Genomic DNA, 143134 nt, shown 5'->3' with positions numbered 1-143134 from the left:
TCGAAGCTTCACGGTGGCGCGGGAGACCGTGGCTTGCTCGGAGGGGGACTGCGTCGAGCTTGCGAGACTGCTGGTGTCGGCGGTGAAGGTCACGTCGGCCTGGAGGCGGCGGATCGATGGCGGCGTTTTATGAGGAGGGAGAGAGTTTCGGGGAAGAAAAGAGAAAAGGAGAGAAAGAAAAGAGGGAGGCGGAGAGAAGAGAGAGGAGAGGGTTTCCAATTTTGGAACCCTAACTGATAATGTTCCTTTTATACCATTTTCCAAATCGGAAACTAACTTCAAACGTTAATATCTTTTACGTATAACGTCCGATTAGAACGCGTCACATATCCATGAACTCGTATCGACGAGCTCTACAACTTTCGTGAAGGAAGTTTTCGCAACCGAGCGACGGAATAAAAGTCGATATATTTGTTCGGAAACGTAACGTTTTCTTAAATAATCATTCCGAAAACTAGGGTTATTACATTATACAATATATAGGATGAGTTCTAAGGCAACTTCTCGAGGAAGAGGCCAAAACAAGCATTATTGGACAGATGAAGAAGATGACAAGCTGGTGGAGTCGCTTTTGGAGTTACACCATGACAAAAGATGGAAAGCTGATAATGGTTTTAAGAATGGTTACCTCAAACATTTACAAGGAGTGATGGAAACAAAGCTTCCGGGTCATGGAATATTAGCAAGCCCTCATATTGAGTCTCGCATTAAGACACTAAAGGCAAAATATGCTGCTTTATATGAGATGCTAAACCAAAGTGGGTTTAGCTAGAACGAACAAAAAATGATGCTAGTGTGTGAGCAAAGCGTATTTAACGAGTGGGTGGAGGTAAATAGAGATATTTGATCTAATTACTTTTATGCTCCTCAACATTTTTACATAGGCATTATAATCTTTAAATAAGTTGTGACCTTTGGTAATTTTGTTATATTATGTTACATAGTGATATTAGTAATTAGGTGCTTGAAAGAATGTTATTTGAGTTATTTGGTGATTTAGTTAATATGTAGTAGTTGCTAGGCTATATAGGGTCAGTACATGGTAGCTAAAGGTACACAATAGTTTCTTGTAGGAATCATACGGTCAGTACATGGTAGCTAAGACTATGCAATAGTTACTTGAAAGAATGAATGATTCTTACTTATTGGTCATTTATATAAGTACATAATTACATATGGGAGATATAACAATATAAGTTACAAAGTGGTATATTTGCTTGTTCATTTAGATTTGTTCTTTGCACAATAATTTGATGGAAGGAAATGACTGAACATCTAAATTTGCAAAAGGAGCTGCTTAAGAATTTTAAATTGAAACCTTGTAAGCAACTTATCTCTGCTTTGGTTCTCTGATACACTCTATGTTTTATAAAGGTCAATGACTACATAATTTGTGCTTATATTTGTAAAAGCTTATTTTGTTATGTTCATTCTTTTTTGCTTGAAAATATCAGTATATTTAGCTTTTCATTTATAGTGGCACATACATGGTAGCTATTGTTTACCCATGCCTTCATGTGTGCTTGATATAGTGCTTCATAATGCACATATAGTAGTGATTTTATATCTTTATAATTCAATATATCTACTTATATGATGCACATATAGTGGTGCTTCATATTACAAACTTGTATCAAAAAAATTATTGATAAAGTTTTATGTTTCCTTGCTAAAGTAAGTACTTTCATATGTCATTGTAGAAAAGGAATAAGGATGTTGCTGGACTGTTTGGGAAGCCATTCCGGCATTATTATAATCTTGGAGAAATCTATGGCAAAGATCGTGCAAATGGACAAAATGCAGGAAATGCAGATGATGATGAAGAGGAAATTAGAGGTGAGAATACCAATGTCGATGCATTCAACTTAGAGGATGAGAATTTCTTTGACAATGTGAATCTAAATGCTGATATGGAGCCACAACAAGACGGGCTTGAAGATGGGAATGATTCTTTTACTCAACCTAGTCCTCAAACACCAAGTGTGTCACAACAAATGTCTGCCCAAAGTGATGCTTCTAATAATAGTCACCGTAAAAGAAAAACTGTGGATGAAATAAGTAGAAACTTTGGTCTAATGGCAAAAGCAGTGGCTGGAATGGCACCAAAACTTTGGTCTAATGTACAAAGAAGGATCTAACTGAAATGCAATCTAAGCTTGATGGTGAGTTAAACAAAATTGACTTCCTAACTCTAGCACAAGTCTTTCATATCACAAACATCTTGGCACAAAAGCATGATCTTCTTTGAGTGTTCTTTTCCATGAGTGATGAAAGGAAATGACCATGTGTGCTTAACCTGATCCAATATGGTCCACCATGAGGATGAGTGACTATGGATGAAACCTCTAATGTTGGATTGCTTGCTGGTTTCTACTCTCTTTTATTTAATTTGCTAAAAATGTGATTTTTTGCTTAGATATGTTGGATTAGTATTATCTTATGACTTATTATTATTATTGACAAAACATGCTTTGATTGAACTCATTATATCATGACAGTAATGTATTATTAACTTTAGTAATCTTGATGTTCATTTGACTTTCTAAATTAGTATGTCCAATAGATTGGTATGTCATTTGGCTTCATAGATTAGTATATTGAACATAAATATATTTCCATACCAGGTTGATTGATTCCCCTTTATTGATCCCTAAACAAGTCTCAGGATCTGAGATCACAATCATTATTTATATTCAATAGAAAAATAGCAGTCAACCATTATCTTATGAATGTTGGTCCATCTTGATCGACCATGCTTGCAATATGGTCATAAATTTGTTGCTTTCTTGCACTATTTTCTTCTTCAGAAACAAAGCATTACTAGACGGCACTACCTTCTTGGAAGATTTGACAACATTGAAATGGAAAAGCACGACTGATTTTGGATTCCAACACTTGGAATTATCATCATCATGGCCATGAATGACACCATAAGCTAATTGTTTCATGATATATGACTTGTTTCACTAAACATTTGCGTAAGGGTATTTTGGTCATTTAATTAATTTTAGTTCTCATTCCTTAATGTTGGTAAACACATAACATGGAATTATTCCCTGGAATGACTCCGATTCCAAATAACAAGTAAACGCATAATATGGAATAACTCCTCCTCTCTCTCATTACGGTTTAGTAAACGTGGCCTTAATAGATTCAAGTTTCATCTTCTTCTGTTAACAGCCTTAAAATTTGGTTAACAGAAAAGTGACTTGTGTCAGCATTTAATTGACTTTGATTAGCTAACCCTGACCAGAGCTGGTCAGGTAAATTATTTCCTAAGAGAAAACCAAAAACGTTTCTACCGGCCAAACCGACACTGCCCGGTTTTGAGATTTGAAATTATAAGACCGTTGGAGAGACCGTGAGAAGGAGAAGGGAGAGAGATACGAGACCCAGAGTTGTTGGAGGGACTTGGAGCTCCTCTTTGCTTTCTACAACGGTAGTCTGCAACCTGTGACGAATTCCATCGTGAGTTAATCTTTCAATTTCAATTGTTCCTTTGCTTAATTCAATTTCATTATGGTAATTCTGCCGGTTTAGTTGCTGAATTCAACTTCAATTTGATGTGGTTGTGTCAATTGTTTGTGATCCACTAATGAATTCTGTCATCCATTTTATATGCTTAACATCCCAATGATGATATGATTTAAAGTTACTTAGAACAAAGTTGAGGGGTTTGTTTTGAGTTTATGTGGCCATATAAGAAAATTTAATGGTGAAGTTGAAATGGACGACAGAATTCAGAATCACGAATAGAGCTGGTAATTGATGCCTTGAAAATAAGGGTATGTCTGACATGTGAAATTGTCCTTAGAGCTGTGTGTTCGGAGACACCTAGTCTTCAAAAAGGTTGCCTCTGAGAATTTTTTTCATTAGAGCAATGAGCTGGAAAACACTAGTCGGGATTGCCCCTTTGGAATGGGAAAATGTTATCAGAGCAGTGAGGTTTGCATTGCTCCTCCGGAATGGTTGCCTTTGAAAATTTATTATTAGAGCAGTGAGCTAGTGTTTCTGTCTCAAAACTGCTCTGGAAACTTGTTGACTCGATTGCTCCTCAATATATGTTGCATATGAGAATTTATTGTCAGAGCAGTGAGCTCAGAAACACCACTTGGAATTGCTTTTGTAACTTGTTGTCTCGAATTTTCATTGAAATTTGTTGCCTCTGAAAATTCATTATTACAGTAGTTAGCTCAAAAACACTAGTCGGAATTTCTGTTGAAACTTGTTGCCTTGATTGCTCCTTGAAACTTTTTGCCTCTGAATTTTTTTTTTATCAGAGCAATGATCTCAGAAACACTACTCGGCTGCATGTGACTGGTTGCCTATGAGAATTTGTTAATAGACAGTGAGCTCAGAAAATCTATTTGGGTTATGCTCCTCCAAACCGGTTGCCTCTGAGAATTCAATCAACTTTAAACCTGTTGTGCTATCCTAGGAGAGTTTGAATGTCATGATTAAGTGATTAACTGATGTTCACCCAACTTGAGGTTCCAACAATGAAGTCATTGAGGCATACTGTTGGGAATAGCGACGAGATTGTTGCCTTGTAAGTTTTTGTTCTGCTAGTTTGAAACTGTATTAGGTATTCAAACTATTCAGACCAGTCCATACTACAGAGTTTGTTGCCTTGTCAGTTTATGTTCGATAAAATATGAAGATGCATCTCGGGTTTGTTATGTATTGTGGTTGTTAGCTGCTACCTGACCTTATTTAAGTTTTAATAACCCCACACATACTTCATCCTATTTCACAAGCTAATGTCAAATACATGATATGATTGTGAGGTCTTGTTCAAAGTTTTGGCCAGACGTATAGCTGCTGGTACTGGTATTTTCAGTTTCTTTATGACAAGGACTGTTTTCATGTCAGTTTCTTGCTATTATGTGCACCGGGTGATCGTTATTCATTAGAGCCTTTCAAAGAATGTAGATGTGCTTCTGGCTAAATTGTCCCCAGTATGCAACTGATTCCACTGCATTTGCTATACTTGCACCTTGTGGTATGTTGGCTTTATTAGATACTGTCTTCTCCTAATTTTTCCAGAAAAAAAAAAAGAACTGTCTTTTCCTAAAGCTGAACAGTTTGTTGTTTTCTGATAGTTTTATGAGATCCACTTATTTCTTGTGGACTTGTTATCTCAACATTTTGGTTTCAATAATGATTCTGTTTCCTTCAGAGCCCTTTAATGAAGTTGATATCATGAAATGATAATAGCGTTATCTTGTCCTTATTAAGGGCTAACCTACCAGAATGTGGGTGTTCTCATCAGTTTATTGAGGTATATTATATAGAGATTAGATCATCTCAGTTTTCTGAATAGTTATGACTTCTGAGTTCATTTGATCGATCCTTCATTGGTGAAAAAGTTTGATTCTTTTTCTTGAAAAAAGAAGTTGCTTTTCCCTACATGTTTTTCTCTCATGAGACCTGTTTTGAGGTAAATGAAAAAAATATAATGACAAAATTATGTTTAAATGCATTGTGCTGTATTGTTACTCCTTGCCCTGAAATAGGATGTCACAATCGGTTCAAATATATTTGGGATTATGTCTGCAGTATCTTGTCTGGTCTTCACAATGTTCTTATCATGCTTTCATGTATGTTTCAAGGTAACTTCTACTCTTAGAATATGAACTTATGATATTGCTAGGTTTTCTGTTGGCCCTCTGTTTGTTAGAATTATTATCCTGCTGTTCTTGGTTATCTGTTGCTAGTTTTCAGTTGCTTATAAAGTGTGTTTCCCTCTCTATAGTCCAATTTTCTTTTTGGGATTAAAAAGTAGGCATAAATGTAAACCTGGGTATTTTTGGTTCGTTTTTAAGTAATTGTGCTTAAGTTCCAAGTTAGCACTGTTACTGTCAAAGCCACTTCCAAATGCAATATCGCAAATTTGGTTTTGTGTCTTGTCTGGAAGCATCCCAACAGAGTATGGGCTCAATATTTGGCAGATGTTATCTAAATATGCAGAGTACAACAGACTTGTTCTCTCTAAATATAGAAGAGTGCAGGAACTCAGCCGTGTATACTATAGTCTCATAATTATGTGATTTAGAGTACGTCTGATGTAGGATAAACCTATTTGAGAATAAGAAAGAGAACAAAGAACACAACCAACTCTGGAACAATGTTACCATATCTGCTATTTCATTCAAATGATGTCTCCAAAAACTGCTCTCCTCCTCTCTACAACTGAACTATATTAAGGAACTAAAGATAGTAAAGAGAAATAAAGACTGAGAACAAGTTCCCAGCAAAACACAGCCAACTAAAAGATTTTCAATGGAACCTGATAGGTCTCTTTATGACCCTTTTTGACCTGTCTCTTGCCAAATTATAATCCTTCAATTCTTGAGCATTTGGAACGGTAGTATCACATGTATCAATGGATGACTCTTCATCAACGTCTGCCATACAAGTTTTCAATTCTGTGATTGCTGACTCTTTATCAATGGAGCCACTTAGCATATCAAACAAATCATCCGGACAAGGAATTGGAAACCGGTACCTTATGGTGATCTTATTGATAGCTCTGTTGTCCACATGCATCCTCCAAGTCCCGTCTTTCTTTGGGGGTCAAAAGAGCCAGGACGGCACAAGGACTCATGCTCTCTCGGATCAGCCCTTTCTCCACTAACTCCCTCACTTGTCTTTGCAACTCATGATGCTCAGTAGCACTCATTCGGTAAGCAGCTTTGTTGGGTAAATTAGATCCCGGAATGAAGTCAATTTGGTGTTGAATATCCTCATAGGTTTAGGGTTGAGGTTGAATATCCTCATAGGTGGCAAACGAATTGGAAGTTCCTCAGGTACATCAAAATATTCGTTGAACAAAGGCTCAAGTTGCTGGGGAATTGGACTTCCAACATTCACCTCATGTACCACTAGTGCGTACACATTAGTCTCCATCTGCATTTCTTCCATAAATTTAGCCATGCTAAGGAAGGTAGCTTTCCCCTGTGCGTTGCATTTGGCTACTGCCTCACTCCATGATGGCCCCAAAATCACTTTCACCCTATCTTTGACAAAGGTATAAGTGTTTTTGTATCCGTCATGAATAGCTTTTCGATCATACTGCTATGGCCACCCCAATAGTAAATGGCATGCATCCATGGGTACTACATTGCACCATTCTTCATCTTGGTATGATTTACCAATAGAAAATGAAATTAGACAACGCTTATCAACATTTACCTCACTGCCTTTCTTGAACCAGGCAATCTTGTAAGAAGTTGGGCGGTTCTCAACCTTCAGCTTTAGCTTGTCAACCATTTCTTGTGACACAACATTTTCACAACTTCCACCATCATTTATGACATTGTAGACCTTCCCACTGGCAGTACACCTAGTATGAAAAATTCTATGGCGCAACCAATCATGGTTCTCAATCTTTGAAGTGTTCATGCTTCGTCGGATGACTAGAGCTTCCCCTTGATCACTCCATGTTACACCTTCATCGTCATCTTTGTATTCATCATATATAGGAATGTCATCATCCCTCACTGAGTCTTCCCAAGATAAAGCCTCTTCTGTGTAGTTAACAAAGCTTCTATTTGGGCAATCAGCTTGCACATGTCCCAAACCTAAACACTTGAAGCACTTCACCACTCTGTTGCTTGAACCGGTTGGGCGATTAGAGCTAGAACTGCTAGACCCCTTCTCAAAAAGCCTTAGACTTTGCTATTTTGGTTCTCGAGCAAACTCTGAAGACTTTTCTTTTCTAATGGGGTCGCTATTACCAAATCCCTCGACTGTGCGACTTGCCTGCTGCTTCATTTGCTTCTCTACTTTGACTACAAGCTTGTAAACATCATCATAAGACCAATATGGCTGCAAAGTTACAACATCTTGAGTCTCTTTTCGCAACCCGCCCAAGTAACTAGCAATGGTTTGCTCCTCTGGTTCGTCAATACCACAACGAACCATGAGCAAATCAAATTCCTCGGTATACTCATCCACAAATTTACTTCCCTGTGAATAATTGTACAACTTTGAGAACCATTCTTGAAGATAATTGTCAGGCAAACACTTTCCTCTTAATGCCTTCTTCATCTTCTCCCATGTAGTAATTCTTGATTTTCCCATCCTCAACCTTCTCATATTCAATTGCTCCCACCAAGTTGATGCATTTTTTTTAACTTGACAGCAACAAGCTTCACTTTCCGATGGTCAGGCATCTCTTTGTAGTCAAAGACTCTTTCCACAGTATTAAGCCAATCGACAAACACCTCTGGTTTGATCTTCCCTTCAAATTCGAGAATCTCCACCTTCATATCAAATTGACCAGTACGATCATTCCTGCCCTCACCACCTGGCTCTTCAGGCGGAGCATGAAAGTGAAAGGGATTTTCGATGTCGTCGTCAGAGGTTGAATCGTCCTCCTCACGACTCCGGGCTTCAAAGCGTTGTAAACGCTCTGTTAGTTACTGGACTTGCCTCCTAAGTTCCTCATTCTCAATGTCGCGGGGGTTACGTTTCTGATTGCCGCGCCCACCACGACGTCCACCACGAACCATCAGGTTGTTCTGGGTCCCAAGCCTTGCGGCTCTGATACCAGCTGATGTAGGATAAACCTATTTAAGAATAAGAAAGAGAACAAAGAACACAACCAACTCTGGAACAATGTACCAAATCTGCTATTTCATTCAAATGATGTCTCCAAAAACTGCTCTCCTCCTCTCTACAACTTAACTATATTAAGGAACTAAATATAGTAAAGAGAAATAAAGACTGAGAACAAGTTCCCAGCAAAACACAGCCAACTAAAAGATTTTCAATGTTAAGAGCTCTATTTTTTATTGGAACTTGATAGGTCTCTTTATGACCCTCTTTGACCTGTCTCTTGCCAAATTATAATCCTTCAATTCTTGAGCATTTGGAACGGTAGTACCACATGTATCAATGGATGACTCTTCATCAACGTCTGCCATACAAGTTTTGAATTCTGTGATTGAAGCCATGAAAGTCTTCAATGAACCTAATTGAATAATTGATATTCATCTTAATATAGTTTGGAAATCATTAGTGATGTACCAACATTTAAAAAGAAAGTTTTCACGTCTCTTTTTTTATTTAATTGCTCTTTTCTCTCATATCACATATCCATGGTCTATTTACTCATTAGTTAATTTGGTGTGTTTGAATGAGGACAAAATGAGGGAATTTAAATGAAAGTGAGGATTTCATAATTTCTTTAGCTGAAGAGATGCATTTTAGAACTGAAACAAAGAAAGAATAAAAGAAAGAATAGGGCAAAATGCAGTTACAAACTGAAGAAAGAAAAGACACAAGATTAATATCTGAGGTAGTTTCCTTCCTTTCATGTTGTTTAGTTTGTTGTAGTTGGTTTCGTTTAATGAAAAGCTTCGTATTGACAAAAAAAAAAGATTAATATCTCAAATTCCAGCCAAGGTGCTTTTGCTCGAGGACGCGCTCTATTCTAGACAATATTTTGATAGCTCATGAACTCTTTAATAATTTTAACAGAACTAAAGCTAGAAATGGGGCTATGGCCATTAAACTAGACCTTGAGAAAGCCTATGACTTCCTTGACTAGAATTATATTCACCACACACTTTTGAAATTTGGTTTTAGTCAAGATTGGATTAACCTTGTAATGAAATGTGTTTCCACTGTTTCTTTTTCCATTTTGATCAATGGAAAACAAGAAGGAAATTTTAAACCCTCTAGAGGACTAAGACCCCGACCCTCTTTCTCCCTATTTATTTATTCTTTGGCTTACTTTCTTCTCCTATTGGAGTTAGAATCTCTAACCTAACTTTTTGCTGATGATTGTTTGATCTTTGGTAGGGCCTCTACTACTGCATCTAGAAACATTAATTGCATTCTTGAAGGATTTGTTACTGCCTCCGGCCAACAAATCAATAGAGATAAGTCTTCTATCTATTTTTCAAATAAGAAAAATGTTAACTTAAAAGTGGTTATTTCCGATTCTCGTGTAAGCTACAAATCTACTATTCAGAAGTATTTAGGTGTACATAATATTGTTTTCTGGAAAGATCCCATGAATGCTAAAGAGAACTTATTATCAAAGTTACTAAGAGACTTGGTTCTTGGAAGAGTGTCAGTCTCTCTAGAGCTAGAAAACTGACTTTGTTGCAGGCCAATACTACGGCTATTCCAAATCATATATCCTGCTTGCCTTAAATGCCCTAAGAAGACTTCAAAATCTTTAGACAAAAATATGAGAGATTTCTTTTGGGGAAAAAGTTCTTCTCCCCCTGTGGCTTGGAATCAAGTCTGTTTACCAAAAGATTTGGGAGGGCTTGGACTTAGACCTCCCAATTATTTTAATAATGTAGCCTTAGCGAAGTTAGGTTGGAAAATTCTCACCAATAAATCTAATTGGTGGGTAGAAATTGTTAGCAAGAAATATCTTCGGAAAAAATCCTTTTTTGAACATAAGAAGAGTGCCACCCATTCTTTGGCTTGGAGAGGCATTCTAGATGCTAGAGAATTACTATCCTCCAGAATCAAATGGATTGTTGGAAATAGTACGGATATTAAGTTTTGGACATTCAATTGAGTTTTTAACTACCTTTTAATTGATCTGGTCATACCATCCTTTAGACCTCATTTCAATTTAGATGAATGTGTAGTAGATTACATTTCGAATAATGCTTGGAATATAAATAAACTAGCCATGCATCTTGACCAAGACATTATTGATGAAATTACTTCTCTAAATATTCCTGTGACACTAGGCCAAAATATGGATTAGACAATATCGGATAGACAATACTTACTAAAATAACTATTGTCTAAAAGTATCATACAATGGTACCAAAATAACAATTGTCTGAATTCTAGAGAACAACAATGGTTTTAAAGTGACCATTGTTTGGAAATATTATAGAGAATGATTTAGCTTATACATGAATACCATTGTTATAGATTTCACTTCCAACAATGGTTTCTGTTTTGACCATTGTAGCATTGTCTGGACGACTTTAAAACTATGTATCATAGACGTTTGGTCTTTATATTTATTCAAATTACATTGTCTTAGGTTGAAAGAGACAATAATTTTCAAAACGTTAAGCATACTATGAGAAACCCTAGCTACCTCTTTGTGGCGCCATCTAGGATATTTTCTAAAATGTTCTCTCGCCTACCCCATCAATTAGATATGAAATTTAGAGTTAACTGTATCACTTACACTGAAACCCAGAGCTCCCATTTTCATTGAAACGCAGACCTCATGGCACTACTACAAATGTAGCCTTTCATGATAGAAAATTTATAATGTTTGGCTAAAAACGTCATCATATGTCTTTTTTATGACGTTTACAAAAGGAAATGTCAAAGATCTAATTTATCTTGTAAGCATTAGTTTTTAATGACGTTTACGACCGTTATTAAAAGTATGACGCTTGTAAAGCGTCATAGAAAGTGTTTTTATGATGTTGTTTTAGCTGTTATGGAAAACAAGTTCATGACATGTATTAACTATCGTAGAAACAATATTTTATGACGTTTTTAATGTGTCATAACTCTAAGATGAACTATGACAATTTACCACCGTCACAAAAAATTTGGCTAAAATTTGATGATTGTGCTCAAATATTTTTCATTTCACACATTTTGACTGAATTTAAATTTTTCATCTGGCCTAGACATATTTTTTTTTCACCTTTTTGTTCTTAGCTATTCTCATTAAAAAAAGAACTAAATGAAAAAATAACACAATGATATATTCATTTAATTACTCTAATTTGATAAAATTATCTACTGCTCTCCCTTTCATCTCTCTTAGCCACACTCCCCCTCATATTCTTCTTCAACCCCAAACCCAAGCTGAACCCAGAAACCCCCAAACCCTCCGTCGTCATGGGTCGCCGCCCCGCCCGTTTCTGCTGCTATATCAAGAACAAGCCCTACTCCAAATCCCGCTTCGACCGCGGAGTGCTTGATCCGAAGATCTGAATCTACAATGTCGATAGCTTTCCATGTTCTCATATCTGAATCGTAATTTCACAAGATCCATTTCCATATTCTTAGGATTAACAAGATGCTTTCCTATGCCGAAGCCGATAGGCTTCAGATTGGTATGAGGGGAGACTTGCACCAGGGTTGATATCAGACAGGTGTATCCCTTTCTTCTTGCCAAGTTCCCACCAATATATCATTTGCTCTCAATATTTATTGTGCCCACATTCCTGTTTCGATTCTATTCCCTCCCAAAAGAGATTTCTCTTATTGGGTTAGCCAATTCTTGGACTCTCTCTCTCTCTCTCTATCTCTCTCATAGTCTCTCTGGTCCTTGTTCTTGTTTTGTTTGCATACTTACCTTCCTGACTTGCTTTGCTGCTAAGTTTCTGGTCTTGTTTCAGCTCCACCACTTTGGTAAGCAAGTTTCTATCTTGTTTGGTTTTTCTCTTTTGGCTTTTTGGGAATCCTGGATTGTGGGTTACCTAAACTATGAATGTTTCTTGCTTTCTTGGGGATTCCATTGGCTGAATTGTGTGACTTTTTCTTTGTTGGGAGTTTAAATATACTTGTGGTTTGATAGGAGCACAAAGTGTGACGTCCTTAATGCGTTTATGCCCCATTCTTACTCTTTGTTACCTCTTATTTCGTATATTTTAGTTTCTTTTGTATAAATAAATGTCTAGGTAGAGCTTATATCGATTATGAGTTAATTGATGATGAAATCGTGCTAAGTGTTAAGAATCATTGTTAAGATATGATTCATTCTTCGAGTAGCATTCATCATTTCCTATTTCTTTGTTTCTAACGTACTTATTCTTATTAGGGAATACAAATCCATGTTGGAGAAGGAAAACAATCCTAGTTCCACAAGGAAACAGAATAAGATATGCACTTAAAAGCCAAATCCATGCAAGAATCAAAATGATGTCAAGATTCGTAGTCCAACTTCGACGGGTCCCCTGGATAGCTCCAATCGAATTAGAAGACGTACCATATATAGATAGAAAGCTTTGTGAGTCTAATTTCTGTAGGATTTGGAATCAAATCAATATCTTAATCCTACATGGAGATATGACTGAATCATTACTCGGATGTCCAGTGGGCTCGGCATAATGATCTCAGCCATTGATTTGTTTTTGATCCTAGGGCTATGAGGGAAACTTGGGACATTGTTTCTCCTATATATAGAGCACAAATATATATATATATATATATATATCAAAATCTCCATAAATTTCTGCACCAAAGGATGTCAAAGAAGGCATGCATCAAATTAATGAGAAGAGGTAAGAAAGTCAAAAAAAGCATACAGCAAATTAATGAGAAGAGGTCAGAAAAATCAAACATGGCTGCAACAATTAAGATTCTTGCGGACTTCCTAATTCAAAGAAAGAAATTTGTGCAAAAGAAATCAGCATTAAAGGAGGAAGAAGATATGCAATTAATGTCTAATCCTTATAGAAATCAGAATTCTGGTAGTGCAGGTTATCCAACTTTGACATGTTCTCCTGGACAGCTCACAATGATTCAGAAAATACATGATATATGGATGGAAAGCTACAGAAATCTACTTGCAAATGCCAGTTGGAATCATCTCAATATCTATTTTCTAGAGAAAGTTATGGCCACCACAAAGCACAAAGGTCAATCTGCCAAATTGAGAAAATATAGGAAACCTCAACCAATTTGGTTTTAACTTTGTGGACGTTGTGGCCAGCCTCCCTTGGGTTTCTTCCTCTATATATATCACCTCTTTTTAATTCCACAAAAAAAGATCATCAACCTTGCACATAAGTATAGCCAAAGTTTTGCCCAAACACTTTCATTCACCAAGAACCATAGAATCCGAATTCACCACCTTTCACCATATTTTCTGTCCAAAGCTTGGGAGCCTAGGATACCATACTCTTGAAGATTTCGTGCTACCTTTGTAAGGAATCTTGGGAGGAGAATTATAAAGTGTAACTCTATGATTTTTATGTTTAGTTTTCGGGTTTTTATGTTCTTGTTCTTGGATGATTTATGTTTAGGTTTTGTTAAAGTTATTTTTATTCTTGTCTATGAGATATTTGTAACTTTTGAATGACATGATGAATTAAGGTTTTCGATTTTAATTCAATGATTTTAGGTTTTATGCCATGAGTTTTTGTTTATTTATGTTCTTGATTAATTTTCGGTGTGTTCTTATATTGCATGTGTGATTAAGACAAGTAGTTGATATCGCATATGTTAATCATTCAAAGTTAAAAACAATTTTGATACAAGTAGTTGATTAATTGTTTGTCCTTTGTTCTTCCACCGATTATGATCTTAAGTTCGACATTGGATAGGTGCTTAAACATGTTGATTTCTCTATGTGATACGTAATTCCATGATAAATTAGTATGTTAGGTTTCGTTGCAAGACAAGTAGTTGAACTCGATAGTATCTATGTATTAGGAACCAAGTAGGAACTTGATGCAAGATCGAACTTAAGATGGGATGGGGAAATCATATATATATCGTTTTACTCAGAATCAATGGTGTACCTCTTTGTTGTGGTTTATACACACATAAAGAATATTATGAACATAACATAATATAAAGCTTGGAGGAATGCACCAACATAAGATACAAATCAATACCCAGTTGGAATCTTGTACTACGAAGCTATCTGAAAATTATCGGCTTATATAGTATGATTTATAGAATGTGTAATTGGCTAGTTTGTGTACTATGCGGTCAGATCAGTTTGTCTATTTAATATAACTATCATTCAAGATTTTGAGTTAACTGACATTTGTTCATTTCTTTTAGTTAATTGCAGTTCGAGTTGTATTCCTATATACGATTGTTCTATATACTGGAATATTGATTAGTACAATGACATGCCTCTGTTTGTTATTTGAGTTTTAATGTGATCACTTATATGCCTCATGCTTGAATGATTCCATCAAACATGAGAATTGATGAAAAGTTTCTCTGTTTTTATCTACAGAAACTTTGTGAGCTTCCAGACATTAAAGGAGTTCGTGCGCCCCTCCCCCCTAAAGCTCAGCGTCCCACAGTCAATTTGCTAGTTACTCATGGACAAAGTTTGTACCAACTTGACCACAATTTATAAGTACTAGTTATGTATGTTTAGGCAAGATAATGTAACAATATTTGATGGAGATTTGATTTTGATTATATATATATATATTATTTGGTATATGCATGTTGTTGGTTTAAGTTTGAATTGGTTATGATGGATTTGTAATCTTTTGGGACAATATGGCAAACCAAAACTATTGTCTAGCAGTTCCATTTCTAAAATAAAACTATTGTCTATGGATAGAGACACACAATAGTATCTCAAACCTTGAAAGCCAAAAAGAACTGTTAGAGTGACATATGCGACAATAGATTTTATAGAAAAAACATTGTATGGAGACTATATAGTAATAATCTGGGAGAAGAACCATTGTCTTCTATTATTTAGACGATGTAATGCTTAGTCTGCACCATTGTAAAACATAATCTTACACAATGGTTTTCTACAAATAGGTATTGTCTGTTCTGGTATTCAGACAATACAAATTTTTTAACCGAGCATATTATTTGAAGTTCTTTCAGACAATACTTTCTAACCATTGTCTGAGTTGCGTATCAGACAATTGTTGGATAGACAATGGTCAAGGGCTATATTAGACAATGGTCAAGACAAAACCATTAGAAACTAAGATCACAAATTGAGACCAGCAACAATCTTATAGATATGGAAGCACAATAAAAGAAAGAAATCATGGAAGACTTTCTCCCTAACTACACCAAGCAAGCCCCCATGTCCAACCCCAGTGGTCGCAGCATTCGGCGCGGGGAAGAAGCTTCCCGGCGTAAGGGAGCTTTTCGAGAAGCCACCGGAGCTGAGGGAGATGACTGGATTTGCATACGGCCCTTTGATCATCTGCCTTCTTTCTCCAACTCCAAATTCCTAGTAGCATGTATTACTGCAACAAATGATACAGATGACAACGTCTTTATCTATAGGAATTATAGTAATCCAAGGCGCTATATTGTGATCATTTTCTATTTTAAGTATTTTTCATGCACAACTCGATAAGCCACCTTGCATCTGAATTAACATCAAATGACTAATACGCCAACAGTCATATCTAACAAACCAAAACATGATTTCATATATATCCTCGGTTTATGTCAAGCAAGGTCTGTATTCTTTTCATGACTCCAACTTGAAATGCACTACTTAACGAGGCTTGATCAAGTTCCATCCCTTATCTCCATTCCATCTGAAGACACTTGTATCTTCTATAAAATTCTCCACCACTAATACATGCACATCAATGCAGTCCCAAACAAAACTTCAAAATCCAAGAAAAGACTCAAATACAAAAGAATGCATGCAGCTGTACTCTAATATGGATATCATCATCGATCATCCGCAAGAAAAGCAACGACTGAGTATAGGTCGCCGGGATCAATAGCAAACCTCGCATTTGATCTCAAGAGCAGATATCGGGCAATTGTAAACTGAGGGGACTTCGAGGGGATCTAAATAGAGGTAGTTTTTTCTGATTGGGTATCTCTTTGGTTTAAGATTTTAGGGTTTTGAGATTCAGGCGGCAGGTAATCTAAGGAAACTAGCTAACCCAATAATCAGAAATGGCAAATTCATCCATATATTCAAGGAAGAATCAGGAACAATTTGTAACACAGATTCGAGTAAACATCATATAATAAAGTTGATAGCTTAACTGACTTAAACAAAAACAAGAAATAAAAGTCTTCAAAGAATTTGAATTCAAAGTATCTTTCTAACATGAATTCTTGAGAAAAAAGCTGTTGGTCAATAACTCAATATTTATAACCGAAATCCCAACGTACCAAGAAAACAAAGTAATTATGCATAATGCACTCTAAACATAGAGCTGAGTCACGGTTGAGTAAGGAGCTCATGTCACTTTTCAAAGTTCAAACCACAAAATGTTTTGTATGGAACAACTGAAGTTTTATATGTGATTTTAGGCCATGCCTTCTCAAGCATATATATATGCATTCTCATCTCAGCGGTACCATGTCGAGCGTAATCTTCACTTCAGAGTTCAGAAAGATGCAACTGTGAATTCTATTTTCATAGTTGTTCAGGACCACATGCCATTGGCAGCTCCACTTGACACGATGCTGTAGTATCTGCCACAAAACCAATGCCTTTGATCTGCGTAGTCAGATTGGCTAAGAAAATGATCACATCAGTTTCACAATGATCTCTTTTAAGTTTTAAGTTTTCAGCAACTCCTTCCAAATGATCTCTTCAAATAATGCCCCTCGAAACTACGTCCAGTTTTATGGAGATATATACAAAATTGTTTAGCCTCATGATACTGGAGCAAACACTGCTACTTCTGCATATTCCAAGTCTGAAAAGTTGAATACTAGTACTGTATGGATACTTGACAATAACTGAATAACTTCATTTGCCACGTCATTAAAACTGTCTAATGGGGGCTTGACATTTCAGCATTTTTATTAGATTAGGGAAAATCGATGGCCTCTCCCTCAACTTCTGGCTATGGGTTAGGGTTTATCTCTCCTTAAATCAGAGAGAAGTAAATATGTACGAGGATAGCAAGACTTAACCCAAGCTTGCACTTTTGAAAGTTATATGTTTAGAAGTTTATGTAGAGTGCCAATGGCAATTCATCATAGAAGAATTGAGTAATTGTGAAATTTGGTAAAATTATAGAACTGACCAGGTGACATGGGCAAGAAGAACGTTGTCCTTCCGAACATTGCTGCAGACTCCCACCCCCCAAGTTGCGTACATGATAAACTCTGAATCAAATGGCTGAACTTCTCTTCCATTGTAACACTACGCTTCATAGTACATGGTAGAAACCCATAGGCCATACCATACGTGATACTCCACACAAGTGATGCAACTTTGAACTTTGGAGAACTAGAACCTCTGGAAAACTAAATCACAGTAATTCAATGAAGACAACATCAAGAAATGATATTTTACCAATGCTTTTCCCATCATGCTTGATAATTGAACTTCTCCGCTGAAGTATCTCTCATTCTCTAAGCTGCAAATAGAACATCAACTTGCATTTAATACCTTCATGCATGTACACAATTAGAATCAATCTTTTCTATTTTGGACTACCACTAGGTGTGATCTCTGTATTTCATCAAATCATCCGCTCCAGTGATGTCTGTACCAGCTTCTTGAATGCGACTTATGTTTCAATCCCAACAAAGAATCTTCCTCCATTATGTTTGCACATATGCACTTACATTCAGATGGTAAACCTTCTGCATTACTCAAAGCCTAGATTGATTCACCAGCTTAAATATCTCGACTAAAGGTAGCCCAACATTTTGCATGTCGAGCATAATCTTCACTTCAGAGTTCAGAAAGATGCACCTGTGAAGTCTATTTTCATAGTTGTTCAGGCGCACATGCCGTTGGCAGCTCCACTTGGCACGATTGCTCAAGCATGAACCATACATGCTGTAGTATCAGGCACAAAACCAATGCCTTTGATCTGCGTAGTCAGATTGGCTAAAATTGAAAAAATCAGACGAGTTTCACAATTATCTCTTTTAATTTTTCAGTAAATAGGCTTGTCAACCTCTCCTAAACCCAACTACGTCCAGTTTCTTTTACTACACCATTACACTCCATTTTTTCCCTCACCCTCTTGACATCATCCCACATACCTTCAGCTGCATACATATTTGAAAGTAAGATATATGATCCACTATCCTTTGGATCACTCAAAATTGTCATCTCTGCTGCATAGATCCCCAATTCAACATTACCTGCAGCTGTACATGCACTCAGGAAACTCCTCCATAGAATTGCTGCTGGTTCCATTGGCATTTTCTCAATAAATTCCTTAGCTTCATATAATTTACCAGCACGTCCCAGGAGAGAAACGATGCAAGAATAATGGTCTATCCCTGGTTCAATTCCAAACGAAGGCATTGATTCAAAGTGACGAAGTCCGTCTTCCAAAAGGCCTGCATGGCTACAAGCTGATAGCAAACCCACAAATGTAATATAGTTGGGTTTTAATCCCCCTTTCATCATTTTTTCAAACATCAAAATAGCATTTTCTGCTTCTCCATGATGAGCATACGTTGAAATAATGGAATTCCAACAGGCAACATCTTTAAAAGTTCTGGAATCGAATATTTTGTGAGCCTCGTGAATGTTTCCACACTTGGAATACATATCCACAAGGGCATTTGTGACAAAAGGATCATTCTCAAGACCAATTCTAATGATCTGGCTGTGAAACTTTTGACCATGCTGGATACTTGCTAGGTTGCTGGCTGCTGAGATTAGGGAAGCAAAAGTAAACTCATTAGGAATTTGTCTCGATACCTGTAGTTCTGAGTACAACTTAAAAGCCTCTTCACTATCCAGCTGTTGGGCGTATCCGCAAAACATTGCATTCCACACTACTATGTCTTTTTCATTCATTTCCTCGAATACAAGTTTAGCTTCTTGAATACATGAACACTTGGAATAAACATCTATGAGAGCGCTGCCCGCAAAAACATCCAAGGATAATCCGTACTTGGTGGTCAGCCCATGGATTTGCTTGCTTAATTCCAAGGTCAATGAAGCAGCTGAGACACCAAGAAGACTGACAAATGTCAAGATACTAGGCCGGACCAATCTAAGCCTCATCAGATTGAAAAGATCCAAAGCTTCAACCAACTTCTCCTGTCTTGAGTATCCTTCAATCATTGCATTGTAAGAGACCACATTATGATCAGTCATGGAATCAAAAACTCTTCTTGCGTCGTTCAGTGAATCACATTTTGCATACATATCAATCAAACTATTCTTCACATAATATTCGCAGACAAGATCACCCCTTATAGTATAAGCGTGCACTTGTCTCCCATGTTTTAGAGCCCCAAGTGAACCACATGAAGTAAGAATGCTACTGCACCCATATCCGTCTGGCTTCCAACCCGATCTGGTCATGTCAGAAAATAGCTTAACGGCCTCCATGTGCATTGAGTTCTGCATATACCCTGCTATCATTGTGGTCCATGATATAAGGTCCTTATCCACCATCTTATCAAATAGCTTCTGACCCGCCTGGACTTGACTGCACTTTGTGTAGAAATCTACTAGTACATTAACCACCAGAACATCCATTTCCGTTCCCCTTCTCAGCGCATAAGCATGGATCTGCTTGCCGCCTCCAACAAACTTGAGCGCAGAACATGCCGTCAGAAGAGCAGAGAGCACATATTTATCCGGAACAACATCACTGTCCCTCATACGACAAAACAGTTCCAAAGCCTCCTCACTCCTCCCACTTTTCGCGTTCCCTGCTATGACTATAGTCCAAGTAACCGCGCTTCTAACATCCAACCCATCAAAAATCAATCTCGCCTCCTCCATATCACCCATTTTCACATAAAAATCAATCAAAGAAGTACCCACAAAGACTTCCTTATCAAAACCAGTCTTTACAACAAAACAATGTACTTGGGCGCCTTGATCAGCACCTCCTAATTGCGTACAAGCCCGAATAACACTAGGCAACGTATACTCATTCGGCCTCCCATCAGAGCTTCTATGAAACTCCGAGAACACATACAGTGCTTCCTCACTCTTGCCATGTTTGGCGTACATCGAAACCATGGAGGACCAAGTGACGGAGCTCCTCTCAGGCATTGTATCAAACACCTTCCGTGCATAAACAATCAACCCACATCTCTTGTACGAATCAAGAAGAAGATTGGACAGGAAGACATCCTGTCGAAAACCCAATGCGAGAACCTGAGCGTGGATTGTTTTGGGTTTGTTCGGAAGGCCTAGTTGTAAGAGATAGACTAATGCACGCCTCCGGGTTTGGATTGGAAGAGAATGGAGAGATGTGTTTTGCGATTCGAGAAGAGGGGAAGGTAAGGAGGAGAACAAGTGGAGGAATTGGTGGGTGGAAGTGATGATGGCTTTGTGATGATGTCTTAGGTAGTGAAGTGAAGAGTTTCTCATGCTATATAGGCTGTGTTTGGTAACTCAGCTGCTTATTGGGTCCGGTGATTATAAACTAAAGTTTTGCTCAATCGTTTATATAATGAGCTCTCTGTGTGTTCATTGCTATGTAAACGAAAAATTTGAGATACTCTGTGACTTTCAATTGAGAGAAACACAGATGGTAGATATAAATTAAGGTATGCTGATAATTAGCTAGCTTCCAACTTTTGATTCTAATGTAAACAATTCCCCTGGATTTGTTCTTTGTTTCATAGTATATAATTGGGAAGAGACTATATTGATTTTAGTTGTGAAATGGTTGTTTGTATAGGCAACTACCAAAAACTCATAACAGATTCTGCTGACAAAGTGATAGTATGCTCTTCCACTAGATAGTCATATTGGTACACTCTAATTTTCATTGAAATTTAGTTCAAGGTTAGTGTCCTGTGAATCAACACACTACAAATTATGGCAGACAAGTTTAGAGAGTTATAATTATGTAGTTTTAGTACTGGACTAATCACTAATCTTTCGCTAATAGCTATATCACCTACAAACATGTTAAAATGGCAACTATCAACTACTAGTCTGCAGGCATGAACCTTTGTTTTTTCTTTCTTTTCTCAGCTCAATCCCAGAAAGCTGAAGAGGTTTTATGAAGAAGACAGGTGATTCAATTAAAAGTACAACCATCAGTGGCATTGACAACAGAAAGAACCAGCTTGAATCACATTAACTACATCGAGCTCAAATGCTCGATCCTCTAATGGTTGAGAGAGAGAGAGAGAGAGGTCTGTTTCTACACTTAATTTTGCTTATCGATCGTCATTCTTGTGCAGTACTTATAGAGATGAGAGATTAGGAAACTCCTAAGAGCATCAGCAGTGGAGACTTATTTTCTACTCATATTTGGGTCGAAATAAGCCTGTAAGGTTATCCATATTTTCTCTTGTATAATTTGGACACTGTTTCAAAACCCGGCAAGATAACAAGTAAAGCGCACTGAATACTTACAGAAGAATAACGGAAAACCTTTCAGGTAATATTAGGGGCACTGCATCATGCCTTTTCAGACCATAAGAAAGCTTACCGCTTGCACTACAGATATAATGTGAAGTCACAAGTTACAATTGATCACATCGGTTTTCATGCATCCATACAAAAGCAACTAGTTCACACCAGAGAACACACCGGCTGCTAAATTCTTGCATGGAGGGGACACCAAAGATCTCTACCCTTCCATGGCTTGTAGGTTTTCCTTGTAGGTTTTTTTGTATTCTTTTACTAATCGAATAAAAAAAAGAAAAAAAAGATCTCTACCCTTCCATGGCTTGGAATCCCTTGGATAGTTACAATGTTTTTTGTTGTATGCATCCAAACTGTGCTATCTTATGTTGTCTTCATTTAGATTTCATTACGTGTTATTCTCATTAAAGGGAAAACTGGACCAAACGAAGAGATGAAGGAATTAAACCATCGTTTCTCCACTGAACACATCCGGCCTAAAGACTGAGCAGGTTGAAATTGCAACAAATTCAACGACAATCCTTGGTGTTAAGCTGTATACAAAGCAAAACTTTCTTTACACGTACCACTTAATGCTCTAGATCCCAACAGAACAAGAAAATATTTAAGATAAAGCAGCCACATATAGGATAGAGCAGCCCCCTCAATCCACAATACTAGAATGGAATACGATATAAGTCAACTGACTAAAGATTGAAGCCCGTAATGATGCCCAAATTCTAACCGTGTCCGTAATGATTAAATACTGAAGCCAGTAAAATTAAGGCAGCCACTTCCTCGCCCATCAAAAATATTAATATTCAGAGATAATTTCTATTACCCCGACCTCTTCTTGGGAGGTAGTCCAACGTCCCACCAATGTCCCAACCAACGTCCTCACCGTCTTTGTCATCATCCAAAACCTGGCATGAGTAAGGAAGAGGATGAAAACCAATGTCCACATGTACTTCTTCAACCCCCAAAAAAAAAAAAAAGGAATTGGCAAACTCAAAGAGCTGTTGAAACTATTTATGTACAAATGTACAATAGAAATTACCTGCATAACTGTCAAAGAAGGTATTAATATTCCAACCTAATTTCTTTTACCCCAACCTCTTCTTGGTCCGACCACCTCCCAGCCATCTTCTGATTCGACTGCCTGCTTGGTCTTTGGCTCTACTGCAGAAGACTCTGGTTCGTCCACAATCATACCAGATGCCTCATCTTTATTCATGGTAGGATCAGTATCATCATCGTCGCCATCACTGTCTTCATCATCATCCAAAACCTGGCATGAGTAAGGAAGAGGATGAAAAAAAAACAATGTCCACAGGCATTTCTTCAACAAAATGACTCCTAATGTACAATAGAACTTACCTGTTTAACATGAGGAGTAGGAGCTCTTCGACTAATGGCTTCCCTTAGGCTTTCAATAGACTTGAAATTGCAATCCAAACATTCTTGATGCATAATCATTATTTTTTCAGCAACCTGTGCAAATTGCAAAACCAATCATAAGTTTTAAAAACACTATAGAGATAAAACAGCCCTTTAAATTCCATCCCACATATCCACTTGCATAGACTTTCTTGAGCTCTCACTAGAAAGAGTTGCTAGCTGAACTTTCTCCTTGCATAATTTTTGAACTACCAACTACTCGTGCAAATATAAAGACAAAATAAACCATTAAAGTAAGAAATTGAGTCTAGATATCAACCAGCCTTAAGCTTTCAATAGACTTGAAATCCAATGTACACATTCTCCTAGTATTCTCTAAGCATAATTACTAACTTTACAGGAATACCTTGATAAATCCGCAAAAGAAATGAAAAAAGAGAAAAACAATGACACAGAGGCACAAGATTGCATCCCTTATATCCACTAGTCACAATAATTTGCTTTTCATCTACCTGTGAAGAGACTCAGCTGACTAAAGCCGTACATTTAATGACAATAAAAGAATTTGAAAGATTATACATTTAACAAAGGACTGAATCAGAACAACAGACAATCTCTGAATGTACACTCCCTCCACAAGCATAGCACAACAAAAAATATTTGTAATACAAGCCATCAAGATGTTACAATATGTCTAAGAAAATGGCGCAACTTGCAACACAATCCATCAAGAAGTTACAATATATCTAATAAAATGATGTGTTGAAAGTCTGAAACATACCTCCTCAATGCTACCATCCTCTATCAAAGTATTGAGGGAGCTCATAGCTTCAATCAGCATTTCTTCTAAATCATCTATATATAGAGGTTCTGCAAAAGAATGCGGCACATAACTATCAGAATGAGAATTCACATATTTCCTTTGACAAATTAAATAGTAGAGATGAGTTAGACCACATTGCAAGCTCATAATTGAGTGATGGAATTGGAGAGTTTCCGGCACAAAGATTCATAATTTATCGACTACATATGAAGTAAGAGTAGGAAACTTTGGGTACATAAAAAAGTACCGGTGGAGTGATTGACCCAGTAGACGATGTCGGAAACGAGCTGCTCGGCCTTTTGGCGCGAGTCACGGCCGCCCCACTCGTTCTCGACGGCCAATTGGAGCGCCGACCACCGAGACATAACTAACCCTACGCCTTCTTGGAACACCGTAGCAGCCGCCCCCGTTAGCTTTCTCTCTGGCTCCATTTTTCAGGGCTCTGTGTCTCTGTCAACCCTAAATCACTGACGAAATAAACCCAAAAAAAAAAAACAGTTGGTATTAGTTATAACAATTAAGCAGCCTCAATCTTACTATCCCTACTTAAACCCCAAAGCTTAATTAGACTGAGCCCATAACCCTAAAACTATCCACAACCATATCTAAAATTAACCCCCCCCCCCCCCCTAAAAATTAGAAAAAGTTAAATCTTTTACAAGAGAACCCAGAATTCAACTTTGTCAATCAAACTATAAAGTGGGTTTTCTCTGTAGAACCCAGAACTCAGAAGTAGTGTTCTTAGCTTTTATAAGCAAAATCAAACACACTATTGAAGAAGAACGATTGGATATAAACAAAACTGAAGCTATAAAATCAGATATATAAGGGTAGTAGAGAGAAGAGATGTGGTACCTGAGAGTATCTGAGAAGCACAGCGAGAGTTTTCAGATGGGGAAAATACTGAGAGAGAGAGAAGCTCAACATACACATAAATAAATCAAAGCCCTAAAGGCCTAAACCCTTTTACCCGACCCGTTTTTTATTTTAGGATCGTAACTGGTACCGGTTTGAATGGGAAATCGGGTTCAGTTTTTCGTTATCAAACTATACTATGTGTCATTGTGTTAGGATCAGAATTCATACATAGGGTTGCAACAAAAAGATTGAAGCGAAATTAACAATACGAAAAGGAAATAAACTAAATAAACTTTCTATTCATTTTCATTGATGTCCCGTATAGAGTGTGATAATACTCGGTACGACCAGAATACTCTAAGGATCCAGAATGACGACCCGACCCAAAAGCCCATTACAGATATCTGACCCAAAATAGAATAAGATTTACTCATAGGCTAATACATGACCCATCTTAGTAATTGTGAACCTAACAATCATGCCCCCCTAAAAGAAGCCATGTCCTCATGCCTTGAGAAAGAACAATGTGCAGCGAATTGTAGACCCCAAGCAACTGGCTCTCATAAGGCTTTGTTATCACCACGGAGCTGTTGAGGCAATGACTCAGGAGCCATGTACTCATACACAAAAATCATCTCTCCAGTTTATGCATCACTTGTATTATTGTTTCAAGAATATATGGGTAAATGAAGCACACTAAGAACTATGAAATGGTCTTTAATCCCGAATGATAAAAGAGCTCGGTAGGAGAACACTAAGCAAAGAGTTCGAGGTCTGCAATCAACAAGGGATTGCTGAGAAATCATGGCAATGTGCAACTTCTTCTCATCACTTGTAGCAACAACAGCTCTGATGAGCAAATCGTGGCAAGAAAACCCCAAGCCAACTCCCTATGTTTCTTTTGCAAGAGTGTTCTTGCAACTACACATAACCTGAACAAGTCTTGTAGTATCCTTAAACTTTTTCATGTGATCAATAACATGCAAGCAACTTGAGATAAGCGCAAGAATAATTGCAACAGACCACTTCTTGTGTTCATGTTGAGGCTGGACCAACCCTATCGACATAAATGTGGGCAATTGAGCAAATGAACTAGTGGAGAGTTCCTCTGACAAGGAAGTGGTGTCATTAAGTGCAATAGAATAAAAATACTTGCAACAATGGCCTTGATCCGACCAAACAGCAAGTCAATATGATACATATGCTGCACTAACTCCAAACTCAAAATATGAACATGTACACATGATGTTGGACCTCCCTTCCTCCCTTTAAGGTAAGTACATATGATGTAGTAGGTATGAAGAAATAACTTCAGCACGGCACAAATAAGAAGTGAATGTTGGTGGAGTTTGAGGAACCTCTTGACATGGCCTCTCATACTGGGTCTCGTTAGTTTCTGAATTCCAATAATACAAGGAACCCAATGAACCATCAATTAAGCCTCTCCAAGGGGTTGGGAGCGTCGGGTCTGCCGAAGCATATTGTGGAGCACTGTGTGCAAAGGTTGCAGAAGCTCGAAGTTTGGTGGAAGTTTTTCGAAGTTGCCCCAATTTGACACGAGACTCTTGAAGTTGACTCTAACACTTTTGCATCTTGGTTGTTAGGGTGTGGTTGAATTTCTGAAAAGCGACGAGGCAAGCATGTAGTGTTGCATCAAACTGTGGGTTAGGGTTGGCTATCGGGGCTTGATTTTGTGAAGAAAGGGGATGGTTGCGGCTACTGGGTTTTATGTGCTAGTGAATTGGGACACATAATTTGTGACTGAAATGTGGGAATTGATTGATTGACGACATATTGTGGCTGAAAGGAAGGAAAATATGGTTCCACAGTGGATGCGAGTGGGAGTGAAGGGGTGGGTTGAAGTTTGTATCTTTCTGGGTGGGGAAAGGAAATTGGAGAGTAAGTGTGTAGCCATTAATGACCATCGTAGGCGGTTCCGGATGTTGGTGACCGAGATTGTGGTAGTGGGAGGGTAGTGTATACCCGGAGCTAGCAAGTGGAGGAAATGATGGGTATGCAGAGTATGATGGGTAAAGTGATGAAGACGACGACATAGACGAAACCCAAGGCCTTTCAAGCTGGGTGACGTTTGTTTTTATATCCAGTAGTAGAAAAGCCCATAACAATCAAATAACACTTTCCATGGAGAAGGGAGGGCGGGATCGTCAGACGCAAGTTGCGGCGACGGTAGGGTGGGATAACTAGTAACATGATATAGCTCGCCCATATGGACCGAAGGTCTCTGATACCAAATGTTAGGGTCAAAATCCATACATAGGGTTGCAACAGAGGCTGTTCCAATAAGGACCAACTTCTTGCGGACTTCATAAGGACTTTTAAACTCAATCATCAGATTAAAGGAACATTTTTCATTTTAAAAGCAAAATAGAACTGCATACACCGAATCAACTCACCCATTTCCTCTTCTGTCGCAACGTCCTCCTCCGCCCTTTCATCTCCATCTCTATCATCCTCTCCATCATAAGTTCATAACCATTTCCCAGCTATAAAGAAAAGAAGGATTAATATGTGATTATGCATTTTACCCTTCAACATTTTGGTGTTATGGTAATAAAAATTAATGGATTGAAATCATAACCTAAAGATTTAACTCAGAATCAAAATCATAGATGTCTTGATTTGTTACTATCTTACCCTTTTTCACAGTATTTTTTTAGATTGTTGGTCTTATTCAAATAGTGATGGAAGAATTAGGAACGAGAACAGTCAAATCTGGGAGGACTAATTGTTGGGAGGTGGGGGTGGTGGTGGTGAGGAGTGTTTGGGTTAAGAGAGGGGTGAGGATCAGATATAGTCCTCGCCGATACCGTCGGGGTCTTCGAAGTAGATGAGAGAGAAGAAGAGAGAAAGTGAAGAGATGTGAGACGGCGAGTCAATTCTTACGGTGATGCGATATGATGTTGCTACAACCAACTTTGGGATTATTGCTCTTCTCTACAGTTTGGGAAGAGGGGCAGAGGAGGTGGTTTACCATGGAGATGAAGAGGAAAAGGAACTGGGGAGATGTGAGGGTTGATTATGTGTATCCCATCCTATTTTGCACTTAAAATGAAAACCATCAATTTTATCCAATGATTGAGTTTAAAAGTCCTGACAAAAAGTCCGCACGAAGTTGGTCCTTATTGGAACAGCCTCCGGGTTGCAACAAGAAGATTGAAGCGAAATTAACAATACAAAAAGGAAATAAACTAAATAAACTTCATATTCATTTTCATTGATATCCCCATACAAAGTGCAGCTCACAGTTTATATAATCGTTACAACCAGAATACCATAAGGATCTGGAATGATGACCCGACCCAAAAGCCCATCACAAATATATGGCCCAAAATAGAATAAGATTACTCATAGGTTAATACATGACCCATCTTAATAATTGTGATCCTAACACATTGTGTCAATGAACATTATTTTTTCTCAAAAAAAAAAACATTATTACAATTGACAAGGATAACAAATTCACAATGACACACTAACAAAATTTTATGTTATTTGGAATTTTCTCTAGATGATCAAGACTTACCCGTCTCATAGAAGCATGTAAAATGCGACATGATGGAGTTGCACATCAGTGAAGCAGGGGCCGTTGTGGCTCATGGAATTAGTTGCTAGTACTTGTTTTGAGTTGAGGTTCTCTCTTATAAGAGTTAAAGAGTAACGTACCCATTTTGATGTATTCTTTTGAAGTTAACAACTTGGCATTCCAATAAAAAAATTGTGGCATTGTTCAATGATGTGTCAAAAAAAAAAGTGCTCAACATGACTAAATTAAGTCTCACAACACAAACACAAATACCTTCTCCACAAAATATTTGAACTTTAAACCAGTCAATTAAGATGCGTAAGCATAATACAATTAATTCATCTTAATTTCATATATTCCACTTTTATAGATTTTACAGTCCTACAGATTATATGAATCTTTACATTGAATCCAATTCATTGTGAAATAAATTTGGAACAAAGACAAAATTAAGCTCTTCTAGAAAGTCTAAAATCGAACCCAGCAACGGGTGCATTGTGCTATACAATCTCCCTTGCAATCAACATTGTAACCCAACACTCTTGGATTTCTAAGGAGAAGATTTCGAAGCGATTTTCCTTTTATTCCCCATTGCTTTTCCAAAAGCTGAACATTGGTTTTCATCTCATGTTCAAGATTACATCCAAGAACTTCTGGGAATTTTTTAAGCAACTTACTCAAATCATCGTCAGACAGGTTTAAACTCCTAAGGTAGTCCATCTTTTCGCATACAATCTCAAATTTTGGAACTTTGTTTTTTCTTTCTTCACCCCAGTAGGGTGAATGAATCAGACCAAAAGCTTTCCCAAGTATCTTGTCTCCCTCTTCAGTACTGATACTCAATGCAGACAGAGCATCTAGACATGCTTCTAATGTCTTCCGGTCATCATCAGTCAAAGTCACGTTTCTATTTTCTGCAGTTGAATGCAATACCCATTTCTTCTTAGAAATACTCGGTGCACAAGCTGCTCTATTCAGGCTTTGTGAAAAACAATTCACATGTAGAGATCCTATATTTGGTGCAGCAGTTAAAATCTCAGTCTGCACGAGAATTGCAATAGATTAAGTAAAGCATACTGATAAAAGAACAAGAACAGAAAATCTTCAAGATTAAATTAGAAGGGAATGTCAAATTTTTCACAGGCCATAAGCAGAAAACTTGAACTACTAATGTACTGACAAGTCAAAAGTTAAAACTGTCATGCACGCATACAAAAGATTTGTTCACATTAGAGAAGAACATACTGGCTGCTAATTGTGAGGTCAAAAGTCACCTCAAGGGGACACCAAGGATCTCTACTCTTTCATCGCTTGGATAGACACAATTGTTCTTGGTTGTGTGCATTTAAAACATATCTAAGGCTGTGTTCATTTCATAAGATACTTTTTACACATCTCACAGTGTTACTTTCATTTAAGGGAAATCCATATAAAGCAAAACGAAGTAAGAGATGAAGGCATTAAAACCACATGCAGCAGGCAAATCCAAAGGGCAAAAATACACTCAGGGAATTGACATTATTTATTTTCAATCTGTTCACTCTAAACATGTCCACTTTCATAAAAATGCTAACGACTGAGCAGGGTTGAATTTGAGAACAAAGTCAATGATATCCTTGGGCTAAATTAGTTTTGTATCCAGAGCTAAAATTTCTATATACTTACGTAGTAGAGCACAGAAAAGTGAGCATAATTACAATAGTAAGCCAGCAATCACGACATTCTAACAAAAATGGAAATCATTTTTAAGACAAAGCAGCCGCATATAGAATAGAGCAGCCCCCTCAGTCCACATTATGAGAATGAAATAAGATTTGTTTGAACCCGTTAGCGACTGAAGCCCATAAGGCCATAATGATGCGTTGATACTCAAAACCTAATCTGTCCTATGCAAATCCACTTACTCCCCTCTTTTTCGTCAGAACTATTACCATTCCAGCCAAGTAATTTTGAAATAGTATTAATCAGACTACAATTCAATGATCTTTTGGAATTTTTCCTTCCAACAATAGTACAATGTTTTCAAGAAAAATGAGGGGGATGCATCTGAAGATGGAATGACCAAAGTCAACCTTCTACTGAAATAAAAACTACCACAACCTCAAAGTAATGCCCCTGAAGATGGAGTGACCAAAGTCAACCTTCTTTACTCTAATAACTACTAAAACCTCAAAGTAATCATACACTGGAAGGAAAAGACAGATCACCTGCCCCTTTGCAAATGGTAGACCACTAAGTTGATAACCGAATATTCCATTTTTTCTTATCATTAACAATATTGGTCTTTACTTTTCCCTGTTCAATATTCTAAACAAGCTTCTGTATCATGATGTACTGCGCCTTCTAAATCATCGCATTGGGTTGAACATCAAAACAGTTAAATCATAAATCCAAACTCCAACATATGACTGAACAGATGTTCTAGAAAACAATATTCCAAAACAAATAATCCGACATTCAAATTATACAGCTTACATGAAAATCATTCAATTTTAAGTAGAAACTGTGAACCCAGCCTGCCAAAATGAGGAGGCACCCAGAAACTATTATCATATAACATATAGGGGGGAAGTAAAGAGTCTCGAACTCTGTATGTCTAGGGTATTTTGTGTGTGTCTATAATAAACAAAATCAATAAATATATAATTATAAGGAAGCAAAAAAGAAAAAGTTGAGGAGAAGAGAGAACCAAAAAATGTAGATATGACAAATTCATACATTTGCCAACATAAAAGCCATTTGAGTATCTAAGCTACTACAGAGTAAAGCATCAACATATTTCTTAACAAACTGACACCAGCAATGTTCACTTGAGATGGTACTCACAGTGGTATAGCAAAAGCGTAGTGCAGAATCATTGGCTAGCAATGGGGAGGCTAGGGATCGTCCGAGCATCGTCGACCTATCAAAACATTAAAAACAATGTGTCAACAGGGTCTGGAAAAAAGGAAACACCAGGCAGATAGTTCACCATGTTTATTTGTTGAGATAGACAGTTGGAACAAAAAGAAAACAATACAAGGAAATATATCATCTCTGTAACTAAAGAAAACAGATTTAGTAGACAAAAGCATCATTATTCATTAATAGTAATAGGATGTTATCAGAACAGTTATGCTAAAGCAAGTATCTTTGTTATGAATCCAATGAAAGTCAATCTCAAAGTAAATTTGTCAGAAGAATATGAAGAAACCCAACAGCATGATTCAGTAAGCAGTTTACAGATTCATCTGGAATCGACTCTCTTTGGAATGAGAAAGAGAGGCTTGGATTCATTAAAGCATTTCAGAAGCCCAGAGCTTCATTTCAGTTCCACACATATATGCAAGTTTTTGATCAAGCATAGCAATAAAGGGTGAAACTAGCAGTGTGTGATTTTGGTATTGGGTTGTTTGAGAATTGAAGAAAGAAACATACCCGTCGGACTTGGGTCAGCTCTTCCTCTCTACTTGGAAATCTCAGAGGAGACCACCTGGCCTTCCAGGGAAGAGAAGAGCCAAATACGTATGGAGTCGAATCGAAATCGAATCGACTAGTCTCTGCGCCACATATTTATTCATGCTCTCATTTTCACTTCCCCTCTTTTTTTTTGTCCAAGTACACTACTTACCTTCAGTTACTTCTATTTTTGTTTTTTTTATCTTTTTGGTGAAACTCAGATTTTTATTATCTTCCTTCTAAAACTACTCCTATCTTGTGAGCAAATCAACGATATATTTATTATATTCTTTTACTTAATTAATTTCTTGTTCTGAATTTAGTTTTCCTATTTCATCTCATACACAATTCCTTGATTAAAAGGGAGAATGGTATACACTATCCCTAATGAGTTTCATAATAGGAAAACTAGAGGACCTCCTCCTTATCGACACTGGCATGTACCCATGTATATTTTCACGGACTTACACAATCTTTTTTTTAGAACAAATAATGTAGTTGATTTATCAATATGATTTAGGATTTATTTGGTATTGTTGCGACTTAAAAAAAAAATACTTCCACTGTATTGTGAAAAAAATCAGCTGTAAATTAAAACAGATTTGCGTTTGGTAAATATTACTTTTAAAAGTGCTATCGATAAATAAAATGTTTGATAAAATCTAAACAAAACTACTGTAGATATGGTCAACTACAAAAAAGGACATAATTTGTTTTTTTGACATATTGAGAATATTAAAGATAAATGTGTTATTTAAGAATTTACAGAAAAATATTAACATTTATTGAGTTTTGTATAAAAACAACTTCTAAAAGCAATAAGTTGATTTTAAAAACTGTTGTGGGTGACTTATAAATTCTAAAAAAATTGATTTTTCTAAAAAATTACCAAATACAATGAATTTTAAAAATAAACCTAAAAGGTGATTTTTTTTTTAGAAATGAAGTTGTACCAAACTAAGTCTCGAATTCCTAATTTCCTACAACCCAAGATAGTGGTTTATTTTCCACATTTATGTTCCCTTAATTTTATTTATTTTTACGTGTTGCATTTTTACCATTTTAAACATTCTTGATCTATCATATCTTTCATGGACATTATCGGAACTTCAATTACACAGTGTACCAAGCAAGGTAGATTGTTTTATCTTCTAAATCCCAAGCCTCATGACTCAAGGAGTTGTCTTATACAACAGCCTTCCCTCCTAAAAAATAGCTTGTGAAGCTTGAACATACCAAATTGAATTTTAAATGGAACTGTCACATCATTTTGAGAATGTTTTATTCACTTTTTTTTTCAATACAAATACAAATGATTTATTCACTTGCAAACTGAGATATATAAACATTCTCAAAGAGAAAGAAAAAAAACAGAGATATATAAAGGAGTGGTATTTTAGTCAATTTGAAGCCGACTAAAACCCTATCAAAACCCTACACTCTCTCACTCCTTTGAGTCGTCTTCAAACCGCAGCCTTCCTTCTCCCCAACACAGCTCTCCTCTCCTCTTCTCTCCTCGATCAACCACACTCATCATCATGCGACCTCCTAGAGGCGGCGGCAGCTTCAGAGGCAACCGCGGTGGCGGCGGCGGTTTCAGAGGCCGCGGTGGTGGCGGCGGCTTCCGCGATGAAGGCCCTCCTTCCGAAGTTGTAGGTATGTGACTTCTTTTCTTCTTCTTCTTCTTCTTCTTCTTTAATCACTCAAAAAAAAAAATACCCAGAAGAGATTGAAGCTATATGGGCTTGTTGTTAAGGCTATCAGTAATGCGTCTTTGTATCAGTTTGTATTTGATTGATATTATGTCTTTTGCTTAGAACATGGTTTCTTTTGATTGAGTAGTTGATATTGTGATGACTTTATTGATTCTGGGTATGCAGAGGTGTCGTCATTTGTTCATGCATGTGAGGGTGATGCTGTCACAAAGCTCTCACACGAGAAGATACCCTATTTCAATGCTCCTATCTATCTGCAGAACAAGACTCAGATAGGGAAGGTCGATGAGATTTTCGGCCCCATTAATGAATCTGTGAGTGTTCTCTTGTCGCTCTTTTATGGTGCGAATTTTTGTTGTATCTTGTGCGTGTAGTATTGACATGTAATGTGGTTCGTTTGGGGTTTGATTGCAGTATTTCTCGGTCAAAGTCAAGGAAGGCATCGTGGCTACTTCATATGCACAGGGTGATAAGTTTTATATTGACCCGGCCAAGCTTCTTCCTCTTGCAAGATTTCTTCCACAGCCAAAGTATGTTTTTCCTTGTTGAATTTTTTTATTAGTGTAATAAGACATCATGTGCCTTTGTAACAAGCAAAAGACAAATGCATACCATATTACTTGTGACCTCTGTTTCTTGAATGTTTATTATCAATGTAGGAAGACAGCGGACAGAGATTTGTTCTCTTGTGATTCTTGGTTTTGGTGTAGTGAGTTTTTACTTTAGTCATTGTGGTGTTAGGACAATGAGACTAAAATTCCGAAAACTTGAGGTCAAGCCAGATTCAGTCTAAAAGGGGAAGCAATAATCTGATCACTCTAGCTTTACTGTTGGTCCCACATTCTTAGCAAACTACTAGTGTTCCTTGGATTTTTAACTATATTGCAACACAACTCTTAGTGAAACTTATTTATGAATCTTCTGGTGTGTCGGTTGTTTTTACAGCTTATTTCATGTTAAGTTCTTATATATATAGTTTACCCATTGCCCCTGCTTTATATCTTTGCGTATCATTAAAAGTTTTCAAATAACACTGTCTGCTGTAACTGAGTACCCTACACATGTCTTCTTCTTTTTCTTTTGGATGTATTTTTTTTCCTTTTTACCATGTTGCTGAGTTTCTTGAAGCTGCATTGTCCTTTGTTAATAAGTTTAGGGAGTTTTTGTGCTTGTTGCTTCTTCATTTGCCATTTCTATTTTCTTTTGGGTTCTTGGGATTGTGCATAGGTTGAAGGGGGTTTCAGGTGTTATTTGATTCACTATTAGGATAGGCTTTCATTCAACTCCTATGCTCGACTGTGATTGACACGCTAATGATTTAATATGCGGAATGTTTTTGGTCTTCATTGAGATGAATTTGAAAATTGTGCAGGGGACAGAAACCAGCTTTTCCTCGAGGTGGAACACGTGGAAGGGGAACTCCAAGGGGCAGAGCACCTTTTCGTGGCAGGGGACCTCCAAGGGGAGGCAGAGGACCTCCAAGGGGTGGGCGTGGTGGTTTCAGGGGCAGAGGAAGATTTTAGAAACGTTGCTCTCCCCATTTCATGTTGTCACAATTCTCGTATGCTTAGGACTCGCAAATGTCACTATATCATGCCTGCTTTCAGGGGTGACGTGTGGTTTTGTGGATGTTCATGTTTATTTTTATGTTTACATTTATCTTGCCGAAGTACTTGTACTGGATGAAGTTAATCATAGATGTTTATTTTGAATTGATCTAAACTCTGATGATGACCCCGTCTCCAACGATGCATGCCATTTTTTTTCCTTGCATCTGTCATTTGGTGCTCAGGATCAAAGAGGATAAGTTTTCTCATTAGATCCAGGATGTTAAAGGAAGAACTTACAAGTTGACATTGAAGTAGATTATTGAATATAAAGAAATGGTGTACCTACCATGTGTATTTGAAAGTGTAACGACCCCAAAATTTCAAGTCTAAAAACTCAAAATTTCAAAGTCGTTAGAACACCAAAACTAATCTCAATGGAATCGAAATCATTTAACGTGCACAACGGATCATCACTGAGTTCTCAATACAACTCAGAAAAACCAATTATTACAACCCAAATTTATAATTCAACATTACATAAGATGGAATGGTAATAATCCTCCAAACTCTCACAAAACTCACAAATAATTCCACTCAAATTCTCACACACACAAATCCACGCTAAAAACCTCACCACAAGCAGGATACGAACGACTTCGAGCCTCCGGAGTCGTCACTCAATCTCCACTAATCAACACCTGCAGAATTATCCCCTACACCATCGAATTGGTGCACCGGGATTGTAAACACAAACCCGGTAAGCTTTACAGCTCGTATGAGTAAAATGAAAATATAATTCGCATATCAATATATACGAAAATCCAGAAATCAACAAATATAAATGCACTCATGAGTCAATGGACGGCCCATCTGGTCGTCCCAAAGAAATATGAAATAAAACGCTCATGAGAAATTAAGTAACCCTTCTGGTTACCCAAATGCATTTATATTACGGGTACCAAGAACGCTGGTACACATCTGTTACCCCTCTCGTAATACACCGCCGATATTGGATAGCCACCCGCTACCCAACATCCAAAACAATCTGAGTACCCATGAGCAGATAACCACCCGTTACCTCACATGCAGTACTAAGACAGACAGACTAGAGCTCTAACTGTATCGTAACTTTCGCCCGGCCAAAGGCTAGGTTCCGACTTGCCAAACACGTACAATAATCTCACATCATATTGTACCAATCACGTCCGAAGACAAATCAACATTTTAACAATCTCAATGTTAAAAATCACGTACAATAATCTCACATCATATTGTACCAAAAATCATGTCCGAAGACAAATCAACATTTTAACAATCTCAATGTTAAAATCACGTACAATAATCTCACATCATATTGTACCAAAAATCATGTCCGAAGACAAATCAACATTTTAACAAACTCAATGTTAAAATCACGTACAATAATCTCACATCATATTGTACAAATCAAAATCACATGCTCGATATTTAAATCTCGTCATCGAAATGACATAAATCACGATAAAATCATAACAGTATATTATATAGCAAACTATATATATATGTACATATTTACCATTTATACAATATATATATAATCCATTATATCGTATACATGTCATATTTCATAAACACGTCCGAAGACAAAACTCGTACGAAGACAAAACATTTTAACAAACTCATGTTAAAACCACGTACAATAATCACACCTCATATTGTACAAAAATCACATCACATGCTCAACATTTAATTCTCGTCATTCGAAATGACCAATTCCAATTTCCAATGAATTCATAACAGTATATAATATAGCAAACTATATATATATGTACTTATTACCATTTATACGATATATACGTAATCCACTATATTGTATACGTGTCGTAATTCAATATTAAAAACTCTTGCAAAAATCTTGGAATCACCGCAAGGGTAGATTCGTAAATAAGTGAGATTTTACTCACATTCTTTCCTGCGTGCAACTTCCACGACCCTGAAACTAATTTCCTCACTCGTTTCGTCAGTCACCTAATAGCACGATAAATGCTTAGAAAATGATATTTAAAATATCAGGTGACGAGTTCAGCACAGCTAAATGTTGTTCATAAAACATTGTTCACGGAACACTGTTCATGTTTACTAATCACTGTTTTTACTAAACCACTGCTCACAGTTACTGTTTTACCAAAACACTGTTCAAAGTTACTGTTTTACCATGACACTGTTCACATTTGCTGTTACAAATCACTATTCACAGTTACTGTTACAGATCACTATTCATGCGGAGTTACTATTCACAGGTACTATTCATTCGGCGTTACTGTTCACCGACAGCCACCAATCATCACCAAATTTCACCACCACAACCTAAACAACATTTCCAACAACTTCCTAGTTGACACCAAGGTCTAAATCCGAGTCTAAACAGTCCAAACAACGAAGAACATGAAATCGGCACTATTCACAAACCCTAGAAATTGAAATTTTGATTCGGGTACTTACACTTCGATTTGGCTCGATTCCTTTTGTGGGAATGTTGCTGGGACTGAGACAAGCAAAACCCCCCAAGAATTTTGAGCCATGGTGGCCGGAGGAGGCGGCGCCGCTACAGCAGTAACTTCCGGCAGTTGCTACACCGTGTGTGGTTGTCGCCGGAGTGCAAGGCGTAGCCCAAAAGATGGAGCTCGTCGAGCCCGTCAGTTTGATAGGTGGCACAACACGAGGCGACGTCGGATGGTGGAGAAATCGGCCGGAGAAGGTTTTTTTGGTCGGGTGAACAGTGTCCGAGCTCGGGTGAACAGTACCCCGAGCTGATTTTTAGAAAAATCTGATTTTTAATCTCCTCTCCTTCCTTTTATACTATTTCCAAAATCGGAAACGAACTTCCGACGTTAATAACTTTCGCGTCCAACGTCCGATTCGAACGCATGACGTGTCCACGAATTCGTAACGATGAGCTCTACGACTTTCGTGAAGGAAGTTTTCGCAACCGAGCGACGGAATAAAAGTCGATCTATACGTTGCGGTAACGTTACTTTTCTAATTAAACGATCTGAGAACGTTTCCGTTTTCGTTTCGAAATGTCGCAAACCTCCAATTGTCGTCTTGAATTAATTTCACAAGTTTAACACTATGAAAATACTCGACATTTAGTTTCTAAAAAATTGGGTTATTACAGAAAGACATTTCTTTTAGTCTCTAAGTTGTTGAGTTTAAGACATCGATGGGAATCAATGCTGCTTAAAAATGAGACCAAGTCCCTGATTGGTCCCAGAGTGATCTTCTTGTAAGTACAGTAACAAAGTAACTTTGTTCACTGCGTGTCTCTGATATGACTACAATAAAAATTCATTGTCTATACAAAATTGTTGGATTTTTAGGCTATAACTAGTTGGTCTGTTGGCAACACAATTTTTTTTTCCCAAATTGGTGAGCAACAAAATTAGTTGGTCTAGGAGAACGGGCAACCTGTACTCCTGTAATAGTGTTCAAACGTTCAAACTTCCATAAACATCTAAGACCAGGCTTCTGTGTTCAGAAAGATCCAATTCAGTAGATGAGATAACTTGTACTGCTAGCATGCATGCTGTTACTTTCCACTTTTCCAGGTCTACATATAAAACCAGCATCTTAAAAGTTCAATTCATTGATTGATTACCTATTACTATAATTGATGTGTAAAACTGGCAACAAATTTCAGAAAATTGTGTTGAAGAACGCAAAAAAGCACCAGTAAAATTCAGTTTTAATCTGTTCAATAAGGGTTGCTTCCTATACATTTTTTCCAGTGGCTTTGGTTTGTTTGCATTAGCTCTGTCATATTCCTATTTCCCAGACCGCAACATGAAGTTTTTACTATTCCATAACGTCCAAATTACCATCATCCATCTTTCAAAAACTCTAACTTGTGCATTGAGGGCTTTCTCAAGCCCTAAACTCTTAAGCATCGCTAGAGGTTGAAGCCAAAGAATCCGCAAAGACAAATCTCTATAGCGATCAGGAAGCTGTTTTAACTCAATAAAAAAAAAACCCCTTCTCAAATTTCCAAATAAGCTTTCAGGCAATTGATACTTGCTAATATTTACATTTACTTTTCTCTACAATATGAGGGTGGACCAGATGCTGTAACACAGGAGTATACCATGTTCTGGTGTGGCTGTATATAAGGTCACTTTTTGGATTTGAACTCCAAGTAATGTATACCATGGTACGGTATACCATCTCCTACTCTCCAAGTAATGTTAGAGCTAACCTTGTCCAGAAAAGTGCATTTTTAAAAGGTGAATGCATCAGAGGTTTCAACATCCAAGGAGAGCTTATTCCATCATTTGCATTTCTCAATTTTGCATGTATATCTTCGTCTGCCATATTGCATTTCTTGCTTCTCTCATACAGTCAAGTCCTCTCAAAATTACTCTCTTTTATGGGCAACACCAGCAGTCCAAAACTAATGTCAAAGTTAGATATTCATATGCTGAAATGAAAGTAGAATTAATTTCTGTTTTCTTGGCTTGTAACAATTTGGCAACCTTATATCAACTATCCACATAGTACTGGATCAACAGATGAGCTACTCTGTAGTCTTTTCTAGATTGAAGTTCTTGTCAGAATCAGGTAAAATCCCCAAGTCAATGAATTAAGATACATCGAAACTATCTTTTATATCTAAAAAATTAAAGGAGGCTCAAGATGGTTACTTGAGTTAGAAGTAACTGCAGTAACACATTGATCAGGTAACTGAAAGATTTTTCTGGTAGAGGTGGAATCTAGAGTTTGAGTCACTCATAGTATACTCAGGCAGATTCTGGTAAGTTAACTCAGTTATGAACTAAGATGACAGCTGTTTCAACTGGCTTCGTATGCTGATTTAAATGGTGAAAATCAGTAAACTTGCAATTTTCAATAAACAATATGATTGAACAGCTGATAGCAGAAGCAATGCATGAGGGGGAAAGTGTCAAGCCTCAACACCCTTCTACCCTCAAATCACCCCTCAAATGGATATAATTAATTTACTATGCCTTGCCTTCTATAATTTACCTTTAGTTAAACGAACTAATCAAAATATGGTTTCCACCGAGTAAATGTAAGTAAAAAAGTGAAGATGAGTTCTACTTAAAAGAACCAACTAAAAATCTGCTGGGATAAACTACAGGATAAATATTACTATGTAATTGATATATTTTTGGCTTGTATATACTGTATAAGTGATACATTGTCTTGCACTTGCATAAAGTCTACACTCTGGTCTCTGTCTCTCTTTTCCTTATATATGTTTATCGATTTGAGATGTCATTGTGTTCTTTTTCTTCAATTTCTAGCTGCATTTGCTCCTTATAACAATGGATGTGTGAATGTGGCAAAATATAGCAGTTTTGCTTTCTAAGACGAGCTTCTGTTTTCAGAAATCTGGAAATTTCCTCAAGCTTTCATGCATTACAACCTGTAGTAAACATGTGAGTCCACATTGTAGCTAGTGCAAGGACCTCTAACGCAGTTACTAATTTTTTTTTGGTTAAAAACGCACTTACTACTCTTTCTAATGAGTGTTCCAGTCGATCCCCATTTCATTGGCTCCCTTTTTTCCTTATTCCTCGTTTTATATATATCCTTTATCTCCCTCTTTTTCAAATTGGTTGACAATCAAGTCAATCAATTTACAAGGCACTGTGTTTGGAATGGACAGAAGAAGGTCCCCTGCTATTTCGATGATTCTACGTATGCAGTCTCTGAAAGTGTTTTGCTTCAACTATATATATATATATATATATACACTCCACTTACTATGTTGTTTTCAAATCATCGATCTTCATAGTCATCATGTTGTTCACTGTAATGAGTGGTATGTCTTCTATGCACTGTGTTGGTTGGGCTTGTGTGCCTGGCCATTGCCTCTGCTATTTGTTGCTCCAGCGTTGGAAGCTCCGACAATATCACTACGTGCTTCGAGAGTGAAAGGCATGCTCTTCTCCAGTTCAAACAAGGCCTTGTGGATGAGTCTGATTCTCTTGCTTCTTGGAAAAGTGAGAAAGATTGCTGCAACTGGAGAGGAATAGGATGCAACACCCAAACATCTCATCATCATTTCGATGATCAGATTTATATATCGAGCATGTGATTTTGATTTGTACAATATGATGTGAGATTATTGTACGTGATTTTAACATTGAGATTGTTAAAATGTTGATTTGTCTTCGGACATGATTTTTGGTACAATATGATGTGAGATTATTGTACGTGATTTTAACATTGAGATTGTTAAAATGTTGATTTGTCTTCGGACGTGATTTGGTACAATATGATGTGAGATTATTGTACGTGTTTGGCAAGTCGGAACCTAGTCTTTGGCCGGGCGAAAGTTACGATACAGTTAGAGCTCTAGTCTGTCTGCCTTAGTACTGCATGTGAGGTAACGGGTGGTTATCTGCTCATGGGTACTCAGATTGTTTTGGATGTTGGGTAGCGGGTGACTATCCAATATCGGCGGTGTATTACGAGAGGGGTAACAGATGTGTACCAGCGTTCTTGGTACCCGTAATATAAATGCATTTGGGTAACCAGAAGGGTTACTTAATTTCTCATGAGCGTTTTATTTCATATTTCTTTGGGACGACCAGATGGGCCGTCCATTGACTCATGAGTGCATTTATATTTGTTGATTTCTGGATTTTCGTATATATTAATATGCGAGTTATATTTTCATTTTACTCATACGAGCTGTAAAGCTTACCGGGTTTGTGTTTACAATCCCGGTGCACCAATTCGATGGTGTAGTGGATAACTCCGCAGGTGTGGATTAGCGGGAATTGACGGACCGCTCAGAGGACTTGAAGTTATTTATCTCCAGCTTGTGTGAGGATTTTGTGTGACTATCTTGTGAGTTTGTTGTGAGGATTACGCAATTCCATTTGTTATAATATTGAATTATAATTTGGGTTGTAATAATCGGTTTAACTGAGTTGTATTTTGAACTCAGAGATGATCCGCTGTGGCATTTTAAATGATTTCGATTCGTTGAAATTGTTTGGTGTTTAACGACTTTGAAATTTTGAGTTTTTAAGCTTGAAATTTTGGGGTCGTTACAGTTCTTGTCAGAATCAGGTAAAATCCCCAAGTCAATGAATTAAGATACATCGAAACTATCTTTTATATCTAAAAAATTAAAGGAGGCTCAAGATGATGACTTGAGTTAGAAGTAACTGCAGTAACACATTGATGAGGTAACTGAAAGATTTTTCTGGTAGAGGTGGAATCTAGAGTTTGAGTCACTCATAGTATACTCAGGCCCAGAATCTCAGTTATGAACTAAGATGACAGCTGTTTCAACTGGCTTCGTATGCTGATTTAAATGGAAGAAAATCAGTAAACTTGCAATTTCAATAAACAATATGATTGAACAGCTAATAGCAGAAGCAATGCATGAGGGGGAAAGTGTCAAGCCTCACCACCCTTCTACCCTCAAATCACCCCTCAAATGGATATAATTAATTTACTATGCCTTGCCTTCTATAATTTACCCTTTGTTAAAAGAACTAATCAAAATATGGTTTCCACCGAGTAAATGTAAGTAAAAAAGTGAAGATGAATTCTACTTAAAAGAACCAACTAAAGAGCAAGGCAAACCTTAAAATCTGCTGGGATAAACTACAGGATAAATATTACTATGTAATTGATATATTTTTGGCTTGTATATACTGTATAAGTAATTCATTGTCTTGCACTTGCATAAAGTCTACACTCTGGTCTGTCTCTCTTTTCCTTATATATGTTTATCGATTTGAGATGTCATTGTGTTCTTTTTCTTCAATTTCTAGCTGCATTTGCTCCTTATAACAATGGATGTGTGAATGTGGCAAAATATAGCAGTTTTGCTTTCTAAGACGGGCTTCTGTTTTCAGAAATCTGGAAATTTCCTCAAGCTTTCATTCCTTACAACCTGTAGTAAACATGTGAGTCCACATTGTAGCTAGTGCAAGGACCTCTAACGCAGTTACTAATTTTTTTTTTGGTTAAAAACGCACTCACTACTCTTTCTAATGAGTGTTCCAGTCGATCCCCATTTCATTGGCTCCCTTTTTCCCTTATTCCTTGTTTTATATATCCTTTATCTCCCTCTTTTTCAAATTGGTTGACGATCAAGTCAATCAATTTACAAGGCACTGTGTTTGGAATGGACAGAAGAAGGTCCACTGCTATTTCGATGATTCTACGTATGCAGTCTCTGAAAGTGTTTTGCTTCTACTATATATATATATATACTCCACTTATTATGTTGTTTTCAAATCATCGATCTTCATAGTCATCATGTTGTTCACTGTAATGAGTGGTATGTCTTCTATGCACTCTGTGTTGGTTGGGTTTGTGTGCCTGGCCATTGCCTCTGCTATTTGTTGCTCCAGTGTTGGAAGCTCCGACAATATCACTACGTGCTTCGAGAGTGAAAGGCATGCTCTTCTCCAGTTCAAACAAGGCCTTGTGGATGAGTCTGATTCTCTTGCTTCTTGGAAAAGTGAGAAAGATTGCTGCAACTGGAGAGGAATAGGATGCAACACCCAAACAGGTCATGTCACCAGTCTTAATATCTCCTTTAGTACTATTGATGCTTACTACTATTCTTCCCCTTCTGAAGCCCCTTTAAGAGGTGAAATTAATACTTCACTACTCGACTTGCCTTACCTAAATTACTTGGACTTCAGTTTTGTTGATTTTCAAGGAATTGTGATTCCCAAATTCATTGGCTCTTTGAGTCGGTTGGAAAAATTAAGACTCAGAGAATGTAATTTTAGTGGGCATCTTCCTCCCCAGCTTGGAAACCTCTCTAATTTGCACACTCTTGATCTGTCTTATAACGATGGTGTTAGTTTGGAAAATCTCGAGTGGTTAACTCATCTTGTTTCCCTGAGATACCTAAGCATGTCGAGCCTAGATTTTTCAAAGGTTGTGAATTGGCCACAATCTTTAAGCAAACTCACTTCACTGAACGAGCTTCTGTTAGATGGGTGCAACCTTCCTAATATGAATCCAAGATCAATTTCCTTGATCAATTCATCCACCTCTCTTCAACTCCTCCACCTCTCTTATAATAATCTTAACTCTTCAATATTCTATTGGATAGCCAAGGCCAGCACCAGCATTATCCATATTGATCTGTCTGGGAATAAGCTTGAAAGTGGGATACCAAAAGGGTTTCAAAATTTATGCAGCTTAGAGTCGTTGAATTTATCATATAATAATATTTCTGGAAACATTGAGGACTCTACAAAAGCCTTGTATTGTGCTAACAACACACTTGAGACCTTGGACTTGGACTATAACCACTTTTGGGGTTCAATTCCAGAACTAACAGGTTTTTCAGAGTTGAGATATTTTGATCTCTCTTGGAATAATCTGAATGGGTCTCTAACCGAGAGTATCGGGCAACTCTACAGCCTCCAAAATCTGTATCTCAACGGGAATTCTATGAGTGGTGTCATCACAGAATCCCACTTTCGGAACCTCTCTCGTTTACAGGCACTGGGACTCGCGCTTAATCGCTTTTCCATGAACATCAGCTCTGACTGGAAGCCACCATTTCAACGACTAAGTTGGTTAGACATGTCCTATTGCAACGTGGGCCCAAATTTTCCAAAATGGATTCTAACGCAGAGAAATCTTTCTGAGCTTTATCTCTCTAATGCCGGAATATCAGGATCATTACCTCCTAATTTTTCTGATATACTTTCAACTGGCTTACAAACTATAGATTTCTCTACGAACCAAATCCATGGGAAACTGCCGAATCTGTCAACAACAAGCTTGGGTTATGTTAACTTGGCTTATAATCGGTTTTTCGGTGCAGTGCCACTATTTCCTCCAACAATCACCTTGTTGGATCTCTCGTATAACAAGTTTTCTGAGCCCTTGTCTTCCATCTGTGAAACTAATTCCTTCGGGGCTCATAGTCCATTGCTTAATCTCGACATTTCTCACAACCTGCTGACAGGGGAGCTTCCTAATTGTTGGATGCTGTTTCAACAATTGATTTCATTGAATCTTGGATGGAATAGATTATCTGGGAAACTACCGAGCTCATTAGGAAATTTGGAGGGGATCGAAGCAATGCGTTTACATGAAAACAAGTTTTCAGGAGAATTGCCTTCTTTGGAGAACTGTACTGGATTACAGTTGGTTGACCTAGGCAACAATAACCTGTCGGGAAAGATACCAACATGGATTGGCCAAAGCCTAACCGATTTAAGCATTCTACGCTTACGCTCCAACAAGTTCAATGGATTCATACCTATGTCCTTGTGCAATCTAGCCACCATTCATGTTTTGGACTTGTCTCGCAACAATATTTCAGGAGCGTTACCACATTGCTTCAGTAACATAACAGCTTTGGCTGATGATATTGGAACAGATTACGATTCTTCAACAGAACTTGTGTGGAAAGGAATAGAAATTGAGTTTGGGAAAAATCTTGACAGCATGAGAAGCATTGACATGTCTAGCAATTACTTGGTTGGCGAAATTCCGGAGAGTATAGCTAGAATGACCGAGTTGAAATCCCTCAACTTGTCAAGAAACCATTTGACGGGAAAGCTTCCTCAAGACTTTGGTAACATGAAGATGTTGGAATCCCTTGATCTGTCAAGAAACAATTTATCTGGTGAAATTCCCCCAAGTTTTTCGACATTACACTTTCTCGGAGTGCTGGACGTATCACACAACCAATTGTCAGGAAGAATTCCAGGAGGCACCCAACTTCAGGGTTTCAATGCTTCTGTTTATACTGATAATCTTGGACTTTGTGGACCACCATTGACACCAGATTGCTCAAGAAATGGAACCACTCCAACGGATGATAACAAGGAACGTCATGATAATGATGGCCACATAAGCCTGGGATTTCTTATCAGTGCAGTGTTGGGATTCATCACAGGGTTTTGGGTGGTGTGTGGCAGTTTACTGCTGAAGAGTTCTTGGCGATACGCCTACTTCAAGTTCTTCGATGATTCAAGAGATTGGATTTATGTCAAAATGGCTGTGTACAAGGCAAAATGCAGAGGAGACTACTTCAAAGATAAATGGTACGTACACTAATCTAAACTACAATAATTTGTTTCTTGTGTTCATGTTGTTTGATCACTAAATATGCTTTTAGTATAACAATTGTATAGAAATGAAAGAACGCAAATATTTGTTTCGTCTTTTTATGTACTGTGTTTTGATTGTCACGCATTTGTTTTGACATGATGTTAGGAAATTCTGGAATTGAGGGAAATGAGCCTATTACCCCGGAAGCAGAGGAATTCATGGCTTATTGTGGAGTGTTTTCATATGTTATGGCTATCCTTTTCAGAAAAATAAAGCTTATGCGTGTTTATTTTGAGAACTGTATGATTGGTGTGTATTATGAGCTGGTATACAAGCTGTTTTAGTTCCGTGCAGCAAAACGTCTCTTTTGTTTCTTTCAGGTTGTACTGTACCTATAGATTTCTCAATCCATATGAACCGAGCTGCTAGTGTGCTACTACTGTTTAGTTGTAAACAATTGAATGAATGTATTATAATCTAGCCTGATCAAGCATGTTTCTATCATGTCTTTTTACTCCCAGCCCTTCTTTTTCTAGATGAGTATTTCAATATAATCTTGCTCAAATACACCATTCAGTGCATAATAAGTATCGGAAAGTTATTTTAGTGCATCACTGAATCTTTGTATGAAGCAAATCCCCAGAGAATATCCAATCTTTCATCAAAAAGATTCGCCATGCATGTACATGTACCATTCCCTTGAAACATAAGGAGGGTGCTTGTGTAAACCTATCACTTAAGCTACTTGGTAGTTAGTTTTTCCTAAATATTTTGGTCATTTGAGAATGATAGTGGTTTCTTGATTTGTCCGGCCAGTATCCAGTTTTTTGGTAGAAAACCATACAGCATTTTCGAGGTTGAACTTACCATCATTCTATTGTTTGGCCCTTGCATAAAGTCCATAATCTAGCTCTCTTTTATTCAATCAGAGTTGCAGACTTGCAGCTCTACTGTTATATATGCTTTTTTTTTTTGAAAAGAAAATGAAATTACACAGAGCCACCCCTAGGGCGCCCCACAACGGAAAGATCAAGAAAAAGAGCAGAACCGGTCTGTGGAGGAATTCCATGCCAAGTAGTAGGAGAGGGCAGAGAAAGGTCAACACTGGCAATGGCATCAACAAGGAAGTTAACTTCTCTAAAGGCATGAGAAATCTTCACATCCTTGAATCTTCCAATGAGATCTTTAATATCTCTAATGATAGATTTAATCGACCACGGAGGAGGGGAGTCATTATGAGAGCAGCTAATGATCAGAGCAGAGTCACCTTCAATATCAAGGGATTGGTTGTTTAAATCTAGGGCCGCAAGTAAACCATCCTTGAGAGCAAAGCTTTCAGCAACTGGAACTGAATTAGTAATAAAGTTCCGAGCACCAAAAATCAGGGGTTGGCCTGTAAAACTTCGAATGACAAAGCCAGCAGCAGCATAAGAAGAGGAAACTGCACCATCGAAGTTGAGCTTGTGCCAGTTAGGAGCTGGGGGGGGGATCCATTTGATGATGTTCTGGTTGGCAGGCGCTAAGCCGGGAGATCTTTTGTTGGCATTCCGATAGGTGGAGCCAATGGAAGCAACAAAGTGAATAATAGCCTGAGGAGGTGTGGACAGATCACGGAAAATGAGGTTGTTTCGAGCTTTCCAAATTTGCCAACACACCAACAAGCAATCTTCAGCAACGTGGGAGTTAGCCGAATTCATAATGGTGTCAAGCCAAACATCAAAGGAGGTGGAAGAGGCTTGGCTAGGAACATGAGGAGTTGCATCCCACGCTGATTTAGCGTAAGAGCACGAGCTAAAGAGATGGTTAATGTTTTCAGGCCCTGCAAGGCATAGAGGGCAAGTGCTATCAATAGTGTTCATAAAACGAGCCAGAAAAGTTCTAGGTTTTAGTCTACCCCTAATAAGTAACCAAGCAAACAACTTTGCTTTTGGGGGGATATTTAGCTTCCACATTTTCTTTAGAGTCTCAGCTCTAGAATGACTTGGGGATTTGTATTGCAAGTTAGTCGCATATTTAATGCTAAACAAACCATTAGGGGTATGACCCCAAACAAATTCATCATTGTAGTTGTTCACACTAGGCCAAAATTCAAAGTTAACAATGCCTAGTACAAATGATAGTGCAGGTTAGTTTTACTAGAGTCCACTTTAAAATCAGTCCGCGCCAAATATCTTTGTTGGAAAACACTATTAATGAACTACATCCAATGGTCTAAATATCGTTTTCGGCATCGTATCGGTCGAGAGGTAAAACGATATATCGGGGGATATATCGGTTTTATCGGGGATATATCGGTTTTCTCGGATTTGTTTATTTTCAATAAAATTTATAAAATTATAATTCAATATGTACCAAATAAACTAAAAAACGGTACTAAGTAAACTAAAGAAAATAAATACTTGATTTAATAACAATTAAAGTACACGAACGACATCTAATAATAAAAATAGGTATTTAAGAATGATTATTTAGACTTGAAATTCATCATATATATTTAAAATTTATATAAATTAAAAATATATATGAAAAAATGAAAAAAAAATATAAGTTTTTCAAAAAAAAAAGAGGAAATAAATATTAAAAAATTAAACAAAAATTGAAAAAATAATAAAAATCAAAGTTGGACCGATATTTGACCGTTGACCATCATTTTTGCGTTGACCGATAAATTTTGACCGATATGCTCTTATCGTATCGGATTCGAAATATCAGCGATATATCGGCGATATATCGGCCATATCGCCGATATTTCGAACATAGACTACATCAATGTAAGAGGAGCGGTGCAATTTAGAAATTTAGAAGGGGTCCCCAACAAAGATGTTGAAGTAAAAAATTTCTGTAACATATATGCGTCACATATTCTTGAAAATATATTTTAGAGTGAGATGTTTCTCAATGTTCGATGGTAAAGTTTAGGAATTGTTTCCGTTCCTGAAAAAAACCAGGCATGAGCATAGAAACAAAGAACACACGGATATAAGCTCTAGAACAACACAGGAGGGGATAGGGTAATACGTCTAAAACCAAGCCATTTGCCCTTCCTCACATCCTAGGCATCATGCTCCTACCTGATTGAGCATGGAGCAAATCTGCCACTATTCCATAAGCAATTGAATTTTGAAAATGAGCTCCAACACCTCTGTCGGTGTTTGGTGGTACACCAACCTACTTGTTTCAGCCTCACCACATCAGTGAACTATTTCTGAACCAAGGGTTCGTCGCCCAAATTCTCCTACACCCTACAGTCTCACAAAACAATTATGACGGTGAGGAAAGCCGGTTGCAAGTTCGTGATATTACCCAAATCCCTACAAAGTCGACAGTCTTCATCAAGTAGTAAAAAGCCGTCTAGGGATAGTATCACCTCCTTTTCCACATATCAACTGTGCCAACCAATTGAAAACCCTGCAATTGTTCAGCACCCACAACAAAATGCTCTGAAAGGCCACCAAAAATCAACCAAGTCAAAAAGATCAAATGTATTGTCATATACATCCTGTAGCTGATACAGATCCTTTTCATTTTTCCATACATCCAGAACTGGAAGCTATCCCTATGCGTGGCAAAAGTTGGTTTCATACATGTCCCTAACGCAGATTACAGGCATCTCCTAAACTCAACAACATATCTCTACTCTCTAACCTTTCAGGAACATGTTTCTGAACTCATCATTAGATTTTGGCTTTTCATCATCTGGAACCTCAGTTTTTGGCTTATTCGTGCTCCAACCAAGTGCGGCAACATTCCTTGGAACTGCAAAAGTGTTCTTCCCCTTAATCACACTATCGCTTCCTTGGTGTGCTCTAGGTTCACTGGAGATCTCACGAGATCCACTGGCTCCACCGATTTTATCAGTATGCCCTGCCAGTTTGTAGTCAGAAGTTAAAATAATTAGTAAACATTATTAGAGATACATGAAACTGGAAAGAACAGCAAAAGAATTCATATATATTTGTCATCCCACAAAAAGATTTGAAATCAAACTGACAGTGAGCTATGTAGAGATGTAAATACATGGCTACTTCTGAACCTTCAGATACATGATTCACCGAAAATCTGGGTAACAGGTCCCTCAAGCTTAAGAAATGCATGTCGAGTTAGGAACTAGTTAGTCTTCACACATAAATATGAAATGTTAATCAACAGGCAATTTGTTGAGTCGTGCCTATCCACATGCATTTCTCACACACTATTCAAGTAATGTTCTACCAAAACGGAATTGCCACAAAAACTTGGAAAGACACTTTCGAAGATGCTGAAAATCGCCTTTCCAAACTTCAATGTAGCCTACAAAACTAGGTGTGTCTTACTGGAATACCAAGTTTTAATAAATTTGTATTGCTTATGTTAGAAAATATTCTACAGATGTCCACAAAAAATAAGGAAAAACTGAAAGGATCTTCCTAATCAACAAGGACTACAATCCTTTTCTACAAAGTTCTAGCCAGAACAAACATACAGATTAGCTAAGTAAATAAATAAATAATGAATAACAAAGAAAGCACAATAAGTCAACTAACTTTACTGCTATCGGCTATCGCACTGGAGACCCTTTTCTTTGTTTGCGCACCACTATGCAGACCTTAATATTGAATTACCAGGATAATTGCTTTACCCATATGTGAGACAGAAACCACCCAAAATCTATAGCTTCATATCCTCAAGACCATTGTAGATATAATTATTAGGACCAAGATGCATAAACTATGGTTTCTGTTTTATATTTTAACTACTTTTCAAGCATTACTATCCAAATCTTCTGTACTCTGTGATCCAAGACATGTGTACCCAAATAAGTCATCAAACCAATATAGTAGATTCAAAACCCAAGATGTAGAGCCTAGTATAAACCAAACGATTTAAATTTGAAAACAAAATCATGGTTGTACACGACTAACCAGCAAAGTTATACACCGATGAACATGCAATGTGCATAAAGTGGAATAACTCATGTGCCTTACCATGTTCTTTCTTGCCACGCTTTGGATCTGATCTTGCAATGCTCAGCTTCTTCCCTAGGAGTGTCTGCTTATTTTTTGCCACCGCTGCGGCAAGGTGTGCATCATCTGAGAAGTCCACGTATGCTAGTCCCTTCATCAGTCAATTAAGAAAAAAACATAAATTCAGAACCTTTTACACCTAAAAAAGGACCAAAAGAACATACACATAAACAAGCAAATAGAAAACGGGGAATTCAATCCACAATCCTTTTTATTTTACAGAACTTTAAGAAAGAGACAAACACGTGTTACCTGAAGACAAAATTTATGTCACTAAAAAAAGGAAAGGAATGTGGGTTTTAAAATGGGGAGTGCAAGTTCAGTTCCCTATAAAAGAAGCAAGTAAATGCAAAGAACACACTTGTCAAATGACCACAGTAATAGCATAAAAGAAACATACATTATAGAGAATAGGAGAAGTATAGAAACATAGCATACATTTACTTGCTTCTGTTTTCTGTATTACAGATATCTGATGTCTTTTCTATCTTCAGCTGCTGAAGGAGGTGATCTAGTGGTAAGATAAAAGAGGCGAGAATTCTAGCAATGCAATTTATAACTTGAATTCTGCTCTCTTATCCATTTTACTACAGATCTACCTTATTAATCCTAAGCTAATCATGATCCTTGCTCCTAGGCTAATACAATACATCAGGCAAGCTAGCATCCACGTCAATGTGTCTTAAGACATATCAATGCAAGAACGTTAATGTGCCTTAAGACTCATATCAATGCAAGAATGTATGACATCTAGGTTCTACAATACAATATATCTGTATGTATACCTTCAGCCAAACTAAGACAGGAAACTAATTACAGCTGAGAGAGAGAGAGAGAGAGAGAGACCCTTGACTTTCCAGTGAACTTGTCCTTCAGTATTCGAATAGCAACAACTCCTCCAACATCACTAAAGAATTTACGAAGATCTTCATTACTTGCCTGCAAAAGTTAGCATCCACATTATAAGATCATACAGTGACCAAAAGAAAAAGTAACAGATACTAAGATCGTGCATGTGCCCTACATACAAAAGAATAAGGAGGGATAATCGAGGTGCACACTTGCCTGGACATTGAGGTTTGATACAAAAGCAGTGCATTGGTCAGCATATACTTTTGTTTTCTCTTGAACAGACTCTTTCGACTCATTTTGTACATCGCTTACACCCTTGGCTTTCATCTCTTTCCCTACATTTTGTTCAACTAAGTTTTGCACCTCCAACTCCTTTGTCTTTTGACCCGCATCTTTTTGCCTTTTTGCTGGAGGCTGTTCATATCTTACATCTGACGGTTGCTTTCTCTTGTCACGCACATTCTTTTCGGAAGAATTCTCCCTCACTTCAGTCAATTTGGATTCTTGCTTGGACCTTAATAGTTGAAGCTCTTGTAGACGGGCAGCAACCTAACAGAAAATTTTAAGTCAAGTATATTTACTCTAAGACAACTTCAATAAATTATCATGACATATCCAATTATGTTTTGTGGGCAATAATGGACACGCCAGCTGATACAAAAAGGTTGAACTTGAAGAACAAAACGGTGTGCCGGTGTCATGGTTCAGCAAGACAGGACATTGTAAAAGTGTAATTTATCTACATTTTTTGCGTAGTCTATAAACATTGTAGTAATGTTTTGACTGGGGATCATAGAGAAAACACATTCAATCCTCAACATATATATATATATATATAAACATATATATATATATCATCAATTTTTATTATTTCACTAGCCACTACTATATCTTCATTAAGGATTCTTAAGCTATGTGGGTCCCAGGAACCTTAAGAACCACAATCCTCAACAGAACGTATGCTGACAATATGTTATTGCTAAACTGTTCTCTGACTCATTAAAAGGAAATTACTAAGATGAACTATATTAAGGAAAATTGAAGCAAAATCCCCACACAGATTGTACACGATTTCATTTCTGTAACTCAGCTATTATCATTTTTTTAACCATAAATAGCTTATTAAAAAAGTGAAGGTACAAGGAGTCCGCTTTAAAAAGACGGCAGCTGGGAGTAAGGCTTAGCAGATAAAAATAATGCTAAATTAGATCTTAGGGGCTTGAAACTAATATCAATTTCCAAATCGGAGGAGTCCTTTACATCTGAGCACTTGTACTAACTATACCCAGAGAAGCTGAAGCTGCAAACACCAGGGCGAGACCTAGATATGTATAATAACTGAATATGTACTTAGTATATCTTTTATTCGAATTCTATGAAATAAATCATATTTGTGACGTGGAAAAATTGCCTGAACCTTAACAAAACATTTAGTCATAATTGTATGGAGTGAAGATTTACCTTTCGTTCTGCATGGTCGAAATCATCCAATGAACCAAACTCCCTCTCATAGCGCAACCACAAGTAGCAGATGTCCTGAAATATTCTGTTTTTAGGGGGTTCCAGCATCATCTAATCCAGAAATATATTATGTAGCAAGTGACTGAACTTCTACTCGAAAATAAATCTGATGCAATCACATACCCAAAAACAAATGAACATATAGATCATGTCAGAAAAGTCCCTCTAGGATTTCTATTGAAATTCTTTATATAAAAAATCAAACGAAATATGTCATGCCTGCTTGCTCTGAATTACAAGGACTTAAATAACCTTAACAGTAATCAATCTCAACCCTTAGATAAAAACACAGTCAACAAGTGTACTCTACCAGCAAAACTAACTCCAGCTACTTAACAAATACAGAAGAATCAGCTATAAGCCAACTGACTATTTATTCAAAAAGACAATCATCGTACTGTCACCTATTAAATTGATAATGTGATACAGAAGAATTAATATAAGCCCCAAAAGGAAGCCATCAAAATTTTTTCTGGTATGAGACATTAAAAAAGAGAAGACCTTACCTCTGAACCAGTGCCGGCAAATTTCTTACTGTAGCATCTCCTATATAAGGACCGAGCTTCATGCACATGGCCTGATTCAATCTCCATTGCTATATAACCTTGCCAGGATTCCATCATCGTACCACTAATTGACCAAATAAAATAATAAAAAGCGTGATTTTCTTTTTAGATAAGCCCGTCAATGTAAACAGAATAAAATTTCCAAAATCCAGAATGGCCGAACCTGATCTTCAGTAAACTTTCCCAAACCCCCCTAGCAGCAACTAAATCTTTTCCCAGATGTAGCTCTAGGCGGGCCCAATAAGCATACAAATGTAACAGGCCATCTGTATTCTTCATCTGTGGTGATAGGTAATCTGATGCAAACTGGAAGGTGAAAAAGTTAGAATTTACACATAAGTAGAAGCAATTGTTTTCCTTCATAACCAGAAACTTAGAGAGTACAAGTTAAATGGAAGAGCGAATCATCAAAGAGAACAGAAAAATTCCTCCATTAATAAAAACCCAACACCGTCGCAAGGTAACCTTAGTACAAACAATACTATCTAGAAGCAAATTGTTAGATAATGGTTTCAGAATCTAGCCTGGAAACCTATAAATTGGAGGCTTCAGATAGTTAGACCACAAGGAATGGCCCCGCATTCATCCTTTTCCTTTAATAAATTAACAAAAAGAATGCAATTGCAAGAAATTCTTTTAGCACAAGTAACTAGAAGTTTAAACATGAGATCCTTTCCCTGTTAGTCCTAAAGATTTGAGCAATTATTTGTTTGCACAAGCAAAAGAGAACAAACCTGAAATGTATCCCTTAGCAGTGAATAATCCAAGGTGTGCTCTCCCTCAACAGGACAAGAGAGTCTTCGTCTTAAGCCATCTATGCGGGTGAGAAACAAATCCACGTACTGAAACACAATTTTCCAATAGTCAAATCTATGTTTATCACATCCTAGCAAATTTGATTGCAAAAAGCAGACTGAAAATTCAAATATAACATGGTCAGTTACCTCATCAAGGGTTGAAAAGGAACATTGCTGGGACCTGGAAAACACCTGAAAGGAAAATAAAATTTTAAAAGGTGGAGAACTGCAGAAAAGAGAAGCAAAATGGACGATAAAATTACTAAAGCAAAGCAGCTATTTTTATTTTTCCAATTTTTGTTTTGTTTTAGGGGACCAACATTCTTTATATATGCAAATAATTCGTTGAGACTACCTCTTAGAAGTAAATCATGCAGCTAGTAGTGCATTTACAGTTATAAAAAACAATTCAGTGGTCATTTTATACTACAATTTCTGCAAAGTCCAATATTTTGGCATGCCTTCAGAATCTGAAATCAAGAATGGTGTTCATCTATTCCTGTAACTGAAACCTAAATCGGAAACCTCTTCCCTTCTTCAATAATGCAAACTACAAAGTGACAGTTAGAAACTATTTGTAGATCTATCTGAGGGTGTGATAGGTAGAAAATATGTATATATATATATATATATTCAAGGAGTGATAGCTAAAATTAAAAAAGTATTTCGAGAAGAGCACTAAAGAACCCAAAAAGAGTGAAAATGCATCAACAGGCATTCACTTCTGGACTAATGGAAAGTGATAACTTTAGGATTTGATATAGCTCAAGCAATATAACAATGCAAGCAAAAGTAGCGACCCAGCAAGAGTGTCTGTTCAGGGGTAGCTTCTTTATCTTCTTTTGCACTCTAATTTTTATTTTTTGGCTTGGAACATCTTTCTAGCAACTAGGCAGCCAAAACAATTTTCCGTTAAATGCAAAATGTCTAAAGCAGCTTAATAATCAAATTAGAAACAAGTCTTCGAACAATAGTTATCAAACAACATAACCCTTAAGACAATGCTCTAGGCAAGAAGGTGTACACTTGAAACATACATCTGCTATCTCTTTCTCAGAAGCATGGCCACGTTCCAAGGAAAGTAAATATCTGACCCAAAGTTCTCCAACCCAAGGGCAATTCCTTATGGCCCTGGAATAAACATTGCTTATAATTTTGCCAACCTGAGAGAAAATAGTGCAAACATAATTACTTGAACAGCAAATGGTTTCCCAAAGAATAGGAAAGATTTAATGAGATATATAACAACCTTCAATGTTTTGTCCAAATAGCGAGTGTAATCAAGCCACAGCTGACCCTCTATAGGAAACTCGGTTATAGCGCGTTCATACAGGACTTGGACACGAGCAGGATCTCCAGAAGATTGTTCAAATTTCAAGTAATTCTACAAAAAAAAAAATTAATTAATTAATCTCCCCCAAAACTAACAAAGTTAAGCATAAAGATAAAAAGATTTATAAATGAAGCACCACATACACAACCCTGTACGAAAGAGTGGAAATACACCAAGAGTATGTTTTCTGCTGTTTTCTCAGTCATATCATACCTTCTACAATGATTATTCTTTATTTTTTGACCAGAAGTTTCATTTATCTTTACGAAAAATGAGAAGGAAGACATCAGACAAGGTAGACAAATACTGAAAGGCACACCCACCAATATGAAGGAGGTATAATGTAGTTCCAGATATAAATGGCACCCTGTGTCAAGATTATAGGAAGCAAAAATTTCAGCAGATTACTACCGTGAATTGTTTTAGTCTTTCTCGGTCGGGCATGTCATGCTGACTGATTAGTTCTTCAAAATGAACACGAGCATTGTAAATGTCCAATGTCTTTTGGAATGCAGAGGCAACATGAGTTGAAATTCCATCCTGATCACTGCTCCCAGTGTCAACAACGGTTCCTTGTTCCATCTCCCATGCCTTGTATGCCAATAGTGTTGATCTCATATCAACATGGGGAACTGATAGCTGACGTTGGTATATAACACGAATGCGCTGAATTTGCTTCTCCCTAGCCTGCTATGTTAGAAGCATTCAGATCTCCAATCTATATAAACGATTAAAAACAACTCTTTTCTAGTCAATTATATAATAAAACAGCAGACAAAAACTAGTAAGCAACAACTGAGCAAATCAAAGGAAGACTGAAAAGTACTACCTACTAACCTGAGCATCATTCCCATCGATAGTATGCAGTATAGCTTGCTCATACTCCCTGTAAGCTTCCCATATCTTATTGCCTTCAGATACATGCAAACCGGCTGCAGTAAGAGCACGCTCAAAAAAATCTCTTGCCTTTGAAATACCAGCAGGTGAAGCTTCTTTGACTGAGGGGTCATTCTCTTGAACAAATTTTAAGTACTCACGCCAAAGAGAGACCGACTGCATTTCCATGTAGTTGACAGTCACAATTACAATCGAGCAATTATTCAATCCTAAAAGAACATAAGCACAGTAAGACAATGTTCCATTTTTCCATATTGTAAATGTCGCAAAGCCTGTACGATTACCAATTTCCACAAACAGCACATGTACAGCCCCAAATAGCTCACGTTACACGATTGATTTCATCTTTAACCTTGAACACTATAGACACTCACAGTACTAAAGTAGACAAGTAAGAATCTAACCAGATAATCAAAAACTCCTTGCTCATAAATCTTCTGGACTGTAGCGAAAGCCTCGGGTCTGCACATGTGAGAACTCATTAACAAACATCTGATGCATACAAAAATTCAAAAGCAAAACCCTAAACTGAAGCTAACAGAGCTGCGCACATACCCGGAGCTCATAGCAGCTTCGTCCTCGGCCCAATCCTTCCACATTGACGGAGTCAACGGGAACACCTTGCTCATGGCCTCCCTCGCTTCCCGGAGCTTCTCAATGTCGGCAGTTTTCCTCAGAATCTTAATGTACTGCAACAAATTCACAGTCGAGATTATCATTCAGCAACAAGACCATAGGGCAAATGAACCGAATGAGAAGGAAATGCTTACTTGGACATTGGCGTCGTAGTTGGAGGGGTTGGCCGCAAGCTCGGCTTCGAGTGTTTGAAGCTCCATGTTTTGGAGGGCTTCGCCGGAATTGGAGCTGGAGTCGGAATCGGAATCGGAATCAGAGGCGGAGGAGTTAGGATTGTGGCGAGCGGCATCCGGCATGGGTTGGTCTCCATCGTGGTGACTGTTGGGTGGAGAGGTCAGGGTTTCTGGTTTAGGGTTCAGGGTTTCTTCCTCCATTTTTTTTCTCTAGTCTGGTTCGCAAATAGCTAGTGCTTCACTCGTATGGAGGTTAATTGTTTTTTTTTTTTGGTTTTAACAACAAAGGTATCATGTACTGTATGTCTGTTAATTATGTTATAGAAAATTATACATAAATTCTATATTAAGATGCTTATTACTAATAAATCATCTAAAGTTGTTTTTTATGCTTTTTATGCTATAAGGACATACTCTAATACATAAGGACATCTTCTTTCATGTGTCTTCAATTTAATTTATCAAATTACCCCCACTAAATTTAAAGCATAAATTTTTATATTTTTCTAACAAATACAGTGGCATCTATTTTTTTTTTCAGAAATTCCACTTTACGTAATAGCAGATCAATAAAGCCGCTACTGCACTTACTCTTCCACATCTGCTAGTGTCAAAATTACTTGGTATTGCTAACTAAAATTTACTGCCGTAAAAAAATTTCATTTTTAGTCATGTTTGAATACTCATACTCATACTTGTATTGTTGTGCTACTACTCCCTAACTCATTCGATTATACTGTTACGCTCATACTTGTTTTGATGTGCTACTATGGTTTACTCGTCAAACTTCCTACTACACTTCATGTTACTACACTTTATCTTTTTATGCACCTCATCATTCCTAATATTGGATGCACATATACTCATCTATCATTATATTATTCATAGTCGTTTGCTACCATATTTTTATTAAGGTTCAAATAGTTACATAATATTGTTACCATTAGTCGAGATGACATTTAATTATTATTTGCCACTTATCCACTTATGCTTATTACACTCATAATTGTCTTGTTAGCCATTGTTATTGCTAAAATCACCATGCTACGTACTACTAAAAATCACTATGCTGCTACTGCTACTACTACTACTACTACTACTACTACTACTACTACTACTAATCTAATAGTTTATTATGCTACTACTACTATGTCGTTACTGTTGTTCGTAGTAACTATAATTTCAAATTTCAAATTTCATCTAATAGTTTATTATGCTACTACTACTATGTCGTTACTGTTGTTCGTAGTAACTATAATTTCAAATTTCAAATTTCTCAAAATATATGATTCACTATACTCAAATGAAAGCTCATAAGATAAGAAACAACTTTGAAGTTTGAATCTTCTCCAAAATGTTGACAATTTAGGTGGGAAAACTTAAAATTGTCGAAAATATCTAAAAAAAATGAGAGAGAAACTTGTCAGTCGTGGTAACATGGTAATTTTTTAGAAGTCAGTGGCATTTTAGACATTTAAACGTCAATTAATTAGTTAATTTGGGTACCACATAATTCTAGGCTTGGACTTATGTCTTTATTTATTTAAATCTTTTATAAGGTGTATTTTTTGTTTTTCTATCTTTTATCTAGTACTAGTAGTGCAATATCATTTTCTAATTATTTTACTCTTATGTGTTTTTTTTTGTTACAATATTACTCTCATGTTTTGAATCATAACGACAACACTCTTTATTAGAATCAAATATTTAAACCTTACAGAGTTCAGCTGGTATAGAAGCTTGAAGAAATTGAGAGCTACATGGTTCTCTTGACAAGGTACATGACTCCATTTCTGTAATGACCCGAGTTTTCGAAACAAATTATTGGATTGTTTTAAATTTTATAAAATTTTGAAATTCATTAAACGTGTTTGTTTCACTTTGCGACGTCAGAAATCGAAAACGGAAATGTTATCGGAAATGTGATTTAGAAAAACGTTACGTTTTCGCGACGTGAATATCGACTTTTATTCCGTCGCTCGTTTGCGAAAACTTCCTTCACGAAAGTTGTAGAGCTCGTCGATACGAGTTTTTGGACACGTCACATGTTCTAATCGGACGTCATACGTGAAAGTAATTAACGACGGAAGTTAGTTTCCGATTTTGGAATTGGGTATAAAAGGAAATTTTTTAAGAGTAGGGTTTCCATTTTCGGAAACCCTCTCTCTCTCACTTAACTCCGCCTCCCTCTCTCTCTCACCCCGAGCTTCCCCCTCTCTCGGCAAATCTCACCTCCGATCTCCCTCCTCCGGGCGACGTGGCCCTCACCGCCGACTCCAAGGTCCTCATCAACTCGACACTACTTCCCTCCGAGCAAGGCACGATCTCCTGCGCCGCCGTAAAGTCACAACGCAACTCACATGAACCGAGCATAGTCGGTCCGATCTCTCCAACGAGCTCCGGCGATCCCAAATCGTGAATTAGGTAAGGGTTTGGTTAATTAGATTGTTGAATTGCTTGTTGGTGAAATTGTGGTTGTTTTGGAGAGGTTTTGAGGTAGATTGGAGGAGAAATCAATGGAGGAGATATCGTCGCCTAGGGCGGCGTGGAGTGGCTTAGAGGCGGCGTGAGGACGTGGGAAGGAAGATGGGAGGAAATGGAGGAGTTTTGGGGCGGCGGTAGCGTGCTACGTGCCGGTCTTAGGGTCGGCGCGTGGGCCCCATGCGTTGCCATAGTGAGTGGCGCATGAGCGCCACGCGCGGTCGCAAGAGGTGGCACGTGTACCCCACACGCTGCCACGTGCGGCAGTGCGTGAATAGTGTTTTCGAAACAGTAATTTTGTAAATTTTTATTTTTACGTACGGTGGTTGTAAAAAGTAATTTACGTACAGTAAATATAAATTTATTTTACGAACGGTAAATGTAAATATAAATTACATTCAATAAATGTAAAAGTAATTTCGGAAGGGTAAATCGGTAATTGTTATTTACTGAGACAGTATTTACATTTGAATAGTATGCATACATACAGAAATACGTACATAGTATGTACTCGTACAGAACTACGTATTTAATATGCATTTGTATAGTAATACGTGAATAGTAAATATGTGAACAATAATTTCGTAAAAACCAGAAATTGCTGAACAATAAAATATTTTTACTGTTTCATAAGGTTTTACGTAACAATTCTAAACTCACTTCTATCTTTTCAAGGTGATCGATAATTCAAGTAAAGGATTTACTTTCGGAATCGTGGAATTACGCTCGAGATTTTAAGGTGAGTAAAATCTCACGATGACGAATCTACCCTTGCGGAGATTCAGGAATATGCTAAAGTTTTTAAGAATGAACTATGATATGTATTTGATATAATGGATTGTATATGTGTATAAATGGTAAATAGGTACATATATATGGTTTGCTATATTATATACTATTGTAATTTCCGTTGTGAATAAGTTCATATTGTTGTTGAGATTTACATATTGAGCATGTTGATTCGATTTTTATCCAATATGATGTGATGTTTATTGAATGTGGTTTAACATGGAGTTTGTTAAATCGTTTTTGTCTTCGGACGTATTTATGTCTTCGGATGTGTTGTTGTCTTCGGAAATGTTTTTATCTTCGGACGTGTTTTTCTGTCTTCGGACCAGTCTTCGGACGTGTTGGCATGTCGGAACCTTGCCTTTGGCCGGGTGAAAGTTACGATACAGTTAAAGCTCTAGTCTGTCTGCCCGGGGTACTGCATAAGAGGTAACAGATGGATTATCGGCTTATGAGTACCCATATATATTGATACTGGGTAGCAAGTGGTTATCCAATGTCGGCGGTGTACTACATGAGGGGTAACAGAGGTGTACCAGCGCTCATGAGTATCCGTATTATAAATGGATTTGGGTAAACAGAGGGGTTGCCCAACTTCTCATGAGCATATATATTTTCACATTATTAGACAACCAGATGGGCCATCTAATGAGTCATGAGTGCATTTATAATTGATGTTTTGTGGATTTTTGTATATATTTTTATGCGAGTTGTATTTGTTGTTTTTACTCATACGAGCTGTAAAGCTTACTGGGTTTGTGTTTACAATCCCGGTGAATTTATTCGATGGTGTATGGAATAATTTCGCAAGTGTGGATTAGCGAAAATTGACAGACCACTCTGAGGACTCGAAGTTGTTTATTCCATCTTGTGGTGAGGATTTTGTGTGGATTTTTGTGAGGATTTTGTGAGGATTTATACATTTCCATTTCTTATAATGTCGAATTATAAATTTGGTTTGTAATAATCGGTTTGACTAAGTTGTATTTTGAACTCAGAAATGATCCGCTGTGACATTAAAATAATTTCGATTTATTGAGATTGTTTTAGAGTTTTTCATGACTTCAAAATTTGAGTTTCATACGCGAAATTTTGGGGGTCGTGACAGTTGGTATCAGAGCTTAAATGCGTATTTGGTGATTATCAATATCATCCAGGAGCGATGACCCGACTGCAGCGGGCCCCCTTCACATGCTCTTCAGTATTGATATGTCGCCGGGTACGCGAGAGTGTTAGGAGACATACATTGTAGTTTGGTCCTCTAGGGAGTATCGTGATGATACTTCGATGATTCACCTTATTCTGAAAATTTCATGTTAATATATGTTGGATCTATTTTGTTCAGATTCAAGACTTCACATGTATTGACTAAGTGTTTAATTGTTTCAAGGTGATGAATTTAGAAAAGGGCCGTGGACAGGGCCGTGGACGGGCGAGAGGTCGAGGCCGAGTCCGCAATGTGGAGAACCTTTATGAGGAGGCAGCACCACAGGAAGAACAAGTTGATCATACTGATGTCGTTAGAGACGAAGGTCGTGTGCTAAAGCTGATCAAGGACATCAGTGGTCTGTCAGTGCCGTCATTTCATGGAGGCCTGGATCATATGGTAGCGGACCACTGGGTCTAGAGCATGGAAACCTACTTTGAGATGATAGAGTGCTCTGAGATAGAGAAGAGGATGATAGCCACATTTTTTCTGAAAAGATGATGCACTAGATTGGTGGAAGAGTACGAGGTGGACGGTTGATATGTCTACCTTGACCTGGGATGGTTTCATGACATTTTTCCGAGAGAAGTACTTTCCAGCTACAGTGGAGGAGAATTTAGAGCTTGAGTTCCTTGAGCTAGCACAAGAGGATATGACTGTCAGGGAGTATGAGGCTCGTTTTGCACAGTTGTATCGGTATGTCAGGCCTATGGGTGTAACCTCCTTAGCCCAAAAGTTTCTATGGGGGCTTAAACAAGAATACAAGACCATCATATCAGCCATTTGTCTGTCTACCAAGGAGTTGATGTATGAGAGTGCCATGAATTTGGAACAGGCAGATAAGACTCGCGGAGGAGATGTGAGAGATAGAGATACTAAAGGAAAAGGCAAGGCAATCAGTTCAAGACCGAAGGGTGGATCTTGGAAGAGGCCAAGACCCTATTATCAGATTCCGGCTAAGGCAGCTTCTCCATCTGCTAGGACTGCACTTGTTAGACCGCTGGCGTCATTGAGGTGTTTTGTTTGTAACGAAATGGGGCACTACGCCACAGCATGTCTGGAACCAAAGAGAACAGGCTGCTATAGGTGTGGACAAGTGAGACACATGGCTAGAGACTGTACCCGACCCTGTCAGGGTGGACAGAACATCAGCAGAGACAATTACCAGTGGGCCAAACTAGGGTGTTTGTAGTGGGCCAGCGAGACACAGGAGTGGAAGGTACTTTATCTCTTTTTGACTACATTGCTAGAGTACTGTTTGATACGGGAGCATCGCATTCATTTATTGCTAGTTCGGTAGTGGAGATGTTAGGATTGATTCCTACACCTCTTGGGAACTCTTTATGTTTCACTTCACCCCTTGGAGTGTCTCTCGAATTGGAGGCAATCTGCAAGGCTTTTCCTATTGTGATTGGAAGTAGAGAGTTCTCTGCTTCGTTGATAGTGATTCCGGACCACACCTATGATGTGATCCTATGAATTGATTGGTTGAGGCTGCAGCATGCGGTGATTGATTGTTTTGACATGGTGGTGTACTTTCATAGACCCGTTGAACCAGTGTTTCGTTATTGTTGCCTCAAGTCAGATAATGATATGAGAACAGGAGTTTTGGCATATGTGGAATCGATAGATCAGAAGGTAACTATGGCAGACATTGTGGTAGTATCTGAGTATAATGAGGTATTCCAAGAGATACCAGGGTTACCCCCTCGGAGAGTTGTAGATTTCTGCATTGATATGGTACCTGGTACGGCACCTGTGTCAAAGGCGCCTTATAGAATGAGACAAAACGAACTTAAAGAGTTGAAGGTGCAGATTGATGAAGTATTGGACCAAGGGTTCATTAGACCTAGCGTTTCCCTTAGGGAGCACCAGTTCTTTTCGTGAAAAAGAAAGATGGTTCTATGTGGTTATGTGTGGACTACAGGGAACTGAATAAGGTGACAATCAAGAATAGGTATCCCTTGCCTAGAATTGATGTAACGACCCTAAAAATTTCGAGCATAAAAACTCAAAATATTAAAGTCGTACAACACCAAAACAATCTCAACGAATCAAAATCATTTTAAATGCACAGCGGATCATTACTGAGTTCACAATACAACTCAGACAACCAATTATTACAAACCAAATTGTAAATCAACATTACATAAAATAGAAATGTAATAATCCTCACAATCTCTCACAACTCACAAATAAATCCGCACAAGTTCTCACACACAAATCCGCAATAGAAACCTCACCACACTCAAGATAATGAACAACTTCGATTTTCCGGAGTCGTCCTTCGATTCCCACTAACCGACACCTGAAGTAGTATCCCCTACACCATCGAATTGGTGCACCAGGATTGTAAACACAAACCCGATAAGCTTATAGCTCGTATGAGTCAAAAGAAAATATAATTCGCATATCAATATATACGAAAATCACAAATCAACAAATATAAATGTACTCATGAGTCAATGGACGGCCCATCTGGTTGTCCCAAAAATATATGAAATGAAAGTGCTCATGAGAAATCGGGCAACCCTTCTCGTTACCTAAATACATTTATAATACGGGTACTAATGAACGTTGGTACACATCTGTTACCCCTCACGTAGTACACCTCCGATAACCACCCGTTACCTCACATGCAGTACTCCGGCAGACAGACTAGAGCTCTAACTGTATCGTAACTTTCGCCCGGCCAAAGGCTAGGTTCCGACTTGCCAAACACGTACAATAATCTCACATCATATTGTACCAAAAATCAAGTCCAAAGACAATCAACATTTTAACAATCTCCATGTTAAAATCACGTACAATAATCACACCTCATATAGTACAAATTAAATCACACGCTCAATGCATAATTCTCGTCATCGAAATGACATATTCACAATGAATTCATAACAGTATATAATATAGCAATATATATATATATATATATATGTACTTATTTACCATTTATACAATTATATATATATATATATATATATATATATATTCCACTATATCATATACGTGTCGTATTTCAATGTTTAAAACTCTTGCAAAAATCTTGAAATCACCGCAAGGGTAGATTCGTAAATATGTGAGATTTTACTCACCTTATCGACTCGAGCGTAATTCCACAATTTCCGAAGATAATTCATTTACTTGATTTATCGATCACCTTGAAAAGATAAGAAAAGAATTTAGAAACGTTTCGTAAACCTTTAAATGCCGAAACAGTAATAATCGGTTACTGTTCAGCAATTTTGGGTTGTACGAATTTACTGTTCACTAAGTACTATTCATTGTGTACTATTCACGTATTTACTATTCAAGTATTACTGTACAAATACACATTCAATACGTATTTCTGTACGAGCACATACTATTTACGTATTTTGTACGTATAAATACTATTCAAATGTACATACTGTCTCAGTAAATAATAATTACTGAATTACACTTCCAAAATTACTTTTTACATTTACTAAAAGTAATTTACATTTACATTTACCGTACGTAAATAAAATTTACATTTACCGTACGTAAATCACCTTTTTACATTTACCGTGCGTAAAAATAAATTACAAAATTACCCTTCGGAAACACTGTTCACGCGCCGCCGCACGTGGCGACGCGTGGGGTGCACGCGCCACCTCCGGCAGGCCGCGCGTGGCGCTCACGCGTCACGGGCCCACGCGCCGACACCAACCAAGGCGCGTATGACGCCACCGCCACCCCCAAACTTCTCCTCTCTTCCTCCTCTACCTCCTCACGGCATCACGCCATGCTTAGCCACCTCAATGCCTCCACACGCGCCGCCTAAGGCGGCGGTGTTCATCAATCCTCCGATCTCACAAAATCAACCCAAATCCAACAAATTTCAATCCCACAATCACACACAAACATCAATCACTTTAATTCTTACCTAGATCGTACGGTGGAGCTGTTGGAACTCGTCGGAGAAGGATGGATCGTTGGCGGAGCTCGATCCTTCAAGGGGTGGAGGTGCGCGGCGACTCGAGGCTCAACTCTCGACGTGGGGGCTCCAGAAATGAGGAAGGGTGAAGGCGAGCTTGCCTCAAGCTCGTCGACGATGGGGAAACACGGAGGCGAAGTCTTTGAGCTTCAATCCATCGCGTGGGGCATGGCGGCGGCGAAGTGGGGTGCAGCGGGCTCGGGGTCGAGTGCATAGATCCTTGCGGTGCTCTTGGAGGTTGGCGGTGAGAGGCACGACGGCCTGGAAGGAGAGATCGCCGGCTTGATTTCGAGTGAGGGAGGGAGGCGATCGGGGAGCGATATCGCGAGAGGAGAGAGAGAGTGAAGGGTGGAAACCCTAATCCCAAAATTTTTCTATTTATACTAGTTTCCAAAATCAGAAACGAACTTCCGACATTAATAACTTTCGCTTCCGATGTCCGATTCGAATGCGTCATATGTCCACGCACTCATATCGACGAGCTCTACAACTTTTGTGAAGGAAGTTTTCGCAACCGAACGACAGAATAAAAGTCGATATATTAGTTCGGAAACGTAACATTTTTCTAATTAAACGTTATGAGAACGTTTTCGTTTCCGTTTCGTAAAGTCGAAAACAATCAAATTTATTTTACTTGAATTTCACAACCTTATAGAATTCATATCAAACCAAAATATTTGTTTGAAAAGTAGGGTTATTACAATTGATGATTTGTTCGATCAGCTTAAAGGAGCTACTGTGTTCTCTAAGATTGATTTGAGATCCGGTTATCATCAACTCAGGGTGAAGGAAGAAGATATAGTGAAGACAGCCTTCAGGACCCGGTACAGACACTATGAGTTTGTGGTCATGCCCTTTGGTCTAACAAATACACCAGCTGTCTTTATGAGCTTGATGAACCAAGTTTTGATGTCTAACCAAGCTGACATTAAAATGATTTCGATTTATTGAGATTGTTTTAGAGTTTTTCATGACTTCGAAATTTGAGTTTTATACTCGAAATTTTGGGGGTCGTGACAATTTCCAAGCACCTTGATGTTTCAGTTTTCACCCTAAATCATTATATAATCGCCCAGGAGTGCAGTGTTAGGTTATTCCACCCTCTTTATCTATCTCTTCACTTGTGCATCTGTTTCCTGAAGAGTAAAAACCCAAAATGGTATTTGAACTATCTGAAGTGTATTTTTTAGTACCTACAAATTTTTATTACCTAAGATCAATGTTCTAAAAAACGTTCTAGGCAGTGCCTAGGCGCTAGGAGGTCACCCACCGTCACGCTTTTTGTCTCGGCGGCCATCTGTGGCGTTTTGAGAAGTAGGCGGCCGCTTATGCGGTCCTTGACAGTTCTAGGTGGTCTTAAGCGGCCATATTCAGTCCTAGGCGGTATTAGGCGGCCATATTCAGTCCTAGGCGGTCTAATTGGCTCTATTTAGTCCTAGGTGGTCAACTATCATTTGACATTTAAAAAAAAACTAAAAGAGGCCGCAGCTCTCACTCTTTGTTTATTTTCTGAAAACTGAATCTCATCAACAGAAGAAGATGAAAGAAATATGAATATTAAGTTTGAGTCTGATACTGAATGAGTTAGGAAATAATTTGGAGGGAAATAAATTGAGATTTAGTATATTGCATTTGTTTCATTATTTATCTTTTCTTCAAATATTTTTATGGACTTTCTACTTAAGTTATGTGAATTTAGACTATTTTAAGTATTTTTAAAATTAATATTAAACATCATTAAAATAGTTTAAATATATGTATAAAAATAAATAAATATTTAATAATTCAAAACCGCCTAGACGCCGCCTAACCGTCTAGGCGCTAGGAGGTGGCTATCTGTCTGCACACCGCCTAGCGCTTTTTAAAATCTTCCCTAAGATGGTACTTGAACTATTGTACTGTTACTAAATGAAGATGTATCAAGACGTCAACATGTCTTTGGAGATCAATATTATCGATATCATCTTGCTCTTTTCCCATACCCAGTCCAAATATTTTAGAAATGAACTCAACAGTAATTTCAACTTCTATTTCTCCAAATATAAATTTATGTTCCTTTGGCAAGTAGTATTTCAATATAACTTCGAGGTCTATATCAAATTTATGGAATTGCTTCTCAAACAAGCGGTCATCTACATAGAGTGATATCATCGGCCAAAATGTCGTTTTCTTCAATATCTCTCATACTTCCTTTGAGATTTTTGACTTGTTATCTTTTATCTTCCAACACTATAATTTTAATCTTCCATATGTCTGTTCGCTAGAGAATCTTTGAAATTTTGGACAGTCTTTGAACAAAACTTCAAACATGGATGACAACCACGTTTCAATTAAGAATACTCTATTGGGCTTGTAAATAAGACTAAGAACTTTCAATCCATATATTTCAAGCTGTTCATCGGTCTTCAATTAATATATTTAATAACTTCTTGAGCAACTTCCACGAGAATGACTTTTTTAGCTCCCCGCAGAAATATAGCACCCTATAGCGTTTAGAATTAAAGAGATTAACCATAAAATCTAGCACCCTATCTCAAATTTGTTGCACGACATTTTGGCCGATGATATCACTCTATGTAGATGACCGCTTGTTTGAGAAGCAATTTCCATAAATTTGATATAGACCTCGAAGTTATATTGAAATACTACTTGCCAAAGGAACATAAATTTATATTTGGAGAAATAGAAGTTGAAATTACTGTTGAGTTGATTTCTAAAATATTTGGGCTGGGTATGGGAAAAGAGCAAGATGATATCGATAATATTGATCTTCAAAGGCATGTTGACGTAGAAGAGAGGGCTGAATGCCTGAATCTAGGATCTTCAAAGTGTAGCATTTGTTTTAGTAAAAATGTTCCTCAGCATCTTCAAGATGAGCTCGTTGCATTGTTTTAGTAAAAAAGGCATGATAAATACCTTGGTTTACTAACAAAGCTTAGCTATTCAAAGACGGAGGCATTTTATTTTCTTATAGAACGGGTGAAGAAACGCACCTAGGGTTGGAAAGATGAAACGTTATCAGTTGTTGGTAAAGAGGTTCTTATTAAGACGATTCTCTAGCCATTCTCATCTATGTAATGTAATGTTTTGAACTACCCATCCATCTTTACTCTCAAATGCATAGATTGATGTCCGAGTTTTGGTGGGGGAAACAAGGAGATGAAAGAATATGAATTTTAAATACATGGTGGAAATAACCATGGTTCATAATTACCAAAATGAGTATGTAGACTAACAGTTGGTAATTCCATTTTAGCATGATTATATCTATTCTTAGTAAAACACAGTTGTTATGAAGTGGAGATTAATAGCAAGGCCCTGCACCTTTATAGAATAGCAAGTTAGGAACAACACATTCCTGAGAACCAAAGTATTTACTGTCAATAACTCAGTATCTGGTCTCTATTATCATTACACGATAAATATAGTTTAAGTTAATCCTAGTATAACACACCCATGTATTGACCTGCATTCAGAAAAGATTTTTTTTAAAAATCAATCTAGAGAAAATTAGAGATAAACCCAATAATGGAGCACTTTTTTAAAACTAAACCCATACCTCTAATTTTATTTAATCTAGACCCAATATGTACTTTTAATTGACTATATTGCCCTTCTAACATTAGACAAAAATCTTCCATGAATATAGTTGTTCACTATAATTGAAATTCACTATTTCCTTGTTATCATCCATTTGAATTTAAATCATGATGCTAAAATATTAATTTGTTTTGATTTTACCATAATAGATTACACATTAAATTCGGATGATTATTGACTCGAGTATATATTTCAATGTATGTTGATTTCAACAGTATCCATTTTATATACAAAATCCAGGTTCAGTTTTAAAATCTGAAGAGAATATGTTCGTCCTGCTTGTAAGAAATAGTAGGAGGCAAGCATGCATACAATACTTCTTTCTTATGTCTATGAAGAACAAGAGTTTAGAAAGAAAAGAAAGGGTTGGTGATTAGATCAAGGAATTGGCTGAATACTTTTTGTGATTATGTTGTCACTTAGCTTCTAAACTCACGTGTGGTGTTTGTATACGTATGTCAAAAATGTCTACTTGTAAGGTATGTCTTTTATGCTTTAATTTTCTTCTTCTCCTGTTGGGTCTATTCTCATATGATTCATTTTGTTAAAGATTTTTTTGTTCTCTTTGTTAGATTACTTACTATACTATACCTATAATTGAGGGAATAACAACTTATATGTAGTTAGGTTAAATTCGATTCTCACTTACATATTAGCTATTTTGTAGGTAAAGTGTGAATTTCAGAGCTTATTTTCCTATCATGCAATTGAACAAAAAATCTATTATCCAGGTATCATACAAAGAAAAAGAGTTTAAAGACCATGTACCTATTAAATAGTCATGGTTAACTCACAATGGTAGAATATGTGTATATATATATACCTAAGAAATAGGTTGACGAGAGAATATAATCATAATATATATGTAAATATTTTAAATCAGTTTTTAGTTAGGCAAAGTATTTAAATACCTCTAAATTAGAAAATTTAGATTACTGAAAATAAAATATATTAAAACATTTCAATTAGGAAAACTCCATCATTTTGGCAACTATGACAAATTTAATGAAATTACAATTAAAAAGATCTACAATTACAGTATTTAATGTTGACGTTATTTTTAGAAGTTGACATATATATGTTTATCAGATTTAAATTGTGGCAATTTGTGTAATTTTTTTAAAATAAAAGCTAATAGTTTAACGTAAAGTGAGAGTGAGTTTTGTTTAAAATGGGGTAAAAAAATTAGGTGTATAATGAAATACCCCTAAAATCTATGATTCGATCGTTTTGTATTTTACTTATTTGTCTTGTTTTCTGGAGATGACCTCCCACATGGTACTTATTATATTCTGTTTTATCTTCTATTATTTGTTAGCTTTGGATATGACGATTTCATCTACCATAGACTCGAGGTTTGATAATGTTCCATATTGAATTATTGATGGGGTTCAAATATTCCTACATCTTGTTTTGGGGTACTAACTTCTGTAAAGGACAAATATTTATAAAATTAGGGAACTAAGCTCTACAGGTTGCCTTCAAGAAGCAAGGGCTTTACTTACAAGTCTGATTCTTGCTCTATTTCTCTGCTCTAGCTGGATCAAATAAGATTTGAGTTTTTTTTTTGGTCGAGTTCTCATGGATAAGATCGATCATAAGTTTATGGAAGTAGGAGGACTAAAGCTTCATGTAGCTGAAATTGGGAGTGGTATGTATGATCCGGTATTTCATCTCTGTATTGAGTTGCTGTTATTGTTTTTCCACAAAGTACAACAAATAGTTACAATTAATTAATTATAAGCAATGGTTTCTGAAGTGTAGGTCCAACTGTGGTGGTTTTCCTACATGGATTTCCAGAAATATGGTACTCCTGGAGGCACCAAATGATTGCTGTGGCTAACAATGGTTACCGGGCAATTGCCTATGATTGCAGGGGATATGGACTTTCTGAGCAGCCAGCTGAGCTTGAAAAGGCTACTTTCAATGACATTGTTGGAGACGTTATTGGCCTTTTGGATGCTTTGGCCATTACCAAGGTAATGTGTATCTGTGTGTGTGTCTAGTAGTGGTTCTTAATTTAATATGTGTTCGAACCCAGTTAGGCATGATTAATGATGAGGTAATTGAATAAGGTTTGATCAAATCAAGATACCCAAAAAATATTCTAACCCAGTTGCATAATGACCAGGCTTTCCTTGTTGGGAAGGATTTTGGATCTATACCTGCACAGATAGTAGCAGCTCTCCATCCTGATCGAGTAGCTGGTGTAATATCACTAGGTATTCCTTTTATTATTCCAGGTCCAAGTGCTATCCAAAACCATCTTCTTCCCGAAGGTTTCTATATATCAAGATGGCAGGTACGAAGAATCTTCTCATTTTCTTTATCCACAACATTTTTCTGTAGACCTGCTTCAGTTTGGATAATTTGCAAAGCTGAATTACTGCATATGCATATGCTATTATTAAGTTGTTACCTAAATCAGGCGCCAGTTGGGAGGGCTGAAGCAGATTTTGGCCGCTTTGATGTTAAGTCAGTGATAAGGAACATCTACATTCTCTTTTCTGGAAGTGAGATTCCAATAGCTGGCAAAGATCAGGAGATCATGGACTTGTTTGATCCAGCTATTCCACTGCCATCATGGTTTTCTGAAAAAGATCTTTCAGTTTACGCTTCTCTTTACGAGAAGTCTGGATTTTGTTATCCATTGCAAATTCCATACCGGTAAGTGTTAGGGAATGCGGAAGAATGAACTGAAGAATGGTGAAAGTCCATACAAATGTAGCTCTAGGCGGGCCCAATAAGCATACAAATGTAACAGGCCATCTGTATTCTTCATCTGTGGTGATAGGTAATCTGATGCAAACTGGAAGGTGAAAAAGTTAGAATTTACACATAAGTAGAAGCAATTGTTTTCCTTCATAACCAGAAACTTAGAGAGTACAAGTTAAATGGAAGAGCGAATCATCAAAGAGAACAGAAAAATTCCTCCATTAATAAAAACCCAACACCGTCGCAAGGTAACCTTAGTACAAACAATACTATCTAGAAGCAAATTGTTAGATAATGGTTTCAGAATCTAGCCTGGAAACCTATAAATTGGAGGCTTCAGATAGTTAGACCACAAGGAATGGCCCCGCATTCATCCTTTTCCTTTAATAAATTAACAAAAAGAATGCAATTGCAAGAAATTCTTTTAGCACAAGTAACTAGAAGTTTAAACATGAGATCCTTTCCCTGTTAGTCCTAAAGATTTGAGCAATTATTTGTTTGCACAAGCAAAAGAGAACAAACCTGAAATGTATCCCTTAGCAGTGAATAATCCAAGGTGTGCTCTCCCTCAACAGGACAAGAGAGTCTTCGTCTTAAGCCATCTATGCGGGTGAGAAACAAATCCACGTACTGAAACACAATTTTCCAATAGTCAAATCTATGTTTATCACATCCTAGCAAATTTGATTGCAAAAAGCAGACTGAAAATTCAAATATAACATGGTCAGTTACCTCATCAAGGGTTGAAAAGGAACATTGCTGGGACCTGGAAAACACCTGAAAGGAAAATAAAATTTTAAAAGGTGGAGAACTGCAGAAAAGAGAAGCAAAATGGACGATAAAATTACTAAAGCAAAGCAGCTATTTTTATTTTTCCAATTTTTGTTTTGTTTTAGGGGACCAACATTCTTTATATATGCAAATAATTCGTTGAGACTACCTCTTAGAAGTAAATCATGCAGCTAGTAGTGCATTTACAGTTATAAAAAACAATTCAGTGGTCATTTTATACTACAATTTCTGCAAAGTCCAATATTTTGGCATGCCTTCAGAATCTGAAATCAAGAATGGTGTTCATCTATTCCTGTAACTGAAACCTAAATCGGAAACCTCTTCCCTTCTTCAATAATGCAAACTACAAAGTGACAGTTAGAAACTATTTGTAGATCTATCTGAGGGTGTGATAGGTAGAAAATATGTATATATATATATATATTCAAGGAGTGATAGCTAAAATTAAAAAAGTATTTCGAGAAGAGCACTAAAGAACCCAAAAAGAGTGAAAATGCATCAACAGGCATTCACTTCTGGACTAATGGAAAGTGATAACTTTAGGATTTGATATAGCTCAAGCAATATAACAATGCAAGCAAAAGTAGCGACCCAGCAAGAGTGTCTGTTCAGGGGTAGCTTCTTTATCTTCTTTTGCACTCTAATTTTTATTTTTTGGCTTGGAACATCTTTCTAGCAACTAGGCAGCCAAAACAATTTTCCGTTAAATGCAAAATGTCTAAAGCAGCTTAATAATCAAATTAGAAACAAGTCTTCGAACAATAGTTATCAAACAACATAACCCTTAAGACAATGCTCTAGGCAAGAAGGTGTACACTTGAAACATACATCTGCTATCTCTTTCTCAGAAGCATGGCCACGTTCCAAGGAAAGTAAATATCTGACCCAAAGTTCTCCAACCCAAGGGCAATTCCTAATGGCCCTGGAATAAACATTGCTTATAATTTTGCCAACCTGAGAGAAAATAGTGCAAACATAATTACTTGAACAGCAAATGGTTTCCCAAAGAATAGGAAAGATTTAATGAGATATATAACAACCTTCAATGTTTTGTCCAAATAGCGAGTGTAATCAAGCCACAGCTGACCCTCTATAGGAAACTCGGTTATAGCGCGTTCATACAGGACTTGGACACGAGCAGGATCTCCAGAAGATTGTTCAAATTTCAAGTAATTCTACAAAAAAAAAAATTAATTAATTAATCTCCCCCAAAACTAACAAAGTTAAGCATAAAGATAAAAAGATTTATAAATGAAGCACCACATACACAACCCTGTACGAAAGAGTGGAAATACACCAAGAGTATGTTTTCTGCTGTTTTCTCAGTCATATCATACCTTCTACAATGATTATTCTTTATTTTTTGACCAGAAGTTTCATTTATCTTTACGAAAAATGAGAAGGAAGACATCAGACAAGGTAGACAAATACTGAAAGGCACACCCACCAATATGAAGGAGGTATAATGTAGTTCCAGATATAAATGGCACCCTGTGTCAAGATTATAGGAAGCAAAAATTTCAGCAGATTACTACCGTGAATTGTTTTAGTCTTTCTCGGTCGGGCATGTCATGCTGACTGATTAGTTCTTCAAAATGAACACGAGCATTGTAAATGTCCAATGTCTTTTGGAATGCAGAGGCAACATGAGTTGAAATTCCATCCTGATCACTGCTCCCAGTGTCAACAACGGTTCCTTGTTCCATCTCCCATGCCTTGTATGCCAATAGTGTTGATCTCATATCAACATGGGGAACTGATAGCTGACGTTGGTATATAACACGAATGCGCTGAATTTGCTTCTCCCTAGCCTGCTATGTTAGAAGCATTCAGATCTCCAATCTATATAAACGATTAAAAACAACTCTTTTCTAGTCAATTATATAATAAAACAGCAGACAAAAACTAGTAAGCAACAACTGAGCAAATCAAAGGAAGACTGAAAAGTACTACCTACTAACCTGAGCATCATTCCCATCGATAGTATGCAGTATAGCTTGCTCATACTCCCTGTAAGCTTCCCATATCTTATTGCCTTCAGATACATGCAAACCGGCTGCAGTAAGAGCACGCTCAAAAAAATCTCTTGCCTTTGAAATACCAGCAGGTGAAGCTTCTTTGACTGAGGGGTCATTCTCTTGAACAAATTTTAAGTACTCACGCCAAAGAGAGACCGACTGCATTTCCATGTAGTTGACAGTCACAATTACAATCGAGCAATTATTCAATCCTAAAAGAACATAAGCACAGTAAGACAATGTTCCATTTTTCCATATTGTAAATGTCGCAAAGCCTGTACGATTACCAATTTCCACAAACAGCACATGTACAGCCCCAAATAGCTCACGTTACACGATTGATTTCATCTTTAACCTTGAACACTATAGACACTCACAGTACTAAAGTAGACAAGTAAGAATCTAACCAGATAATCAAAAACTCCTTGCTCATAAATCTTCTGGACTGTAGCGAAAGCCTCGGGTCTGCACATGTGAGAACTCATTAACAAACATCTGATGCATACAAAAATTCAAAAGCAAAACCCTAAACTGAAGCTAACAGAGCTGCGCACATACCCGGAGCTCATAGCAGCTTCGTCCTCGGCCCAATCCTTCCACATTGACGGAGTCAACGGGAACACCTTGCTCATGGCCTCCCTCGCTTCCCGGAGCTTCTCAATGTCGGCAGTTTTCCTCAGAATCTTAATGTACTGCAACAAATTCACAGTCGAGATTATCATTCAGCAACAAGACCATAGGGCAAATGAACCGAATGAGAAGGAAATGCTTACTTGGACATTGGCGTCGTAGTTGGAGGGGTTGGCCGCAAGCTCGGCTTCGAGTGTTTGAAGCTCCATGTTTTGGAGGGCTTCGCCGGAATTGGAGCTGGAGTCGGAATCGGAATCGGAATCAGAGGCGGAGGAGTTAGGATTGTGGCGAGCGGCATCCGGCATGGGTTGGTCTCCATCGTGGTGACTGTTGGGTGGAGAGGTCAGGGTTTCTGGTTTAGGGTTCAGGGTTTCTTCCTCCATTTTTTTTCTCTAGTCTGGTTCGCAAATAGCTAGTGCTTCACTCGTATGGAGGTTAATTGTTTTTTTTTTTTGGTTTTAACAACAAAGGTATCATGTACTGTATGTCTGTTAATTATGTTATAGAAAATTATACATAAATTCTATATTAAGATGCTTATTACTAATAAATCATCTAAAGTTGTTTTTTATGCTTTTTATGCTATAAGGACATACTCTAATACATAAGGACATCTTCTTTCATGTGTCTTCAATTTAATTTATCAAATTACCCCCACTAAATTTAAAGCATAAATTTTTATATTTTTCTAACAAATACAGTGGCATCTATTTTTTTTTTCAGAAATTCCACTTTACGTAATAGCAGATCAATAAAGCCGCTACTGCACTTACTCTTCCACATCTGCTAGTGTCAAAATTACTTGGTATTGCTAACTAAAATTTACTGCCGTAAAAAAATTTCATTTTTAGTCATGTTTGAATACTCATACTCATACTTGTATTGTTGTGCTACTACTCCCTAACTCATTCGATTATACTGTTACGCTCATACTTGTTTTGATGTGCTACTATGGTTTACTCGTCAAACTTCCTACTACACTTCATGTTACTACACTTTATCTTTTTATGCACCTCATCATTCCTAATATTGGATGCACATATACTCATCTATCATTATATTATTCATAGTCGTTTGCTACCATATTTTTATTAAGGTTCAAATAGTTACATAATATTGTTACCATTAGTCGAGATGACATTTAATTATTATTTGCCACTTATCCACTTATGCTTATTACACTCATAATTGTCTTGTTAGCCATTGTTATTGCTAAAATCACCATGCTACGTACTACTAAAAATCACTATGCTGCTACTGCTACTACTACTACTACTACTACTACTACTACTACTAATCTAATAGTTTATTATGCTACTACTACTATGTCGTTACTGTTGTTCGTAGTAACTATAATTTCAAATTTCAAATTTCATCTAATAGTTTATTATGCTACTACTACTATGTCGTTACTGTTGTTCGTAGTAACTATAATTTCAAATTTCAAATTTCTCAAAATATATGATTCACTATACTCAAATGAAAGCTCATAAGATAAGAAACAACTTTGAAGTTTGAATCTTCTCCAAAATGTTGACAATTTAGGTGGGAAAACTTAAAATTGTCGAAAATATCTAAAAAAAATGAGAGAGAAACTTGTCAGTCGTGGTAACATGGTAATTTTTTAGAAGTCAGTGGCATTTTAGACATTTAAACGTCAATTAATTAGTTAATTTGGGTACCACATAATTCTAGGCTTGGACTTATGTCTTTATTTATTTAAATCTTTTATAAGGTGTATTTTTTGTTTTTCTATCTTTTATCTAGTACTAGTAGTGCAATATCATTTTCTAATTATTTTACTCTTATGTGTTTTTTTTTGTTACAATATTACTCTCATGTTTTGAATCATAACGACAACACTCTTTATTAGAATCAAATATTTAAACCTTACAGAGTTCAGCTGGTATAGAAGCTTGAAGAAATTGAGAGCTACATGGTTCTCTTGACAAGGTACATGACTCCATTTCTGTAATGACCCGAGTTTTCGAAACAAATTATTGGATTGTTTTAAATTTTATAAAATTTTGAAATTCATTAAACGTGTTTGTTTCACTTTGCGACGTCAGAAATCGAAAACGGAAATGTTATCGGAAATGTGATTTAGAAAAACGTTACGTTTTCGCGACGTGAATATCGACTTTTATTCCCAGTTGGGAGGGCTGAAGCAGATTTTGGCCGCTTTGATGTTAAGTCAGTGATAAGGAACATCTACATTCTCTTTTCTGGAAGTGAGATTCCAATAGCTGGCAAAGATCAGGAGATCATGGACTTGTTTGATCCAGCTATTCCACTGCCATCATGGTTTTCTGAAAAAGATCTTTCAGTTTACGCTTCTCTTTACGAGAAGTCTGGATTTTGTTATCCATTGCAAATTCCATACCGGTAAGTGTTAGGGAATGCGGAAGAATGAACTGAAGAATGGAAATCGAAATAACTCACAACCACAAGCGAAAATAAAATGAAAGAGAACACCAGGATTTAACGTGGTTCGGCAAAGTGCCTACGTTCACGGGTAACAACAATAAAGAACCTCCACTATACGAAGAAAGGTTACACCGAGAGAAACACTACTTCAAGACTCACACTTGAAGGGATACACTCTCACACACTTTATTTTGCTACACACACAAAACTCTCTACTTGGAGTTTTCTCTCTATCTCTCACTCTTGATCACACACAAGATGATCTCTCCCTTATTGTTCTTCTATGTTTATTGCACCACTTCTCATGCCTTTATATAGGCAAATATCTTTGTGCAATTCATGCATTTGCATGTAACATGCATGGAAGCAAAGTCAATCTTCTTCCTTGATCCATGCTCAATGTTGGCATGCTCATCAATGCATTCTTCTTTCTTTGTCAAACAAATCAACCACCTACCACCATAAGGTTGTAGATTTGTTTCTTACTTTCAACAAAGGTTGCTTCAAGTTTCAACAAAACCAACTCCACCAATTAATAGGTCACCAAAGCAATAGGTGTGCTTGATTTACTCATGTGAACATCACATAGTTTTCACACCTCCATTAGGGAGGGATTGACCCTATCAATCTCCCCCTCCCGACTTAGATGGAGGGATGCGCCATTCCAGACGCGCTTCTGCAGAACTCGAACTTCTCCTTCGGTAGAGACTTTGTCATCATATCTGAACTGTTCTTGTCTGTATGAATTTTTTTCAGCAGCATTTCCTTAGCTTCTAGCACATCACGTATCCAGTGATACCTCACATCAATGTGTTTTGACCTCGAGTGAAAACTCGAATTCTTGCTCAAGTGAATCGCGCTTTGACTGTCACAATGCAAGAGAAACTCTTGTTGTGTATGACCCAATTCCTGTAGGAATCTCTTTAACCACAAAATATCTTTGCACGCTTCCGTAGCTGCAATATACTCTGCTTCTGTAGTTGACAAAGCAACACATTTTGTAGCTTTGACTGCCACGAGACAGCTCCCCCTGAAAACGTGATCAGGTATCCGGATGTGGACTTTCTCGTGTCAATATCCCCGGCCATATCTGCATCTGTGTAGCCAACTAGTTCAGACTTGCTACTTCCAAAGCATAGACTCATCTTTGAGGTTCCTCGCAAGTATCTCAGAATCCACTTGACAGCATTCCAGTGCTCCTTGCCTGGATTAGATAAGAATCTGCTAACAACACCAACTGCATGTGTTATGTCTGGTCTAGTACAAACCATCGCGTACATCAAGCTCCCTACTGCTGAGGCATATGGCATTGTTGCCATTTCTTTCTCCTCCTTCTGACTCGTAGGACTCTGCTTTGAGCTGAGCTTCATGTGACTAGCAAGTGGAGTAGCAACTGGTTTTGCTTTCTCCATGTGGAAACGCTCTAGTACCTTCTCAATGTACTTTTCTTGTGATAACCACAATTTCTTGTTCCCACGATCACGGGCAATCTCCATGCCCAAAATCTGCTTGGCTGGTCCTAAATCATTCATATCAAAGGACTTTGATAAATCTGCCTTTAATTGCTGAATCATAGCAATATCTTTGCCAACAATTAACATATCATCTACATAAAGTAGTAAGATGATAAAATTACCTCCAGCGGGTTGTTGAATATAAACACACGGATCTGCTGACGTTCTTTTGCACCCATGACTCACCATGAAAGAGTCAAACTTCTTATACCATTGTCTTGGTGCTTGCTTCAATCCGTATAGGCTTTTCTTCAACTTGCAAACCATATGCTCCTTTCCATTGACTTCGAAGCCTTCTGGTTGCTCCATATATATTTCTTCATCTAAATCACCATGAAGAAATGCAGTCTTCACATCCATCTGCTCCACCTCTAGATCCATGCTCGCAGCCATGCCCAAAATGACTCTAATCGAAGTCATCTTGACAACAGGTGAGAAAATCTCATCAAAATCAATTCCTTCTTTCTGGCTGAATCCTTTGACAACTAAGCGAGCCTTGAATTTTGTCAGTTTCTCATTCTCATCTCGCTTTAACTTGAACACCCACTTGTTCTTGAGTGCTTTTCGGCTTTTAGGAAGCTTCATCAACTCATAGGTGTCGTTCTTTAGTAAAGACTCCATCTCAGACTCCATGGCTAGCCTCCATTTGTCGTGGTCTTGATGAATCTTTGCTTCCATGTAACTTTCAGGCTCTCCGTCACTGGTCAAAAGGATGTAATTTGCATAAGGATCATCTCCATCATTAGTCACCAAAATATATTGAGATGATGGATACTTGGTGGATGGAATTTGCCTCCTGGTGCTTCTACGAACAACTACTTGATTATTCACATGTTGCTCCCCCTGATCAAACTCCCCTTCATCTTCGAATTTAGCATCTCCCGTGTCAGGTACATTTTCAACTCTATCACCTTGCAGCCCAACGTTGTATTCATGCTGCAATGGTGAATCATAAATGCGACTATCACTTGTTGCATTTGGTAGTACCTCTTTGTCGAAATCTGCAATAGATTGGTCTTCATGGAACACCACATCTCTGCTTCTTATGAATTTCTCAGTCTTTGGATTCCACAACCGGTAGCCAAACTCTTCTTCACCATAGCCGACAAATATGCATGGTGATGCCTTGTCATCCAGCTTTTTTCTATGCTCCTTGGATACAAGTGTGAATGCTTTACATCCAAATACTCTTAAATGTGAGTAGGATGCATCTTTCCCGGTCCAGACTTCATTTGGAGTCTTAAATTCCAAAGGTACACACGGTGCTCTGTTGATTAGGTAGCACGCAGTCTTCACAGCTTCTCCCCAAAATTCTTTTGATAATTTTGCCATCTTCAACATGCATCTTACTTTCTCCATAATGGTACGATTCATCCGCTCTGCTACGCCATTATGTTGAGGGGTGCCAGGAACTGTCTTCTCATGTCTGATGCCATGCTTTGCACAATAATCTCTAAATTCGTGTGATATGTACTCTCCGCCATTATCACTACGAAGACACTTCAATTTTCTTCCAGTCTCCCTTTCCACCATAGTGTGGAAAATTGTAAATGTCTGGAACACCTGGTCTTTGGATTTCAACAAATAAACCCAAACCTTTCGTGAAGCATCATCGATATAAGTAACAAAATACTTATGCATACCTAATGATTCTTCTTCCATCGGGCCACACACATCTGAATGTACAAGATCTAGAATATTTTCTTTCCTAGTGAAAGTCTTTGAAAAACTAATTTTCTTATGCTTACCAAATAAACAATAATCACAACAGTCTAGTGAGTTACCTTTGGCAACAGGGATTAGCGACTTCTTTGCCAACAACTGCAATCCTTTCTCACTCATGTGGCCAAGACGTCTATGCCACAAACTTGGAGAAGATTCCTCAACTGCATTCAACTCACTCTTGCATATCTTTCCATAGGTCTTGTAGAGTGTGCAACACATTTTTCCTTTGGCAACTACAAGAGATCCCTTGGTAAGCTTCCATTTTCCATCACCACCATGATGATGAAAGCCTTATTGATCAAGTACACCAGTTGACATAAGATTGAGACGTAGACCAGGAACATGTCTCACATCTTTCAACAATAATTGACAACCCACATTTGTCTGTAAGCAAATATCTCCAATCCTAGCAATATTGGAGTAGCTGTCATTGCCCATCTTCACTTTACCAAAGTCACCTGCTTTGTACGTAGTGAAGAACTCTACGTGAGAGGTGGCATGAAACGAGGCTCCGGAATCAACGATCCATTGAACTCCAGGATTATCAACTAGTAGACATTCACCTCCAAGTGACAAGAACTCACACTCATCATGAGACACCGCAGCAGCAACATTGTTTGTGTCCTCCTTTTGTTGATGAGTAGCGTCTTCTCTAGCTTCTTTGAATTCCCGCTTCAATTTGTTACAATTTTTCTTCATGTGGCCTGGAAGACCACAATGATGACACTTTCCGTTGAACCTTGTTCTAGATTTGCTCATACTCCTTTCGTGACCTCTGGGTCCTTTGCTCTTGCTCCTTCCTCTCCTCTCCGCAATGAAGAATTGACCATTTTCTGAACTTGATGAAGAACTCCTTCTTGTTTCTTCGTTCAACATATTATCTTTAATATTTTCCATAGATAATACACCATTTGGAGCAGAGTTACTTACAGTGACAACAAATGTCTCCCAGCTATCTGGTAATGACCCGAGCAGCAGCAACGCTTGTAACTCATCATCAATCTTCATGCTCATCGTGGCTAATTGATTGAGTACACTTTGAAAGTTGTTGAGGTGCTCGGTGACTCGAACGCCTCCCCGATACTTCATGTTGACGAGCTCTTTAATGAGAAAAGCTTTCTTGGCAGTAGTCTTTTTCTCAAATAAGGACTCCAGCTTCAACCAAAGCTCATGCGCACTGGTTTCATTGGCAACATGGTGAAACACACTATCGTCCACCCATTCACGAATATGACCGATGGCTTTGCGGTTCATCTTTGTCCAAATTGCTGGTGAGATCTCACTTGGCTTGGCATCGTCTCCCTCGATCGGCTCATGCAAATCTTTGCAATAGAGAATATCCTCCATTCTCGGCTTCCAGGTAATCCAGTTGGAGTGGTTGAGTCTGATCATGGTACTCCGTGATCCTTCCATTCTAGCAGCTCCCAGTCAGAACCAGGAGCTCTGATACCACTGTTAGGGAATGCGGAAGAATGAACTGAAGAATGGAAATCGAAATAACTCACAACCACAAGCGAAAATAAAATGAAAGAGAACACCGGGATTTAACGTGGTTCGGCAAAGTGCCTACGTCCACGGGTAGCAACAATAAAGAACCTCCACTATACGAAGAAAGGTTACACCGAGAGAAACACTACTTCAAGACTCACACTTGAAGGGATACACTCTCACACACTTTATTTTGCTACACACACAAAACTCTCTACTTGGAGTTTTCTCTCTATCTCTCACTCTTGATCACACACAAGATGATCTCTCCCTTATTGTTCTTCTATGTTTATTGCACCACTTCTCATGCCTTTATATAGGCAAACATCTTTGTGCAATTCATGCATTTGCATGTAACATGCATGGAAGCAAAGTCAATCTTCTTCCTTGATCCATGCTCAATGTTGGCATGCTCATCAATGCATTCTTCTTTCTTTGTCAAACAAATCAACCACCTACCACCATAAGGTTGTAGATTTGTTTCTTACTTTCAACAAAGGTTGCTTTAAGTTTCAACAAAACCAACTCCACCAATTAATAGGTCACCAAAGCAATAGGTGTGCTTGATTTACTCATGTGAACATCACATAGTTTTCACACCTCCATTAGGGAGGGATTGACCCTATCAGTAAGAAGATAACATGACTCTTGCATTTACTCAATCCTAATTACTTTCAATTGTTTTTCTTAGCCATTGGAATAAGAACACTTGCTATACTTCATTTGATTCTCAAAGCAAGAACACTTGTTGTACGAATCTCATAATTTTCTCAGGATAAAAAAAAAAACAGAGGTCATATGATCATAATTCTACATAAATTAGAGTATCTCCATAAGTTAATTGTATTTGAATTGTTTCCATTGTTGCAGGGCTTCAGTAGTGGATTGCGGTTATACTGATCTAAAAGTCTCTGCGCCAACACTGCTAGTAATGGGTGAGAAAGATTATTTCTTCAAGCTCCCTGGGATAGGAGACTACATACGGACTGGAGCAGTGAAGCATTTTGTGCCTGATTTGGACATTAAATACATTGCAGAAGGGAATCATTTCATGCAAGAACAACTTCCAGAGCAAATTAATCAGATAATTCTCACTTTCCTTGGAAAGCATCGTCATATTGCTTGACGTTCCTAGAGATATCAAGGGAAAATGTTCTGTCTTGTTTATGTGAATCACATTGCATAGTGTTAGATAAATCTTGTGATCTGCATCTGGTCTGCAACTTTTCCAAAGAATTATGTTTATCATGAATTAGGACACCGATTCGACCAAAATAAAAAAGAATTAGGACTTCATGTATTTGAGCACTGTTCCTGGGGAATAACTTCAGGCTATGGATACAAATCCTTATGAGAAATATGTATTCACACCTCGACAAGGTTGGACGATATAGTTAAGACTCTGAAATCTAGTTGAAATCCATCCTTAAATGTCTTTAGGAAGGAAAAATGCCGATGTACTCAGTAAATGAATTTCTCTTTTTGCAATTTGGAGTCACCTTTATGATGCTTGATCGTGAAGTAAATAATGTTTTCGGATATTATCCTCCAATATATCATTATATCTAAACATCAATTTGTTAGATTAAGTACTCACCATGTTCTCCTGCTTTCGAATTCATTCAACTTTCCAACCATAAATGCCCTCGAGAAGTTGCAACTTTATGTAAGAACAATAAATTATCTACCGAAAGGACAGATTTATATAGCAGCTTAACTCTATCAAGCAATTTAACTTTTCTTCTTTCACTGATTTCATTTCAAGCATTATATATCCATATCAGAATATGCGTGATGAGCACTGTTAATGAGCTTTTTGTCAGCAGTAAGCTCACACACTACAAAACTTAGTACCTTATCCTCATGAGAAGCTCGGTCTGGTGTGATTCAAGTGTTAACAATGTACCTAAGCGATCAAATGATTGTTTATGATAATTATGGTTTAGAGTATATTGTGCTGATATAAGCATGATGAATTTTTCATGCTATGGTTTGGTAGGTAATGCTGATACAATTGTTAATGTCTAGCATACTTTGAAGATTCCTTAAGATTGTCCACAGCTAAGTGCCCTTCTTTTTCATGATTCCTCTATACACTCCCTCCAATGTATTTGTCTCCGACTCTATGCGACTGATATGAAATGTCTGATTCCCAAATCACATTTAAGAACATATAACAATGTGCAGATCGTTTAATTGGTATATCCATTTACTCGGACTTTCAATCTGAAATATTGTTAGCCACAGTCAAATATTGCATTTCAGATTAAAAATCTACCTAGACTATCACCATGCCAGCAGCTATGTAGATAGAAATAGAAACAGCTTTGTGGATTCATTTAATGGCTTTGTACTCATCCTGAATCTGTCTTTTCTTTTTCCTCTTCAAGTTTCATATCCTGCAATGTTATGGTATGGAACTGATGCCTTCAAGGTGGAATATTAATTCACTTCCTCTCCGATTTAAATTGACTAAATAAAAGAGCCTTCACCTTGGATTCCATACTTTAATCTTGTCCCCAAATACACACCAGTGTACTAAATAATCTTAGCCGGCTTAAAAAAAAAACGAAAAGGAACAAAAGAATACTTTAATTAGTTACCATATTATTCACTCTATAATCCACCCAACTGTGTACTAAAATAATAAGCTCTCACCAATTATTTGAGAAAGATACTAAATACATCGTTGAGCAGTCTCGTTCATCATAAATTGTCTTTTGTTGTTGTTTTGAATATTTTCTGATGTGACTTCAGATATGGTACTTATTAAAGTTTCCATTTGTACATTATAAGGTTTGGATTACTTGATGCTCCATAGAGTACACCCAAGGGTGCAGACTGAGGAGTAGCTTCCATGATCTCAGCATATTCTTTCAGAATACTTCAATATAATGAAAGGACAAAATTATTTTTAGAACTCTATAAAATTAGGAGATTTCTATTAATTGAGGAAGCAACTGCTCTACGGCAAATATTCCATCTGCTTTTCTTCATTCCTATTCTTAAACTGTCTATGGATCGAGCACAAGTTTGTGGAAGTAGGAGGACTAAAGCTTCATATAGCTGAAATTGGAAGTGGTAAGTACATATATATTTTCCAAATATCCCATCTTTTTTGAGTGTTTTTCCACTCATTGCAATCAGGGCCGGTCCGTCGTTTTGTGAGGCCCGATGCGGCTTACTATTGAGGCATTTCTGCCCTAATACATAGGAAAAAAACAAACAAACAAATAATACACTAAATCTTCACAAAAAAAAGGTATTCTCATATCCTCTGTTTACAAAGTCATTTATTAAACTCTGTCTAAAAACTTGATTGATGAGAAGGTACTGTATTAAAAGTTGAGAGGGTTTTTTTTGTAGATATGAGATCTTTTGAGTGTTGAAATCGCGGAAATAAGAGATGAAAAACAAAACAAATTCGAGTCTATTAAACTCTCATAATATATTAAACTCCGTTTACAAAAAGACTGTATTAGAAGTCGAGAGGACCTTAAATGCAAAGTCATCTATTAAACTCTCATAATCAAAAACTATATTAGAAGTCGAGAGAGTTTTTTTTATATAGATAAGAGATAAAAATATCAAGGGAAAAGAGGGTCAATAAGGTGATTTGAACTCTAATCACATAGTTTGAAAAACATACTCCTTAGCCAACCGAACTATCAATTGACTTAGTAATAAGTGATTCTTTTTTATTATAAATAAGCTTAAAGAATTTTTTTTTGTGGCAAAATTGTGCTATTGCACAAATGGCACACCCCATGGCCGGCCTGATTGCAATGGATAAATTATAAGTAATGACATGTAGTTACTAATTTCGGATGCAGGTCCAAAGGCGGTGGTTTTCCTGCATGGATTTCCAGAAATATGGTACTAATGGAGGCACCAAATGACTGCTGTGGCCAACAATGGCTATCGAGCGATTGCATATGATTGCAGGGGATATGGACTGACTGAGCTGCCATCTGAGCCCGAAAAAGCGACTTTCAAGGACCTTGTAGATGAGGTTATCGGAGTTTTAGATGCTTTGGCCATTGACAAGGTAATAATTTTACTAATATATGTGTTAGTAGATAAATTCTTTGTTTTATATTTGTTGTCGAGGGTCAACCAGATCGAACTCCTTATCACATGTTGATTTATATGAGTCTCATCCCACAATGATATTCACCAACAAGGCTCCACTATTGATGAATATTTAGCTCATTAAGCTTGACGTCAAGTGAAGAACTCTAAATATGTCTTATGATAGATTGAGTGCTAGAAGCTAACATATAATTGATATTAATTACTGTACCTAATTACAACTCTAAAATGATCGATCGATCTGCAGGTACTAATAAATAGGAACTCATGTGTTGGTTGAATCACTTAAGTATGATTATGTGTATTTATGTGTGAAACTACATACTCCCAAGTATAGGAGGTCAAGTTTTAGTAAAGGAAAGTGTAGAGTATCGTACCCAAAACTCAACTCTAACTAGATTTCCGCAAGAAAAACATGCATTCTAACTTTTTACAAGTTCACAACATTAGCTTTTTGGAAGCTAAGAATCATGAAGATGGTATTAACAAGTGGTAGTGAATCGACTTGGTTGATTTTAGAATTAAGCTAAGCAAACTAATTATTGCACAAAAACAACAAGGAAATGTAAATGTAAAGATAGAATCAAAAGAGGAATAGAGACTTAGGCATTGCACCTAGCCTTACTCATGCACAAATGTAACTCAAGATTAATGCATAACATGTTTGACAAACTCCCCCCTAGTGCTTTGGTGAAGCTACCAAGAAACCAACTAATCATGCAATTTAACAAAGTCTTTTGGAGTCAAATTAAATCACAAAACCTTAGTCTCAATTATATTACCTTATAATACAAGTGGGCTATGTACCACAAGCATAACACCCCCTTAGAGTATTTACACTCATGGCACAAGCATTAAGTTCAAGGTAAGAAATTCAAGCAACTTAATATTTCCCGTAAGAAACAATAAGCCACCACCTAAAGGCTACCCATGCTCACGGATTCAAGAAGTTTCAAGTTCAAGTTCTGATTCATTAATTACCTAAACATGTTTCTAGGTGACAAAACTAGCAACACATTTAGTAAGCATTTTAAGTGTAGAAGCCCATAGATTCAACATGCATCAACATCAATTAAAAGTAAAATGAATTCATTAGCACATGCCCTAGCCTCAAATCCAACTACTCACAACCCATTAAATACAACAACCCTTAAAAATGAAATACATCAAAAGAGAAGTAGAGTAAAGAGAGAAGAGATTACCAAGGGTTTGATATAAATGATACCAAACCGTACCTCTAAAGAGAAAATGCTTCTAAGTATGGTATTAATGGGTTCTAACAAAAGAAGAACTCCATGAACACCATATTTTATCCACACAATCTAGGAACAAAGAATAAGGGTTGAGAAAGAGTATGAGTAGAGGATGAAGAGAGTGAAGTGACCCAAATTTATAAAACAAGTTTGTGATTGATCAAGGGTGTAAATGATCTTTAGTTTTTTTGTGAAAACTCAAGACACTTTACACTTTTCTTTGCACAACTTGATATCTATGACTTAGGCTTAAGAAAACTATGTTAAAACTATGGAAAATATGAAGTTTTGATGGAGTTTTAGTGTGATGAATGAGAATGCACGAATTTGGAAAGAATGAGGGTATTTAAAGGCCTTAAGGTCACAAATGAATGGTGGAGATGTAAGGGGATGAATGACTAGATATGGTGGACAAATGTGGAAACACAAATTGTGGATCTTGTTCTTGAAATGGTCCCCTTCATTTGTCTTCTTCTATTTTAAATTTAAATCCCCAATTCATAGAGCACAAATTGTGGATCTTGTTCTTGAAATTGTCTCATTCATTTGTCTTCTTCTATTTTGAATTTAAATTGTAAATTAAAATTTACAATTCATAATTCACCAATATGCATCATTGACTTATTGACTTTAACCACCACCATTTCCGACAACCACATTCACATCACCGGAGTTTAACCGGCATTTTTCGGTGTTGACTTTTGTTTTCTTGTGAAATCTCCACATTTGCTTTTTTGGCTTGAAACTTTCACCCGAATCCATAATGTGCGCTAAATCCACTATTTTTGACGTATTTCTGATCATTTGCACATTTTCCTAGTATGAGTAGGAAACGTAATAAGAAATAAATAAATATACAAAAATATAAAGAATAAGAATAAGAATAAGACAAACATTACTAGGTTAATATTAACCTAACATGATGTATCCCACTCATGATAAACAACATTATTTGCTAGCTATATCTCAAACCGTTGATGATGATATTTGGTGACTAGATTTAGTGGCAGTGTTTTTAACTGCATCAGCTATGCAATTATTGGTATACATTATACAAGAACTTGAAATTGATTATATTCATACATCATCTCTAACCTAGCTTTGATAATTGACCAGGCTTTCCTTGTCGGGAAGGATTTTGGATCTATAACTGAATACCTCGTAGCTGCTGCTTATCCCAGCGAATAGCTGGTCTCATATCACTAGGCATTCCCTTCTTGCTGCCAGGTCCCTCTGCTGTCCAAAATCATAAGTACATTTAATCATGTGTTAAAGATTCAAACTTAGTTAATGATGTCTTGTTCTATTCATTTTCTTGCATGCAGTTGTACATGTAGTTTCATCATATATAAATAATTAGATACTATTAAATCATAATTGATGATCTGGTGCAACCGTTGCATGTATTTTAACTTACAGTGTTCTAATCTGTAAATATACTTCCAGGTTTTTTGACCCGTTTTTATATTTCAATTTCTGGTTTTCAATTAATCATATTATTGGCAAATTCTATGTGACAAACTCAATACATGTTTTGGTTTATCTTGTTTCGGACATTATGCACAGAAATAACTACTTAAAAAAAAGTTGACCCCAGTAGCCTTAGATGATTAGCCAACATGCGCCATACTGGATTGTATTGAAGGTCTTACACTTAGGTACTAGTGTGAACAACAACAAAATTGAGTTACAGTTTAGTTATCTCTTCATTGGAATTGAGTTGTATCTTGCGTAGTTGATTCTATTCTTTTGATGTTTTTAATTTGAAAAAGAATTTACTTTGGCATAGATCATTTGACTAGACTGAAGAGCTGTTTCATATTGCGTAACCAAATTAATGTGTTTTGGGCAATGGACAAGCAGATTGAGGTGACTAAGCAAGGACTTTACTGAGCAAAGGGTCAGCAAGGTTCACCATTTCAACAGATGTTTACCAATGATAGGAGGCAAGAAGAGAGAACTGGGAGATATGGTACTTCAAGGCTGCAGTACCTTCAGGAAGTAGTGACTCAATTTCAGAGTACAACCAGTGAAGAATCAAAAGAGAAGATTGTTGCTAATCTTGCAAACTTCGCTTATGATCCTTACAATTATACCTATTTGCGCCAGCTCAACGTGGTAGAACTTTTTCTGGACTGCATTACAGAACCAAATGAGAAGCTTGTGGAATTTGGAGCAGGCGGAATCTGCAATTGTTGTCCTGATCCGGCCAATGGAGCAATTGTCACTCAGTGTGGTGGGATACCCCTTGTTATTTAATGTCTATCAAGCCCTGTTAAAAACACCGTGAACTATGCAATTGGATCACTTTATTATCTCTGCAACAAATCCAGTAAGAAAGAGATTGTGAAGCCAGAAGTGGTTGACATCATGAAGAGATATGCTGCTGCTGAAGCAGCAAGTGTCAGCTTCAGTAATCTAGCCAAGGCATTTTTGGACAAACATGTTTCGCAAAATGAACTCTGAGACAGACTAGGTCAGTTGCTAATGAACTGTATATTGAGACTCATCTTTTTGTTATTAATCTATCTGTTTGCTTTTCAGAAAATTTAGTCGATTCTTGGTTTTGCTTAGTAATTGCCATCAATCTTTCTACTGGTATATTTCTGTATACTGATGTAATCTTGATATAGCTTGATGGAATAATGGGGATATGATGTATTAGCGGCGGCATAGTAGCTGCCATCACCATCTCCCTCGCCCTCTATTTCATACCAAGAACAAAAAATCAACAGTTATTTTCTTCCAACCAAATCAAAGAAAATCATATAGCAGTCGTTTTGGGAGGCTGAGCTTCCCTTTGCACCCTTGAGGTCAGTGATTTGGTGACTGCAACAGGGGTCTGGAATGAAGGTTTGATTTTTCTATTGTTTCTGGCAGTGGAGGCGAATGCAATTCTAGCTTTTCCACTTAGTTGAAGGAGTTGAGGGATACCGGTATGTTCTTGCGACATCCTCTTATTATGTGCCGCTTTCATTCCCACTGAGTTAAAGTTTTTGGAAAACTTCAATTGTTTTTCTTCTAACATAGAAAAAGAAAGGTCCATGATGAGAGAGCCTGTATGAATATCCTGCCTTCTCTTGCTCGTCATTGTGTGCTGTTTGAGGCAAGTGAAGAGCCTAATGCGCCTTTGAATGTTGGTTATACAAGGTCGGTGATTCACATCAATCCCATTGCTGCACAGGTTTGAATCATGCTGCTGTGGTGTTATCTTTGGGGAATTGTTGTTCTTGCTTTAGGGAGTGGCAGGAATGCAAGGAGTGTCTGGAATTCAAAGAGATCGGCTGCTAATGATGCAAGCTTGAGGAGTTGATGGAGTTTACAATGCATTGCCCATCCCAGCCTTGGCAAATCGCAGCTTTTGCTGCTACTTCAGCACAAGACAGTTCTTTTTAAGATTAGCATCTTGGAAAAAAATTATTTAAAAAAAATCACAAAATGCCTGTAATGACAATGATCAAGAAACTTTGTTCAAAGTCAATAACCAGTGGCCTGACCAAAAGAACAAAAAGAGACATTTGCAATTTGCTGATCCCTGAAGGTGATTTATAGTCATAGATAACCCGATCTACTGCGAAAATTTGGCGAATCAGAAAACACAAGAGCAAACTCCATCAAAGATGAGATGCTAAACCCATACCACTCAACTACAAGTATATGTTGTTGAGTGAGGATATTTCATGTGCCATAAATAAGATAAATACCTGGAGCTCTCAAGCTCAATCAATAAAGAGAAAAGAGTGCTTTGATCGGTACACCGTAGGGGAAAACAACAAATTCAGGCCATACTTGTGACTACTTTTGAACGCTGACGGACCAGCTCAATCAAGTTATGACTGAAATGAATCAGATTCTAGGCGAGACTGATACACACGTTCAGTTACTGATGGCCTTCTTAAATTGAACAATGCAATCCAATGCCCGCTCAAACTCACTTTCTTCAAGAGCAATTGTGAAACGACAATAGCCAGGAATTCCAGTCCAGGAGCCACTATTGATGCATAAGCCAGTAGCCTTGTGCACAACCTCCCTGATATTAGAGTCATCAAGCTTAACTTCATGCAGTGTTCCATTTTCATGCTGGACCTTGACAGTCTTATTTATATAAGATGAGGGCTTGGCCACCATGGAAACACCACCAAAGGATTCAAGCACATCCCATCCATTATTCTCTAGTGTCTGACAAAAGTAGATTGGTAATGTAAATCAAACGAATATCGTGCACCATATATATAAATCGATTTGAAACCGGATTCCATGGTTTCTGGCCTTCGGTATCTTACATAATAGCTTGAGAATAGCTTTCATTCAGAATATATAAAGATAGATGTATAGTGATAGGTGAAGAAAAATAAAAAATAAAAAAAAATGAGGGAGAGAGATCACCTCCTTCAAGCGCTTGGATCGACACTTCAAATTTCTTATCTGTTCTGCAATGGCATCCCAAAGATCTCCTGATTTCTGCTCTCTTAGACCCAGTAGCTTCTTAACAGCATATTTAACAGTGTTATGAGGTTTGCTTAATCCTGGAAAGCTATAAAATGTTTCCACCACATCTGACTGGGTCAGAACCAGAAACCCAAATTTGAGCCCTCCACTCAGCATTTTCAAAGACAATCCCCCAAGCAGAGAGACACAAAAAGATGGTTTGCTAGAAGAATATATCTTTGACAAACTTTCCACCAGATTCCAGCCACCCCAACCCTCAGAGTCAAATTCCAAACCCGAGAATGAAGTGTCAATCATAACCCTAGCCCCATAATTGGCACAGGTAAACAGTAAACTTCTAATCTCTTTGTTGCTGTATAGCGTACCAGTTGGGTTAACTGTTGGTCCAGAAATGTATACCCATGGTTTATGCACAGTTTCTAGGACTCCAGAGAGACCCGTGTCTGTCAGTTTAAAGGCTTCTTCAATCTTCGTAGGTATATTTACAATGTTCGCTTTCAAAAATTTTGCAGCAGAGACATAGTTTCCATTTGAGCCAGAAGGAAAGCACAATGTCCCCCCTTCTTGTATACAACAAAGAACCAACTTGTTGAACAGAGCAAGTGAGCTGTCAGCAAATATAAATTCGGTGTTGCTATCGAGTGGGTATCCATAATTGCTCTTTATGAACTCCTTAATGCTGCTGGTGACATCTATTTCTGACTCCGATATGTTCTGTCTGGCAAAGCTTTCGAAAATTGCAGCATTGACAGCTGATGGAACACATAAGAAGCTTTGATCCACATCCATATGAATCAGGGATGAGTTTTCAGCCTCATTAATTGCCAACTCCGCATTATTAAGGACCAAGTTTGCTGAACTAGCAAAACCAATCATCTCTGCTGATTCAACTGATGTGCATTCCCTCTGATGAATATACATGAAAACAATAGGATAAAGCAAATCCATGAACAAAAAAAGCATGTTGAAGTTCTTATAGCAATCATTAGATAAACAGGAAACAGATTTGAAAATTCTCTCAGGGAAAAACTGTAAACATTAAACAGACATTGCTGAAATTGACTTTAAATTTCATGAGTATGTGGTTAGAAATTTCAGATGTTGTCTGGCTAAACATTGGGTATACATTATGCTACGGTCATAAGTACTCTATATCTGACTATAGCACAAAGTGCATGCTAAACAACATCAAACATTCCATGTCCCTTATCAATAACAGAAAAGTTAGTTTTCCAACAGATAGGCTGAATCACCTTATTCATCCAACCAGCACATATATATCTTCAAAAAATTTAGGATCTCATACATTGTATATTAGTACATTCTTAGAAATTAAAAATGTAAACAAATCATGCAATTATTCCACATAAAAAGGGACCAGCATACCTGTGGAGGTGGGTGTCTATCAGCAAGTTGAAAAGCTAAAAGTTCATGAAAAAGACAACCATAATAGCATTGACTAATTGGTGCTGTATTCCCTTCTAATAGCTCAACAGTCTTTGACAAGGCCTTGAAAATATTGTCCTCCTCAGAAATTACAAAAGCTACTTCGAGATCTGAATAAACCTGGAAAGAGTGTTCAACTTCAATTCATGAGAAAATATTCCCTTACAAGCTATTGTATAGTTTTGATTAAATTAGACACATAAAAATCTATTGGTATGGCTAGCTAGATTGTGGATTTTCTGAATGAAATGGTACAAGAAGAATATACCTTGTTTTTCACTAGGCCACATATAATTGCGGCATGGGATGGCAGAACAGTCCCTCCTATATATTTTAGGACTCCATTGGAACTAGGAAGGCTGGATAGCTCAAAGTGATCAGATATGTCTAAGAAAAGACGAGATCCAATTTCTCTTGTAATATCTAAAAGGTGTACGAAGGCTGAACTAGTAACAGACTCATAATCGGCTATCCCAGTAACCACAACCTGTGGCTTCAACTTCCGGATAAGCTCTATCATCAAATCAGACTGTCGAGGCGCTTCAATAACTGTAATTCCATCCTCTGCAGGATCATCAGTTCCAGCACACTACAGTTCAGAAGTACACAGAGTTAAGACAAATGTACCACCTGTGATGCACGGATATGTGTGAAAAATTGAATGCACGTATCATACCCGTATCGGATACGGATACGGGATGGATACGCTACATTTACGCATCTTTGGCTGAAAATACGCACCCACAATATGTACTGTATAGTCAACTCACCAGATACGGTAAAAATACATTTTGGATACGTTTTGGGGTATAATTGTCATTGCCACGTTAAAAACTCAGAATAACTATAGTACTAAACTACTAATTACAATTAGGTGGAGAGTCTAATAGCCCATTCTATTGTTGTATCTTCTATTTTGCTTGAACTTATTAAGTATTTAATTCATAAACATAAATTGATAGAATTTAGGTGTTTTAATTGCTTGTTTGATCAAATTTTAGAATTTATATATATATTATATATATATATTAAATATTATTTTACAAAACGTATCCAAAACACTACATTTTAGAAAAAAAACGTATCCCATGTCATGCCGTATCTGTATCCCGTACCCGTACTCGTGCATCATAGTGTACCACTAACCAAAGGAAACAATAAGTGGAACTATGACACCCATTACCCATAGACCGGAAGCCACTTCATAAAAATTTTGATGTTGAAAACTAAAAAAATTGAAAGTTGGGATCTTGCTTTCCTTTTCATGTATCCATGCCCTCTTCTAACACAAAATTTTTACCCTTGAAGCTCATTTGACTTTCAGAAATCCCAAAATCTCACATGAATTAGATCTACCACTTCCAGCGTTCGGAAACTTTTAATTATTCCACTCAACAGTAATCATTATACCACAAACCATGCTACGTTGTCTAGCAAATACTTCTAGATTCACAGTATATCCTGTCTTGAGGATGAACGAGCCAAATTTTGGTAAATAATACCAAGTAACAAGGAAATTGAGATAAATATATATTGAAAGTACAGCAACATAACATATAATTTACCTCAACTGCTAAAGATGTTAACCATTTCCTTGGAAGGTGGCGTGTAAGGTGTTCATCAACAATTGCGAGACGAGGTGAGAACAAGTGAAGGGCATTTTCTATTGCTACAGCCCTTGAAGGAAAGACAACAACATTCTTGTACAACGAACAAAATGAGATAGTCAGAAATGCAGTTTAAAGTGCAGGAAAAAGCATGAACATGACGCATATATACTATGGTTATGCCAACAAAAAAGACTATGGTTTCAATTTCCACCAAAATTCACTCTTGGCTTCACCACATTGCAAATAACGACATGATAAAAATAATTATGTAAGACACTTGGAATTCCCAAGTACAGTCATGGTCAACAAGGATGAAAGCCTAGACAGCTATGTGTAGTAATATCTCCACCTAACTCCTTAAACTCCTCAATTTACTTTAATTAGATTAGTTAACAAGTCAGGAATAAATTCAAAAGACAATAACCGTAAATTGTTTCACATGATGTTCTTGAAAAAAGTGAGATACTAGTTTAGACTATAGGAGAAAATGTATCTGAAAAATAAAACAAGAGAAAAAATCAAGAATCAGGAGACGACTGGTCTTCCAAAAACAATGGACTTGAAGACCAAGAGAAAGAAAGAGACAGTGAAAGAGAGAGAATAGACAGATGAGACACGCAACTGTTGCTAATTAACTGAATAAAATACCCAAAAAGGGAAAATATCCAAAAGAAAGCATGCATCCTATCTTACATCAGTATTGAGTGGAACACGGTGATACGTTTTCAGAAAACCAGCAATGAGGTTACGAAACTGTTTGTTTCCAGCTGGTGGCTCATACTTGCAGAAAGAACTCCCTTTCAGAACACTGGAAAGATACGCTAGGAAGGAAATCTTTTCATCCGCCACAGAATCATCTTCAAATGATAAATCTAAAGAACTGCTGATGTCGTGGAAGCCAATCTTAAGAAACTCAAAAATTGTCTTGACCTGCCAGTGTAATTAAGCAGTGGCTTGTTAATTTTTGTCTAGAAGTGTAATGAACATCACATATGTGAAGATAAAGATCCATTCTGAAAAGCCCTAAGAATGAGGTGCATACCTGATTTGGTTGGCGAAGTTGACAGCTATAAACTGATAAGGCATGTGAGATTCTGCCACCAGCATTTCCATATGCCCATGCTGTTCGAGCACAGATAGGCTGATCTCCAGAAAGCCCCATGAAGAACTCAAAACGGTGTGGACTATTCTTTTCTATCTCAACTAATGCTGATATATCTGTATCTGCAGCCTGTAAAATGCATTTCATCAAAAGCTCAACTTTGTAGAAAATCAAATTACTCAAACAAAGATGGGTATACTTGCCTGTAGAATTTTAGTCTGCCACAGCTTGTTAACCTGAAAGCCTCGGCGTTCAAACAAGCGTTTACAAACAGCTTGTCCTGGCCGACCCCCCATATTGAATATCATTATCCCCATAGGTTTAATGACAGCTATTCCTTCTTCCACTGCCCTAGCAATTAGACCTAAGCCAAACTGATCTTCAAGAAAACCCTACATAGAAAAGATAATGTGACATAACTTGAATAGCATCACTCTGAAGCAGTAATCAGAAAGGAATAGCACATATCACTGACAAGCAGATTGTAAAAGGTAAAAACTGCTTTTTGTTTGTCTCTTACCTGAAATGAAACCAAGCAGTTAACCCTATAATATCTATGTAGCACTGGATGCTTCTAGTAATAGTACATAAAAAAATGGTATCAAGTATATGTACTGACCTGAAGTGCGCAATAATTGCTCAATGAATGTAGAAATTCCTCACTTGCATTCTCGGTTATCATCTTAGACATTGCATCTGGATTTGGGTTAAGAATCTGCAAAAGCCACAAAGGATAACTATAATATGTATCTTCAGATGCCTATCACATGTAATATCCTAAGCCAATTCAGGCAAAAGATTTATCCCAGTCACTCCCTTTTGTCTGTAATTGTTGACAATACCTGGGGGATGCAACCAACAATTCGTTCTAATTGAATATCATTCTCTCGGCAATAAGATAGGAGATCTGATTCATGAAACTCAACCCTGTCGAGCAAGGTTTTTTTCTCCGCATCATAGATGGGCTGACCTTTCTCGTCCAACGCATTCAGATACAAATTTATCCATGACATCTTGACTGCCCTAGGATTGATATCAAGACCATACACCTGCAAAAAGGAGCTTATTCCATCACTCGAACGGGTAGATATCACAATCGGTAAAGAAAGACAAAGAAAACAACAGAGCCTACCTTTGATGGCAACCACTTCTCAGCAATGGCAATGGATATCCAACCATTTCCACAACCAAGCTCAGCAAGTGTCTTGTCCTTAAAAATAGAGTCCGGATGTCTATTTAGTCCTTCAAAAAAAGTAAAGGACCAATCTTCTGGAACAAAAATGCTAGGGATAACCATCATTGTTAGTTTCTTCCTTCCCTGGTAACCTGCAATTGCCCAAGAACAGCGTCAGACCATCTAATTCATAAATAGTTGGTCGTATCATTCAGTAGCAGTGCGGCAATCTGTAATCTTCACAAATACAGGCAACCAGGCATTCGATTGATAACAAAAGCATGAAATTACCAGAAAGAAAACCGGAAAAAATCATTTGCTATCCCCTCATATACAAAACTGTGCATATGCTCAATTAATATCCACATACACAAACATGTCCAAGTTCAGCAAACCGAAAATCAGTGCTGGCTAGCCAAAAGTGAGTTTGTTTGAGAATAAAAACAAAAAACTTAACGCGATAATTGGCTACTAATAAAGTGATTATTTCCTAGTTTGTTGGGAATCAAAACTAACACACATGATTGGCTACACTGAGAAGGTGACAAGAACAGTAATGCACACGCAAATTGTACATCGATTACCAAACGTCAAAGAAATTCAAAGCACGAAAACAACAAAAAAGGAAATGAGAGCGATCAAATCAAAATCAAAACCAAAAACAGAGAGAGAGAGAGAGAGAGAGAGACCTTCATACTGATCGAAGAAGATGTCCTCAATCTGAAAATGATAAGTGCGGAAGCAGTGATCGCAGTCTTCCTTGGTAGGGAATCGCTTCTGGAGGTCGGAGAGGAAGATCCGAGCACGGCTTCGGGTTTTCGGATCCTCGAGGCGCTCCAGCACTGATCTCAGAGCGCCGTACGCCGCATCTCCCGATTGCTCGCACCGCTTCAGGAACACGTCCACCGATTCCGGCAAGGACGCGTCGTTCTTCGCCATTCACACACACACACAAACTCTCTCTATCTGTTCGAAGAAGAAAGAAGAAGGAGACGAAGAAGAGCTCAGTCCAGGTTTTATAGGTGAGCTGAGAGAATGGGCGAATGGGAGGAGGAGGTCGTTCCCGGTTTTTTGTGATGCTTATTTTAATATTTAACTTGCTTCTTTTATTTATGACTAGGATATTATTGGCTACTTTTTTATTATTTCTTTTTGAGATGCGAGACTTGTTTGCTCCATCTTGGAATGTTCAAGTTCAAGGTATTACTCACAACAAACTAAACGAGATCTTTAATCTCAAGTCGTGATTTTGCTAATAATAGTCCATTGTATTTAGTCTCTAAAGGAATTGGTACAAAGAACTTGCTATTTAGTAGTTACCTATTAAATTCTCTCAAAATATCATTGGTGTCAATAGGCTTTATTAGGGCATTTACATCGGTTTCTTTATAATTTCTCTATTATAGAAAAGTAAATTATAAAATCTCAAAAAAAAAATATTGTCAAATTCCAACAACTTCTATATTTTACAAATTCACTATTTATTATTATAATATAAAATTAACATCCTAATTTATTATCATAATAATATAATTTCAATCTAATAGGAATTTTGAAGAGAGAGAATATATATACTCAGATCAATAATGTCTCCATCTTCCAAATTATTGAGATTGACAGAAAAATGGTGGGAGACATTGGGAGTGATAAAACATTTATGATTGCCATTCAGCAATTTTTTTTAGAGAATCTGTAAATTTGGAGAATGGGACATGAGAAGGAGACTTAAGTTGGAGTGAAAATTTGGGAAAAGAGAAACTTAAGTTGTTCTCAAGTCATATTCATTCAAATATCATGTTTGTTCCTTCATTTCCATTTAAACTTTTTTATATAGGAAGAATCACTCATTCTTTAGATTGCCTTGTAATTTTCTCAACATTTAACATTGTTTTTCAAGATCGAGTTTCAGGGAAGAGGATTGGTGAAAGTTTTTATCTTAGTAGCCTTTACTACATTTCATCTTCTTTGCGTCTCCCTCAGAGTCTTGTTGCAGAGGCATCTTCTTCTCAACATTTGTGGCATTTGCGTCTTGCATCCTTCAAGTCATGTTATGTCATTTCTATTTTCAAGTTTTTGTAAGCATTTTTATGAATGTGAGACATGTCACAAGTCTAAATATACAAGATTGCTTTTTTCAAGTTCTATGTCTAGAGCTTCTTAGCCTTTTGAATTAATTCACTCAGATGTTTGGGGACCTACTAGAGTGGTTTCTTTTGATGGTTATCGATTTTTTTGTGACATTCATAGATGATCACACTAGAACAACCTTAGTTTATCTCATGAAACATAATAAGAACGAAGTGCATAAATGCTTTCAAGATTTTCATAAGCTTGTCAAAAATCACTTTGCTTCTACCATTTGCACTCTGAGATCAGATAATGGCACATAGTATACATCCAAAGTTATGCAAAATTACTTAAGTTGATACGCCCCGAATCTTTTACAATTCCCTATGATTTTACTTGTTATCTTCTTACTCGGATCGAGAGTCGTACTAAGTGTAACGACTCTACAAGTTGACTTTTCGATGCGTAGGTTTTTCGAGAAAACTTCCTTCACGAGAATTGTAGGGCTCGTCGATATGAATTGGTGCACATGTGGCACGCCTAATCGGAGTTCATATGAAAAAGTTACAAATCAAGAAGTGTTTTGGGTATTTTTGGAAAATAGTATAAATAGGGGGTTTAAAGAGAGAAAAATCAGAAAAAATTTGAAAATTCCAATTCGAGCATGTATTGTTCATCCCGACCCTGTTTTCGTCCCCGGCGGCGATCTCCGCCGTCTGGCCGACGATCGACGCACCACTGGTTCCATTTGAACCGTCTCGTCATTTCCAATCGATCTATACCAGTCTCACACCGCGCCGACCGCCGTACACGGCGCAATCACCGCCACAAGTTTGCAGCCGAAGATCAACGCCGCTACCGACATTTTCTGGCGACTCCAGAGCTCGGGATTGCTGCTAATCAACGTGATCCTTTATGTTGGGCATGATGTGATCAGAGTTGGGCGACAAGTCGAGCTAGATCACGATCTTGAAATCGGTGCACTATTCCGATCTTCTTCTGCGTTTTTGGCCACTTCCCGGCCGATTTGGTCTCCGGTGCAGGTATGAAAGATGTTTGGTTTTGTATAATCTATAACTTTCATGTTGGGGTCAAGTTGATTTGGAGAGAGGAACGGTGGTGCGTGCGGCCCACGCGCAGCCACTGTGGCGGTACGTCGGTGGCACGTGCTGCCATTTTTGGAGCAGTGAGTCGCTCCATCGAGTAGTGTACATCGATACGAACCTATTGATGTCTTAACTATTGAATTTGGTTGTCATATGAGGTTGTGGATTTAGATTATCGTTATAAGGAATAATGTGTTATTACCATAGACTTTGAGTTCATTTAATGTTGGCCGTGATGTGTTTGTATTGACTGATAACCACGTGTTAAAGATGTGATTGTTATGATTTATAATGTAAATGGTGTTGTGTGCTTGATGAATGATGGATATGATATTGGTTATGTGTGTCGGTTGTGATGATGTGTTTGTGGTACCGACCTTTATTATTGATCGTTGGCGGTTGTAGGTTTCGTGGTTTCAGTTGGTCGGAGTGTTTGTCTTGGTGGATATTGAACTATGAATGGCTTGATCACTTTTATAGGGTACGTAGGCAGCCTAATTAAGTTTTGAGCACAACCACAAATATTCTATATTAGAATATGAGTTATTATTTATTATATAGTTAGATAATTAGTATGACATTAATTATTACTCATGTCGGAATTAGTGTTAGGATCATGAGATTTATTGTCAGGTAAATGTATGTGGGGTAAACTCTGAGTCTTGTGTGATCGTTCGGGTTGTGGTTTCAGTTATCTCAGTTAGTCTGATTGATTGGCTTCGGTGGGCTACAATGATGTTGTTATGCGTTCGCGAGTGAGACTCAAGGTGCAGTGAGATATGATTTTGACTAGCGGGGTTAGTCCGCTTATCGGAACCGGAAGAGAGGGGATAAACCGGGGAAAACAGAAGAGATGTGATGAATCGGAGAAACCGGAAGAGATGGGATCAACCGATAGAACCGAAAGAGTGTGGATGAACCGGCAATGCAATGAGAGTACAAAATCGGAATATAGTACATAATTAACACTTCAAAAAATTGAGATTTTCTCAATTGCCCGGCAACGGCGTCAAAATGATAGAGCGTTTTGTTAATAAACCCTGTAAAACATCATCGTTAGTATAGAATAAGCAGAGATCATTCTTTCCGGGGAATTGAAAGGAACTCTAAACTTTTAGTGTTAACAAATAATGGGGGGTTTGAGATTGATTATTAACTACTAAAATAAAACCTAAATTATTATTTACATGATCGACTTCTCTTTAACAAACTTAAACCAAATTTACTATTACAACACATAATTACAAGTTCGAACCTATCATGCATTCTAATTCAACCAATTACATACTTTTTAGACACCAATACAATTAGAGCCTTATGAGATCATCTAATCGTGCAAGATTTCAATTAACATTTAGATTGACTTAGGGCCTAATCTAAATTTGCATGCAATCGAATTCAATAACACTTAGAGTAGAAATCAAACAAGATTACATTTAAGCACCAAATCTTTGGTGGAGACATGTTTCATGTATGGCGTCACCCACCATGGTTTCACATGCAAATTTCCAGAATTTTTACCACTTTTAATCAACACAAATCGAACCTACTTAGGGCATGATTCGATTTGTGTCAATATGGTTGATGAATCTAGCACTCAAACACAATCTTAGGGAATGCATCTAAGCACTAAATTCATATGCACATATCTGAAAATTATCTAAAATTATGAGAAAGATGATTATAACACAACAATAGAAATACAAACTCATTAATTATAGAAAACCATCAATTCGGCAAAGATCCAAAAATCCAATAAAACAATCTGAAAATTCTAAAACAAATACAAAACCAATATTTCCACATAAATAACAACTTACAATCTTCATAGACAAATAATTGTAGATTAATACAAATAGACGAAGCCATGGAGATGAGTTGCGAGAATCACACGTTGTAGGAACCTTGGAGGTGTGTCTTCAATAGTGAAACTCGGTGGAGATGATGATAGTTTTGGGGTGGACGGCTTGGCTAATTTGTGAGGGAAATTTATGGTGGTGTTTTGGTAGAGTTTTGGCTCTTGAATGCTAATGAGAAGTGATGATATTTGAGAGGTGAAGCCATGTATATATAGAGGAAAGATGGAGGGTTTGAAATTGCTTCTTTCTTTCTATAATAATGCCATGCTTTAATCCCTTAAATCATGGAAAGTTTTATTCCCTAAAACATGCCATGCTTTAATCCCTAAAACATGTCATGTTTTATGCCTTTAATGATCATCTTCTATTTAATTGTTGCATGACTTGGCTCCATCTTTTTTTCTTTAATTATCTCTTCAATCCAATCTGAAAATAAGAAAATAAAATCATAAGTAAGAGATAATTAGTTTCAAAACCTAACAAGGATTCCTAGTCAAACTAGGACTCTAGACGAATTATGCGTTTTTAACTCATGTAAGCACAAAAATACATCTAATACCGCCCAAGACTCTTATTTCGACTCAATGACTCAATAGTACAACAATAAGGGCTAAACAAAGTACAAATTGAGGTAAAAACATGTTAAGAACGTCGTAAAAAGTGCTCCTATCAGCAGTTAGTTTCTTAGTCGACGGTAGCAGCTAGATTTATAGTTCACAGTAGCAGTTCGTTTTTATAGTCGACAATAACAGTTAATTTTTATAATCGACAGTACCAGATAACCTCTTCATTAATAGTAACAAACACTACGGGTTAAAGAGGGGAAAAAAGTAAAATATTTTATGACATGTGACAACTTGTCATCATTTTGTCCTTATTTGTAGATTTTGGTCATTATTTGCTTTATCAAATTAAGTATTGAGTTATTTGCAACTAAATTGTTGTCTGATACTTTTTTGAGTAGTTTGTTCATAAATTAATAGTCTCAGGATTAGTAAAAAATATTAATTTATCGCGTTATTAATATATTAATAAATCAATAAAATAATAATTTATTAATTTATAGGAACGTACATTAAATTCCTTAAAGTAATAGGTTTATTTTTACACAAGTAGAGATAGGTTTCCTAGTTCTTACATAATGTAGATGGTTCATGTAATCCTCTATAAATAGAGGCTCATATTTGCTTTCGTCATGGTAAAATTGGGTCAACGGATAACATGGTTTTTTAGAATTTGGATAAACAATTACAGGGTGAAGGTGTTCAGTATTTGGAAGGTCTTATCAAAGGGTTGAACTATAGTAACAGAATGGAAGTTGAATACATTTTGAACTACCCTAACGAAAATATAACAACTTCAGAGTTGATGACTGGCGAGGAGATAATTGAGAGCATCATGGAACATCTTTGTGATAATGAAATTGAAGATGATAGTTCTATTATGGAGCCCTTTCAGGAAAAGAAGATCTCATATATGGTAGTGAAGACATTGAATAATTTCTTGTTGCACTATGAGAAAAACCACACCAGAAGTTCTTACCATGTTAAGAAAAGTGCATGATGAGATTTAAGATGACATCATTTTCAAGAGGAAACAAGCAAGAATTGAGTCTTTTATTTAAAAAGTCTTCTTAAATGTAAAATTATTTATGTGTTATAAGAAATTATCAATTTATATATTGAATGAGCTCTATGTAAACTCTTAAATTTCTATTATCTTATAAATTTAGTAAAATATTAATTTAACACGTTACTCCCGAGTCGGGATCGGCAAAAAATATTATTTTAACGAAGTTATTAATTAATCGGGTATTAATTTAACGAGATTTTACTATATTTGTTCAAGCTAAGCATACCCAATAAAAATGGCTCCATTATATATTGGCCAGAGCTAAGAGAAATGGGGAAAGGAGAGGATGAATGACTAGACTGCCAAACTGATACTAAACTTATATGACCTGAAACACAATGGTAGGGACTCGGGCCTTAATTTTATCCCTTGCAAGGGTTATGATCTTCCTCCATTTTTTTCTTTCGCTTCAACCCTTCCCAATTCCCACAAGCTACGGATGTTATTTTCAATCCTAATTGCATTGGCAATCCTTTTTTTTCTTTGGCATAATCAATAATAGTAGAACCGACCTTATAGGAAGAATGGTATAGTTCTAGCAGTCGTCCTAGTTTGAAAACAAACTTGTATCATCCCAACAATCAACATTGACTCACGATTTACAAAGCAACCCAAGAAAAACCAAACTTACAATGGGAGCTGACACCCCTTGCAATTATCTCAGAGATTCCGTCAGAGATTCAGACAACAAAGCCAATTCCAAGCATTCAGAACATGATCAGCGCATAATGTGTCTGACAAAACTAAGCAGTTAAGAATCCAAGAAGAGCTAATGTAGAATCATCCATTCCAAACCGAAACCCTTTCTCTGTTCTTAACACAGCTAATCTGGAAACCCCAATTCTGATACACTCCACACAGCAAACAAATGGAACTCATAACAAAATCAAAAGAAAAGGAGAATAGAGATGATTGATTGAACCAGCTGTGATCTCCACACCAAAACTCGCTCCCATGACGCAACTAAATAGAGAATATAGCAGTAACAACTAACAAACCAAGTAATAAACTCAACCTTGAATTGAAGTCAACTATCAGAATTCAGTCAATCAGGACCATACTATACGCAAAGAGGTGCCAGAAACCTGATTCAATAACACAACAGATCTCGACAAAACCAAAAGAAACAACCATCCACCAATCAAATTCAAACATACCACATACCATATCCAATTCAACAAAATCACATAGATTCAACCACATTGCTAATGAAATGATTAAACACATATATGCAACAAAGCCAGCAGCGACATAAACACATAGATTCAACCATATTGCTAATGAGATGATTAAACACACATATGCAACAAAGCCAGCAGCGACTTAATTCGTCAAATTATACACAAATATGTATCAAGTTGAAACCTTCCAAACAGTTCTCATAGCGGAGCTCATAATTCTACAAACCAGAATAAGCAGCAGCATTATACATCAAGTACGCACCGAAATCATCTCCACATTAACCTCTAGCCTTGAGCTCCGCAAGCCTCCTGGAAAGATCATCCTCATCGACCTTTTCGGCTTCCTTGGTCGGCACGGCGTGGGCCGCCGGCTGCGGCAGGCCCACGGAGACCTCGAGGCCATAATCATCGGCCACCTGTTGCATCAGACTGTTGACCTCGCCTTCCGGCGTGGAAAGCGACGTGGAGCCGGCCATGGAGCTCTCCATGAACTCGGCCTGGACCTCCATATTGACGAACTGCTTCTCGAACGAGTCCATCGTCTCCGACATCTTCTGGAGGTTTCCGGTGTTGAGAGAGGACTCGAGGGATTTGACGATATTGCCCATGGACTTGTTGATGGTGGTCATCTTGGCCTGGGTGTCGAGGCGGGCGACGACGGCGTCGAGGCGGGAGGCGAGGCGGAGGTAGTTCATTTGCTCGGTGCGTTTGCGGATGGCGTTCTCGGCGTAGATCCGGGCGCCGTCGACGTTGCCTTTCTCCATGGCTTTCTTGATCTTGAGCTTCTCGGCCTTCTCTTCCTTCTCGCACTTCCGGGATTGGCGCTGCAGTGACTTGGAGGTGAATTTCAACTCCATGATCTGGTTCATCAGCTTCTCCGTGTTGCCCATGCTCGATCGGATTTGGGGAATTTTCTAGGGTTTTGGATTTTGATTTTGATCGGAGGAAGTTTGAGACTTTGGAACAGAATATAGGGAGGATATTTTATGGCGATTTTACGCGGACGTTATTATAGCGACGAAGTTTCCCAATAATTGTTTTTGTCATTTCTTTTTGTAGAGAAAATTTGGCATTTTGGTATTATATATGATGTGTATGCCGACATATGAATTTGAATAAAAAGTGATTCCAGAGCTCAAATCAGAATGTGATCAAGGCATTCTAGTTTTGTTTCCTGCTTTTTGGGCTGCACATCGGCTGGTTAGCTAATCATATCTGTAATCCTAAAATCTTTTGATCCATAGGATCTAAGCACACAAGAAACACACACAACATACAACAACATAAATATTAGTAATAGAGATCTTGAGGGAAGTCAACAAACCTATAGAAGAGGCCATTGATCCCAACTCAAGTCTTCTACACATCTCTCTCTCTCTCTAAACTCTATGAGACTTAATTCTTAGTAAAAATAATGAAGAGAGTGTGTAGATACCGAACTTATATATAGTTCAACTAGTACTCAGCCACTCCCATAAATGAGACTAAATTAGTGTAGAATATTATATGCTTGATTTCTATATCACTTATGTTTTGATTGATCACCTCAATCAGAGTTCAATTAGATCGATCACCAATTTATTGCATATCCCCATAACTGTATATTTGATACAATTTGCATAAGTCAACCCGGAATTCTATTTACATGATTTTCCATTACTTGTTTTACTAGTAAATGGTAAGTTGTTGATTTCCTCATGAACTGTAATGATATGTCCATATTAAGTTTACATGTTGTAGTGCGATGTTAATGTTGTCGCTCTCTTTTACGGTAGTGAGATGGAGGTTGAGCAACTACGCGACAATGCTATTCTGACAACAACGGTGGGATAGTATGATGGTGGTTGTGTAACCAGACGTTGGTGTTTTGACGAAGGTGGTACCTTAATGTGATGATGGTTTGTCTGTGATGGGTCAACAACATTATGCGGTATGGCTCCTATTGTGAATGAGTTTTTATCTAACTGGTTAGGGTACACTGAGTGTGACTTTGTTTCAATCTATACCCTCAATGTACCTTGCCCAATCTAGTGTGCCGGCAAGTCATTTTCTAATGGATGCAACCTTCTAGGTTTGAAATGAAACTAAACATTGGTGAATTTGTGAGAAAATTGATCATATGACAATGCGTGTCTTAGTTTTTTTTAGATGTCACCGTTGTAAAATGAATTGATTTAATCGGATTATTTATAAGAAAAATCAATTTAACAATGCATTTACTTATGTATTAAGTTGTGGGGAAATGAGGGTGTTATATCATATTTGTTTTGAAGATTTCCAAAATAAAAGAGATAATGTGCAACAAAAATAAAAAGAAGGGGAAGATTAAACAAATTTAACCACTAGGGGGGACTTCAGTGCAAAAAAATGCTAATTTACTATATATTATACGCCGGTTGCATTTTCAACAGTATAGCTACAGTACCTCTACAGTCACACTACAATACTGTTTGGGCCTGGGGCTGCCATATCTGGGCTGGGTGTTAGGGCCTCCGCTGATTAACCTGATATAGACGCGTGTCCTATGCTTGACGTGTGTGCTTCCGTCTCCCTTATCCCCTTATGTTTTTTTGTTTCTTCGAGGCAGAGTGCGGATTTAGAGAGGCATAACCAGAAAAAAAAAACAGAGAGAGAGAGAGAGAGCTTTGGTGGTTTGGCTGCTCGTCCGTTTACAGAGAGGTGGCGGAAGAGTTTGTTTCTGACTTTCGGTTAGTCTCTCTCATCTATCTTCTTCATTCATGTATTTAGGTCTGGGGAATTTTCAGATTCTATATCCCATTGAATTCAATCCTGTGAGTTAGTAAGGAAGGACGGCATGATACATAACCCAAACAGTCAATGCTTCTTATTTGTAAGGACGGCATGGTTTTATTTTTGTATAGATCAAGGTTCCTCAAAATCTTCTATCCCAGGGTTAGATATTTGATTGCACTGCTTCATTTTCCTTATTCATAATTGGGATACATACTTGGTTAAAGTACCCTTCAATTTACGACTTTTGTGGGTTCTTGAAAAAATATCTTCAAATTGTGTCATGGGTTAAATACAGACGGAGTGATGGGAAGAAAGGGCTTTTTGTTTTGAATGGGAACAACTTCCATTAGAGGCTAAAAGGCCAAGGAAGAAAGAGCTTTCATGTTGTTATTCTATTTTGTGTGGACAATTTCAATTAGCTTGGTTTTTTTTTTCCTTTAGAAATCTGCTTATGTTTGTTTTAGAATTAATTTTTATAGATCAATTTAGCCCTAAGATCTTTATTTGAAAGGATACTGTGAATGGATTTTGTGAGAGGATATATATATATATATAATGAGTTGGGTTTGTTAAGTGAAATGAGTTTACTATTATGATTTTTGCTGGACCATACTTTGCGTTTCCATTAGAGGCTATTGTGCCAATTTTGTTTTTCCATAGGCATTCTTATAAAGATTGATTGAATTAGATGTGTGTTCTGAATTCTAATTCAATACTTAATTCGTGTTTCTGAGGATGGATTTCACTTTTGGTTCTGAAAAAAAGTTGAGGCTGTATTATGTTTTAATGGAAAGAGTACTCAGGTTGTTGTTGAGTTCCGTCATGGTTCTGTTTATGCAAGTCATCGAAGTTCTTGGTCATTTATATCCGAACTCAAGATTTGTAAATTTTCTTTCGTCAGTACATAATTTAGTCAATTTGTTCATTTTCGATGTCAGTCAGAACAATCTGAGTTATGGTATTTGATCATATGAGTAGTTCCATGTTTTCATTTTCATTTCATTTTCTCGCAATTGAGCTTCTTAATAGAGGACGGTATATTTTTCGCTTCAGTTTTTTTTATTTCTTCATCTTATTTAGTCGAATAAAGCAGAAATTGTATACATTGTCCTCATGTTTAACGAAGGCTCTCTATACATCTTTACAGGTTTTATGCGAAGATCTTATTTATGGTTTTTCCTGCTGTTTGTCCCTGTGTTGCTCTTTCTACTTTCACTGTTGTTATCTCCTTCAGGTTTATATTTTGATTTTCGTAGCTATCATCTTTTTGTTCATTTTCTGTAATCAATTGATTTATTCAAGCTGTTACAGTGTTGGTGTCTAATTTTTGTGTTGCTACTGCTGCTGGGAGGAAAGTGGGTGATAGTGCAACTTTCAAGGTTTCTTTAACTAAAAGTAAATCAGGCAAGTCATTGTGTGTTTTCAATCACTTTTATCATAGAAATAGATAATCGTAGTAGCTGTGGAGAAATGTATCAATCTTCACTTTAAAGTACGAGGCCATCTAAATAGGCTTAGTTGTATATTAAGAATGTATGTTGTTTGTTAGTGTAAAACTATATGAAGGACTTTATTATACTTATTATTTTAAAATGCTATTGCAGCTATGCCATGGCAACCCCGCCAGCGCAAATTATCTACAAGAATGCAGTTTTTTGAACATGTTTTTCATGAAGGTGAAAATCAAGTGCCAATTGAGACAGAACCCGCTTCTGCATATCTTTCTGATAACAGAGTTAATATGACATGTATCTCTTAAATTTTGGGTTAATATGATTAACGAGGCATAATGCTTTAAATAATATATTAGTTGTTCTCACTAAAAAATGGTTTTAATTAAGTTAATGTTGTTGAATTCAAATATGTATTGAACTCTCTTTTAACTATTTTGCTGTTACAGTGAATAATAATTTTTTTAACTTATGTACTTTACAAATGTTTATTTATTTATTTTGTGATAGTTTTGATGTAATAATGTATAGAATGTCCTGCTGTATTAGTGTTGGGTGGTTATTTGGTTTTTCTTATTTTTCTCTTTGTAGATTTTGCATGCCAACATAGATCTTTTGGGCAATATGTTTTTGCCAAAAAAATCTGGAAATTTAGAGCTGACTGAAGGGACTACAGTTTGCAACAATACATCAGCCGATAGTTTAATTGGTATGTTCGAGTGTCTATTCCATATTCATTTTATTTCTTGCATTTAATATTGATTCAATCATGATATTGCATTGATACAGACATTTAAGTGGCATTCGGGCTGTATGTTAATGTATTCACCTGATTATGCAATAGTCTTGATAGTTTGGAAACCACTATGATTTTTTTAGAAAGTTATATATTGCCGATTGTTTCAAGAAAGGGTAAAGAACATATTATCCAAGCATCAATAAACCATTCATCTTTATGGAAATTATTTAAAGTATTTAATTTAACTAAAAATATGAGATTGATGAAAAAAGATTTGACTGAAAAAGAAAAACAAGAAATTAGTACATTTGCAGATTGGATACTACAAATAGGCGACAGTAAAATTGCATCAAATTTTGACACAGGTGATAATGATACATCATGGATAGAAATTCCTGAAGAGTTGTTAGTTCAATACGATTTAAATACAATTGAGGCATTATTTTTAGTGACATATCCTAATTTCAATATAAATTATAAAAATTTAGATTATTTAAGAGAACGCACTATTGTGACCCCGCGGAATACAACTGTAAATGAAATAAATAATTATGTAGTTAATTTACTACCAGGTGATAAAAAAGTTTTATTTAAGTTGTGATTCAATTTCTCATGACACCGGTAGTAATGAAAATATTGATCTTTTATATCCAATTGAATTTTTAAATCAGTTAGAGTTTAGTGGATTACCAACTCATCAATTAATTCTGAAAGTCGTTATGTCAATTATGTTGTTGAGAAATTTAAATCAAATTTGCGGATTATGCAATGGTACTAGACTAATAATAACTAAATTATTCGACAGATTAATTGAAGTTGAAATTCTGACAGGAAGTAATATCGGTGACAAAGTTTTTATTCCAAGAATTATGTCATATAAAAATGAACACAAATGGCCATTTAAATTTAAACACTGGCAATTTCCAGTGAGACCATGTTATGCGATGACAATAAATAAAAGTTAAGGGCAATCACTTAATCAAATTGTCGTATATCTTTCTGATCAAGTTTTCACTCATGGACAACTTTATGTTGTTGTATCTCGCGTTACATCGAAACATTGCTTAAAATTTTTAATACGTAATAGTGAAGATATACCAAATAAATACACAAAAAATATAGTATTCAAAGACGTGTTATTATGATTGTGAAATTCAGTTTATGTCCAGTAAAGTGAAGTATTCAAAAATGAAAAGTAATAATAATAATGTTATGTACAACTAAAAATCCCACTCAGCTCTTACTGGTCAAATTTTATTGGTTTTGCATCATATTCGGGTATGCTTAATGTCGTCAATTTATCTTTGTTCCATTTTGTGTTTTTTCATGAATTTTTTCTGTTGATATTTTTTCTTTGTTGTGACCTATATTTTTCTTTAAGTATGTTGTTTCACAAGTTTCCTGATTACTTTCTAATGCAGGTGGGTCAGTTATTTCGTACTTGCTTTTGGTTAACAAGAGCTTCCCAATCAACTGTGCGTTTAGCCAATTAAAAGGGACAAGTAAGTTTACCTCATTACACTTCTTAGTATATGATGTCACTGTCATGATTTTTGTCCTAATGCGATACTGTAAGGACCAATAACAGCTTTGGTTTGCAATTTCCTTCATTGTCAAGTTATTGATCAGTAAGTTTTGTTCATCCCCTGGTATAGTGTATGATGATGTTCACTGTCATAATTATCCCTTATGTTTGTTTCATTATCTTTAATTAATTTTATACAGAAGGCAAACATACATATGCAAAGGAACATTTCATTATGTTTTCTTCAAAAGAGACGACTGAATTTGACAGTCATTGAAATGATATTCATTAGAAAAATGTAATTGTAAGCGTACTATACTTTTAAATCATATTCATATCATTTAACTTGAAACTAAAATACGCAGTTCAAGAATTTTTTAAATTTTGTTTTAATTAGATTTGCAGCATATTCTCCGCACTAGCTGCTATCAACCTATATTGGTACTCTGGTGAATGGAGCAACCTTAGGTAGTTATTTACTTTTTTTCGTATCATTTAATTTCTTAGGTGGCTTACATTGCCAAAACTATATAATATAACTGTGTTTGTAAATAAATAATAGACAATCCAAATCTCTGTGACTATTCTCTGTTCGTAAACTTTGAAAAAGTGTTTGTATGAAATTTCACTATCCGAAAACAGACGCACAAGCCGCGGCAAAGCGCGGCCTAATACTCTAGTACATTCAATTATATAGAAAAAAGGCCTACTGTATGAAAAACAGTGTGGGGGTATTTGTGCAAAATCAAGAGAAAAAAACAAAGGAAGGAAGGAAGGAAGGAAGAAAGAAATGGGAAGCAGCAAGCCGCTGGGAACGACCGGAGAGTTTTTCAGGAGGAGGGACGAGTGGAGGAAGCACCCGATGCTCTCGAATCAGCTCCGCCACGCCACTCCCGGCCTCGGCATCGCTCTCGTCGCCTTCGGCGTCTACTTGGTCGGCGAGCAGTTCTACAACCGCGTCATCTCTCCTCCTCCCTCCTCTTCCCACTGAGGTAACTCAGATCCCCCAACCTCCTCTCCCTTTCCCGGTTTCAATTCATTCCTTGATTTGTTCTTTGCGTTTTATTTTTATTTTAATATCCTCATGTTTTGAATTAAGAGGTACATTTTTTGTTTGAATCAGTACAATAGTAATTGTATCGTTAGCATACCTGAAATCTATTACTTACATAGTTTAGAGTTTAGAATTAAGCAAAAGACCAACTTCTAACTGCGTAGCTGATTCGTGAAGATGTACAGTAGTTTCAAAAAATAGTCACGTGTATAAGATTTCCTCAAATTAGTTGCCAAGCACAAAGCTTGATTTAAGATTGATTTTTTAATGTCTGCATTTTCACGTATAACACGGATCGGGTGCCGCAGTTTTATAGTAATCAAATCGCAGGCAGACTCAACGGTAAACATTCCATAACCAGTAGGATTCCCAAATAAGCTGATCGTTAGTCCATTACAATGGTAGTGGGGCAAAGGTAAGGCATAGATCTGTGAAATTGTATCAAGGTGTTGTAAACCTTTCATAAAATCTAAATGCCACGAACTATTTTCAATGTCTACAGTTTGGGATGGCTCCAATTGAAAAGCCAGAAGTTAATTTCAGAACCTTTTTCTGACAATCCAACGCATCCCGTCCTGTAGAAAATTGTATTTTGTAAGATCCATTAACAAGCATTTGAGAACTAAGAGGTTCAACACATAAAAAATTTAAATTCTTATCCTATATTTTGAACTGATGAATTAAACCAGAAGGTTATCAGGTTGTTTCATAAGTTCTGAACCAAACTTTGCAAGAGCAGCCTTATTGAAATTAACAGCAGCTCTAACTCTGAGTCTTCCTTTATGTTTAGAGTGCAACTAGCTGACCAGGAAATGGGATTAGAACAATCAGAGCCCCAAAAAAGTTTTTTTATTAATTAATATAAATTTTAAAAGCAAGTTCATTCAGACACTTGAAGCAAGAGAAAATCTGATTTGGTTATACCTGATCAGTTGGCTTTAAGAAGAGAAAGTCTACCACCTGTTGGCAAAGTAACCTAATTACTTGCCATTAGTAGAACGAGATTGGATTTACAAAAAAATTGAAATACAATCTTTAAATGATTACTGACATGGTTAAAGAAGAAGAGTGTGGACTTGTTAATTTGTTATAGCTAATTTTCCGTCCGAAGCAGAAGAAAAAAGAGAGAATTTGTTCAAAATTCCTAGCTGCGGTTGGTGAAGCCCTGCTGAAGAGGAGGCAATCATGTGCAAAAAAATAAATTACAAATTTTTGGTCCTTTTGGAGCTGGTAGAGTAACAATATGGTTTTAGCAGTACAAGACTTCAGGTTTGAGCTTCTGATGAGAGGTTCTAAGCAAAATAAGAATTTAGGGGAGAGAAGATCTCCCTATCTGATGTCCCTTAAGAATTTGAAACGGTCAGTAGCTGTGCCATTTACTAAAAATGAGAAAGTGATTGAAGTAATGCAGTTCATCAGCATGTCAATCCATTGTTGATGAAAACTAAATGTAGACAGGCAAGCTTTTTTATCATTCCAATTTATGAAATCATAAGCTCATACAAGATGGATTTCTGTAGCCATAAGATTAGGCTTTCTTTTCTTTGGAGTAAATAAGAGGTGAAGTTCATGAGCAATCAATATTGTCATAGTTGCCTACCGAATGCAGAAGCACCCTGCATAATGCATTTGAGAAAGTAAGGCCTGTTCCCTAAGATGTTATAAATTGTTTTGTAGCTCACAATTCCTTACATTACATAGGCTGATTGGTTTAAAATGATTCACCCTGTCAAGAGTCAGTTTTAGGGATTAGAACAATATTAGTTGAATTAATAGGTCGGAGACTAGTATTTTTTACTGAATTGAAAACCTAGGGAATGTATGTCCTGCCAAAAGTCTGGTAGACAGCTGCATGAATACACTTATCACTGCATGCGACTTCATTGTGGTATTGATTCTTATGATTTAAACCACTGCAGATTAGCTCCAATTTGTTTCTTTTTATTTGTTCATTTTTATCAAGTACTCTTCCACTTTGCTAGTGTTTCAATGTTCAATAGTCATGTATGTAATGTAAGCATACCCGACATAGTTCTTTCCTTTGGTTTCCCAATTCCTATTAAAATCTTCGGTTTAGCAAGTTCTGTTTTTGATGTTGGTTTCTCGTGCAGATTGGCTGCTCAGCAAGAGGAATCGAGTCTGGAGTTTCGTCCTTCAGTGCTTCTTTCTGGTTTTGAAATTCAATAAAAAGTATTCACTATAGCCTTTTGAATATGAAGTTTGGATGGTGCAAAAGTGAATTGATTGATGATAAGTTTTTTAAATTTGGTTATTTTGGGAAGCCTAGCTGCACCAAACATACCCGTAGTACGTGAACCATTGCCACTTCGAAATTGATGACATGACTGTTGTGACATGTTAGGATTGAGAAGTAACTCATATTGACAGTTGGAGTAAATTTTCCAACAGTCAACATTAGGTAATTATTCCATGTTATTATCTGTCTGAAGTTGACCATTACAGAGATAGTGGCCGGCATTCTTCACTGCCATGGCGCTCTTGGTTCACAGACTTCACTTCACCCTCTCCTCCTCCTCTTCTTCTCTCTTCTTCTCAAACGAAACTCACCTCCACAGAATCTCACCCTCCTCCAACCTAAGCTTCACAGGAACCCCCCCCCCCCCCCCAAACCTCCTCCTCCATTTCTCAATTCTCTTCTTCTACTCCCTTACTGTTATCTCATACAGTCATACTTCATCGTCTTTCAGGTCATCGATTCAATTCCAGGGAGAAAAAGCACCATGACGCCGGAATCGCAACCTCCCTCGTCATTTGCTTCTCCGCACAGCAAAATGTATGTATCAGGGCGCTTGTTCTTGTTTCGATTGTATTACAAATTGGTCATCTGAGTTTGTTTTGTGTTTGGCTATGTGATGCAGAAACCGGAGACGGTGATAGTGAGAGAAGAGCGTTTCGGTGATTTTTTGGCTGGTGGCAAGGGTAAAAGGATGGGTGTAAGTTCCTCCATATTTGTCACCATTTTTCGTGTTTCGATTGATGATTAATTTGTTGTGTGATGGTCTTTTTGCTGTGTTTTTGCAACTAGGCCAGTATGCTGAAACAATATCTACCGCTGTTGAGCCAGCCGATTGCATTGTACAGGTTAACTTATTCAACAAATGCTTTTTGTTTGATTTTACATCGCGTCGATTTAGGTAGTTTTTCGTGTTTAGTTTTAGGACCTAAATCACAGGGAACCTTTTTGTTTTTGTTTACTGTGCAGCTTCTATACTTTCTCGCGGATGCCTGAAGTGAAGGAAATCATTGTAGTTTGTGATCCTTCCTACAGGGATGTGTTTGAAGGTTCTGTTACCGTCTTTTTTATTTTTTATTTTTTATGGCTATTGTTGTAGTGTGAGTTTGTCTCTTTGGAGATGTTTGTCTGGTGGGTGTAGTGCTGTTGGACTACATTTATTCTGATTTGGTTTTGGTCGTGTTCTCAGATGCCAGGGATAAGATCCAGAAGGAACATAATTTACGAAACAATAGTCACCTTGATCCGGAAGAATTCTATTTGTTAATCTTCCAAGGAAAGGTCTTTCAGTTTTAGCCTAGTATTAGCCTGAAGTCCTTGATCTGCTGTATCTCAAAGTCTTGTTGCAAAATTTCACAATATTTGAATATGAGATGGCTGTCAGGTTTTGTTTCTTGGATTATACTATTTTTTTATTGTAAAAATTACTCATCCATATGATGGTGTCTGTGCTGCCTCATTTAACAGTTGAAAAAACAACGAAAATAGTTTAGTACCGTATATATGAGCACATTGTATGACACACGCTTACTCCTTTTCTAAAACATCAAAGGGGAGTGGGGAGTGCAAGTGTGAAAATTACTTAAATTTTGTGTGAAAATCACCGTTTTCTTTCTTGTCATTATGACTAAGCATTCTTCACATGCCTTTGCTCACCTAGTAGTGGCACAAGTCGACTGAAGTTCTTAATTTATTGTATGGAATAGAAATAGTGTCTTCAATTGGTGATTTTATTTTCCAAACTGTATTACTGTAAGTATGATTGCATAACTTAACATCATATTCAACTTCCATGTACAGGCTTTTGATTTGACCTCTGAGCTTGTTCGCATCCATGGTTCTGCAAGACCTCTGGTATCAACAGGAGATGTTGAGAAGGTCAGACTCTCTTTACTTTTAGATCTAATATATTCACGTTATTCTGTTTTGAGATTATATAAATAGATCACCATGTTTTGTGTTAGTCATGCTTTGTGTCTTAGAGCAATACATTTTTCTTTTAAGTGAAGCCATCACAACCTGAAGCTATTACATAAATGTTGTTCTCTCTACACATCCTGAGTGTTGAAGTGACATGTTTAGGTGCAGAGACCAAATTATAGGTGTTTGCATGGAAACAGACATGTTTAAAATTGCTTGAGAAAAATGACTTCCCAGAAAGGGAAAGAGGATGAAAGTTTTCGATAATGTTGTAATGTAATATAAGTAACTTCCAGCCATGACATAGACAACAAAATTTTGAAAGAATTTACCCGTAAAAATTATCCAAATCAACTTGGTCATCCCCTTGACGTGAGGCAGTGTATATCTGTATATCCTACAAATGTTAAAAATATAATCAGTTTTACCGTCAAGATCCATCTGCTTCTCTTCTATTTAAGTAGGCTAATTGTTGGCAAAATAAAGAAGAATAGTATAGGATAGAGCAATTTAGGTATAGTACCAATATCCGCTCTTGGTCATCGAATTGCTGCCAAATGACCTCGATGTTTGTGTACTTGACAATGCTTGATTTGAGAGCTCTAGATTAGGGGAGCATCTTCCCTAACAGAAGCTAAACTGAAAAAAAAAACTACACAACTCTAATTATCCACATCCACTTTGACGAGCTTGAGGCCTCGGACCCTTCCAGGCATCAAAGCAGTAGCCAGCTTCAAAACAAGGACTCTGGACTCTGATCCTTGTTTTTGATGTTACAAAAAAAAAAAAAACAAGAAACTAATCTTGAGAGTTGACTCATAATGCTGTTAGATATATATCTAGTGAGACAAAAGTCTGAGTTTTGCCATGTAATTTTCGATTAAAACAATGTTGGACACCAATAAGTGATTCCATCTTTCTCATGTCTTAATAATTGTAATGTTCACAGAGAGGTCCTTGAGGTGACTGATGACGTGTCTATTGTTGAGCACCTTCCACATCCTGTCTACATCACTGAAGGATCTTACACCAATATCAAGGTAGTTAAATATCCTACTCTTTGCATCTTTTTGCAGCTAACACAAATACAGAACCAATGCTCAGCACCCCATCGAATTAGAGTTGTATTTCAAAGTTCCATCTGTAACAGAAAGAAGTCTTATTTCATTGCACTACAAATACTTTGCAGGTTTCAACCCCAGATAATTTATTACTTGCAGAAAGAATATTGAGTATGGACACTGAAAAGTCTTCCGGATGATAATCTTGACATTTGTCTTCGAATCATTTCGAAGTGGCTTGATTCATTCAACAGCTTCCCTTGCTGAGATATGCAGCTATTGCGAATCAGCAGTAAACTTTTACGTAGGTAGCTTGGCTAAGAACCAATTTTTGTCGAGTCAATCATAAATTTATGCGGAAAAGTATATAAAATGGAAAACTTGGTTAGTCTACAACCTGACGAATGGGTTTACATGAACATAAGTTTAAAAGATGATCAACATAAGTTTAGATTTTTTTTAGGGGATCCAGCAACATATCAAATATCCAAGCATTTCCCTTGCGTTTTTGCTGGTGTATACGCAAGACCTCACTGGCTCTCCATCATGACGTCCTTATCTTCTTTCTTGGCCTGCGGTCTCCTTAACATGTATGGACAATGTGTCTCTTAGGACTGCCAGCGACTTACTTTGTTTACCGGAACCGTGTTGTGACTTGTGAGGAATGCTGTGTTTTGTTTTATACCGGAAATGCTGATATGCTTGTTTGCCTACTTATATTGCCCATTAAAGCCTGAATGCCAGCTACGGAATTCTGCAGGAAAATGTGTGAAAGGTTCTATTGCAAGCTTTTGCTCCCTCGACGGTGGGATTTGGGTTCCGGCTGCGGCTGAGAGGCCTTGACGCGCTTGGCGCGTGTGGCGGTGGCTTTGGGTTTTGCCCCTCTTTGAGGGAAGTGGGGTTAAATTTAAACGAAGCCAATAGGATATAAATGAATAAATAAAAACAGGAAATATTTATTTCGAGCCCAGAAACTTAATTAATACTTAATAGAGATAAGCTTTGCTTACTTTCGACGCAGTTACTACCCAACGGTCATATTGCAGACCCTAAATTTAATCTATATAATCATCATCATATCCCCACTTCGCCACTCTTCTCTCTCTCTCTTTCATTTCCATTTGAATCTCTGTCATTTCAGTTTCTCTCGATCGATCTGGCCCAGGAAAAATCCCCACCGCTGGGCTTTCATAGTTGCAGTTCTACACAATTCAGATCTTCTCAGATCAAATTCCAATCGGCGGGGGAGAGCTGAGATTTCTCCGATCTCATTCCAATTTTCGACGATCAATATTTGTTTGATCGGATTGGGGGTTTCAGTTGTGGTAGTATTTCAATTTCAGTAATATATAAAAGAGCGTATATTAGATCGTTGATTGATTCAAGAAAGAAAAGAGATTAAGAAAAAAAGAGATTGATTGTGTCAAAGTTGGTGTGGTGTTTGAATATCAATTTGATTGGGAAAAACCCTAAAAGCAGATCGAGATGGGTGATCCAGTCAAAGAGGCTCTCCAGGCCTGGAGAAAGAGCAGCCACTATCAACATTACTCGACTAAATTGTCTGATCAGACCAAACATAATGTTGATAGTAATAAGCTCCGTCAGGCTGAGCTACAACAAAGACACATAGACCGAGAAAATGCTCGGCTGGCTCTTGAGAACATGAAACCAACACTCGATTTGGAGCCGAGTTGGTGCACTCTACTCACCCAGCTTCAAACCTTACCTGGTTTTGATGCTTCTGCTTGGGGCTGGGGTGTTCTCAACTACACCCCTTACTACCGTCGCCACTGCACATAAGGCCTAAGCAATCAGTCGTAATTAACAAAGGCATAAACTTGATGCTTCTGTTGAAACTGAACAATAAAAAACAACTACCTTCAATTGGAAACAAAATTATAACTTGAATGGACACAGATTAACTAGTTCAAAGGAGAAAAGGAACAACTTGAATCCATTCAAGATTTTACCAATTTATTCGATCAAATAAAAATGGACACAGATCAACTAGTCCAAAAGAAACCAATTTGAAGGGAGAAGACATGTTTGCAGTTGATTGGAAAAAAAAAAGACTTTCAGAAAGGGAGAAGACTCAGAAAGGAATATAATTTTTCAATAATCTGGTTATATTATCCACCTACAGACTAAAGCCATGACAAAGATGATGAACATTTTGTAAGAACTTGGTCATCACACAGAAACGGAAGGTATTTACACACCTATCCTTTACCTAAGCTAAGGTATACTACTTGAAGTTGATGAATACTTAAAAGTTAAAACTACAGCCAATTTATATGATGCATTTGGTTTAGTTACTCCATGTTTTCCCGCAAGGGAAACGTGTGTATAATAAGACTATTAAGATACCATGTAGTAGCTCATTTCTATTATTTTCTTGTACTTCAAGGTGTATCAATAGGTATGTATCCTTGCAAGAGGTAGTTGAGCAATTTGTGTCCCCACTTAAACACATATCAGGGATCTCTTAACCTGTTTGCAGATCATAAATTACTACATATAGATCCAGGCAAACAATGAGTCTTTTGTCATTTTGAGAAATGCAGACACCACAGGTTTACTGCTTACAGAATTTACACCTCTCAATTCAAACCTGAGTTGTTAACATATCGAAACCTGAGTTGCTCAGAAACTCTGCCTTGTGGTAATCAAGCTCAGACATCCAGCCAGAAGCATATCAGGTTCTCCAGTACGGTAATCTGATTGATGATATTACAATGTTGCTTCAAAGATGAGTAGGAACTTCTATTGCTTGTGGTCCACATACTGCTGATGCAGCAGTACATAAGCTTGGCAGGGTCATCATATGCAGATGGTCACATATATAGTGTAGTTATGTACTATATGCAAAATAATAATTGCTTCTTGTTAAGCTGACTAATCATTTAATTTCAACTTAATTTCTTACATATGTTTGCCTGTGTGCCCGTCTTCGTATCCAATAATTATGTTAGTTGCTGGCATTCAACAAGTTCTAGTAAATCAGTATGCAGAGTTTTGAATAATGTTTTGTGACAACTTAATATCGATCACAGAATGTAATTGGAAGGTTGAGTACAGATGTAGAATGAAGACTAGTACGTTGCTCAGGATTTCTGAAAGTAAATCAAGGATATATATGGTTGAAGAACATCAATCTATCAGCTGCCACCTAATATAGTTGAAGAACATGAATTAATTTCCTCCACCAAGAAGTTAACAGTGCCTGGCTAAGGAGCAGTCTTTAAATCAGCAACAAAAACAGAAACCTTTTGTGCAGTGTCAAGACAAGCAAAGGATTTTGTTAAACACATAATCGACAATTGACAAGGAAAGACAGAAATGCCACCAAATGCAAGGTATTTAGGAATTTAGCTCAATTAACTTATAATCTTATTCTTGCAGCACCATCAATATTATCTCATCCTGAGTTTTACAGTACCTGGCTAAGGAACTAAATCAGCAAATAGAAAATAAACCTTTGGTGCAGTGTCGAGCAAGCAAAGAGCCAAAGAATGTGATTAAAGACATAATCTACAAAAAAAATCTCCAAAACCGTCAGCTTTATCCAAAGACGGAGAGTCATAAACATAGCTTGAGAACCAGTTTCGGTTGTCAGTAGGCTCTGCAAGATTAAGAGGCACAAATTTACAATTTAAAGACTGCTCCTAATTCTTGACCAAAAATAAAAGACTGCTCCTAATATAGAAATTTGTGTAAATAAACTGCTAATACATATATATGCTCTCAGCAGCCATGTAATTTGGAAAGAAAGAGCTTTAGGAGTAATATATACAAACCTGACAAATGTGGAGGAATCCAAAGGCCCTGGAACCTACAAAAGGAGATTCTGTCAGACTATTTAAGGTAAAAAAAAGATAAAAACAATGATTCTTATAAAATTATTGAGAGGAAGTACTCTTCTTTGCAAAAATCAGGGAAATCTTGTTCAAATGGACTAATGCAACATCCTCGAGAAAAATTGGTTGTCAGCTGATTGGAATGGTGGAAACTTTCATGAGGTCGTTGAGAAAGTTTGAACTTTCCATGATGAAATAACTGGTGTACAACCAATGATCATCTTGAAGGAAAATACATATCTGTCTGACACGTTTATGATCAACAAAAGATTGCAAACCAGTATTGCTTTCTATTTATATGTAATGTTGAACATGTTGAATTACGAGCATAAATTTTAGTTGTAATACTAAACACGTTTTTTTTTTTTTGGAGAAATACATTGTTACATACACGGCCAAAGCTTTCCCGGCCTTCAGTTGAAGATTACATAAAACAACAAATACAGATAAAAAACAACTAACAACAACATACATCACCGGTTGAACAAGATCGAGGAGGCTAGCTAGGACTCGACCCTAATCACCAAATCTATTTCCTTGATTAAGAAAATGCAAATTAATAATGGAACCGGTTAACTCTTGATGAATCAATAGCTGGTCGTGAAGGGTTTATATGTCTTGAGGTCTGAAATCACCCCAGCTATTGAGCCAGCAGCAGCAGCTATTGATACAATGAGGCAAACGGCACTTAGGGTTTGGAGGAAAAGCCATTTTGCGCTCCACTTTGGTATCTTCTTCTGTACAATGTACATCTCAACTGGGAAGTAAACAGTCAATGGCCAGAATCCGAAAGCCCCGAGAAGTCCAACCATATCGTTAAAGAATGGAAGGAGCATAGAGATTACAGTGGTCGCAATCACAAAGGTAGTCCTCCACACCAATCTAAAGTAGTTAAGGTTGCAACAGCCAAGACCGGGAACTCGGATATTGATTTCTCTTGAGATGAATTCGTTATCTGGGTACTTTGCCGCTGCTGTTTTCTCAACAAAAGCAAATAAGGGTTGGCAGTAGACTTGGTATGCACCAACAAGGTGGACTACTACAGCAACGTTGGCAATGTCTAAGAGCCAAAATGGGTTATAGAATCCAAAACCAGTGAGCAAGTTTCCAGGGGATAAGTCTCCAAAAGCAGCATAGCCCATGCAGCCACATAGCATGTAGAAAAGGGTTGTTGTTGCAACACTAATTATAGTGGCCTTCTTCATTGTTTTGGCTTCAGATGGTGGAGATCTTACTGTGTCTTGAATTTCAATCAAAATAAGAGAGTAAGAGTAGGCCAAAGCTATATTACCAAGAGCTTGGAAGCTCCTCCATATCTTTTCGGTTTCAGTCACAGTTCCAATGTTTATTCCAGTCATACTTCCCATGATTGTTCTAGTTTCTGCAACTTTAGCAATTCCAAGGCCAAGCCCAATCGTCGAGTAAGTAAAAGACATGACTGAAGCAACAACGGAAAGCCACCACAACTGATCAAAGTTTGAAATTTGAGAGAATATGATTTGTGATATACTGAACGCGATCATGTAGGGGTTGCTATTGGTATGGCATGGATCATTTCCACCTCTTTTGTGGAAGCAGTTAGACCTCTTGATTGCCATCATGCTAATGGATGATGCTATAGTGTATCCAATGGCAACTCCAACGATGTTTAAATACTGAACATATCCACAAATCTTGACCTTGACTCCACCTAGGTCGGATCGAACAACATCCATGTTAGTTTCTTTTTCCAGTGACAGAATCACCGGAGCGGTAGCATTCAGAGAGTAGCGTTGGTGTAGTAAGTCACCAAAGAGAACAAGACCATGACAATAGGGCCAGACACCCATCCAAGCTGAGCTATGGCCCAAGTTAGGGATAGAACCCCAGAACCAACTACAGCAGTAATAATGTGAGCACTCGCAGTCCAAATCGTTCCGGTTCTTTTGAGGCGGCCGTCATCATCAAAAGACTCAAAGCAGTTGGAGCCTCCCTGTGGCGGCATATTGATCGAGACTTTAGGTACTTGGTTGTGCGGAAGAATCTGATTCTTGTTATCACCCAACATCTTTTACGTACAAAGAGACACCAACACAGAACACAAGCGTTCTTTTAATATGTGTAATAACATGCATAAGCTAAATGAAGTAACTGCTTCGGCAAAATAGGAATGGAAGAGTTAAGTGAATGGTTTGCTTAGTGAGTTGAATAAGGAAACAATAAGATGATTATGTATATATATAAGCAAATATGGAGCATCATGAATAAAACCAATTTGGATTTGACTTCCTCTACGACTTGGATTCGTAAGGCTCTCCTTACGTTAAAATGTCAGAAGGCTTATTCAAATCCTAGTTCATATTGGTTTTCTTCACCGAAAATGACTAGAGACCCAATTAGATTAGGAAAAAGATGTGTGGGGCAAAGCTGTAAATTTCTGCTTTTTGGATTTACTTATTTGAGTTACTTCACATTCTTTCTCTATTGAAAAACAAAAAAAGAAACTTCGGACGAGAACAGCCATACAGAGGCAGGATGCAACAACCTATGACGAGAACAGCAAGAGCTATAGTGTGTCAATTTATATTTAGCACATACCCAGGAATAATAGCAAGTTCAGTTTCTGGAAATCTCAATACTGCATCTTCTCCTGCATCATAAGGATGGAAGCAATCAGATTGTAGTCATAATAACACATTGAGGAAGCTTGTTATTTTACAAGGACAATTAGTTTTTCTATTAAAATAAAAAAACCACATATCCTAATATCACATGATAAAGCAATTTCAAGTCCACCACCTAGTGCAGCCCCTTTCTGTTACTCTGTTAGAGCCAATAATTTATCAAGGCCTTAACGTAGCATGAGTTAAGAATTCGATGTTTATTTGGTGTGAGTACATATCAGTTTTGATATACTGTAAATACACTTTATTCTCTCTTTGTAACAGTAGCATAGAGGTAGCACAAATGCTACGACATGATTTGTAAACTTGTATCCAAAGGGTGAATAAAATCACTTTCTACACCTTCAATAACATCCATGGTAGGAATGGGAAGTACCTGATAAGATGGTATCAAGAAAATTTAAAGGAAAAAAAAGGTTTTTCACCACAACATATGGGACATTATATGCGTCTTATTACAAACTATGGTTTTTAACTCCATTGTACCAATTTAGGCAGATCCTTCAGGGGAACTCTTTTAAGGACTTTAGAGTAAGTTTTGTGAAACTCTTGGGCTTAAGTGAGATTCTGTATTGTGAAGTAGGTTGAGGAAAAAATAGATATCAAGCCTATTCTCTCTTCAATTGTGAAGATTTTGAAACAGATACAGTACAAGAATGACCATATTTCAACCTAACGATGCTGAGCACATTGAAACTTATATTGACTTACAGATGGTTGAAAGTTGCAACTATTAGATAATCTGATAAAATTACTTATAAGAGAAGATAAAAAGACAACAGGAAATCTTGAAATTCTCAGGTAAAAGAAACAATGCTAGCCTTTAGCACGAATGAGCATATCAATTCCAGTATTAGAACTCAAACCAACTACTCACCTCATAGGCTCATACAGGTATTCCAGTTCTTATTATTCCCAACGCCATTGTTAAAATTTAAAAACAAGCAATTAAAGAAAGCAAGAAAGGTAAAACACAACCAATGACCTCTAGAAATGAGATTATGAAATGCAGCTTGTTCATGAAATCTTGCACCTCAGTTGCAGTCATCATCGTGTGTTCCTGCCAACGAAATCTGGAGCCATTAACAATTTGTCTAGTCAGCACTACTCTAATAATAATGCAAATCAAGAATGTTACAGACATAACATCAATTTGAATACCCAAACACATAAATATATACATATACGCATACATGCATTTCATCAGGATTAGATACAGTTCGATTGCGAACCTACCAATAGGCATTTGCAGATACAACCGAGTAACTTCAACTTGCAAGCACACAAGAGAGATAGTAATTGATGCTTGAATTATTATATTAAGTCTGCATGTACAGTCATTTACTCCGTCCCTGCATTAGAATGAGCATATATTTATAAGTGATAAAACATGATAGACAATTAATATGAAAAGCAAATACCTGCATCATGGAGTTACAGTCTAAATATAAATCAAGAAAATATACACAAGTTAAAGATATAAGTTATAGCCATTACTATAACTTTTGATGTAATATACATCAAGATGTGGAGAATGATGAAATGCTTTGTTTAGGTCATTATTCTATTATGTCAAAGATCCTTCAAACTCCAAAGCTCGAGTTTTCACATTATGTTGGCCTCTCTGCATCTGATTGTCCAAATTTAGGCTTTATGTCTTCATGACTTCTGAAACCAGTGCTCAAGTCCAAGCTGCTTCAAAGGAGGTCCCAAATTTGGCCTACGTTGCTGAGGACACTTCCATTTCCCAGCGATCATTGCCGCCGGAGAATGATGAAAATTTGTTGTGTCTGCCAAGGAAATTCTTTCAAACACAGCATCCTTTCCTGCTAATGTAACTGTTCCTTAACCTCTATTTGGTGGTCCTTTTAAAGAGTTCTCATCAATTTTTGCAGTAATACCATTGTTGGAGCTTTACTAAAACCCTCCAAACACACTCTTTTCAACTGAAACCTCATCCTTCTCATCTATTATATGTCTAGAAACAAAATCTCCAAAACTGTCAGCTGTATCCAAAAATGGAGTCATAAACATTGCTTGAGAACCAGTTTCGGATGTCAGTAGGCTCTGCAGATTAAGAGGCACAATAGGACTAATGAAACATCCTCGTGAAAAATTGGTTGCCAACTGATTGGAACAGTGCAAACTTTCATGAGGTTGATGATAAAGTTTGAGGTTTCCTTGATGAAATAACTGGTGTACAACCAATGATCATCTTGAAGGAAAATACATATCTGTCTGACACGTTTATGATCAACTTGGAATACAGTTCAGTGACTTGGCTTGTTGAACTCGTGAAAAGAATGTATTTTTCTGGGATATTGGGGCATAGACCTGTGATAATATCTTTTAAGACTTCTTTATGCAGTACACCATATTGGGGTTCACTACTGATTTATTGCAATTTCCTGGACATCGGATCTTTTTGTTAATTTTCACTATATATTAGATCTTCAAATTGTGGATGTATTGCTTCAGGTTATTGAAATTAGCTACAAGGTAGTAGATACGTACAGAAAGTTACCTCACTTACTGGCTGGCTTGCCTGCTTAGTAACTCTCCAAGAGCTGTCACAAATTGGAAGCCCTCTTCACTGTTCCTTCTCACCCACAGCCTCTTTACTGACACTTATCTTTATACTTAAGTTCCTTAATTCCTCTTCATTTTGTCTCTTACTGCTTTCAACCAAAACCCCATCCTTCTTGCATTTACTTTGTTTACTAAAAGAGAATCTCCAAAACCATCAGAAGCATCCAGTGAAGGTGACTCGTACACATAGCTTGGAAAACCAGTTTTTGATGTCCGTAGGCTCTAGCATATCGATCAGAATGCAAAAGGTGATCAATAACAATGTTTCTTTAACATAGAGTAAGTACCACATGCACGTAACAATATTGTTTAACGACTCCCATCACTAATTCTCATGTTTCTAAGCAGACAACCATTTCAGTGAAATAAAGGAAGGAAAATAGCTTCACAGGAGTAAGTACTACACACCTGAAAAGGACAAAGTTGACTCAAAACAACCTGAAATCTAAACAAGTAAGTTTTGCCAAAAGTTAGAACTTGCTCTCATCACTAATTTCCAATACAATTCAGAACAACAAACAATGAAAAAGCACCTCATATGATTCCACAAGAATTATAACCCATAAAAATTAAATAGGGATAAGAAGCAAGACAGGTGAAACACCATAGTTAAACACTGGTCTCCTGAAGAGTTGCCACATTTGACAACCATCAGAGTTCTATCTCATGAGCTTGAAACACCATGAATGATGAATGCCTCGATCTCCTTCTTATCCTTGGCCAGCTCCTCGATCAGCCATGATCAAAATCGTAATCAAACCACAAAAGAAGCGGCGCTTTCTGCTCCTTCTCCTCCGGCTGCGGCTGCGAGTCCTTGACGCGCTTGGCGCGTGTGGAGGTGGGCTTTGGGTTTAAAGTGGGTTATATTATTATTATTATTATTATTTATTCAAACGAAGGCAGAATATAAATATATATATATATAAATAAAAACATATAAAATAAATAAATACAGTAGGATGAGCCCAGAAAATTAATACAGCTAATTAATAGAGATAAGATTTGCTTACTTCCTAAGTAATAACCCAACGGTCATATTACAGCCCCTAAATCATCTTCCCACTTCACTACTCTTTTGTCTTGATCAATTCATCATTGCTCTCTCTCTCTCTCTCTCTCTCTCTCTCTCTCTCTCTCTCTCTCTCTCTCACTTTGATTTGAATCTCTGTCATTTCAGTTTCTCTCGATCGATCAAACCCAGGAAGAATCCCCACCGCTTGGCTTTCATAGTTGCAGTTCTACACGATTCAGATCTTCTCAGATCAAATTCCAATCGGCGGGGGAGAGCTGAGATTTCTCCGATCTCATTCCAATTTCCGACGATCAATATTTGTTTGATCGGATCGGGGGTTTCAGTTGTGGTAGTATTTCAATTTCAGTAATATATAAAAGAGCGTATATTAGATCGTTGATTGATTCAAGAAAGAAAAGAGATTAAGAAAAAAAGAGATTGATTGTGTCAAAGTTGGTGTGGTGTTTGAATATCAATTTGATTGGGAAAAACCCTAAAAGCAGATCGAGATGGGTGATCCAGTCAAAGAGGCTCTCCAGGCCTGGAGAAAGAGCAGCCACTATCAACATTACTCGACTAAATTGTCTGATCAGACCAAACATAATGTTGATAGTAATAAGCTCCGTCAGGCTGAGCTACAACAAAGACACATAGACCGAGAAAATGCTCGGCTGGCTCTTGAGAACATGAAACCAACACTCGATTTGGAGCCGAGTTGGTGCACTCTACTCACCCAGCTTCAAACCTTACCTGGTTTTGATGCTTCTGCTTGGGGCTGGGGTGTTCTCAACTACACCCCTTACTACCGTCGCCACTGCACATAAGGCCTAAGCAATCAGTCGTAATTAACAAAGGCATAAACTTGATGCTTCTGTTGAAACAGAACAATTAAAAACAACTACCTTCAATTGGAAACAAAATTATAACATGAATGGACACAGATTAACTAGTTCCAAAGAGAATAGGAGCAACTTGAATCCATTCAAGATTTTACCAATTTATTTGTATTGATTAAATAAAAATTGGATGGACACAGATTAACCAGTTCAAAAGAGACACCTTTACATTCTCTGCAGCACCCTATCACCCTATCACTGAATCTTTGAAGAATGGATCAAATGGGGACATAAATACAGGAAAATGTGTAACCAAGTGAAACAGTATAGCCAAAACTCCTCCCATTATCTTGTCTTCTCTGCTGTTTTCCTTGACTTCCCACACACACTAAACAATGAAAACCGTCTACCTTTCCGTGGTTGAATAGGGGTCCCTTTTACCTGTTTAGAGGCACAAATCTTTAGATGTTGCTCTCAAGTCAAGCTAGTTTTCCAATTTTAAGACAAACGTATAGATGTAATAACTTTTTACCTTCCCTCTTTTACGACGCCTGGTGTTATAACAAGGAAAAAATCCGCTGCAACCTCCTCTAGCTGACCCTGATTCATCGCCCCTATAGAAAAACTAAGAATAAGGATGTGCATATGATGGATATGAATAACTGTGGATGCACGACTACTCGACATTTAGTAATATAACCCGTATAATTTTGCCAACAACATATTAGAATAGACAGCAAATGAAACAAAAAGAAAAGCCATGAGAATGCATCAATTGAAGCGACAGATCCTGCACCAAATTAGGATTACAGAATCCTCCAACAATATGAAGGCTCTGGAATCTAAGCACATGAATGCCTTGAATATTCAGCACTAAACACTTACAGCAAATTAAATAGTTTCGGAAAAAAATTTAGCACTTCTGATTATTCAAAATTCAGCACCAATAGGGAATGCAACTGTGTATAACATGAAGTGTCTAAAATACTGAAGATGGATTTGAAAACCACAACTAACAACAATTTATATAAAAAACATATCTGAACATCACCTATTTATAAATGTTAAGACTCTTACTGTCGACACTTAAAAACACCACCTCATCTACCAGATCAAAACCATCACTACTATCCTAATCTTGAACACAACCACCACCACCAGCACTCTTATTGTTATTTTTCCTTCTTTTTTTTCAATATAGAAAGAAAAACTTACAAACAGAACTCCCCAGAAGAAACGCCCCCCAAAAAAAAATCAAACTGGAAGGCAGCGCAGCTCTCTTATTGTCAAGTCAAACCCCTAGCAACTCGTATTGACTCTTTCCCTTATATCACGACCAATTAGAAGAAACCGCCCAATATATCTTCAATAATGGCCAAAGCACCCTCACAACTAATAGCACTGTTGTAACTACCAATGTGTCACAAAGCCATTTAGAAACCTCATATCTACTTTCATTATTATGCTAACAAGTAACAACAACATTCATGTTAAGCGATTTCTGCTTGAAACTTCCGTGCTTGCTGTTTAGACTTTCAATGCCACCAAAACAACATGTAATGCTTAGTTTTCAGTAAGCTAAGATGAAGTGTTCATACTACTACAGAATGCTTATAACAAATTGTGCAGGATAATATCAAGGAATCTAGTTTGTCCACCATGATGCTTTTCTTTTTTCGATCAAGGAGTAAAAATAACTTTTAATTGAATATGGTCAAGAAATAAATACTCACAGGTTATCTTTGTCGGACTTGCCCTTCTCATGTAGTGAACTCGGTGACATAGGATAACGATCAGCCCTTTTACCAATTTGCTCCTGCTGAACCACCTTCCCACTGTTAGCGTTCAAAATTTTTACGTCATGATTTAATCCATCATCCCATTGCTGAGAGGATAATCCCATTGAATTCATTGATTCCATCTGATCTTCGTAATATATGCCATCCTGAGGCAGGACCTGATTCTTTTCAGGTTTCAAATGACTCAACGAACCGGGGGTGCCTTTCTCTGCAACTTGTAGCCACGCAGTTTCTAACCTTTGCTCGCGAATGATAGATTCTATTCTCTGCATTGGGATCTCCTGTCTGCTCTCTCTTGTATCACTTGTTTGAGCATTGCCATCAGCGATCAAGTCTGATGAATCAGAGGTTGACTTGTGTGTCCCATCCAGAAAAAGAGAACAATTGGAATAACCATCCGTGGCATTTGAACCAACTCTTTTCCTTTCCCTGACAAGTTCTGCAATAGTTGTTGCCTGCTTTAGACCTTCCAGCAAGTGAACTGGACTAGGACCATTTAGAGAAGCCTCCCCACCTGGCAAGTGGACAATTCTAACCTCTATGTTGCGTCTGAGAACTATTTCCATTGAATTTGTGATACTGCTCACAAATCTTTCTGCTCTAGACTTAATACTTCCATCTTCAAATGCAACATAAGCAACCAGAACACCTGTATATAATTGCCAGTTTGATCAAAAGGAAGAAATGGAAACGAAATGCATAGGGGGGTTTACTTTTGTACACATTAATTTTACATATATGCACATATTTTACATTCTATATATATACAGACAGAGAACACAGAGGCAGGCAGGCACTCCATCATTTAAAGTATGATTAAAAGTAATACGCTATCTGCAACAATGCCCCTTATTTGATAAAAGTGGAACGTATAGCTTAAGCATCCTTATAAAATTCAGCATTTTACACCCAGTGACATTCATGACATCTCATTTACTGTGAAATCTAACAAAGAGGATGTATATGTAGAACACTAGAACAGGAGATAATATCAAGCCTAAGTTGCTCTTTTTTTCGTTTTTTGGTTTTCCCCTTCCTTTCATGTTTGTACATCATCAGCCGAGAGAACAAGCATACCATATACCACAATGGCATATAAAACTATCACCGATATGAATGCAAATGGATATAACTATAAACTATAATTTTCTAGTCAGAAATGATAATTAGTCACTGCAAGAACGACGTCAAATTTACAAATAAGGATTTTTGTTCACACAAAATCACTGCAGCGACGTCTGACATTAACAGGTGGTGTCATGTATAGCTCATCATGCGTATGCACAAATCAACAAAAGAATACATGAGAAGCTTAAGAGGTTACCTTCAGCTTCAGCTTCAGATATAGACACTAGCTTTCCATGAGAATGTAGTAGCTGCCTCAGTGTCTTTGAATGACACTTAACAATACACTGTGCCCAGACATCATTTAACTTCTCAGAGTTTACACATCTAAGGCCCATATTTCCAGCCATAACATTTCCACACGAGGGAGTTGAAGCACCACTATCCACAAACTGATCATGTGAGGGCTTGGTATTCACACCAAACCCATTCTTTCTTGATAACAAATCTCCCTGATGATTGGAATTGTCATTCGGTGCTCTGTGTGCAAAAGTATGCTGAGTTGATTTTTGAAGCATGTAGTGACCATCTAACTTTTGTTTGTAAGTGGCAGCTTCTCTTGAAGTTGAAGCACTTGAAGAACCATCCTCGGTTGTCTTGCAGCTATGCCTCCTGCTGCATGAGTGACTAAGGTCTGGAGAAGGCACTGAACCAAGTTGCAATAGAGTTGCTGTAAACCATGTTGAGCGCTCACTTGAAACCCTAAGCTGTTTTTCAGCCTCCGAAAGAATCTTCAAAGCATGTTTTAATCTCTCCAATTCTGCTTCAGTCACTGAAGTACAACGACCACCACAATTGGAAAAAAAAAAAGTAAATACAGAAACCAAAACAAAAATGTAACATATTTACTGAATTAAATTATTAAAAATCAGCCAGAGCCGCAAAAGAGCCAAAAGAATATAAGCCAGAATAACATATGATGTTATAGCGCAATAAATACAGTTAGTAGAGACTATCTTATGTCTCCAGCATTATTAATGTAATTGACCACTCTGAGATATACAAGTACTTTTCGTAATCTAGATTGGTGTGAACATTTCAAAAGAATAAATTTAAGAGTACCAGAAGTATGCTAGCAGAGGAACCAATAGCAAAGAAAATAACAACATGGCACACGTATCAGATCCATAACATTTTATAATACGAACCTAACAATCTTGAACTAATTGCAAAGTTTAAAATCATTTGTACCATGGTATCTCTTGAAGAGTTATAGAAAGAAACTATGCAAGTGGATCGCATGATAGAGCCCTACCCTTTTAACACACTAATTATCAGTACAAGATTCCAAATTTGGTTCTTCGTGATCGTTATATTCTTTAATTTGAAATGGAGCCAGGAGATCGCTAGTTCTAACCAGCCAATACGTAAATCTATTCTAAGCTAGCAGATAGATAGACATGGAACCAACCACATTGTCCACATACAGGAATCTTGTAGATTGCAGCATGCCAGCATCATGACATAATATCCATTCACCCATGTGCCATGTTGTAGTATTCTTATCATGGTTGAATGAATCCATTAGTGTTACCATTTACCAACATTGATCTATATACTTATACAGTTATACACTTATACTTGATTGTTCGTCATTTGGTCATGAATCATTAATTTATAAAATAGACTGAACAGTGTTTCTGCGTCAAAAGTTAAGGGGAAACACTCACAGTTCTGAGCGCCATATGAGGAGTCATGTTTGGCATCATTAGTACTGTTCGTTCCAGCAATGATATCCATAATTAAGCTGGCCAATTGAGACATCAAAACCATGGGATCAACCCCAGAGTCCATCAAATCTCTCGCCCTTTTCACTGTTTCTGCAGTGTCCGATGACATTGCTAACTCCAAAAGTTCTAGTAACTTGTCATCGGAAACAACTCCCACCTGCAGAAGATAAATGACAAGTTAATGGATTTGAAAATATCCAACATAATACTAGACTAAAAATTTAGTGCTTTTGTTTTTCTTCGACAAGCCATGACTTTGCATCAGTGTGCTAAACTCATGCTAAATTACACCATGTCAGGAAACTATAGGCAGAGGAAACTCACAAGTTCATTCACAAGAGATGTTGAAATTCTTTTACCCAGCAAACTCAACTGGTCCAACATAGTTTCTGCATCTCGAAGTGAACCATCTGCATTCAAAGCAATCAAATCTAATGCATCTGGTTCAACATCTAAGTTCTCTTCAACAGCAATTTTCCTCAACCTGGCCACAATCTCACTATCCTTGATTTTGTTGAAGAGATATTTCTGACACCGGGATTGTATAGTACGAGGAACATTATCCAAATCAGTTGTAATGAATATAAAGACAACTCGCTGCGGTGGTTCTTCCAAATATTTAAGAAATGCCAACCATGTCTTAGAAGGCAATAAGTGACACTCATCAATCACAAAAACCTTATACCTTGATGATGCTGATGAGGGAGCCGTGGATAAAGTTCTCAATAGGTACCTAACTTTATCAATGCCTTTCTTATTGGTACCATCAACTTCCAATAGATCTTTATTCTTACCAGACATAAATTTAGTGCACTCCCTGCAGTAGCCACAGGGTTTAGTTTCATCTGGAGCTAGGCAATTCAAAGAAGCAGCAAAAATTCTAGCTGCTGACGTTTTTCCAGTTCCACGGGGTCCCTGGAAAAGATAAACAGGAGCAATCCTACACCTACCAATAGCATTTATAAGTGATTGCACCACAATATTCTGGCCAATCAATTCACGGAAAAACATCGGCTTGTACTTCTGGCTAAAACTTCTAACACTCTCTGGAGTGCTTCCCTCTTCCCCAACTCCACTGAAAGTTACAATTTCCAAGCCTTCTTGACTTCGGCAGCTTGATGACCATCTCCGCCCATCTAATCTACTCAAAGCTTCTAAATCAAGCTCCCCAAAGTTCGTGGAAAGTTCATCATCACTCCTCCCAGTTCCTATAGATGACCCTCCCCTACCATCACCACTATTGTTTAGCAATGGCAGAACACCTTGGGCACTTCTAGATGCAATCATCCGCTTATTAGAACCTGACGAGGACCCCCGTCTTCTAGGATAAACATTCTGACTCCCACACAAAAGAACACTTCCTTTTCTCCTTATAGTATCCGAAAGCGAAGGGGAGCAACAGCTTCCATGCATTCCTCTGTGCTTAGGTGTCTTTTTGGACCAATAACAAGGAATCCCACATCCCTTGCTACCGGGAATATCCAAATGATCCTCAACCTCATCATCCCCATCATTCATTGAAGTTGCAGTCCCATCCCAAGATCCAACAGTACTCGGATTCCGAACACCATACCTGTTATAAGAACTAGTCGACAATGCAGGAGTACTATAGCAATAAGAAGAGTCCTCAACTCTACCATCATTCCTCCTAACATTAGCCGAAGCAGGAGGCCAATGCTTGTGCCTAAGCTTCAACAGCAATGGTGAAGCCCCTCTCATTTGCCTCAGATCCTCAGAATTAGAGTAATCCTCAGTGTCATCAGACTGCTCATTGTCGCGGCCGCCCTTTCTCATGTTCCTGCCAAGAATCAACTCCTTCTGCTGATATTTCGACAAAACATGAGAATGTGTCTCGATTTTCTTACTTGCTTTCTTCCCACCATCTTTGATCGGCGGCAGGAGATTCGGGTACCTCCGCCGTAGCAGCATCAACGACCGGCTCTGACCTCCACAAGTATCACTCCTTGAGTCTCCTCCGTGGCTCAAGCTGTCACCCACACTCAAGGCCGCAAGTGAAGAGGCTTCATCCTCATCTTCCACACCATAGTCCTCCTCCTCATCCTCATCCTCATCTTCCTCGAACTCACCATTCCTAGACGACTTGGAAGAGCCTTTCCAGTTGTACAAGAACACCTTCTTGTTGTTGTTGTTGTTGTTGTTGTCGCCATTGTTGGTTGTGTTTTGAGAAGTGGAGCGACCCGAAGGAAGCGCCGCGGATCTAGAGGAAGCCAAAGGAGAGCGCCAGGAGGAAGTGGTCCCCGGATCGCGGAGAAGGCGGGCGGCCTTTCGAATCTGAGTGAGCTCCTTCTTCAAGTGGAGTTGGCTCGGATCAGACACCCCCATTGCTGCTACTGACATTGCCCCTTTCTCTTATATACAACCCATCATCTCATTTCCCCAATACAAAATGACATCCCTTTTCTCAACAAAGGTGCGCCCTTTAATCGGAACTTGGTAAAGACAGCATCTTTAGAGAAGAACAGAGAGAACCCGGAAAGCAAAGGCAGCCACTTCGCAGATCTGGGTCTGCTGATTCAGAGCACTCAAATCCTCACTGTGAAGAATGAGATGAGATGAGATGAGATGAGAGAAGTGTTTTAGATGCTGGGTAAATGGACAAAGTGGTTTCTGTGTTCTGGTCAGAGACCTCTCACTGTCCCCCACATCACTTTTCTGCTCTCTGGTTTTTTTGGGTGTTTGTGTTTAGGGTTTTTTGGATTTATGGTTGGCGCCCCCCATGAAATCTCAAAAGTTGGTCTCCAAAATTTGATCTGCGTCACACTCCCTGTCTGAAATGTGAGGAGGACTCTCTTGTCGTGTCTTGTTTGAGACTTGGGAGTCTGGGATTTTTACAAGTTCCTGAAAATGAAATCGAAGTAAATGTAGAATCATCACTACAATCCACACAGTAGTGACAGTACAGGATCCCATCGTCAATTTATGTTTTAGGAAATTTGGTGAGTGAGTGCTGTCCTCTGATTTTGTACATCCACGATTTTTGAGCATTAATCTACACAGGTAGCTGTTAATTTATTTAAATTCAGAGTATTCACCCAATAGAATTTTGCTTATCAAAATTTTGTACCAAATAGAATGGCTTAAGTGATAAGAGTACCATTGCCTATGAAGTTAGTTATTAGGTATTGGATTCCAGTCACGATACATTGACAACTTAACTATGAAAGTAATTTTAAGGTGGAGCAAGATTAGGCCCCAATAAGACTGGGCATTTAACCTGAGACAAGAAAAGCTCAACTCGGTTCGGGTTTGAATATAAATTTTTTGGTTCGGTCTATTTAAATAATTGATTTTGTAAAAAAAAAAAATCGGTTCAGGTTTTATATCAAAGTTGAAGTTAAAGACCGGCATGACCCGATTTTGAATCTCAAATCTGAGATCTCCCTTCAAACAACTCCACTGTGTTCTTCTTCTAGTCCTCTGCTACTCTATATTGAATCTGAGCTCTTTGTTTATGTATAACGAATGATCGTCCTGCTCTTGTCAAAGCACTGGAGGTAACACACACACACACACACTCTCACTATTGTTACACGGTAATCTGTAGTAAACAATATACATGATTTCAATTTTTGATATATGATTTAGTTTGTATTGGAATTTCGTTGGGGCTTTTGAACTTCTTTCATAGCAAGCTCAATTTAGTAAAGAGGCTTTAGTTTAGTAAGACATGATTATAGTCCTATTTGTTTGTGCACATAAAGTGCAATGTATCAGGTTTCTTAAATGGGTCTATTTATATGTTGAAGCTATTTACTATTTCCAAATTCTGATGAGATTTTTTCTTGGAAGCATTAACTTTGTGGAGATGAGTGAGGTATTCTTTGTGAAACTTAATAAGTGCATGCTCTTGCATGAATCATGTGTTATGTATGCATAAACCAACAACTTGCTCTTTTGATTATAGTCATTAGCTTGATAATAGTCATTTTGTTTTAAGATGAGATTGTGCTGATTGAGTTTCTTTTGATTGCGTTTCTTTCTGATGCATGACCAGAGTAGTGGCCTTGCAAATTCTAAGCATGGGGGAATGTAGATTGTGATTGTGATCTCTATAGTAAAAGCAGAAGGTGCGTCTATGATTCTCCATTCACGTATGACTCTTGTATCTTTTGGCTTTCCGGGTTCATTTGCAGCTGCTCATATGCTAGTTTTTGTTTGGTGGTCTGTGTTCATTCAGATTCTGTGAAGATATGTCTTTTGCCATTTTTTGTTGTTGCTAATGCTATTGGGTTCCTCTAGTTTAAGTGATATGTAGCTCTTATATTATGCTTATGTGTAAAATAGGCTGCTTGAGGCTTAGAGGTATGTGTTGGTGTTCATATGATTATAATTTCATTACTCTCTGGAATCAATAGAGGCTCTCTCATTAGCCTCTATTTTGGGACTTTGGATGACTATAATCAGTTCTTGTTTATAGTATTTGTTAAGTATTTTGGGATGTTGAAGTATTTGTTAAGTATTTTGGGACTTTGGATGACTATAATCAGTTCTTTTTATTAGTTTGGTAATAAATCCAAGGTTCAAGCTAAGAAATTTCGAAAGTATTTGCAAGAAGTGGCTAAAAATGGATATGTGGGCTATTAAGATGAAGTCTGCAGAGGTTAAGGATTTGCTGGTTAGCCTTTGTGATTTGTATGCATCATCATCATGGCCTCAAAATTCAAGCAAGGGAAAATCTAGAAGTGGAGAGAGTTGTCTCAGGCTCTCAGCCAAGGCAGTAAATCAACCAAATCTAGATCCAAAAAGCAAACTGAACCTATGAGAAAGATTTTGGACATGGAACTAGAGTGGGAAAGAGAGCTTGAAGACTCCGAAGCTGTGGTTGGAGAGGTGGAAAGTAACCTGCTAGATCCTATTGAGAAGCCTCTTGATCCCCAAAAATGGGACTTGTTGGGATGATGGAAACTCAATGGAGCCAAATATCCGAACCTTGCTGCAGTTGCCAAGGACATTTTGGCAATTCAAGTTAGTACTGTGGCAAGTGAGTGTTGCTTTAGTACTTGGGAGAAAGGTCATTGATCTTTTTAGAAGTTCACTAAGTCCCAAAACAGTAGAAGCTTTAATATGTTACCAAAACTGGATCAAATCTGAGAGCATTGGCAATGTTCAATATGTTCCTCATGTTGATGAGATTGAATTTTATGAAAGTGTGGAGGAAGGTATGAATTCTTCTTTATATGTTTTCTGTGCTAATTGAACCAAATTCTTTATATATCTTTATAGGGTATGTAAATAATATGTTCATGTTCTTTTAAACTTTGTATTTTTGCAGAATATGAGAGGGAAGAAGGTGCAGTAGTGGATTCGCCTGAAATGTCATGTTCCTCTAAATCTCCAAAAATATCAACAACTCCAAAAGATCGGACTAGAAAAAAGAAAAAATGTATTTGCACTTTTTTATGATCTTTACTGGTTGCTTGAGTTACTAATCATCATTCGTATGATCTTTACTTCTTGGAACCCATGTATCTCAAGCTAGTTGAAGTGAATGCATTGTTTAGTTTATCATAGAATGGTATATGGAAAGCGTACTAGGCTTTTGGGACTGCATTATTGCCATTTGGAATGCATACTTTAGTTGGTGTTTAGAGATAGCATTACTCAGTAAGACTTAATGGTCAACACACCTAACAAATAACCCTTCAATAGTATGCATGTAAGAATGTAACTGCTGCTTTCCAGATGGTGGACGAGTGATTAGAGTCTAAAATTTGAATCTCGTTCGAATCATCTTACTTACTCGTTGCACTTCTATTACATTTGTGCCTTCATTCCTCTTACTTAGTGTTTGTTTGTATTTTTGGACAACAAAAATTGGAGATTGAAGATGTGGGTAGAGCAGCTAGAGGAAACAACCCAATTCTATGATTTTTATCATTTATTCATGTCAAAAACTGCTCAATTAATATTATGGATTGATAAGTATTTGTTGTTGGAATATTTGAAATATGTAGTGTTGGTGAATGGTGGCTTTGTAGACTTTGTAGTGGTGAATTATGGTGATTGATAAAAAAAAAAAACCAATGAGCATTAGGGTATTCATTTCATATTTCAGTGTTTTTTCCTGTTTTGGCCGACCCGAAAACCCGAAAAACCGAATCGGATCAGTCTAAATCAGTATGTGTTTTATGATAATAAAAATCCGACTATCGGATCGGGTCGGTTTTACAAATTTTCGGACCCAAGCCGACCCGAGCCTAACCTTAGGCCCCAATTGGCTCCAATGGCATTAGATTGCCTATGATTTCGGCATTGTAACCTACAAACATCCCTCAGACCAAGTTGGTTCATCCACCTCCATACCCATCGACGCGCCAAACTCCTTAATTCGATCTCGGATGAGAACACCCAAACCATCTCTACCATCATTTTTAGGGTTCTCATTGGCAATCACCTGCAACTCGATTCTTCTTATAATAATTCATCATTCTCTTAGATTAAAAACTCATCACACCCTGATTCATCATAAAGGAACAAGGCCAAGCAGGAAAAAAACCTTTGATCTTCTCATAAATGATGAAAATCTTAGGTTTAAGAGAGTGAGAGTGAGAGATGACATCCAGCTACAAAACATATCACGAAAATCATAATGTAGTCAGATCCGATGTTTCACAAATCTTTTGATTAAATGTTGGAGAATCTAAATACTAAGTCTGACCCAAAAACTCGCCAAATACAAATCAACGATTTCTTTTATATATATATATATATATATATATATATATATATATATATATATATTGTTCCGGGAGAATTACTATTCTACCATTGTGTGTGTCTTAACCTAATAGGTTTCCTGTTAGGAGATAGATTAGCATCTCCATAATAGATTAGGACTCCGAATCCTACGAGATTGTGGTTTTGTAAATGCCTATATATAGGCCACCATATCATTCAATAATACACAATTATTTCACCCTGCATCACGTTATCAGCACGTTGCCCTAAAATCCTGATTTTTTTAGAGCCCTAGAATTTTTTTTCTCTCTTCTCTTCCTCCGCTGGCCGCCGTCGATTCCGGCCTCCGGCATCTCCACGCCGGCGCGCCTCCTGCTCGCCGCCGCATCGCAGTCCCTGCTCCCAGCCACGCACACAACCCTTGCAGCCCCCCCTACAGCTCCGAACGCAGCCCCGCTCGGGACCTCTGCAGCCCCGCTCGCGACCTTTGTAGCCCCGCTCGCGACCCCTGCAGCCCCGCAGGGTCTCCTCCGCATTCGCTCTGCAAACATCTTTTTGCCCCGCAAGTCCCCGCATCAAAACATTCAAAATTGCTCCTCCCGCATATTCACGCAAGAAACGCGAAATTCACAAGCAAGGACTTCGCTCAAGAGAAGCTACTCCCGTATACTACAAACCTTCAAAGGTAAATTTTTCATAAACGTTCCCGCTTTTGAACGTATAGATATATTATATCGGGCGGTATTAGCCTTCTTCTTGTCTTAATTCCGGCCTTTCTTATAATGCCGATGAGACTATAGAGGGATGGGTTTCCCCTCTTGGTCGATGTTTTATGTGTGACGGTCCTGGGGGAGTCACGATTGTTTAAAAGGGAAGTTAATCGATTTTTGTGTGGTCGCCTGAGTGCACCGCTGTTTTGGGTGCGATCATGAGTATCGCCGCTTGCATCGATTTTTCTTGTGACCAAATACGTCACCCCTTCTAATTCCTATTATACTTGAATCTAATCGATTCCGTATTCGTTTTATAGATGTCATCGCCATCTCGACCGGAATTTGGCCTTCTTGATCTAGAAGGAAAGGAATACCACCGCTGGGTTTTCGACATGGAGCTTGCTTTCGAGAGCCGAGGGATCGAAGGCATGTTTGTCGACCCTCCTGCTGATTTCCCACCCATGCCTAAGACTCAGACTCTCATCTTTATGAGACGTCACATCCATGCAACTCTCAAGAGGCAATACTTGAACGTAAAAGATCCTAAAGAATTATGGGACAAACTACGCTTGCGGTACAACAACGTTCATGATAAGCTTCTTCCTGAATTGACCGTTAGATGGGATAACATCCGTCTATTGGACTATAAGAAAGTGGATGATTTCAATCAGGATATGCTATGCTTGCAATCCGATCTTGGCACCGTTGGTGTCATCAAGACTGACCTAGATCTTCTCAATAAGACATTGGACACGTTTCCAATCAACTATGAGGTTCAAGCTCATACGTACCACACTCATGTAGAGGAAGGGAAGATCCGGTCTTTCGCCGACTTAATGGCGCTCTTGGCTAAGAAGGAGAAACATTCTGAGATCCTCCTCAATAACAACAATAGACCTGTTGGCACTAAAAGAATTTCTACGCCACAGT

At 37.4% G+C, this 143134-nt stretch overlaps 14 protein-coding genes and 2 long non-coding RNA genes across 27 annotated transcripts; 8 read left to right on the top strand and 8 right to left on the bottom strand.

Moving 5' to 3' along the window:
* Positions 1-17064: 17064 nt before the first annotated feature.
* On the bottom strand, positions 17065-20959 carry LOC126796107 (pentatricopeptide repeat-containing protein At4g39530-like). The gene is given in 3 exon segments (XM_050522870.1): positions 17065-17333; positions 17682-18572; positions 18575-20959. Coding segments are annotated over 2 exon segments (2532 nt in total). The 3' UTR covers positions 17065-17333; positions 17682-18425.
* A 1486-nt stretch (positions 20960-22445) lies between these two features.
* On the bottom strand, positions 22446-25173 carry LOC126796111 (pre-rRNA-processing protein TSR2-like). Its single transcript, XM_050522877.1, has 6 exons — positions 25026-25173; positions 24418-24637; positions 24129-24217; positions 23327-23440; positions 23007-23237; positions 22446-22872 (listed from the first exon to the last, which is right to left on the bottom strand). The coding sequence occupies exons 2-5, from the start codon at positions 24599-24601 to the stop codon at positions 23043-23045; spliced, it is 582 nt and encodes a 193-aa protein (XP_050378834.1). The 5' UTR covers positions 24602-24637; positions 25026-25173; the 3' UTR covers positions 22446-22872; positions 23007-23042.
* Positions 25174-28909: 3736 nt separating this feature from the next.
* On the bottom strand, positions 28910-32105 carry LOC126796110 (uncharacterized). Of its 2 annotated transcripts, none has more exons than XM_050522876.1 (3): positions 31990-32105; positions 31399-31474; positions 28910-29613 (listed from the first exon to the last, which is right to left on the bottom strand). In XM_050522876.1, exons 2-3 carry the CDS (start codon positions 31465-31467, stop codon positions 29041-29043), a joined length of 642 nt encoding a protein of 213 aa, XP_050378833.1. In that variant the 5' UTR covers positions 31468-31474; positions 31990-32105; the 3' UTR covers positions 28910-29040. The 2 variants fall into 2 exon arrangements, with proteins under 2 accessions (XP_050378833.1, XP_050378831.1); XM_050522874.1 differs by lacking the exon at positions 31990-32105 and adding an exon at positions 31795-31946.
* A 1355-nt stretch (positions 32106-33460) lies between these two features.
* On the top strand, positions 33461-35439 carry LOC126796112 (putative H/ACA ribonucleoprotein complex subunit 1-like protein 1). Its single transcript, XM_050522878.1, has 4 exons — positions 33461-33666; positions 33891-34039; positions 34140-34255; positions 35098-35439. Exons 1-4 carry the CDS (start codon positions 33549-33551, stop codon positions 35246-35248), a joined length of 534 nt encoding a protein of 177 aa, XP_050378835.1. The 5' UTR covers positions 33461-33548; the 3' UTR covers positions 35249-35439.
* An 8134-nt stretch (positions 35440-43573) lies between these two features.
* LOC126795637 (receptor-like protein EIX1) lies at positions 43574-46727 on the top strand. Its single transcript, XM_050522439.1, has 2 exons — positions 43574-46323; positions 46496-46727. Exons 1-2 carry the CDS (start codon positions 43574-43576, stop codon positions 46509-46511), a joined length of 2766 nt encoding a protein of 921 aa, XP_050378396.1. The 3' UTR covers positions 46512-46727.
* A 3049-nt stretch (positions 46728-49776) lies between these two features.
* LOC126793188 (uncharacterized) lies at positions 49777-76714 on the bottom strand. Of its 7 annotated transcripts, XM_050519637.1 has the most exons (17): positions 58070-58342; positions 57855-57988; positions 57704-57761; positions 57240-57455; positions 56814-57089; positions 56319-56453; positions 56107-56232; positions 55217-55261; positions 55007-55114; positions 54436-54578; positions 54213-54336; positions 53647-53721; positions 52399-52734; positions 52180-52272; positions 51295-51424; positions 49961-50194; positions 49777-49913 (listed from the first exon to the last, which is right to left on the bottom strand). In XM_050519637.1, the coding sequence occupies exons 1-16, from the start codon at positions 58307-58309 to the stop codon at positions 49971-49973; spliced, it is 2463 nt and encodes an 820-aa protein (XP_050375594.1). In that variant the 5' UTR covers positions 58310-58342; the 3' UTR covers positions 49777-49913; positions 49961-49970. The 7 variants fall into 7 exon arrangements, with proteins under 7 accessions (XP_050375594.1, XP_050375598.1, XP_050375597.1 ...); XM_050519641.1 differs by lacking the exons at positions 55007-55114; positions 55217-55261; positions 56107-56232; ... (4 more) ...; positions 57855-57988; positions 58070-58342 and adding exons at positions 73381-73488; positions 73591-73635; positions 74479-74604; ... (4 more) ...; positions 76227-76360; positions 76442-76714 and having other exon boundaries at positions 49777-50194; XM_050519640.1 differs by lacking the exons at positions 55217-55261; positions 56107-56232; positions 56319-56453; ... (3 more) ...; positions 57855-57988; positions 58070-58342 and adding exons at positions 73591-73635; positions 74479-74604; positions 74691-74825; ... (3 more) ...; positions 76227-76360; positions 76442-76714 and having other exon boundaries at positions 49777-50194.
* Positions 71517-84931, top strand: LOC126793190 (uncharacterized). The gene is made up of 5 exons (XM_050519642.1): positions 71517-71794; positions 71908-72122; positions 72275-72445; positions 72572-72810; positions 84323-84931. The coding sequence occupies exons 1-5, from the start codon at positions 71725-71727 to the stop codon at positions 84576-84578; spliced, it is 951 nt and encodes a 316-aa protein (XP_050375599.1). The 5' UTR covers positions 71517-71724; the 3' UTR covers positions 84579-84931.
* Positions 84932-85246: 315 nt separating this feature from the next.
* On the top strand, positions 85247-90059 carry LOC126795635 (uncharacterized). Its single transcript, XM_050522438.1, is given in 6 exon segments — positions 85247-85277; positions 86210-86214; positions 86479-86533; positions 87286-87500; positions 89914-89974; positions 89977-90059. Coding segments are annotated over 6 exon segments (450 nt in total).
* A 390-nt stretch (positions 90060-90449) lies between these two features.
* LOC126795205 (uncharacterized) lies at positions 90450-91326 on the top strand. Its single transcript, XM_050522052.1, is given in 1 exon segment — positions 90450-91326. A coding segment is annotated over 1 exon segment (540 nt). The 5' UTR covers positions 90450-90723; the 3' UTR covers positions 91264-91326.
* An 814-nt stretch (positions 91327-92140) lies between these two features.
* LOC126793344 (methionine S-methyltransferase) lies at positions 92141-99632 on the bottom strand. Its single transcript, XM_050519837.1, has 12 exons — positions 99268-99632; positions 98537-98730; positions 98247-98453; positions 98024-98119; positions 97608-97796; positions 97345-97533; positions 96996-97232; positions 96258-96392; positions 94961-95281; positions 94633-94812; positions 93184-94152; positions 92141-92976 (listed from the first exon to the last, which is right to left on the bottom strand). Exons 1-12 carry the CDS (start codon positions 99515-99517, stop codon positions 92674-92676), a joined length of 3270 nt encoding a protein of 1089 aa, XP_050375794.1. The 5' UTR covers positions 99518-99632; the 3' UTR covers positions 92141-92673.
* A 6855-nt stretch (positions 99633-106487) lies between these two features.
* Positions 106488-107421, bottom strand: LOC126794233 (ESCRT-related protein CHMP1B). Its single transcript, XM_050520896.1, has one exon. It carries the CDS (start codon positions 107311-107313, stop codon positions 106702-106704), a length of 612 nt encoding a protein of 203 aa, XP_050376853.1. The 5' UTR covers positions 107314-107421; the 3' UTR covers positions 106488-106701.
* Positions 107422-109108: 1687 nt separating this feature from the next.
* LOC126796087 (uncharacterized) lies at positions 109109-110578 on the top strand. Its single transcript, XR_007672289.1, has 3 exons — positions 109109-109131; positions 110325-110411; positions 110489-110578. It is a non-coding gene; the product is annotated as an uncharacterized LOC126796087 (long non-coding RNA).
* A 257-nt stretch (positions 110579-110835) lies between these two features.
* Positions 110836-113144, top strand: LOC126796028 (uncharacterized). The gene is made up of 3 exons (XR_007672280.1): positions 110836-110925; positions 111220-111337; positions 112789-113144. It is a non-coding gene; the product is annotated as an uncharacterized LOC126796028 (long non-coding RNA).
* A 487-nt stretch (positions 113145-113631) lies between these two features.
* On the top strand, positions 113632-119829 carry LOC126794302 (2-C-methyl-D-erythritol 4-phosphate cytidylyltransferase, chloroplastic-like). 3 transcript variants are annotated; one of them, XM_050520977.1, is made up of 10 exons: positions 113632-113884; positions 116058-116365; positions 116655-116740; positions 116826-116900; positions 116993-117048; positions 117170-117249; positions 117390-117481; positions 118001-118078; positions 119070-119160; positions 119310-119829. In XM_050520977.1, exons 4-9 carry the CDS (start codon positions 116895-116897, stop codon positions 119079-119081), a joined length of 324 nt encoding a protein of 107 aa, XP_050376934.1. In that variant the 5' UTR covers positions 113632-113884; positions 116058-116365; positions 116655-116740; positions 116826-116894; the 3' UTR covers positions 119082-119160; positions 119310-119829. The 3 variants fall into 3 exon arrangements, 1 of the variants encoding a protein (XP_050376934.1); XR_007672135.1 differs by lacking the exon at positions 119310-119829 and having other exon boundaries at positions 116998-117048; positions 117390-117584; positions 119070-119140; XR_007672134.1 differs by lacking the exon at positions 119310-119829 and having other exon boundaries at positions 116998-117048; positions 117390-118078; positions 119070-119140.
* Positions 119830-120952: 1123 nt separating this feature from the next.
* LOC126793496 (protein STICHEL-like) lies at positions 120953-137334 on the bottom strand. Of its 3 annotated transcripts, none has more exons than XR_007672071.1 (7): positions 135117-137334; positions 134733-134949; positions 133262-133834; positions 131872-132586; positions 130671-130752; positions 130362-130579; positions 120953-120971 (listed from the first exon to the last, which is right to left on the bottom strand). XR_007672071.1 is itself a non-coding variant. In XM_050520034.1 (6 exons), exons 1-6 carry the CDS (start codon positions 137148-137150, stop codon positions 130484-130486), a joined length of 3717 nt encoding a protein of 1238 aa, XP_050375991.1. In that variant the 5' UTR covers positions 137151-137334; the 3' UTR covers positions 130253-130483. The 3 variants fall into 3 exon arrangements, 1 of the variants encoding a protein (XP_050375991.1); XR_007672070.1 differs by lacking the exon at positions 120953-120971 and adding an exon at positions 130017-130116; XM_050520034.1 differs by lacking the exon at positions 120953-120971 and having other exon boundaries at positions 130253-130579.
* LOC126793497 (amino acid permease 3-like) lies at positions 123626-125037 on the bottom strand. Its single transcript, XM_050520036.1, is given in 3 exon segments — positions 123626-124757; positions 124759-124812; positions 124814-125037. Coding segments are annotated over 3 exon segments (1395 nt in total). The 5' UTR covers positions 125023-125037.
* Positions 137335-143134: the final 5800 nt, after the last annotated feature.

The sequence above is a fragment of the Argentina anserina genome, chromosome 5 (genome assembly GCF_933775445.1).
Source record: "Argentina anserina chromosome 5, drPotAnse1.1, whole genome shotgun sequence".
NCBI lineage: Eukaryota > Viridiplantae > Streptophyta > Magnoliopsida > Rosales > Rosaceae > Argentina > Argentina anserina.
Note: the sequence above shows the minus strand (reverse complement) of the source record. Positions and strands in the feature narration are given on the sequence as shown.

Bases quoted from the DNA above. Each gene is read 5' to 3' on its own strand.
- LOC126793190 (XM_050519642.1), top strand. From the start codon at position 71,725: ATGGATAAGATCGATCATAAGTTTATGGAAGTAGGAGGACTAAAGCTT. The intron at 72,123-72,274 runs GTAATGTGTATC...CATAATGACCAG, and splicing joins ATGCTTTGGCCATTACCAAG to GCTTTCCTTGTTGGGAAGGA. The intron at 72,811-84,322 runs GTAAGTGTTAGG...CCATTGTTGCAG, and splicing joins CCATTGCAAATTCCATACCG to GGCTTCAGTAGTGGATTGCG.
- LOC126793344 (XM_050519837.1), bottom strand. From the start codon at position 99,517: ATGGCGAAGAACGACGCGTCCTTGCCGGAATCGGTGGACGTGTTCCTG. The intron at 98,120-98,246 runs GTATTGTCAACA...TGGCTTTTGCAG, and splicing joins TTGTTGGTTGCATCCCCCAG to ATTCTTAACCCAAATCCAGA. The intron at 94,813-94,960 runs GTATATTCTTCT...CACTCTTTCCAG, and splicing joins GTGGCCTAGTGAAAAACAAG to GTTTATTCAGATCTCGAAGT.
- LOC126794233 (XM_050520896.1), bottom strand. From the start codon at position 107,313: ATGGGCAACACGGAGAAGCTGATGAACCAGATCATGGAGTTGAAATTC.
- LOC126794302 (XM_050520977.1), top strand. The intron at 117,250-117,389 runs GTTCTGTTACCG...TCGTGTTCTCAG, and splicing joins CTACAGGGATGTGTTTGAAG to ATGCCAGGGATAAGATCCAG. The intron at 117,482-118,000 runs GTCTTTCAGTTT...TTCCATGTACAG, and splicing joins TGTTAATCTTCCAAGGAAAG to GCTTTTGATTTGACCTCTGA.
- LOC126796111 (XM_050522877.1), bottom strand. From the start codon at position 24,601: ATGGAGCCAGAGAGAAAGCTAACGGGGGCGGCTGCTACGGTGTTCCAA. The intron at 23,441-24,128 runs GTATGTTTCAGA...CAATTTGCACAG, and splicing joins AGGATGGTAGCATTGAGGAG to GTTGCTGAAAAAATAATGAT. The intron at 23,238-23,326 runs GTAAGTTCTATT...TACTCATGCCAG, and splicing joins CTACTCCTCATGTTAAACAG to GTTTTGGATGATGATGAAGA.
- LOC126795637 (XM_050522439.1), top strand. From the start codon at position 43,574: ATGAGTGGTATGTCTTCTATGCACTCTGTGTTGGTTGGGTTTGTGTGC.
- LOC126793188 (XM_050519641.1), bottom strand. From the start codon at position 76,681: ATGGAGGAAGAAACCCTGAACCCTAAACCAGAAACCCTGACCTCTCCA. The intron at 74,605-74,690 runs GTTGTTATATAT...ATTTTCTCTCAG, and splicing joins ATTTGGACAAAACATTGAAG to GTTGGCAAAATTATAAGCAA. The intron at 73,636-74,478 runs GTATGTTTCAAG...TTTTCCTTTCAG, and splicing joins CTGAGAAAGAGATAGCAGAT to GTGTTTTCCAGGTCCCAGCA.
- LOC126793496 (XM_050520034.1), bottom strand. From the start codon at position 137,150: ATGTCAGTAGCAGCAATGGGGGTGTCTGATCCGAGCCAACTCCACTTG. The intron at 134,950-135,116 runs GTGAGTTTCCTC...TATCTTCTGCAG, and splicing joins CATCTCTTGTGAATGAACTT to GTGGGAGTTGTTTCCGATGA. The intron at 132,587-133,261 runs GTAACCTCTTAA...AATTATATACAG, and splicing joins ATCTGAAGCTGAAGCTGAAG to GTGTTCTGGTTGCTTATGTT.
- LOC126796110 (XM_050522874.1), bottom strand. The intron at 29,614-31,398 runs GTGAGTACCATC...ATTCTCGTGCAG, and splicing joins TACGCTTTTGCTATACCACT to ACTGAGATTTTAACTGCTGC.
- LOC126796112 (XM_050522878.1), top strand. From the start codon at position 33,549: ATGCGACCTCCTAGAGGCGGCGGCAGCTTCAGAGGCAACCGCGGTGGC. The intron at 34,040-34,139 runs GTGAGTGTTCTC...GTTTGATTGCAG, and splicing joins TCGGCCCCATTAATGAATCT to TATTTCTCGGTCAAAGTCAA. The intron at 34,256-35,097 runs GTATGTTTTTCC...AAAATTGTGCAG, and splicing joins AGATTTCTTCCACAGCCAAA to GGGACAGAAACCAGCTTTTC.